Genomic DNA, 144179 nt, shown 5'->3' with positions numbered 1-144179 from the left:
GAACCAGCAAAGCACCATGAAATAATAATTTGAATAATTATGATGATAATATACATGTATACATGATTATATTTTGGCAATCACCCTCGTGAGTATACAATAACAGTCCTGATAGCAAAATAGTGACTAATAAATAAAGCAGTTTTTTTTTATCTGAACATAGACAGTACTAACGACTGTCAATTGAACGAAATTTCATTTCTACTGTCTTTGCAGTCATGAGTGTAAACTTTTGGATTCTCCAACGTATTGCATCAAGCTCAGGACGAGATGTGTTGTAATACTTTCCGTTCAAATTTGAATGATAACAACTGTTGTACCACCACGCACCATGCCGTCCAAGTGCACAATTGTCGGAATTTTTATCATTGTCTCTGTCAAAAGTTGAGAACATCATTCCATTATGAAAATCTAAGGAATCCCATGCAGTTCCACTATATCCACTCACCTCCAGTTTGTAGTTGTCTTCTTCTGGATATATCTTAAACTTGCTATACTTTGCATATGTACTGTTTCCATCAAAATCTTCCAACTCTATTCTAAGTTCATGTGTTCCATTTGCTGTCAATAAACTTAAATGTTCATTACCGAGCCAGAACTCGCCGTTTAAATCCCCAAAGCCATTTTTATACTCAGCCCAGTTACGATAGAAATCTACCTCACCATTCAGTCTTCTCTGAAATACTATCCAACCCCCACCGTCTGTAGTTTGGTCACAGTAAACCATGAGTCCGTTTCGTAGTTGATGTGTACTACTGTGTGTGATCCCGTTATTGAGTAGTTCAATACAAGACACATGTTTTAATAAGGTTTTAATGTTAGTTGATACTTCTGTTACCAGCGAGTAAACACGTTCTATATTTACATTATTTGCTTCCACATTTGCTGCTATAGCATCAAATCTTTTATTGTTTTCGATGATACTGTAATCGGTATTCTTTTTTACTTGCTCAAGCTTTATAGCGATGTCTTTCAACTGTTTACTGTTGTGTGCAGAAGTTTCATTTATTTCGTTGAGCAATGTTACATGTTTCTTACTGACTTCAGATTCTATCAACTCGCTTGTTTCTTCTATTCTCGATACTTGTGTCAATAAGGGCTTAATGTTGTTTGTAAATAAATCTTCTACCAGCAAGTATATACGTTCTAGTATTTCTTGATTCCTTCCCACCATTGCTGCCGTAACATAATTTCTTTTGCTATCTATAACTGTAATGGCTTCAATTTCACCGGTATTAGTTTTTAGCTGTTCGAGTTTGGAAGTGATGTCTTGCAAATATTGGCTGTCGTGTAAAGAATTTTCATTCATTTCATTGAGCAATGTTACATGTTTCTTACTGACTTCAGATACTATCAACTCGCTTGTTTCTTCTATTCTCGATACTTGTGTCGATAAGGGCTTTATGTTGTTTGTAAATAAATCTGTTACCAGCAAGTATATACGTTCTATTATTTCTTTATTCCTTTCCACAGTTGCTGCCGTAACATAATTTCGCTTGCTATCTATAACTGATATGGCTTCAATTTCATCGGTATTATTTTTTAGCTGTTCGAGTTTGGAAGTGATGTCTTGCAAATATTGACTGTCGTGTAAAGAATTTTCATTCATTTGATTGAGCAATGTTACATGTTTCTTACTGACTTCAGATACTATCAACTCGCTGGTTTCTTCTATTCTCGATATTGCCATGTCGGTCTTATTTAAACTTATTTCACAATAGGGTTCCGAAATTTCTCTCCGAATCCTTGTCGCTTCCTCATTTCTGAATTCTGATTCTGAATTAACTCTATTCTCTAAGTTTTGTATTCTTTCTTGCACAAGTATCAAGTCATTAGCAGAAGCATAAAATATTCCAACTATCAGCAGAGGGATAAACACGATTTTCATTTTTGGCAGGCAGGTGCTTATTTAAAGTTTTATGTATGTAAATCCTACTGCCTCAATTTTGACATCTAACTGTTGGTTCCTTTGAAAACAATTATGCTGATTTGTTAGCTATATTAGCATATAATACACAAAAACTATTACGTTGTTATTTAGGTACTTGAGACACTTGAAGGCAAGAGCAAGGAAAAACCAAAGCTTATTACTTGCACGTGCATTATTAAGTTGAATTCAGCATGAGTAAAAGTTTTTTTGCAGGAAATTCTTTTAATTTTTTTCTTAATTAGTTAATTATGTATTTTATTTAAATAATTCTGCCTTTTAATGTCAATCATTGTATTAAAAGATATATATTTACTAAGATGGATAATGGTGATAAATTTCTGTTAATATAAACAATCCGCCTTGATCAATGAACATACATGTATATATATTGATTATCATAGTATAAAAATATCATCAAAAAACGTTCGTTGTCGCATGTCACTCAATATATATACATTTATAATATTGTATTTAGGTCTTTTTAAACACTCGATGATTATAGGATGACGCTTGTCCGCACGCACCCAGGTGACATTATAAGATGAATGTCCGCGTTCATTGTGTACAGACTGTATTTATGGGGGGAATGTTGCTAATGGGGTGAAAAACGATTGCTTAAGGGGTTTGCAGATCAAAAAATAGAAGATTAATTGCCCCATTCAACTCGCCCATCTGTCTGTTTGGCACCCAAATAGCTTGATAACTATTCTGTATATGCTGTATCCATGCTTGGTATGCAGATTGATCATATCTGGTAGATGACTATGATGCCAATCAAATCGATAAATCGGGAAGCCGATAGCCAATCAGTGATAAGAATTAAAGCACACCTACAAACGGTGTTATCTGAGACATCTCCCTTAGACATTGATGTTAAATAACTGACGGTACCAAATCGTTTCTTACTTATGAAAAACGGATTATAAAGTTTGTCGTAACGATATACATGGTTTATGTATCACTTAAAGCTACCAACACAACTCTTGCCATACTAGACTCAATGTTAGGAGTTTAGACTTTCAGTTTCAAATTTAAGACTGTTGGTTTGATTCTTAATAAAACATTATTTTTCATGCTTTTGTTATGATATTTTGCGAACCTTGACTACTAAGTTTTTGTACATGCCTTTTCTATCATTAAAAATCAATAAGTAAATCGTAATAAATTACGGAAACTAAAGAAAAGGCTTCCGAATATTACTGAATCTCGTGTCAATATTGCCAAACAAAAACTATTATTTTTCTGTGAGCGCATATTTTGTAATTTAAATTATTTGTGTTGGATTGAAAATAATTGTATAATATGTTTCCCGATGTAATTCATTTAAATCTTTACAAATGTGTCTAAAAATCTGTAAAACAAGTTTGCAAATTCAGAAAAAAAGTTTAGAAATTAAGATCTGGTAATTTTAAGTATAATAATCAACAAAATTAATAAATCAATCAATAAAAGATTAATTAAGATCATTGCGCAACCTAGGATGTCTTTCCAGGCGCAACGAAAATCAAAGTGTTAATTATTTTATGAATTTGTGATTAAAAATATGCCAGTTATAAGTTATAAATTATTTAATCTTTTTTACATACAAAAGACATCTGTTCGAACACTTTCCTAATACCAAGTAATTTCTTTGGTACAACCTGATATGCTTTTTCGCGGCAAGAAAATGACATAAAGAAATTCATGACAAAATGTTGAATACCTCGAAAAATGTCCATTCATGCTCTTTATAAACGATTCTTTGTGTACCAGTTTTATATCATTGTGCAGAATAACAGACAAATTTAAGGATCTTTGTACGGGATTATGCTTTCAAGAAAGGCCATACATAGATAGTATAATATTATGGAACGAAAAGTCATTGTATTTCGTTGTTTTCGTGTTTGTTTAATATTTTGATAGTTTATCCTTTTTACAAGTGTAATAAAACTGAATTAAAAGAATTGTTATCTAGCAACTAACGGCTTTCTTCAACATAGAACATTACGAAAAAAAAAGATCATTATAACAGCGATTAAGCATTTTTATATGACAGCAATCAACGCAGTTTATTTTTTCGATAAATATTTATTTAGCCTCAGCAAATACATTACATCCACACAACCAAGGGTAAAAGAACTTAAAGGTAACAGCATTAGGGAATACAGTTAAGCTCACATAACCCCCGGTGATAGGCTTTATAGAGATTTATTACAGCAATTAAAACCACAGTGGTACCCTCAGGGAATACAGAAAAAGATCACACAACCTATTTAGGCCTATGAGAGGTTTCTTATCTCAAAAATAAAACAAGATAATACGGTGATAGCCTCAGGGATCACACAACCCACGATGACAGGACTTTTAGATGGTTCTTATTGCAATAATCCCAAGGTGATAGCCTCTGAAAAAACATTTTTTTAAGTTCACACAGCCAAGGGTAATAGGAGTTATAGAGGATGATAGCCTCGAGAAATACAGAAAAAGCTCACTCAACCAACGGTGATATGCTTTTAGAGAGTTCTTCTCGGGACCAATGAAACCCATGGTGATGGCCTCAGGAAATACAGTAAGGCTCACACAACCCACAGTGATATGCCTCTTAGAGAGTTATTATCGCTATAAAACTAACAGTAATACCCTCAGAGAATACCGAAAAGCTCACACAACCCACCGTAAAAGGCTTTTTAAATTTTTATTGCAATTAACCATGATGATAACCTGAGTGAGTACAGTGAAAGTCACACAACCAACGGAGAGGGTTCTTATCGAAATGCAAAACACAGTGATGGCCTCAGGGAATACAGTAAAGCTCACAAATACCACGGTAATATGATTTTTAGACTTTTCTTCTGGCAATAAAACCAAAGTTGATAGCCTCAGAGAATACAAATAAGCTTACACAACCAACGGTAACAGGCCGTTTAGGGCGTTCTTTTCAAAATGCAACACAATGTGATGGCCTCAGGAAATACAGTGGAACTCACAAATCCCACGTTTAAAGGACTTTTAGAGGTTCTAATAGCAATAACACCCAATGTATGAAATACAGTATATCTCACCCAATCCACGGTGAAAGGCTTTTAGATGGTTGGTATTGCTATGAAACGCACGGTGATAGCCTCAATGAATACGGTTGAGATCACACAATCTACGGTGATAGATTCAGAGGAATCTTACCGCAATGAAACTCACTTTGATATCCGAAGGGAATACAATACTATTCGACCAACCCACGGTGATAGGCCTTTAGATGGTTTTTATCGCAAAAAAGCCACGGTGATAGCCAAATTGGATACAGTTAAGCTCGCACAACCCTCGTTTATATGCTGTTAAAAGGGGTTTGATCGCAATAATACCAACGGTGATATCTTCAGAGAATATTGAAAAGCTCACACAAGCAAAGGTGATAGGCCTTGATAAGATTCTCATTGCAATTATGCCCACGGTGATAGCATCAGAAAATACAGTAAAGCTCGCACAAACCACGGTGATATGCCTTTTAGAGGGTTCGTTATCGCAAAAAAACCAAAGGTGATAGCCTCGGGGAATACAGTAAAGTTCACACATCCCAAGGTGATAGGCCTTCAGAAGGTTTTTACTAAGTTTTACTATCGTTATTCAGATTTATAACGTTGGTATGATTTTAGATGTTTCTTCTGGCAATAAACCCAAGTTGATAGACTCAGGGAATATAGTTAAACTTACAAAACCAACGATTATATGCCGTTTAGGGGGTTCTTTTCAAAATGCAACAGACGGTGATGAACTCAGGGAATACAATAAAGCTCACACGTCCCACATTGAAAGATTTTTAGAGGCTTTTTATAGCAATACATTATATTTCACTAAACCAACGGTGATAGGCCTTTTAGACAGTTCGTATTGCAATGAAACTCATGGTAATAGCCTTAAACATGTCAAAGAATGCGGAAGAGATCACACAATCCACGGTGATAGATTCAGAGATATCTTACCGCAATGAAACCCAATATAATAGCCGAAGGGAATACAATAAAGCTCAAACAACCCACTATGATAGGCCTTAAAATGGTTCTTATCGCAAAATATTCCACGTTGATAGCCAAATGGAAAGCAGCAAAGCTCGCACTACCCACGTTGATAAGCTGATGGTATTTATCGCAATTACACCCGCGGTGAGATCTTCACAGAATATTGAAAAGCTAAGAAGAAAGGCATTAGGAGGGTTCTCATTGCAATTATGCCGAAGCATCAGGAAGCAAAGTATATCTCAACTTACGGTGATAAGCTTTTTAGAGAGTTCATTATCACAATGAAACCAACGTTGTGACCTCTGGGAATATTGTAAAGTTCACACAACCAAGGTAAACGCCATTTAGTGGGTCCTTATCGCAATAAAACCCACGATGATAGCCTCAAGAATACACTAAAGCTCACACAAACAACAGTGATAGGCCTTTTGGAGAGTGCGTTATTGCAATAAAACCCTTGTTTATAGCCTCAGGGAATTCAGTAAAGCTCACATAACCCACACAGGAAGTCCTTTTAAAGGGTTCTCATGGCAACAAACCCCTAGGTGAAAGCCTCAGGTAATACAGTAAGGCTCAAACAACCAACATTGATAAGCTTTTCAGAGTGATTTTATTGCAATAAAACCTAGGATGATAGCCTCAGGGAAAAATAACGCTGGTACAACCCATCGTGGTATGCCTTCAAAAGGTTCTTAACACAGTAAACAAAACACACAAACCATTTGTGATAGGCTTATTAGAGGGCTCTCATCGCAATTAATCTAATTGTGATAGCTTCAGGGAATACAGTAAAGCTCACACAGCCCACAGTGATATGCCTTTAAGACGGGTTCTTATCGCAAATGAGCCACGGCGATAGCCTCAGGGAATACAGTAAATCTATTACAACCCACAGTGGTATGCCTTTTAGAGCGTTTTATCGCAATTAAACCCACAGTGAGAGCCTCTTTGAGTACAGTAAAGCTCACATAGGTCTTTCAGAGGGCGTTTACTGCAATATAACCCACAGTGATGGTTTCAGGGAAAGCAATAACACGGTGAAAGGCCAGTCTGCACAAAAAGCCACTGAGTGTCTATCATATACATACTGGTGGTATCGCGTGCAAGCATACTGTATTGCTAAATATTCTCTTTCAATATTTGCATTCTAGTAATTAGATTCGGTTTCTGTCAAAGCTCGAGATGTAAAAGCAAAAGGGTTGCAGCTGCCCTAGTATATCAATTTCCCCTGTTGTTGTTCATCTGTTGTTGTTGTAGTTGTTTTGTTGTTGTTGTTTTTGTTTTTCTTTTATCTTTTTGTTTTTACAAATCGTGAAAGCTATTTCACTCTCAATAGGAATTCATTTTAAATGAAAATTTTGACATAGTTTACATGTATCTCCAATAATAATGTAAAATATGGAAAAAAAGTAAAATATCAGAATATTTCTACTGCGTGACTCAAGCATAAGGGGCTATTTCTGCATTTTTTTGAGTTCTTCTTGGTAATTTACTTGATATGTAAAGTGTCGTATGCATGTGTAAATTACTTCCTTTGTTCACTTCACAATATTTTACTTTTAAATACATTTTCCAAATTGTTATGAAAATAAGCATGGATATTGTGGCAGGCTGCTTTCACGCTTTAACTGCTTCAAAGAAATTATGACATTACATTTTATAATTTCTTTCTCTCAATATTATATGTTACGGGGTCATTCAACACGTAGCTGTAATTTTACTTTTTACTGAAATAGCAAATATAGTCGGAATCACTCAAATTTTAAACAGTATTAGCTGCTTATCAATTTCCGGATTCTTAAGATGTCATATACTCAGAGCATCCTGTAACCAAAACTGGCATTTTAAATAAACGAATATAACAGCAATTAAAAATTAAAGAACAAGTCAAAAATATTTCGAGTTTTATTGTTTTGGGGGATTTTTATTATCAAAGAGCTACATTTGTGTCCCTGATTTTATCTGAGGCAGGGCGGGATTTTAACAACTTCAACAACTTAAGCGTCTTACGCACACATCCACTTCACAGAACAATACACACCCTTTATTAATAAAGTATGAGTCCTTAATTATATACTTTTATTTGGAGTGTCTGTAATATTAAACACTTATATGCACGTGATGTGATTTCTTTCATAAAGTGTTTGTTCCACTTTTTATATATCAGCCGCGACATGTTACAAGAGATAAAGAGAAATACTTAGAAAACATCTTGACACTGGAAATTAAAATAACACAACAGAATAAATGTGACTATTGTTTAACTGTTTTATGTAAGTTAACGCTGAAAGTATTTCCTGCTGCAAAAACAACATATCAAGTGTCATTTGAATAGATAAAATAAGACTTGTTAACTCAAAATTTTCCTTCAAATCACCTTTCTTATGGTAGTTAAGAAACGATTGAGCGAGTGTTTTATCATTGGTTAAATTTAGCCGAACAATTCTTATTTATCACTGCAGTTTTTACTTAAAACCTACCCATATTTTTAAACTGCATAATAGCGTCATCATTGCGATGAAAAGTTTATTATAATATTAAGTATATTTTTACGAAAGCCTAATAGTGTCAAATGAAATAAAAAATAAAAATACAAAGGCGTTATAACGCGAATAAAGGCGTTATTACGCGAATCAAAAGGTGTAATAACGCGAATAAAGGCGTTAAAATGCAAATCAAAAGGCGTAATTACGCAAATCAAAAGGCGTAATAACGCGAAACAAAAGGCGTAGCAACGCAAATGAAGGCGTAGCAACGCGAATAAAGGCGTTATAACGCGAATCAAAAGGCGTAATAACGCGAATCAAAAGGCGTAATAACGCGAATCAAAAGGCGTAATAACGCGAATAAAAGGCGTAATAACGCGAATCAAAAGGCGTAATAACGCGAATAAAGGCGTTATAACGCGAAATGAAAGGCGTTATAACGCAAATCAAAAGGCGTAGTAACGCGAATAAAGGCGTTGTAACGCGAACCAAAAGGCGTACTAACGCCAATTAAAACGAATTATAATGCCAATTTAATACCATATTTATACTAATCAAATGGCCTGGTAACGTAAGAAAGCAAGACCAATATCGATCTGAATTTATTCCTCAAGATATAAACTCGTATAGAATAATATAATATATATTTACAATAACTAGCATTCCATTTGCGCAATAATAATGCAAACTATTTGTCATAAACTAATGAAGACTCTTTAATATTTGCCAATTTAAGGTGTCTGGGTGCCTTATAGGTCTATTGGACTGGACGTAAATACAGTTAATCTGAATTCACATGTATCATATATTGCTTTTACACATGTCACTATAGTAAATGAATTTCTTTTCTTATCTTATCTTATCTTATCTTATCTTATCTTATATGTGCGTCATATGTTCAATTATCTTCGGATATATCCTAATTGATTACCTTATAACATCTAGTATCTTCTAATTATGTGAATGCCATTCCTAATTAAGCAATAGGTAATATGCTATAGGTAACAAGATTTGGGAAAACGTAAGGTATAAGTTAGTCACATTAGGGTGATTATTGATAAGTATGTTTAAATGGGGGATAGTGTTTCAGTTATGTCACAATTATAGGAGACATTCCCTTCTTTGTCTATGTAGAAAAGTATCTATAGTTGGGTGAAAGTTAACCTTTAATCTGACGAAAGCATTTCCTAATAAAAGATTTAAAAAATCAGACTGTGGCCTTAGGACGTATCCGTACAGAATTGAAAATAAAACGTACGTCTTGATCGATTTATTTAGATCAAATTGTTCTTCCTATCTTACATTACTAGGCCACGGTTTGGAATTTATATGGTATTAAATTAGCGTTATAACGCCTTTTGTTTTGCGTTATTATGCCTTTTGGTTCGCGTTATTACGCCTTTTGATTCGCGTTATAACGCCTTTATTCACGTTATTACGCCTTTTGATTCGCGTTATAACGCCTTTATTCGCGTTAGTACGCCTTTTGATTCGCGTTATAACGCCTTTATTCGCGTAATTACGCCTTTTGATTCGCGTTATAACGCTTTTATTCGCGTTAGTACGCCTTTTGTTTCGCGTTATAACGCGAATAAAGGCGTTACTACGCCTTTTGTTTCGTGTTATAACGCCTTAATTCGCGTTATTACGCCTTTTGATTCGCGTTATAACACGAATAAATGCGTTATTACGCCTTTTGTTTCGCGTTATAACGCGAATAAAGGCGTTGCTACGCCTTTTGATTCGCGTTGCTACGCCTTTTTTCGCGTTATTTCGCCTTTTGATTCGCGTTATAACGCCTTTATTCGCCTTATTACGCCTTTTGATTCGCGTTATAACGCGAATAAAGGCGTTACTACGCCTTTTGTTCCGCGTTATAACGCCTTTATTCGCGTTATTACGCCTTTGGATTCGCGTTATAACGCGAAACAATAGGCGTAATTATGCGAATCAAAAGGCGTACTAACGCGAATAAATGCGTTATAACGCGAATCAAAAGGCGTAATAACGCGAACCAAAAGGCGTAATAACGCAAAACAAAAGGCGTTATAACGCTAATTTAATACCATATAAATTCCAAACAGTGGCCTATTAATGTATGGAAGGAAGAACAATGTTGATTTAAATGAATTTATCTAGATGTACATTTTATTATATGCCCGAAAGATTTTCGGGCATATTATGTTATACCCCCTGGCGTCCGTACGTCCGAGCAAACATTTTGGGTTTAGGGGCTATATAACAGTAAAGAGAACAAAAGAGAACAATAGGTTCAATCCGTGATCAAAGGGTTTATGGGCTAGTAGCCCTTAAGAGAACAAAGAAAATAACAAAGAAAATAGCCCCTAAACCCAAAATGTTGGAACGTGCGTCCGTCCGTCTGTATGTCTGTCTGTCCGTCCGTCCGTAAGCAATTTGGTTTCGGGAGCATAACTTAAGTTCCATTTGGCCCACAATATTCAAACTTCATAGGAGGATTGTTATTTGAAGGAGGTAATACTTTATAACCTATAAGTCACCAAGTCATCTTATATTGGCAAATATTAAAGAGTCTTGACAAATAGTTTGCATAATTACTGTGCAAATGGAATGAAAGTTATTGTAAATGTATATTGTATTATTGTATACGAGTTTATATCTTGAGCAATAAATTCAGATCAATATTGGTCTTCCTTTCTCGCGAATTTGATTAGTATAAATATGGTATTAAATTGGCATTATAATGTGTTTTAATTTGCGTTATTACGCCTTTTGGTTCGCGTTACTACGCCTTTATTCGCGTTACTACGCCATTTGATTTGCGTTATTACGCCTTTATTCGCGTTATTACGCCTTTTGATTCGCGTTATTACGCCTTTATTCGCGTTATTACGCCTTTTTATTCGCGTTATAACGCCTTTATTCGCATTACTACGCCTTTTGATTCGCGTTATAACGCGAATAAAGGCGTTACTACGCCTTTTGATTCGCGTTATAACGCCTTTATTTGCGTTATTACGCCTTTTGATTCGCGTTATAACGCCTTTATTCGCGTTGCTACACCTTTATTCGCGTTATTACGCCTTTTGATTCGCGTTGCTACGCCTTTATTCGCGTTCTTACGCCTTTTGATTCGCGTAATAATGCCTTTATTCGCGTTATAACGCCTTTGCATTTTTATTTTTTATTTCATTTGACACAATTAGGCTTTCGTAATATTTTACTTATAGATGAATATGGAAAAATATTGATGAAATAAAATGCGTATTTTCAATTTCCGTATTTTCGCTGCAGTGAAGAATATTTTCCGTATTTTAACTGCTGTAACTTTCCGTATATTCACTGGTGTCTTTACGGACTACTTTCTGCTTAATTCAGCCAATAAACAAAATTTATGGGAAAATCTTTGAAACTGTGGTGTAAAAAAAAGGAGAAAAGGTATATAATAAACAAAAAATTCAAAGTCCTTCTATAAGTACAAGATCTATTTTCATCTTGTGCTATGAAAATAATCATATTTCAATCTTGGCTATTGCCACTCATGAATTATTAATTTTCATGCCACGCGATTAAAAGAAAACTTATATTTATAGAAAAAAAATCCTGAATATCCTCTTTTTATTATTTTGCTTCGAATCGAGAAATATGCTTTAAAGAACAAAATACACAATACAGTTTTATGGAAATTTATTAAATCATACATCCATACAAAGGTCACAAACAAATCGGCAAAGCTCTAACAAAATAAAATATACGCTTCATAGATAAAATATGGTATATTATCTTAACGTTAAACATGAGTAATGTTTGAAACGGCTGGATTAGAGCGGTAGCACATTCGATTATTCAGTTTATACACAATTATAAACAATTTCTCTCATTTTGTTTATCATTTTACAATATCATAAAAAAAGATTTTTCTCACAAAATATGTTGTTCCCACAGAATAAAAAAAGATTTTCCTCACAAAATATGTTGTTCCCACAGAATAAAAAAAGATTTTTCTCACAAAATATGTTGTTCCCACAGAATAAAAAAAGATTTTCCTCACAAAATATGTTGTTCCCACAGAATAAAAAAAGATTTTTCTCACAAAACATGTTGTTCCCACAGATTAATAAAAAATACTTCGACAAATAAGTTGTTCCCACAGATTATTAAAATAAATCGACTATGTCCTCTCCATGCTTCCGTAGTCGTGTCTACAAATGAGGAACATGTTCATGCATTTAATATTGCAAAGTTATTTATTTGCAACATATATAGGTTTGTGAAAAATATTCTCCAAATTTATATATGTATCAAACGTATAAAATTTCAACATATGTAGAGTCTCATTTTCATTTTAAGCAATTTGCTTACGAAAAGGCCAACCACAATACTAATGATAATATACATGATTATAACTTTCCAACCGCACAATTACATTTCTGACAGAAAAACAGTAATAATTGATTAAAAAGCAGATTTTTATTTGAGCCAAGAAAGTTTTAACGATTGTTAATTTTACGAAATTTCATTTCTACTTTCTTTGCTGTCAAGAATGTATACGTCGTGTCTTTTCTCCACCTTATCGCATCACCCGCAATACGAGATGTGTTGTAATTTCCATTCAAATTTGAATAGTAACAAGCATTATACCACCACGCACCATGATAATCAGCAGCACAATTGACAGCAGTTTTATCATTGTCTCTGTCAAAAGTTGAGAACATCATTCCATTATGATAATCCAGGGCATCCCATAATGTTCCACTATATCCACTCACCTCCAGTTTATAGTTGTCTTCTTCTGGATATATCTTAAACTTGCTATACTTGGCATATCTTCTGATTCCATCAAAATCTTCCAACTCTATTCTAAGTTCATGTTCTCCATCTGCTGTCAGTAAACTCAAATGATCATTACCGAGCCAGAACTCGCCGTTTAGATCGCCAAAGCCACTTTTATACTCAGTCCAGTTACGATAGAAATCTACCTCACCATTTAGTCTTCTCTGAAATACTATCCAACCCCCACCATCTGTAGTTTGGTCACAGTAAACCATGAGTCCGTTCCGTAGTTGATATGTACCACTTTGTGAGATCCCGTTATTGAGGAGTTCAATACAAGACATTTGTCTTAATGAGGGCTTAATGTTAGTTGATAATTCTGTCACCAGCGAGTAAACACGTTCCATATTTTCTGCTAAAGCATCAACTCTTTTACTGATTTCATTGTCATCGTTTTTCTTTTTTACCTGCTCAAGTTTTATAGCGATGTCTCGCAACTGTTTACTGTGTGAGGAAGTTTCAATCATTTCATTGAGCAAGGTAATATGTTTCTTAGTGATTTCAGATACTATCAGCTCGTTTGTTTCTTCTATTCTCGATATTGCCTTGTCTGTCTTGTTTAAACTTATTTTACAATAGTTATTCACTTCCTCTTGAACTGCTTTAAGATTATTTCCTAAGATAGGAATTTCTCTACGAACTCTTGCCATTTTGGCCTTCTCCTCGCCAAATGCTTTCCTGATTCGTGTAAAGTCTTCTTTTAGATGTTCAAAAGCTTTAGAGCTTGTTTCGCCTGTTTCTTTTGGCATTTTCCCGTAGCTGCTTTCTCTGCTATCAAGTGATGTATTCAATACTTTGTCTATCTCGTCCAATCTGTAGATAATTTCGGAGTAATCCTCATTTCTGAATTTTGATTCTGAATTAACCCTGTTCTCTAAGTATCGTATTCGTTCCTTCACAATTCTCAAATCATTAGCAGAACAGTAAAATATTCCGACTAGCAGAGTGATAAACACGACTTTCATTTTGGGCACGCAGGTGCTTGTACATAAATCCTACTGTCTCAATTCTAACAACTGTTAGTTCTTTTCGGAAAAATTATTCTGATGTGTTAGCTATAAAAAACATTTACTATTAACTTGTAATTTAGGTACTTGAGGCACTTGAAAGCAGGAACAAATAATATATTATTGGTTTGTGGTTACTTATAAACTATTGATGGAGTGTATGTTTTTGAAAGGAAATCCGTCTTATAATTAAAGAACTCTGGCTTTTAATAATGCTCTTTCTATTAAAAAAATAAAAAAAGTATATTTCCTAAGATTAATTATGATGATAAATGTGTGTAATTATAAAATATTCCGCCTTGATAAATGAAACTTTATACAATGTCTATTCATAATGTAAAAATGTTCTGGAAACATTCCTTATCGCATTTTAGCGAAACGAAACACTTCCTATAAAGTTTTGTATCTTTTTTGTATACGCCCGAGGATTGTGGCATGGCACTTGTCCGTCTGCAAGAACCTAGATGACATTATGGGATTAATGTCCGTGTACATTCCGTATAGACAGTACGTGTGGAAAGAATTGTTTCTGGATGAAAAGAGGCTGCTTATGGGGTTTACAGAATGAACTGTTATTTTTTCTGATCGTATGAAATAAGTATGTACATGGATGTAGATAATCATATATATGTACATGTGTGAACATCTATATCCCTGATTTGTACATGTATGTAAATTTTGAATAACAAATATTAAATAGATACATTAAAATTAAGATAAACGTTTATCAAACTTGTAATTGAAATATTGATAAATATTGATGAAATAAAATGCGTATTTTCATTTTCCGTATTTTCTCTGTAAAGAAAATAATTTTCACTGCATTGAAACATATTTACATTGCTATCTCAATCAATACACAAAGTCAAAGTGAAGTTCACAGAAAAATTCTATTTTACTTCTATAAATACAGGATTATAGGAATTATTTTCATCCTGTGGTATGAAAATTATCGTAGTTCATGCCACTCAATGTCACCTGAATAGACAGATCAAATTTTTGCTATTATATTACAATAATCATAGATGAAACATTCTTATAAAGTGTCCTTTCATGGAGTCTTTGTAATGGATATACAGTACGATTTTTCTTCTGAAGTGTCTTCTTACAGACGTTAGATGAGAGTTTGCTGGAATGACTGTCAGAGGTGAAATATTGTTGATTGTCCTAGCAAACTTGTCTTCTCCGCGTCTATTCGAAGACACGTTTGAAGAAAATAAGCATAATTTTATTTGACTTATCCGATATGTAGTGTAGAGGTCACGGTTAATAAAACATAAATGTAATTGAAAGTAATCCAAATTTTTTTTGGTTAAAAATATAAAACTATAGAAAATATTTACTTGGCCTTTAGGTTGTGTAGGCATTTTGTACTCGTGTGGAATTTCCGCTCACTTATTTCTGTCGGACAAATTTCACTTTCAACCATAACGAACGATATCAAAATGGCTGCTATTAATAGAAAGTCATATTTATGTTAAGACAAACATAAATTATTTATAATTAAACAATACAATAACCTTGTTTTGAAATAATTATAAAAAAATAAACACGTACATGTTTATAAGTGTTTAATACAGATATTTATTCGTTAATAATTACAAAGCACATGCGGATTTCGATGGTTTCTACATAGAAATGACCAAACATTTGGTATTTTGAGTCCATCTCTTATATATAACACATAAGATGAGAGAGAAAAAAATCGCTTTTTCAATGTACAAAAAACCACATCTACATTTCAAATATTTGAATCCTTGACAAATTTCATTCTGCTTTCAATCTTACAGAAAATACAAATCATTCAATCTGGAATAGTTAAATTAACATGATAATATTTGTAACAAACTTAAAATATCTAATTATTGAATTTGTACCATTGTTTACATTATTTCAAGTATAAAGCTTTAACCAGATTTCAAAATATATTTTTGTTCTAATTAAAACAATATTCTTTAAAAAAAACTCAAGAAAAATGGAGGGTTGCTGGAAAACATTACTTGCAAGTTTAGGTTATATTGCCTGTGCTTGGGTTAGGGTTTGGGCCTGATATATCTGTGCAGCAGAACATACTCACTATTTCATTTGAATGCAACATAAGTTCAATTCCTGGAATAAGGCAAAGTTGTCTCGTTAATTTTGTGGGTTTTTTACGTAAATTTCTATACTATATATACAGAAAGAACAAATCGACGGTCCGAAAAACGACTATGCTATACGCGGAAATCTCCTGGACATTTTACTTGGTTTATTGCTTTGGGATTGATAGTACTGTAATGAAAACCCGTCAAATTGTACAAAATGGAATCCGCATTGGAATCAGACAAATGTTTTTTTTCGAGGTTGTCTCGAGAATATTGTGGGTTTTTTTTTACAAAATTTCTACAGTTTTTATACAGAAGAAACAAAGCACCGGTCGCAAAGACGACCATGCCACACGGAAATATCCCGAACATTTTACTTGTGTTAAGGCTTTTGACCTGATTTTATTATAAAGGAGACCCACCAAGCTTTAACAAATTCGAATCCATATTGAAATCAGGGTAATGGTTTTCCCACGGTTGTCTCGATAATATTGTGGGTTTTTTTTTCGAAATTTTCTACATTTTACATACAGAAATAACAAATCTCCTGTCCAAAAAATAAAACCCAAGGTGATAGCCTCAAGGAATACAGTACAGCTCACACCACCCACGGTGATAGGCCTTTTAGAAGGTACTAATAGCAATTAAACTCACGGGATAGCCTCAGGGAATACAGTTCAGCTCACACAACCAAGGGTCATAGGCGTTTCAGAGGGTTCTTATCGCAATATAACCCATGGTGGTATCCTAAGGGAATACAGTAAAGCTCACACAACCCTCGGTCATAGGCCGTACAAGTAAAAAAATTGCTGGGAAATGCAGCAATATGATTGTCACGGCGAAAAAAAAAAAAAACCCATACAAAAAAAAACAAAAAAAAAAACAGTTAAATATATTGATAAGGTATCTCCAAATAGCATTGTTTTGAATTGACATGTTAACTTGTTCAGAAGGTTTTAAAATATCATTATCATGTAACTTGTTACAGGAGCCATGTTTATATGTAGTAGAGCAGAATAATTATCATTCTTGTGTACTGCATACCTCTCGAGTGAGATTTATCCACCTATGCAGGTTCATTTTGATATCTCAAAGGCCTTTGTAGTTATGCTCTGGACAAAATTAAGTATGAAAAATAACAAAGGGCAATAACTGAAAAATAATGCACGGTAGGTTAAATGTCTTGTGTGCTGACTCCTCCTCAATGAGATATATCCACCTAATAAGTTTCAAGTTGATACCTCTAATACCTTTTTGAGATTATTATTATTATTATTATTATTATATACCACATTTCTATAGCACTCTTTTCATAAATAATAAATGTTCAAGAGTGCTTTACATAAATCCGATAAAACATAATCATATAAATAAGACATAATGAACAACATTAATTAAGTAAACCTATTAAACAATAATGATAATCTAAAACCATTAAAGGATGGTAAGAAATACAGACACATTTAGTTTAAATTCAAGGCTCAATTAATAATAATTGAGATAAGCTCCGGACAAAAAGTATGAAAAATAACGAATGGCAATAACTAACAAAATATAAAGGGTATTATTCTTGCGCACAACATTCCTCCCCAATAAGATCTATCCACCTATAAAGTTTCATGTTGACATTTCAAAGACTTTTTCAGAGATATGCTCCACTCAGGTGAAAAATTTAGTATGGAAAATAACAAAGGGCAATAACTCAAAAATTATGAAGGGTAGAGTTATCACTCTTTTGTACTGCATACCTCCTGAGTAAGATCTATCCACCTATGAAGTTTCATGTTGAAATCTCAAATGCTTTTGTAGTTATACCCTGGACAAAAATAAAGTATGAAAAATAACAAAGTGCAATAACTGAAAAAACAATGCACGGTATGTTATCATTCTAGTGTGCTGCAATGCTCCCCAATAAGATCTATCCACCTATGAAGTTTCAAGTTGTTACCTCTAACATTTTTTTTAGATAAGCTCCGGACAAAAAGTTTGAAAAATAACAAATGGCAATTACTCAAACATTATAAAGGTTAGAGTTATCATTCTTTCGCACAACATTCATCCTCAAAAAGATCTATCTACCTATGAAGATTACATTGACATCTCAAAGTTTGTTTTTTTAGTTAATTTATGCTCCACTCAGGTGAAAAATTAAGTATGAAAAATAACAAAGAGCAATAACTCAAAATTTAGAAATGGTACAGTTATCACTCTTGCATTGCACACCTCCTGAGTGAGATCTATCCACATGAAGTTTCATGTTGATATCTCAAAGGCTTTTTGAGTTATGCTGTGGACAAAAATTGAGTTTGAAGAATAACAAAGGGCAACAATGAAAAAAATATGCAGCGTAGAGTTATCATTCTTGTGCACTGCACTTTTCCTAAATATGATTTATCCACAAATGAAGTTTCAAGTTGATACCTCCACCTATGAAGTTTCAAATTGATACTTTTTGAGATATGCTCCGGACAAAAATGTAGAGTGACGGACGGAAGGACAGACGGACGGACGGATGGAGACTAATTCTATATCCGTCTTTTCGGCGGGGGGTAATAAACATTTTCTTGCTCATATCTAAAGGAAACTCAGAATTTTGCTCACAATAACGTGACATGAATTCTGAATGAAGTTTGATGTTGTGGTAAAAACTGATTTAAGGACCAAATTAAGTTATTTTACAACCTGGTATGGTGAATGTTAATTCTGAAACGCATATAGAAAAACCAAGTCTCATTTTAGAGAATTGCGCAAGAAAAATGAAATTATTAAACAAGAGGGCCATGATGGCCCTGAGTCGCTCACCAGAAACAACTGCTTTTCAGTGTTGGAAATTATTTTTCAAAAGAACTTGCTGAAAGGCAAGTCCAGCTCTTTCGGCAAGTTCAGCTCAACTTTAACTTGCCCCTCTAGTAATATACTTTCACAACACTGATTGTTTTAGCTTTTTTTCTTCATAATAAACAATAGGGCCACTAAGATGGCCCTAGATGACTCATCTAACCCATCATTTCATTATTCACTATATAAATTGTAATATTTTGCCCTAATATTTTGGAAAGGATTTGTTAAAAATATGTATGTTGCAAGTGTGTTCCTATGAGACTATGTAGAATAAATGCAGAATAACTGACCACTAGAGCAGGATTAATTTTGATTGGACATTTTTTTTATAACTTTTTTTGAATGAAAACACAAAATGTCACATGCAAAACATGTAAGGTGTGATTTCTAAAGTTCACAGTTTGGGACAACAAATTTTTTTATACATTCTGTATGGTAACATAACTGTACCTCAAAAAAAGACAATAGGTCCAACATTGTAAAAAATATGAAAAGTAGGCCAGTTGATATCAAAATTCAATTCAGCATCAGAAATTACACCCCTAGTCCAAATTTCAAGTCTGTATGTCAAGAACACAAGAATGAAAGTCAAATTATATCAAAAATATCAAAAGTAGGTCAGTTGATATCAAAATTCATTTCGGCATCAGAATTTACAAACCTGGTCAACATTTAAAATCTGAATGTTAAAATACAAGACAGTAGTTCAAATGATGTCAGTAATACCTAAAGTAGGTCAGCTGGTATCAAAATTGAATTCAACATAAAAAATTACACAAATTACACCCATGGTCCAAATTTCAAGTCTGTACAATAAAGACAAAAAAAGTAGGTAAAGCGATATTAAATATATCAAAAGTAAGCCAGTTCATATCAAAATTCAATTCAGGAACAGAAATTAAACCCCTTGTCCCTTGTTAATTCAACAAAAAAAATGAAAAAATTACAATTTTTTACAAAATTCAATAAGAGAATTGAGCAGTTAAACTCATCTTTGATAGTAAAGTACAGGAGAAACAAATTTTATGTTTCTTTAGGCCTATTTTTTTTACTGGTTAATGACCTACAACTGACCTTACAATGATGCAATAGTCCGAATTCCAGAGCTAAAATATATTTACACATCATAAACAGGTCATGACCCAAGCCAATGAAATTTATGAAATTCTTGCTGAAAATGTCTTATTTGGATATAAGAATGAATATACTATGTACAAGAAACTGCATATGCTATTACAGGCAATGTAAAGATGGTCTTTTCTATAAAAAAAAAATAAAAAAAAGTTTTTGTAATGACACTATCATTATATTTATACTGTGACCACGAATAGTGTTAAGAGTTTAAAACATAACTTATCTACTTTGTGTGAAGTCAAAACACGTATATTTCATATTTATATTTATAAGGAGACTGTGTATCCATTGTCAATATTTTTTTATATTAAAATTAGAGCTTAGAATATCTTTAAACTTTAATTTAAAGAAATGCTAGTGCATTTAAGCTTTAGCTTTAACAGGACCAATCAAATTAATATTAGCAAACTTGATTAAAGACTACCTAAGAATGCTACTGACAAAGTTTAATGATCATCTATCAATTAGCTCTGCAGATGAAGATTTTTAAAGGTTTTTCTATTTTTAGCCCTAGAGACCCCTAAAAGGGGCCAATCAAATTAAGATGAGCAAACTTGATAAAAGACTACCAAAGAAGGCTACAGACAAAGTATGGTGATCATTCATCTATTAGTTCTGTAGAAGCAGATGTTTAAAGGTATTTCTATTTTTAGCTTTAGCGGCCCCTACAAGGGGCCAACCAAATTAATATGAGCAAACTTGATAAAAGACTACCCAAGAATGCTACTGACAAAGTTTGTTAATCATCCATCCATTAGTTCTGTAGAAAAAGATGTCTAAGGTTTTTCTATTTTTAGCCCTAGAGACCCCTAAAAGGGGCCAATCAAATAAATACGAGCAAACTTAATAAAAGTCTACCCAAGAATGGTACTGACAAAGTTTTGTGATCATCCATCTATTAGTTCTGTAGAAGAAGACATTTAAAGGTATTTCTATTTTAAGCTATAGCGGCCCTTAAAAGGGGCCAATCAAATTAATATGAGCAAACTTGATAAAAGACTACCCAAGAATGCTACAGACAAAGTTTGGTGATCATCCATCAATTGGTTCTGTAGAAGAAAATGTCTAAAGGTTTTCTATTTTAAGCCCTAGTGACCCCTAAAAGGGGCCAATCAAATTAATATGAGCAAACTTGATAAAAGACTACCTAAGGATGCTACAGACAAAGTTTGGTGATCATCCATCAATTAGTTCTGTAGAAGAAGACGTAAAAAGGTATTTCTATTTTTAGTTATAGCAGCCCCTACAAGGGGCCAATCAAATTAATATGAGCAAACTTGATAAAAGACTACCCAAGAATGCTACAGACAAAGTTTGGTGATCATCCACCAATTGGTTCTGTAGAAGAAGATGTCTAAAGGTTTTTCTATTTTTAGCCCTAGTGACCCCTAAAAGGGGCCAATCAAATTAATATGAGCAAACTTGATAAAAGACAACCTAAGGATGCTACAGACAAAGTTTGGTAATCATCCATCCATTAGTTCTGTAGTAGAAGATGTTTAAAGGTTTATCTATTTTTAGCTCTGCTGAACCCTAAAAGGGGCCAATTGAAATGACATGAGCAAATTTAAGTGTGACTATCACAAGGATGCTACAGACCAAATTTTAGTTAAATCTGCCGAGCAGTTTCAGAGAAGAAGATGATTGTTGACGCATGACGACGGACGACGGACGCTGGAGTATCCCCCTTTGTTACTAATAGCTCACCCTGAGCCTTCGGCTCTGGTGAGCTAAAAAAAGAAGACAATTTAAGTCCTTAATTGCAAATATAGAAACTTAGGAATGTAATGTTCAAAGACATTTTACACGTGAAAAGATTCACTCCGAGAGAGACATAGATCCGACATGAGAACACATTAGTCAAAATATGTCGTCCCTTCGTGTTTTCGCATTTTGAGGCGAAGACGCGAAAATATTTGGATGGCGTTAATCAGCCACCATACATAATCCATTCAAGGCGAATTTCTCAAGCATGTCGAAAGGATGTCCGGAAATGTGTTAATATAAAACGCTGATATTTCGTGTGTTGATAAAAATACTGTTTAGATTCTATATGGTTTTGAAAAAAAAACTGTTTCTATGTAACTTTTCACGGAAATGGGCTGTACAATGATTGCGTAAAAACAATAAAATGTCGGCTGTAGAAATCGAAAGGCATTTTGTCACGTGACTTTTGCCCATGCTACCGAAAACTACCCATCACAATATCACGGCGTTGAGACGCCGTGAAATAAAGAGTTCTTATTAAATAAAACCAACTTCGATAGCCTCAGCATTACGGTAAATTTCACGCAACCTACAGTGATGGCCCTTTCAGATGGTTCTTATCGCAATAAAAACACACTTCGATAGCTTCAGTGTTCACAGTAAAGCTCACACAACCAACGGTAATATGCCTTTTAGAGGGTTCTTATTGTAATAAAACCCTCGGTGATAGCCTCAGGCTATACAGTAAAGCTCACAAAACCCACGGTAATAGGCCTTTTAGAGGGTTCTTATTGTAATAAAACCCACGGTGATAGCTTCAGGAATTACAGTAAAGCTCACACTACCCACGGTAATAGGCCTTTCAGAGGGTTCTTATCTAAAAAAAATCGCTCACGGTGGAAGCCTCATGGAATACGGTAAATCTCACACAATCTACGGTGATCTGCCTTTTAAAGGGTTCTAATGGCAATAAAACCTACGTTTAAACCTCAGGGAATATAGTAAAGCTTCCACAACCAACAGCGATAGGCCTTTAAAACCCACGGTGTAAGCCTCAGGGAATACAGTAAAGCTCACACAACCCACGGAAAAGGCCTTCTAGAGGGTTGTTATTGCATTAAAACTCACGGTGATAGCCTCATTTAATACAGTTAAGCTTACACAACCCACGGAGATAGGCCTTGAAGGGGGTTCTTAACGAAAAAATTACCACGTTGATAGCCTCACGGAATACAGTAAAGCTCACACAACCCATGGTGATAGGCGTTCCACAAGGTTCTTATCACAAAATCCCCACGGTGATAGTCTCAGGGAATACAGTAAAGCTCACACAACGCACGGTGATAGGACTTTCAAAATATACTTTTCACAATAAACCCACGGTGTTAGTCCCAGAGAAAAGTAGAAAGCTCACACAACCCACGGTGATAGACCTTTCTGAGAGTTTTTTTTCGCTGTAAAACCCAACGGTGATAGCCTTAGGGAATATAGTGAAGATCACACAACCCACGACAATATGCCTTATTTAGCGCTCTTAAAGCATAAAACTCACGGTGATAGCCTAAGGGATTACAGTTTAGGTCACACTTTCTACGCTGTTAGACCTATTAGAGGGTTTTTATCGCAATGAAACCCATGGGGATACCCTGATTTGAAACTGTAAAGCTCACACAACCCATAGTGATAAGCTCTTTTTGGAGGGTTCTTAATGTAATAATGACCACCTTGATAGCCTCAGGGAATACAGTAAAGCTCACACAATCCATGGTGATAGGCCTTTTAGAGGGCTCTTAATGTAATTATGTCCACGTTGATAGCCTAAGGGAATACAGTAGCTCACACAATCCACGGTGATAGGCCTTTTAGAGGATTCTTAACGCAATGCCCACGTTGATAGTCTCAGGGAATACAGTAAAGCTCAAACAATCCACGGTGATAGGCCTTTTAGAGGGTTCGTAACGCAATGCCTACGTTGATAGCCTCAGGGAATACAGTAAAGCTCACACAACCCACGGTGATAGGCCTTTCAAAGGTTCTCATCACAATATCCCCACGGTGATAGCCTCAGGGAATAGTGGAAAGCACACACAACCCACGGTGATTGGCCTTTCAAAATGTTCTTATCACAATAAACCCACGGTGTATAGCCTCAGGGAATACAGTAAAGCTCACACAACCCACGGTGATAGGCCTTTTTAAATATACTTTTCACAATATTCCACGGTGTTAGTCTCAGGGAAAAGTAGAAAGCTCACACAGCCCACGGTGATAGACCTTTCTGTGAGTTCTTTTCGCTGTAAAACCCAACGGTGATAGCCTTAGGGAATATAGTGAAGATCACAAAACCCACGATTATATGCCTTTTTAGCGTTCTTATAGCATAAAACTCACGGTGATAGCAACAGGGATTACAGTTTAGGTCACACTATCCACGCCGGTAGACCTATTAGAGGGTTTCTATGGGGATACCCTGATTTGATACTGTAAAGCTCACACAACCCATGGTGATAAGCTTTTTGGAGGGTTAATTCTTAATGTAATAATGACCACGTTGATAGCCTCAGGGAATACAGTAAAGCTCACACAACCAATGGTGATAGGCCTTTTAGAGGGTTCTTAATGCAATAATGCTCGCGTTGATAGCCTCAGGGAATACAGTAAAGCTCATACAATCCACAGTGATAGCTAGGCCTTTAAGAGGGTTCGTTTTCGCAACAAAAAAAAAACACGGTAAAAGCCTATGGGAATATGTACAGTAAAACTCACACAACCAACGGTGGTACGCTTTTTAGAGAGTTCTTATTGTAATAAAACCCACGGTGATAGCCTAAGGGAATACATGTAGTAAAGCTCACAAAACCAACGGTAGGGTTCTTATTGCAACAAAATTAACGGTGATAGCCTCCGGGAATACAGTATTTAAAGCTCACACAATCCACGATGATATAGGCCTTTCAGAGGGTTCTTATTGCAATAAAATTCACGGTGGTAGTCTCGGCCGAAGCTTTTGACAGTAATAAAAATAATGGGAGTGAATTTCTAGAAATAATATATAAATTGAAATCTTAATAATTTAATAATTTTAAATCTGAAATCTAAAAAACAGCTGAGGCCATGATTAGACAACATTGATATGCCAACTGATATTGGTCTGCGTAGAATCAGTTGCGGCTAGCAGGCTCAGGGTTAAAAAAATGTATCGATTGGTTTTGAAAAAAATGGCCTCAAGACTCGCTTGTATATGCAAATGGAAACAAAAAGTCTGAATCAATAAACATGTTTATCTTTATGCAACACTGATTTAAATTATTATTCAAGTCTGTGAATACGTATGTAGTCTAAGCAAAGTTCCATGTATTTATGACTTCACTAAAAGATGTCTAAGTTAAAACAAGAGTGCAAAAATGTCACAAATAATGTCATAAAAACTAAAAAAAATACTTTGATTGTATTGTTGTAGCCTGGAACGCCGTATTATCGGCGTACTATGACCGCATTATTTTTTTGACTGAGACCTACATATTATACTGGTTACTGTAGAAATAAACTGAACGGAAAATATATAACAAGATGTTTTTATGTGTCACGCATACTTTTATCAAACAATTTTACGAATGAGTACTCATTTTAAAGTATTTTTGAGGGCAATTTGTATTAAAAGTAAGTTTTTGTTTTGTTTTTGAAAATCAGTAGCATAGTCTGACCTTAATCGCTCAAGTACTTTGATTAGTGTAGACTGGCTCGCTTGCTCTTTTACAAATGAGACTTATAATAATATTTGAGAACCAGTCTGTTTCAACAAAAAACAATGGAGGAGAAAGAATCGATTTTACAATTTGACTAAAATTTAGAATTTTGAAGCTTGCTGTGGCCATTTAAAGGTATTATTATTGTTTTATTTTGTAAAATATAAGCTATGTTAAAAACAAATTTCCATTTTTCCATTAATTAGTTGTGAAGAGCCGGTTGAATGAATTAAACGATTGTTTGTTTGTGTGTGAAAATCTACGATCCGAACTTCCGGTCTCTGCTAACGTATACAAACTTACGCGAAATACGTTTATTGTGTTTTGTTTAGGTCTAATTAACATTACATGTGTTTACAAATTATTATAATTATGTAGACTGTTAGATCCATGCAGTAAATTTTATCAAGAATAAGATATCTTTTTTTTCTATTTCTATTTCTACATCATACTGCTTTAAAATCGTTTTCGGTCACTCTAAGCAGGCATACATTGTATACATTTAAGAAACAGCTTTAAGATACAAGGGAATCCGGGAACCAGTCCCTAGCTCTTATTGAATAGACCCCTTGGTTCTTTTACATGCCCAGTGTATAGCACTGATACATGCGAGGATTACCTGGATTTCTTACCAGTACACCTCTAGGTAGGTGGGAAACACTGAAAGTGTCTCTGAAAAATCCCAAGGGTGTAACCCAGGATCGAACCCGGGACCTCAGGAGTGATAGTCAGTGGTTTATGAGAAAAACAAATATCTGAACAAATCATTATCCAGTTACATTTAACAAATTATTTACCAAGCTAGATTTTAGAAATAAGTTTAGTTTAGAATCTTCAAAATTATGATTTTCAACAAAATCACTCCGATTACTGCTAGAGTTAGGGGTTTGTGTTATCGGTTTATTCAGGGTCAGACAGTGCCGGCAAAATCTGATTTTGACTTACTTGTCAGATTTTAAGTGAAGCATTTTTTAACTTGTCCGTATGATATTTACATAGTTAATTCTTGAAAATTTTCACTTGTCCGTACAGGCTGTAGGACAACTTTGGCAATACGGACAATTGATTTTGCCGGCACTGGCTCACATCAACGTAATGAAACATTGAAAATGAAAAATATCAGAATAATGCAGGATTATTCATTAACATGAAATAGATTAGGTCTTATACATGTAATAAGAACTAGCTGTCAAGCAGTTAAGCAGTACTAGTGCCTTCACTTTTGCAACAAAGGGAAGAAGGTTCAAGATCTCTGTGTTCAAAGCAATTAATATAGTGGACAATTACTTGATTACAACTCAAAATGGAATTCATGATTCATGCATTGTTAATTAACTTAAGTAGTTACAACTTAATTTATTGAAAATATGACTATGAGCCGCGTCACGACAAAACCAACATGGTGCGTTTGCGACCAGCATGGATCAAGACCAGCAGGATCCATACTGTTGGCTATCAGTAACTTAGTTTCTCCACTTGTAATAGAGTTGGTAAGCGAACAGCATGGATCGATCAGACTGCGAGGATGTGCAGGCTGATCTGGATCCATACTGGTCGCAAACCCATTATGTTGGTTTTATCGTGACGCGGCTCAATTATATTCTTTTCCTAGAATGGATCGTGAGCTGATGACAGTGAGTGATGAGGGGGAGACTAGCTGGCAGGCTGACATCAGTGACGTCAAAGCGGAAGGTGTTACACCAGACGTACCAAAAGATGACATAATAACTGCAGAGGGTGCGACTGGGTACAGTTCCCTGATGGCGGACAGTTCGACTCCAGGCCAGACAGCCACAAGTCCTCAACTGTTAGAGGCATGTGCTGAGGTGGTTGTGCAACAGTCTCTAGGTGGTAAGTTTTTCTCTCAATCTGATTAAAATCAGTTCCTAAATAATGCTACAGTTGCCAATAGGTTGTCACCATCTTGTGTTTTTTCAAACAGCCAATTATTTCCAATGAATCCCCACAGAAAAACTGCTTACCATTATTAATAGTGTTAGATTGAGCTTTGAGATAGTAAAATGATACAATTGATAGTGTTTAAAAGTTTGACATCGAAAGAGTTCAGCATAAGTTTATAAGTTTGTAAGTTTAATAATTTCTTCATTACACATGAAATAAGGCTTTGTGGTTTATACACAGTGATTTATTTTCCCCATTTTTAAAAACAACCTGTGGCTTGCTGAAAGGGAAAATATAGTGCATGGGGAGAATCTGAAATCAAATTCTTGGAATTTACCCACACATTTGATAAATTTTCAATTCAATTTAATATGCATGATACATAGCAAAGGCTATATATAGGGACAGCTTTCGGATATAAATCAGATATTGATAAGTCATGGTTCTGGTGAAAAAGTGCACAGAGCATTTAAGGGGAAAATATAAGCATTTTTAGGGGAAAATATACTTATTTTGGACTAGGAGAAACAGCCTTTATTTGGCTGTAAAATGTAGGGGAAAAATCACTGATACACAAATTGAAGAAAATTATGAATAAACCAAAACAAAAAAAACCCAGATACATTGAATAATTCAGTGAGTTCAGATATATAATGAATGTGTTTATTTCTGTTATTGATAGGTATGGACACAATTACTGCACCTATTTGGGTACCTCCAGAATCACAGAATGTTGTTGCCATGGACACCAGCAACCAGTTAGATTCAGCAACAGGTCAGTAAACTTTCATAATTTAGATTAAATACTGATTCTAACACTGCTGAATTTGTGTAATAAACTGTAGAGAGCTCTGCTAACTGTAAAGAGTTTTGCCAATAGTTTGGGCTATGCCAACTGTATAGAGCTCTGCAAAATGTATAGAGCTCTGCCAACTGTTAAGAGCTGTACAAACAGTATAGAGCTTTGACAACTGTATAGAGCTCTGCCAATAATATAGAGAGAGCTCTGCCAAATGTATAGAGCTCTGACAATAAAATAAAGCTCTACCAACAGTATAGAGGTCTGCCAACTGTTTTAGAGTTGTACAAACTGTGTAGAGCTTATCAGTCATTTAGAGCTTAGCCTCTAGTATAGAGCTCAGCAAGCATTTTAAAGCTTATAAGTAATATAGAGCTTAGCCTCTAGTATAGAGCTCAGCAACCATTTTAAAGCTTATAAGTAATATAGAGCTTGGCTGACAGTTTAAAGCTTGGCCAGCATTAAAGAGCTCCATAAGTATTATAGAGCCTAGTCAACAGTATTGGGCTTTGCAGGACAGTAGAAAAGGTCAGAAAGTAATGTAGAGCTTTATCAGAAATATTGAGCTTAAGCAACAGTAAAGAACACTTCCACCAGTTGTATAGAATTTTGTCAGGCTTGGGATGTGCACACTTTCTATACTGTTTTTATTTCATAAAATCTGCAAACAAACAAATGGAGTTAAATCTGCCGTGTTCAATTAATCAAACAGACTCTAAACATGTCTGTGTATCGTAAAGCTGTTATTAGATGTTTTGACAAGTAATGTGTAAATGTGCAAAAAAAAACTTTGGAAAACCATTTCTAACTGTCTATGTTCAAGGAACAAAAGCTTGTAAGATATATTAAATTTCATAGAAGTTTAGATATTGAATAAGGAGACATTATCCACAAACAGGTTGATAGTCAATTGCAACAAGGTTTTATAAAAGTTTCAACAAAGTTTTGTTTAACTTTGGAAAGATACAAAGAAACTTTTCTTTTGGAAAGTTTTTATCTTAATTGTCAGTTATGCTAAAATTTCTGTCTGTTTATTTCCCAACTGCACGCCACAAATGTTATTTTGCAGTATGATATACTTGCAGGGTATGTTCCTCGTGTAGTTAACACTAGTCAGATTTCTCCCATCCCATCAACAGATGTTCCCAACAGCGTTGTTAACTACTGTGATAATCCCGTTCCTTCAGAGATGGCCGCCAACTTTAGGAACTATATGACTCACCTATCGCAGTTGTCACCTGATCATGATAACAGACACAGTACATTGTTTGATACGCGGGCAGGTGTGACTCGTTTACAACCGGGGAACGAGAATTGGCAAGATGGTATGGTAGAAATGTGCTCGTCAGAGAGCGATTCCGAAGATTGCAGTTTAAATTGTGATTTGCCGATAATACGAAAAGCTCATAGAAGTTCTGCGCATTCGGATAGGGGTAGATCAGATTTGAGAGTAGACAGTACACGGGTTTGTGATATTCACGATCGCGGACATTTACGTAGGAATCCTCATTTTCCATACGAGTCGCTTGGGACTCCCCGACTTGCTTGGGGTGAAACGCCTCGCGAGGCTTGGAGTGACAGGTCTGATGATCCAATGTTCGACTCGTTGAATCCGTATGCTTTATTTAATCTACCGAAATCAAACCAACGCGGGAAACGCAAACAAAAAGCACACACTTGCTCCTGCAGGAATCATTCAAATGGTGCCAGTAGAGAAATGGTGAGCCCAGATAGAGGTCGAGTCTCGCGTATTGTAGAAAATAGGAACAGAAGTCACATTCCTTCCCCTCAGAATGAACCATTCTTGCAGCAAAGACAGTCCAGTCCCCATGCACATGATAAGTTGAGTCGAGAACATCATTTTGAAATGGACAGGTATTCCAGGGGTACGAGGGATCAAAACCGGAGTCCGGATACTGTTCTAGATCCCAGACGTGAGATGCCGCCTAGAGATGCTTGTTTAGATTCGCATGGGTATATCAGGCACCATGCCGGCAGTCCTCTACCGTCAACTAGTTCGGGTATAGTCGCACACAACCAATACGGTAATAGAATTTTAGGTCATTCTAAGTCACTTCCAATCTTTTCTTCACAAGAGAGCATGGACACTAACAGCGAAACTGGTGAATCATCAGATACAGATATTGACGTGATGTCGGTAAATAATGCTAGCGGGGCTCTTGTTTCTAATCCGGCATCCCGTTCATTGGTTCTTCCAGAATATAGTCCACACGAGGAAGTTATTTGTAATCATAATGATCAGTCTCAAAGAACTCATTCACACGATAACCTTGGTATTGTACGTCCGAAAGCAATAAAATTAGAATCTGGTCAGAAATACCACACTTGTGACAATTCCCGTTGTGAACACTTTCCAGAACAAGGAGCTATAGACTCCAGTATGAAAGGTAAAACTTTGCAGAACCGGGCTTCCGGTCGTAAAGGTGACAATTTCGGCCAGTCCTTTCCACAGCCAACTAATACTTTCCCACCGAGTGCAGAAACACGTGTTTTACAAATGACACCTTCTCAGCAGATAATGAACAACAGTTCTGGCGATAATCGTCAGTCGAGTGTAATACGAGATAATACAACGAGAAATAGTGCTCAAATACACCCAGAACGGAGGAAATCGTTAAAGGATATTCATAATTCGGTTATTCGGGAACGACTATGGTCGGATCAGCAACAAGAGCCATCGGAGATGGTAGCTAGTAATGACAGAAGTATTGATTTGACAGTAATAGATCCTGAAGAATCTTCGGAGAGTTCTCGTCACTGTTCTTCTTCACCTGTTTTACCGGAAGTCCATTTGCCGTCTGCTTCCGATGATAGCGATATAGAGGTCGTTAAGATCGAAACCAACAGGTATGTATGACCACATTTTACGGTTGTAGATATTTTGAACAGTTCTAAATTCACATTAAGTCTTGTTTATAAATTCCCATTGTATGATTTTTTGGTGACCATTTTTGGTCATCACTGCTATGAAATAATTATGTCATTTATATAAAAACAGTTATGGACATGGACACCTGGGCTGCCTTTCATAGAAAGTCCTTAGTCTGAAATCAGTCTTAAGCCCAAAACTGAGAAAAAAATTTTGCGTTTAAAAAAAAAAGTTAAATTTTATGATTCTTTTAATTTCTGAATAGCCCAGATGCTCCTGGATATGGACGAACTTTCGTAATTTCTAGATATTTAAAAAACGGTCGAAATCTAAACTTTGAAAAGTGTATTTATTATTGATTGACTAAAGAATATTGACGATACTTTGAAATGATTTCTATCAATGAAAGCTCTACATGAATAACAATTGATATGGGTGTATATGGTCCCTGTTTTGATACATACATTGATGGGTTTGAAAGGTACATGTATATTTTGCCCATGGTATTTTTTGAAATTATGACATTTAACAATCTCAAGTAAAATCATCAATCTATCCTGTAGTCATTTTCAGTTAACAAATTTTGTATGTGACTTTTAGAAGTATGGGAGCAAAGAAAATTTTTGGATTTTTGATGGTACTGAAATAAAAAATTGCAAGATATATTATTTGATTTGACAAATTTAACATTTTTCTGGGATAAATTTCAATGTGTAGTTACACTGCTCATCTGTATCTCCATGAACTGTTAAAAGTGCACCACACAAATATTTTATGATATGATATTCATTTTAGGCAGCCCCGACGACGTCAAGACCTGTCTAGTCGAGCGACTGTAGTTGTTGATCTTACCGAATCTGATGACTGTGATGATCACCTTAATCGTAGAGTTCCGGTTGCACCAGTTACAGGAGTAACCGAGGCTCCGGTACAGTCTTCATTCGAACGTGAAATTGAAAGCAACACATTTGCTGCAGCAGAACCTGCCAAAGCTAAACAAGAAATTTCCCACCCGAAAGAAAAGTCAAAGTCTTGCCAGAACGAAAGGCCAGTACCACGTATGCCAAACACTCCTCCACCGGAAATCAGGTCCTGGGTTCCACCGACTTTATCAACAATGGCATCGAGTGTTGACCAACCACCGGCAACGGAGCCGGCAGTTCGGTCGTCTTGTCGGTCACATCTTCCAGTTCGACCGGAAGAGACTTGTCAAAGGGTAAATTTATACCACAGTAGATTGTACAGTGACTAAAACTGAGTTGACTATCTTTTTCTTTCAGTTAAGCTTTATTTCAATTTCAGTTTTTAAATAGAGGATATTTGTTTAGTTCAGTGTAAGATAGGAATATATTTCACCGAGTGAGCACCGAAAGGTATATTTCACATGTGGCACAGCCAGGAGTGAAATATGAAGTTTTGGTGTTCACAAGGTGAAATATTTTTCGGCCTTACACTGAACTTAACAAATTTTCTTTTTATTATATGCAAAGAAACGTTTAAAACAACATTTTAACCTAATACTAAATGAAAAGCGCGCCAAACGATATTACAATGTGACATCATTTACGACTTTACATTATTAAGTTGGTTTCTAGTACTGTGCATGCTGGTATTCCACTGAAACAACGTAAGGGGCTTAAATTCAAAACAGTGAAATTTATCAAATTGATAATTTCACTGTTCAAAACAGTGGTCTTTAGAAGCATCTTAGTCCCAGACACACATGTCTATGGTAGTTGTCAATAACTTAAAGTTACATATAGAAAGTTAGATATAGCTTTTACTTGACCCTAAGATAAGTAGCCGATGGTTGGTTCTCCTTACATTATCCTGTACTAGGAGCAAGTGGAACACGCTACTCTGTTAACAGCTCTTGCTATTGTGTACTATATAAATGAGCCGCATCACAACAAAAGCAACATAGTGCGTTTGCGACCAGCATGGATCTAGACCAGCCTGCGCATCCGCTTACCAACTCTATTACAAGTAGAGAAACTGATAGTAAACAGCATGGATTCTGATCAGACTGCACAGATGCGCAGGCTGGTCTGGATCCATGCTGATCGCAAACCCATTATGTTGGTTTTGTCGTGACACGGCTCAAATGTACTGTTACGATTACAGCATTCAGCAGCTGGTTTCCAACCAGTTTCCTGTGCAGAGAGAACAGAACGCTCGTCATGTAACCATAGCGCCCAAAACCTGCCCACATCTCATCCACACGGTCATATACCTGCAATGTCATCATCTCACGGACATCACTTACCAACAGGTAAATGGTATAAATAGGTATTTAAGGAGAGCGGTGGCCTAGTGGTTATGGTGTCTGCCTCTGATCCCAGGGATCATGGGTTCGAGCCCTAATCCGGTTATGACCATGTTTCTTCAGATGACACCAGTACTGGTTGGTTCCAGGAAACAGACTCGAAAGTGATAAATATAAGTTGCATGAACTTGGCAATGTAGCTTAAATACATGTGTTTAAACCAACAGGTTAACTTGTATTTTATAGTGAATATTAAAGCAACCTTCAGCTTTTATTTTCTGTTCAAAAAAACAATTCTCTGTTGTTTCAAACTAAGTATTTCATTAATTCTGTCTTGGAAAAGTGCATCATATCAATGTTAAGCCTTCTCCAGAGAGCTATATCAAGCCTTTGATGAATGAAATGTGTTCATAGAATAAGGATTGAATGAATTCGTAAATTCATACACTATTTTAAGAAAAAAGTGAAAAAGTGAAAAAAGTGCTAATGAAAATATTAGTTTTTGTAATTTCTTTCCGAAATATGAATAATATGTAATATACAAGAAAAAGAATCAATTTCAGGCTTTTGTAACAGATGGAATATCTAGCTCTCTGGTAACTGTTAAGCAGAAACTTGGTAGAGCCTTGTTGTCGCAATAAACAGTTACTAGAGAGCTTGATATTCCGATCTGTTTCGGCAGCCAGTGTAAGATCCTTATAAGATTTTAAAGTTCTTTTATGAACAATACCGTAGACAGAACTTGCCTTAATAATTCTTCATATGAACTTCTGTCTGAAATGACAGCATTTATTCCAGGACACCAAGGTCATTTAGTGCACGGAGTTCACAGAGGTCACAGTGCACATGGAGGTCATCATAGCAGTGGACATGGTCACCATGGCAACCATTCACATGGTCATGGACATAGCTCACAATCAGCATCTTGTAAGTTTGATTCTGTATCTATGTCTCCAGTTGTTGGATTGAAATCATTTAGTGGTAGTTTGGTTTGGCCGTTTGGTTTTTATGCCAATATTTAAAGATCCTGTAACACAATTTTTTCATGGTTTTATTTCATAAATATGATGCTCAAATTAAGATTTGTCAATATTGTAAGTTCCAATAAGCATTATTTATAAAGATATTACCCAATTTAACATTTCATGTAAGTAAAGGGAGGTAATTAGAAAAATATTTGCAGTACACATTTTACATATTCTTCGATGTTTGAAAATTGTTTTATTTGCATAATTATATACATATATAATTTTTTGCAACTGGGTAACACAGTAACAATATCAATCACAAAACATACAGGATCTTTAACATGTTTTTGGCGTATCTTTGCTTATCTGGATAACAAATCAGTAATTATCAACTTCTTCTCATGTGACCGACTGCTTATAGCACATTTATTGCTGGATCTATGGCAAGAAACAAGTGACCATAAGCCTCGATGTACAAGATCATTTGTCACAGGAGAAATTTCGCCTTGCCCAAGGATCAAACCAACAACCTGTAGATTACAAAACATATATTCTCCTGATTGAGCGAACCATCAAAATTAGTGAATTAATTCATGAAGTTTTAATAACATGTTTATGACTTTATGGTTATTGTTGCTTTTACACAGGGGTGGAACCCCATATGGATCTCAAAATTAAATTTAAAAGAAAGCTTTTGAGTTTTACTTAAATGTTTATAAAGTTAAAAACTTACCCTGTGATTGACCTATTTTCTCTTTCACATAATAACGGTGTTATAGTGCACATCTGGATCAGTGGAAATCCACATAGGTACTTTTTACTGATGCTCAATTTTGAGATCCATATTGGGTTCCACCCTGTGATTTAGAGAAATAAGGATGGATGGAATTATTGCTTATTGTATGGTATAATCTACTATTGAATTTTGATATTAAATACTGACACCCTATCATTAATTGTTGTTGCCCCTTGTAACTGAGGGGTTGCCTTTAATGGTTGAGGCAATGGAATTGTGAATTGCAACTTTGAACTGCAATCACAGTTTATCCCCTCATGACCTTAGGGATCTTAGGAGGTGACTAAGTGAGTTCGAATAACTGAGTCTATTTATCTCTTAGCTCCAGGAGGTGTGAGTTTGATTTGACTCCCTGGTGTGCTTTGAATTTATTTAACGCCGGGATAAGCCAAAATCATCTTTCTTGTTTTTGAGCAAAATGACCTAAATTGTGTTTGTGGGCTGTAAAACCAAACTTTAAAATTATAATTGTTTTTATTATGACAGGTTCTTGCAGTCGAGGATCACACCCACACAGCCATGTGCACCAGGGTCCGTCCTCACACCACCCGGCTCGAGCACATATTCACCATCACCACTACCATCCGGCGCCATTCCATATACCCCCGTCTCCATTCCCACCACTGAACACGCCACACCTTGTACGACCGACGATCCATCACCCCCAGATGCAGCCGCAGGACTCACAGAGGCTGTTTGATCTAATGAGGGCTCAGATGCAACACGCACAGCTTGTTCAAGGTCCCAATCTTCTACAGGTACGTGTCACATCTACGTCTATGTCTTTACTAAATCCTGAACCTCTTGAATAGACCAAAATATTGAGCTTGATAGTAACTTTTTTATGGCAGTAAGGAGGCTCTGCCAAGTTTTCGCTTAACAGTCACTCATAAGGGAGGACCTTATTTATAAAAATTTTGGAATAATGTCAATTTAGGGCATAAAACTTACCTTACATTAATTATCTTATATAAAAAGAGTGGGGGGGACAGATGTGAGAGAAATGTAAGCTGATCATTTTCCTGCACCTGTACAAACAGTAGAAAATTCAGTATGTTAGCACAAGAAATCATATATGTGTTCCCTAAAGAATTTTTTTTTCAGAGAGATTGGAAATTACACTTTTAAAGGAACTCAACATAGGTCAGAAAGCCTAATTTTTTGATATTCTTACATAGATAAAATGGAAAAAATCTGAAAAGGATTATTAACAAATATACTTGGAATTACATGAAATGTGCAATTCTTAGCCTGCCTGATTTGAGTGAAAAGCATTGTAAAGCTTTACATTTTTGAGTCATTTAGGACAATAAAAATGATTATTCTAGAAAATCAGGGTGAGGGAATGATCTGAAAATTTTCACACAAGTTATTGGTCCAAATGGTACACAAATATTGGGGAAAAACACAATTTTCAGTTCTGTCAAAAACCTAAATGGATTTCATTTAAAGCAGCAAACCTCCAGATCCATGTTGATTTTCATGAAAATTTTGGAAATGTATTTAATAGTAAAATATTGTGAGGTGAACAAATAAAGTAATTAACATATTGCAATCTGCACTTACAATCCATGAAAACTACCAAAAAAGTGTCAACTTATGCAAAAACAGCCCTTACTGTGTTAGTAAAGCAGTAGAAATATGCTAATAAAATACTGCAAAATCAATTGTAAACCGCATATAACATGTAAAATATAACTTGGATCTTTAATATTTGTACCTTTCTTAAAATATTAGTACATTTTTCTCTATATTGATTTTCTTGAAATATTTTGGCTCAATCTAGAGGCGTGCAGCTTTAATGAGACATGAACATATAATTGAGCCGCGTCATGACAAAACCACCATAGTGTGTTTGCGACCAGCATGGATCCAGACCAGCCTACGCATCCATGCAGTCTGATCAGGATCCATGCTGTTCGCTTACCAACTCTATTACAAGTAGAGAAACTGATAATGAACAGCATGGATCCTGATTAGACTGTGTGGATGCACAGGCTGGTCTGGATCCATGCTGGTCGCAAACACATAACATAGGTTTTGTCATAACGCGGCTCATATATTTCATCTATTTCAGATACCCCCACATAGTCTTGTCGAAGCCCAACCTACACTTCAACACCCACAGAATTCTTGTGCAATGGATGGTGGTCGGGTGCAAGGAAACCCTCCTACAGCTGCCAACACACACCCTGCTCAAAGGTAGATAGCATTATACAGTATAACTTTGTTCACTGGAATTTGAAGGGCCTGTGTAAATATTTTCAAGAGATTGGTTGTTGGAGCCAACCAAAGTTGAACTATTATCATGTATTTTATCATATTTTACAAAGGCCTGAAACTTTTCCAGCTTTTATGAGTCGTATATGATAAATACCTCAACATAATTGTTTGTTAGTACATCAGTTTGTTGAATATGTGTGATTTTCACTATAGTTCTGTGGAAAGGGACCAGAGATCAGGTTGAAATGTTTGAGCGATCGATATTTGAGTGATCGGAGGTAGAACAATATATATTACATATAGGAATTTTGCCAGGACTTTGTGATCAGTTCGAGCGAATGGAGGTATTCCAGTTATTTGAGTTCTAGCAAAAAAAGTTTAACTGTACATGTTTTTATATACAGTACAACCTTAACATAACAGCACCATGTGGGTGACAAAAAGTTTGGTTGTCGCAGAGAGGTGTTGCTCTGAAAAGGATAAATTTATTGTGAATTCTAACTTAAGCAAAATGAAGTTGATGTTTCACTTTTTATAACAGGAACAGGGTATAGCCTTATAACTTATATAGTTGTGTACGGGATATACAGGAACATATAGTCTTGCAACTTGTATAACTTATAGTATAATATGCTTCCAAATACAAGAAAAATCTTTCTTTTCTCCTCTAAAAACTTGAAATTGTCCTGCTTTCTGCATTTCACTGTCCTTTGTTTTCAGTTTGATGATTTTGATTTGTTAACAATTACCCACAATTTAACATTGTTGTTATATTTTTTAGTACCCCATAGATGCCTCCCAGGATTTATCATTGTTGTTATATATTTCAGTACTCCACAGGTGCCTCCAACAATTTATGATTGTTGTTATATATTTCAGTACTCCACAGGCCCCTCCCCAAATTTATTATTGTTGATATATTTTTACCCCACAGATGCCTCCCATGATTAGTTACAGCTGTTATATATTTCAGGACCCCACAGGCGCCTCCCACAATTATAATTTATGATTGTTGTTTAATATTTCAGTACCCCACAGCCACCTCTCCAAATTTGTTGTTGTTATACATTTCAGTACCCCACAGGCACCTCCCACGATTAATTGTTGATGTATATTTTATGACCCCACAGGTGCCCCAAACATTTTATCATTGCTTTATATTTCAGTACTCCACAGGCGCCTCTCACAATTTATTATTGTTGTTGTATATTTTAGTACTCCACAGGCACCTCCCTAAATTTAATATTGTATATATATATTTCAGTACCCCACAGGCGCCTCCCCAACACCAACATTTACACCACCACCTTCATCACTATCATCATGCAAGTGTTCCACGTCTCCACCACTTTGCAGTGCCTGGTATGCATTATGGTGTTCCAGTCATGGTGAGTGTTTTACAATATTTTCTTATTGAAATAATAGATTATAAGATTAGAAGACCAGTGCTCCATTTAAAAGTTTTTTGTGGACTTTTTTGTTTGGAAATTCATGTTTGGTTTTGCTGGGTTAAAGCAGCATGTATCCAGTTTCATGCTAATTTTCATTAAAAAGAATTAAAAAAATTAGAATATGTATTTAAATGTGAAATATTGTGAAGTTTACATGGAAAATAATTGACACAATGCAAACCAATGAACTGTAATTACCAAATAAAGGTCAAAATATGCAAAAAAGTAGAGCTCTACTGTGTTAGGCATGAAGTAGAAATATGGTGATAAATTCTGCATTTTCACATATAACATGTAAATTATTACTTGAATCGTTTTACTTGTCTTAAAATCTTTGTACATTTTTCATCTTGAGTCATGTAGCTTCAATTAAAAGTAGATTTATAAGCAAAGTATCAATGCACTTCATTTTTACTTATGTCAACATGTAATATCATGCGTTTGATCTTGTCATGTTTGCAGCGACCATTCCCAGACTTCCCTGCTCTGCCAGATTTCCCAGCATTCCCTCCCGCAGTTCCACCGTCATTTGGCAATGTGCCAAGAAATGTTCAGATGCGATTACAGCTTGGAAGAATGATGTTCAATCCACATAGACCTCCTACGTATGAGGTAAATGCTTCTTTTTAAATTATTACATACACCAGTGATTTGAGCCGTGTCATGACAAAACCAACATAATGGGTTTGCGACCAGCATGGATCCAGACCAGCCTGCGCATACGCGCAGTTTGATCAGGATCCATGCTGTTCGCTTACCAACCCTATTTTAAGTAGAGAAACTGATAGCGAAACAGCATGGATCCTGATCAGACTGCGCAGATGCACAGGCTGGTCTGGATCCATGCTGGTCGCAAACACATGTTGGTTTTGTCGTTGCGCGGCTCATTTTTTTTTCCAATTTTCAAAACAACCTGTCGCTTTTACGAAAGGGCAAATAAAGCATGATAAATGAGAAAAGGCGGAAACCTGAAATCAGATTCCAACAACTTAGAATGAAATTTTCTCACACAATTTATAAAATTTTCAATTTCAATTCAATTCAACATGCCTGGTGCACAGCAGAGGCTATCCACAAGGACAGCTTTCTGTCATTCAGTCAATTAAATTGATCATCTAGCTGATGTAAGTCAGCTGATGTTAAATCATGATTCTGCTGAAAAATGTGTGTCGCAGGCCATGCCAAAGGCATACAGCATTTCAGGGGAAAATCTAGCATATTGAGGCGAAATATACCTTTTTTGGGTTAGGGGAAGCAGCCTTTATCCGGCTGTAAAATATAAGAAAAAATATCAATGTACACTGATCCAAAAAGAGTCAAGATATGATTTATTTATTTATTTAAGGACATTTTCAGTAGTTTTCATATAGACATATAAGCAGAATTAAAACTGTTTAATAGAATTTTATTTAAATAAGTTGTTAGAAAAAATATTTTGAGTTATTGTGGCACCAGGGCCGAAAGGTTAATATGTCGGACTAGTATTCTAGGGATTGCTGACGGCCTGGCCCCGTGTTGACAAAGATTTAAGGATCAGGATTAAGATGAGGATCAAATTAAAAAACTCACATATTCTTTATTATTTATCCTCATAGATTAAATATCTAATTTTAATTTGATAAAACTGGACTTGCAATAGCAAGCCGTTGTTTCCATGAGCAAGAAATTTTACACTCATTGCATAGTACTGGTTGGTTCCAGGAACGAATTTTGAGAATGTTTCAATAAGCTTAAAGTTTCCAACACAATCAAATTAAAATAAATTTGTATAAACTTAATTTGATTACTAGTTTGATATGTTAACCACTAGGCCATGCAGCGTGTAATTGTGACTTGATTTATTGTAGGAGTTGTTACACCTAGAGGAGCGTCTAGGTAACGTGAATCGTGGTGCTAGTCAGGAAACTATAGAACAGTATACGTTACCACATAAATACAAAAAGGTACGTACAGACTATGTCGTATATACGTAAAATAACAAACAACACTACGTCCGGTTTTTTTAACTCGACCTTTTTTCAAACTATTTTTTTGTGACAAGACAGACCTTTTAAATTAATAAAAAAAAGTAAAACTTAATTCTTTTTTCTTTAATTTTCTTGTGAAAGATTTGTTTTAATTGTTTATTTGTTTGCATCTAGAAAAACGTTAAAAAAGTTGAGCGTTACCCACGTCAAGCCGTGGCTCTTGTTTTTTTATGTTGGTAATATAATGATGCCTCGATATTTTTGATAGGTTAAGAGAATAAACGACGAGGAAGATGACGATGAAGACAACCATCTAGAGAAATGTACGATATGTCTGAGTGAATTTGAGGACGGAGAAGACGTCAGGTACGTTACAACCTCGTTACTGACTTATTTATGGTTTGTTATTTGACTCCTGTATTTCGGCGATGTCTCATTTGAAGTGATCAGATCCCCCCACCACCACCGGAAATTTCTATAGATTTCCCTTAAAGCAGCACATCTCATGCTAATTTTCATGAAAATTTTGAAAATGAATTTGAATGTATAATATTGTGAAGCAACCATAAGGAAGCAATTTACACATTTTCAATGGTGCTTACAAACCATGTAAATTACCAAAAAGAGGTCAAAATGTGCATAAATAGCCCTTACAGTTAGTATGAAATGTAATTGAAAATACTGAAAAATCAGTTATTAATCGCACAAAACATGTAAAATATTACTTAAATCTTGAAACTTTTTACTTTTCCTAACATCTTAGTACATTTTTCTCAAATTTTGATTTTATTGAAATATTTTGACTCGTCTGGAGGCGTGTAGTTTTAAATAAGAAAAAAGTAAAAAGTAGTCAACTGCAAATTCTTAAAATTCCCTTTAATATACCAATGTTTCGGCTGAATGTAGATTTCCTTTGAAATGTAGTGGAAATGTTGGATGGATAAAAAAGTGGGGTAGTCCTTTTTGTGTCACCTCTATAGGGATCACTTCTTGGTCGCATGTCTGCCTGTCAGTCACAAAACAGAATGTCCAGAATACACCTCAAAAGCTACTGGTGTAATTTCATCCAAACTTTATAGGATTGATCAGTACCAAGTCTAGTTGTGCATATCGTCAGCATTTTCTGGTTCAATGATTTTTGAACAGCCCTTTCATGAATTTGATTTTTAAAGTTTTCAGGACTACTCCTCTTATACCACTAATGCAATTTAAATGAAACATTACAGGATTGACAGGTACTTGAAGTACTTGCGCATATTTAACAGGTTTTCAGTTGAATGAGTTTTGACTGAGTTATGGCCCTTGAATAAATAATGCGTTTTGCCATGGTAATGATTTTTGTGTCTCCTGCTTCACAGAAGCTGCAACATGCAATCCACTATCATGAGGCAACACATGTGATCACTGATCGCTCTTGGTGTCAGTGACCATTATAATATATTTGAATATATAGCTAATTCAGCTCATCTTGACAGCGAAAAAGTGAGTGCGCTGCTGCTTTGAGTATTTTCTGGGTTTATAAAGTAAGTATATGGTGTGTACATGTATATATTTTCAGGAGATTACCATGTATGCATCTATTCCACATTGTCTGCGTCGATCAATGGCTCGGAATGAATAAAAAATGTCCAATATGTCGTGTTGACATAGAGGCGGGGTCTAAAGATCAAGGGGTAGCGGCTTCCGGTGATTGCTGATTGGCCAGTATAGAAAATTGGGATGATGAGAGGCGGAGTATAAAGATCGAGGGGTGGCGACGACTGGTAAATTGCTAATTGGCCAGTATCAAAAGCTGACATGATGTTGCATGTAAAATATCACCATAGAATATAAAATCAACAGAAGGATGAGAAAGTTAGGAATGAAGGAAACAAAAAACATAGTTTGTTGAGATGTCAAAATAATTATGGTGTTATAATAATGAAGTGCAATCTTTAATATTAATTTTAAACATAATATATATATCTCGAGCAATTATATCTATATACTTAAATTTTTGAGAAATGTATTTATTTAAATTTGATTAAAAAAAAGATCCCTGACTTAATAACATTTCGCAATATTTAAATCGGAAAAGATAAACACCAAAAAAGAATGGATTTAATTCTTTGTTTGTGTAAAGTATTTAAACCTATTGTTTAGCTTGTTACCACGGTAACAGATATAATTTTCTGTAGTTATTATACTATGAACCCCCATATATATAAATATATCAAAAATAGCTTTTTTCAGGTAATTTTCTTCTAAAGGTTGTATTAGAAATACATATTTTTTCAAGGGATGTTGTCAATTCTTTACTCTTCAGTTTATGCTTTATATATATATATGTATATGGAACATTAAATGTTGTTTTGAATGTGCTTTTACGTAAATATCAAACGATGAAACAAACAGTTAAATATCATTCTGTATGCATTTAACCTGTCAATAAACAAACGCACCTTAAATTATATGTTTACAGGCATGAAAAGTATGACCAGAGTAGTGTACCAATTTTCATTCCAAAATTTTATCTTTTTCGCTCTTATCAATATAATGATATATATTTTTTTTGTGATTTTGTTACTGAAAATAATCTAAACAAAGTCCGGAGGTCTGTAGTTTTAAACCCTAAGCCGGCTTGTGGCAAGTGAAAATACCCATGTGATAAGCGTAGATTAACATCGGCCAGCGTATTGGTCTCGTCTGATCATCGTCTGCGCTGCTCCCTTATTCAGTCAGTACATATTTTGAAATTTTCCCCCTAAAAATGATGAGTGATTTAGTCCAGATTTGAATGATGGACAAGTCCATTTTATATATTTAGTGTGGTTAGGATAAATAATGTGAACCGTACACCTTGCAGTTTATTTATATAATACAGGGTAATTTACATATTGTATACATTTGTATTGACCTATTTTCTTTTTATTATTACACACTGTCAACATATTAACAATAATATCATTAATAACAGTCAATAAGGATAAACATTGATAGGGAAAAAGTCTATTTTTTAAGAGCTCTCAAAATTTTTAACTTTTTTCCGAATTAGGGTTACGAAATATTTTACATCTGGTAGTCTACAGCGTTCACTATAAACATTGGTTCACCTAATCTAACAGAAGTTTTAATGGTTTCACACATTATTTCAGGTCAAGTGAGGTCATAGTGAGTTAGATTGCTTGAAAAATAAATATGCTTTTTCAATTTTTAAAAAATTATTCAACAAGATTTTTTCATGTTGTTATTTTTTTTTTCATGTATAAGTTTTAAATAAGTATAGAAAGAATTGTAAATATGTTTATACATAATTGTTGTTGTTGCTGGTATTATTATTATTGTTGTTGTTGATGAACTTCACATTGTCTTTTACACAAAATCTAACCAATTGTATTTTCAATATTCTACATATATAAAGCTTACGATTAAAGTCGTTGCCAAAATTTCAAGATAGTATGAAACTTTGATTCAACAGCATTCTGTGGAAATATTAACTGCTAAGTTATTCACCAATTTTTCATTAACCTAAACTGACAAGACTTTTAAATCAAAGATAGTCAGATATTTTGGTGTGTGTAATGTTTTTTTTCTACATCACCTGATTAAAATTTAGATGAAACTTCCATTTTTTGAATCCCTCAACAAATTGGAAACAGAAGTTAAAACAATATTTGTTGTTGTTTATTTTCCAGGTCTAGGAATAATATTTCTTAGAATTATGTAATATTTCAATTATTCTCTGAAAAATGTACAAATTGCTTGTTAAAGTGTACCGCTGATAAGTGGGTTCGAGCCCTATAGGAGGCCTGATTTAGGACCGTGTTTCCTGATTTTACACCAGTATCTGTTCGTTCTATAAACCAGACTCTGTAGTGATTTCTTGTTCCAATGAGCTTCAGGTTTTTTTTTCATCGTAGTTTAGCAAAAATAAACATGTTGAAACTTATCAAGATTTTATTTGTATACGTTTATTAACCTACCTATTGCTTGAAATAAAATAAATAAGTTTTTATTTTACATACACATAAGATATAATGCATATTGATGTTTTGTTTTCTTCAATTTTAAGCTCGACTATTTGAACGCCCTGCGATCACCTCACATTTTAGTTATGTTTTTCGCATGCAATTCAGTATCTCCAAAATTACTGAAGGGAATGGGTTGAAACTTCACACACTTAATTGAGAGCATAATAGGAGGTCACTTTTTAAGGCACATAACTCTTAACTTAAATTTTGACTGACTTATGGCCCTTTTTGGAACTTAGAAAATTCTACATTGCTCTTGTTTTACTATCAAGCACTGAGAATAGTTGAGCACACTATCCTGCCCACAGCTTTTGTTGTTAAAGTATAACTATAGATATGAAATAATTGATGTAAATATAAGCATATATATTATATATCAGGTATCTGATCTCATGCAATGTTGTGTCTGATATATATCAGAAGTACTTGTTTAGGTATAATATTTATTTGTATGATAATATTTTCATTCCTGACCTTTCCTAACACAAATAATTATCTCATTTTTTCTCTTTATTTCTTTTCTTTTTCTTATTGATTTTTTGTTGGTTTTCTTCTAAAAATGTTTTACAACAGTTCAGTAGTAGTTTAAGTTAATATATCAGTTCAGAAGCATTGTATGCTATAGTCAATGGATTAGCTAAACAAAGAAGAAGAATACTTTATTTCTAATTTAGTAGGCTATAGGCCGATGTGAAAGTTTAGTTTCTACTTTCAATCTAAAATACAATCGTATACTTGTCTAGTAGGTGCATAGCACGTGAACTACATCACTTGCTGGTAGATAGATCTACTTGCTGGTAGATAGATCCACTTGCTGGTAGATAGATCTACTTGATGGTATAGATAGATCTACTTGCTGGTAGATAGATCTACTTGCTGGTAGATAGATTTACTTGCTTGTAGATAGACCTAAGTCCATCACACCAATCATTATAGAAAGAGAGTTATGTAAAAAAATTATATATATATTTTCCTTTTTTTGTTTCTTTTTTTTTTTGCTATGCGTTAAACTAATATTTTCCTCTTACATATTACTATTTAACAATATTTCTTTATATTGAATAATCATTGTTAGGTGTTAGGGATTTTACTGAACTTTTTGCAGTATGTTAAGCTTTGGGTTTCACTCATACGTTTGTTTAATTAATAAAGATTATTTAGATTTATTGTTTGACTAATATGTAGGTTTGATCTTTTACAGTAGATTTTTTTACGTGTTTAGTTTTATTTGATAAGTTTAATTAACAGTGTAAATAAACTGTCAGGAGTTACTCTATTAATTGGTCAATTTTTCACAAGTTGATTATGTCATGGGTTTGGTGCAAAACAGGTGTAACTCATATTACATAATGAAGGAGTTATGTCCGTTTCGCACTGATCCATCAATATATTGATACATATTTGATAGTAATAAATCTTCTCTAGGTGTTTTTAAATACAGGTAGTTTTCTTTGACTGTTGTGAATAACTCAAAGAATTGTAAAAATTTGTGTATTTTCTGTAATCAGTATTTATACAGTAGAGAAAATAATTCAGAAAAAGACTGTTTAGAATATTAACATTTTAGTTTTTTACAAATTTGTTTTAGTTCAATTGTGTTGGAAGCTGTAAGCTTATTGAAACACTCTCATATCCGTTCCTGGAACCAACCAGTACTAATGTAAAGTTTCTTTCTGAAGGAGACAACAGTTTGCCCCTGACAGGGTTTGAACCCTTGCGGTCAGCAATCCTTTGATTACTAGTCCGGCGCATTAACCACTCAGCCACGCTGCCACTCATTTATATACACTAATTTACATTTTGGAAAGAAGAAAAAACATTTTTATTAATGTTAACATTTAAGAAATGGACAATTAATTCTTGTTGAAACTTTTCTGTTTTCTGTGCCACATGTTTAAAATAAGCAATAAACTAGTTTTGAGGCTAAAAAAGAATGAATTTTGCTGCAGAATGTCAATGAACTATTCACTACTAGTGTATGTTATATTAATGCAGAATGTCAATGAACTATTCACTACTAGTGTATGTTATATTTCTATTAATGCAGAATTTCAATGAACTGTTCACTACTAGAGTTTGTTATATATCTATTAATGCAGAATGTCAATGAACTATTCACTACTAGTGTATGTTAAAATATTTCTATTAATGCAGAATGTCAATGAACTATTCACTACTAGTGCATGTTATATTAATGCAGAATGTCAATGAACTATTCACTACTAGTGTATGTTAAAATATTTCTATTAATGCAGAATGTCAATGAACTATTCACTACTATTACATGTTGTATTTCTATTGGATTTAGCTCAATACAGGATTTGAGCAGTACCTCTAGACGCTTGCAGAAATCATGATCACAAAATAGACAAATATCGTTTTTTTCGCCGAATTTTACATTTTTCCTTGATTATCGTACTTGATTCGGTGTGAAAAGATGAATTAGACCTGTTAAAGTTCATTCCGTTGGGTAAAAAGACAAGATTTTAGCATTTTATCATTCAAGCGCCTTGTCCGGTATATACCGGAATACGATATTTAGTGTGGTGCTCCAATCCTTTTTTTAGTCACAGCCATTTCTATTAATGCATAATGTCAATGAACTATTCACTACTAGTGTATGTTATATTTCTATTAATTCAAAATGTCAATGAACTATTCACTACTAGTGTATGTTAAAATATTTCTATTAATGCAGAATGTCAATAAACTATTCACTACTAGTGTATGTTATATTAATTCAGAATGTCAATGAACTGTTCACTACTAGTGTATGCTATATTTCTATTAATGCAGAATGTCAATGAATTATTCACTACTATTACATGTTGTATTTCTATTGTACCTATTTAGATTTGGTGTTTTGAAGCTTCTTTGTTGCAATAACGTGTAATTGTATATATATTTACACAATTTATGTAGATTAGTTATATATTTATGTGTTTTAACATATAAGTTTTTTTTTAATCATGATAATAATTATTAGTACCCAATTGTAGATTTATAATTTAAAAGGGTTTTATTTTCGTACATAATAATCGTGTAAAATAATTATTTTTTTGTCATTCTAACAATATCCTAAATGTTGTTTATCGTGAATTTTGTCCTAGTGAGAATTAATTGTATGCATTTATAGCTCGTCTGTTTCAAAGAAAATGTCGAGCTATTATTGATCCCTGCGTCATAGTTGTCGTCGTATAAAACCATATAATGTAGCCTTTTATTCAAACATTTTACAAAATACCAACATGAAACTTGGAATACTTGCTTATCCATACAAGGTGAAGGTTTTAGACAAGGGGCATAATTCTGAAAGCTATATTTTTAGAGTAATGCCCTTATTTTAAGTTAGATTTTTTGTCATTGGTTGTCAACAGAGGAGTGTTATCACTGTATGCGCTGCTCTAGTTTTTCAACTAAATTGCCTGAAAGGTTGAATGTATTGAAAATATACGTAGAATCACCAAATGTTTACAATGAAAATTAAGATAACCATGATTTAGGTGACGTTGTAATAAATCAGATTCAATGCCTTTTTCATCTGAATAAAGGTTATCTACTCTACAACTTTCGCTTGGAGTTTCACTATGTAATTCCACTTTATTAGAATATTAGTATTAACAAGATGAACAGTGACTACGGCATGAAATACCCTTCAAGTAGTTTTCCTATTAATTCAATATTTTAATATTAACTTTTTAAACAATTAATTCACATTTACTATTGAAGTAGAAGATGTTGTTGTTGTTTTTCTTCTCTTTTTTTCTGATATATTTATTTTTATCTTTTGTTTTCTATAATGTAATATGAAGCCTTCTGATTGGATGATAATTGTTTAGTATCATTTGAAAAAATGTAACACATCTCCTGATTGGATGATAGTTGTTAAGTGTCATTTGATAAAATGTAACACATCTTTTGATTAGTTAAGTTACTTTATTTCAAAAGCTATACATATTTAATTTTGTTCTTTAATGGATTTTTTTTTTATTACAAAAGAAATAGTATGAGTTTTATTTGCTATTATTTGTTTATACTTATATTGATTCATCAATTTGGTGTTGAATTGAATTAGCTTATTGCATGTACACCAGGGTATTTTCATGTACAGCTCAGCTAGTTTCATGTACAGTACAGCTAATTTTACAAACAGTACCGCTAGTTTCATGTACAGTACAGCTAATTTTAGAAACAGTACAGCTAATTTCATGTACAGTATGACTAATTTCATGTACAGTATGACTACAGTACAGTACTACAGTATAATTTCATGTACAGTATGACTAATTTCATGTACAGTATAACAGTACAGCTAATTTCATGTACAGTACAGATTATTTCATGTACAGAACAACAGTACAGCTAATTTCATGTACAGTATGACTAATTTCATGTACAGTACAACAGTACAGCTAATTTCATGTACAGTACAGATTATTTCATGTACAGTACAGCTAATTTCATGTACAGTTGTCAGTACGGCTAATTTCATGTACAGTACCACTAATTTCATGCACAGTACAACAGTTAAGATAATTTCATGTACAGTACGGCTAATTTCATGTACAGTACAGATAATTTCATGTACAGTGCGGCTAATTTCATGTACAGTTGTCAGTATTGCTAATTTCATGTACAGTATGGCTAATTTCATGTACAGTATGGCTAATTTCATGTACAGTACTAATTTCATTTTTTGTAGTACAATAATATATTCAAAATATAAATGCGTTATTTTATCTTTAATGAAGTGTACAGATTAACAGCGTTTGTTTTTAGTTGGACTTTCCTTGATTTTCTTGTTGTATGTTGAATATAGCTTTTGTTGACTTTTTTTGGCAGGTGTTCAAGTTTTGGTTATGGAAACTTTAACAGTCTAGATTTTTTTTAGCCATGAGTTTTATTAATCCATTTTTCATGAAATAAAAAATTGTGCTTAATTTTATAGCTGCTGTATTCAGAGTCGTATTGTCAAGTAGTTGAAAGTAGAAATGTATAAAAATAAAGTTGTATGGATCTTGATACATGTATAATAAAATATGTCCCCTTAACTATGGTGGACCGTATCCCATTTGTTGTTAAAAACAGCTGGTAACTTTATGATGAGTTATTATCAGTTTTCTATGAAGGGTCACTTAACAGAGATTATTCTGTAATAATCAATTAATCTTGGTATTCAGGCATCTTTGATTAAACATCAACAGGCCTTATTAAGTCTCCTTATGCAGAGGGTTACCTTACACAGGGGGTCTCCTTACGCAGGGGGATCGCTTTACAGAGGTTACACTGTACCAGTCTTGATAAGACGAAAGGCCGTTCTCGATATAAATTACACATTTATAGGTTATATTACATTAATCATATCTTTTCTCAACAAACAAATCATTCGATAATGCTTCCATAAATTTGATAAAAAGAAGTGCTGTTTATTGGATGTTTCTAAATAAACGTTCAAGAAATATTAGATTTGTGTAGATATATTTGTATAGTCAGAGAGATACCGTATTTTACATAACAAAAGAGCTTTATTAGTGAAATGTTTTACTTACTTTAATTAGTTCAATGTTTTGATAAATCTGTATGTTGAAGCAATTAAACTTTTTAACCCACTGAATTTATGTAATGGATTTGCCCTGCTTTGAATTTGGAACAGTCCATTTGAAGTTTAAGGGTGTTCCTTTAAGAGTTGATTTGAGTCATTGGAAGAACAAATTCTATATGTTCATATATATTTACCATTTTATCTTCGATACTTCTAGTTTAAATTCTTCTACATGCATATTAATGAAATAGTCATATCTTTAGGTGTGTGTGAAAATTTTCTAACAGGTTTTTATATAGCATGGACTTCTAACCTCTTTTTAAATGAAGTGTTTTGTTGCAGTTTTACTTATGGATTTCTCCTTGACCTTTTTGTCAGTTTCTGAAGGAATTTTTTACTTACTGAATAGTGAATTATATTTAATGTTATATTTTTATGCCTGGACTATAAGGCTGTACCCTATAAACCAATATCTGTAGAATACATTTGACATGTATTTTCCAAACTTTTGTTATGGGAAAAGGTCAAGGTCAAACTTTTTTCTTTGAAGAAAAAAAAAGATAGAAGGTCAAATTGAATGTTTTGGGGAAATAAACAGTTGACAAGTCAAATTTAAAAAAAAATCCAAAAGGTTGATGGTCAAAATTTGTGTTTTGGAAAGACAAAACTTGATACTTTGTATCTTAGTTTTAAGGTCAAAGGTCAAACATGAAATAAAAAGGTGAAAGTTCATTATCACAGTCACTCTGCTTGACCAGGATAACATGTTCACTTGGAGAATACTTTGTAAAACTATAGCTTATTACAAACCTGTTTTCTTTTGATATAACATTTCTGTCAAGAGGTCAAAGGTCAAGAGTTCATATCATTAAGAAGTTAAAAAAATGCAGTCTAAATTTAAACTTTTGCTAAGTAGAAACATGTCCACGCAATTATGGACTAGAGAACCATTGTTGGCGAATGAAAAATAACCTATATTTTCATTGTGTATATTTTACCTGATCATCATCACTATATATGTGAACATGTGGTAGCTTTTGTTTGAAATACCATTTATCTTGATGCTAAAATCATGTATGCCTTATAATTCAGCTTATATGTTATTATGAGTTCCATTATAATTAATTCTCTACACAAATGCCAAAATAGATTATATTATGCATTTATTTTTTTTATGTGTGAAGTTATTGCAATATACATAATCATGTGTAATGAAAATTTAATATTCAGGACAAGAAAATATAATAGGTTGTCTGTTTTTAAGGAGGGTAACATTATTGATACTTTACATTTTCTTAAGACTTTAAAATATTAAAATTTTTAATTTTTGTATTGTTGTGTTATTAAAAAGAAAGTTATGATGACCCTCAGTAAGTTTAAATATCAAGATTATTTTTGATCATTGTTACAAGAAGCTTTATGTTTTAGTCTTTTTCATAAAGAAGCTTGATTAATTATGATCATTGTGAGGTAAGAGCTTGCTTTAAAGATCAATGTATACGGGATGCTTGACAATGTCAATGTGTTTATTTGTAATTTGTAGAAATCTTTGTCAGTCTTCATCGCTCTATTTTAGATGTTTTGTAATTTAAATACCAAGATGTTTACTGAAGGTCAATTTGCCAGTCATATATTATACTATAAAATGGTATTTGTATAATTATATCTCCAACCCATAACATGCTTTGTATGTAATATTCAGGCAGTTATGATGACTTTTATTGTTCTTCAATGCTTCCAAGATGCCTACAATTGGTAAATATAAATATTCAGCCTCCCAGATGCATAAAATTGATAGAAATAAGCCTCCAGCTTCCGGTGGCAGTTTTCCCATTGTCTACCATTGGTGGATGTAAGTCTTTAGCTTCCCAGGTGCCCACAATTGTCAGAAATAAGCCTTCAGGTGCTGATCACCATTGGTAAAAATAAATCTTCAGGTGCACACCATTGGTAACTTCCCAGGTGCCAACCATTGGTAAAAATAAGTCTTCAGTTTTCACATTGCCAGAAGTTTTCACTTTTCTAGTGCCCACCATTGGTTGAAATATTTAGTTTCCCAGGTGCCCACCATTGGTAGTTTCCCAGGAGCCCATCATGGGTAGTTTCCCAGGCGCCCATCATGGGTAGAAATAATAATTCAGGTTCCCACCATGAGTAGTTTCCCAGGTGCCCACCATATGTTGAGATTATTTAACATTCAGATCATTTCATGTCTTCCTTTTTAAGAACATTCACCTTCAACAGTTGAAAATTCAAGAGCTTCATTTTCAATTGTTCCAACCCTTTGAGAGTTAATAGTTCCTGCCAATGTAGGCTTTGCCATCGTTGTCAATTATCATGTATTGAGTTCTATTGCAGGTCTTCCTTAATAAATAACACCTTACTGTAACGAACAACTTCTGAACTTGCTCTGTTTCCAAAGTGAGCAGCTTAAAAATCAATTTTTTCAATTTTTAATGCTTGTTGTATTTGCCTTTTTTTCCAAACTTGTTTAGAAATATCAGCAATCCTTTTGTGAAAGTATTAAAAAATATGTTAGTTAGACAAGATGATTTGAATAGGGTGTAGTATTTTATTAACAGTAGGAGCTTAATTTGATTATTTAAACAGATATCTGATGTTTGATCTATGTCATATAGAAGATTGTATGATCTATGTCATATAGAAGATTTGTTTGATCTATGTCATATAGAAGATTTGTATGATCTATGTCATAGAAAATTTGTTTGATCTTTGTCATGTAGAAGACTTGTATGATCTATGTCATATAAAAAAATTTGTTTGATCTATGTCATATTGAAGATTTGTTATCATCAGGGTTATTAGAAGATTGATTATATTATATGATTGCTTATTTTAAGCATGCACAGATAATTTTATGTGTATAATATATGAGTTTCTAGAGCTATGTTTATGACGGAATTTTTAATTATAGGTGACCTTATTTACATATATATATATATAATTATAATATATATATTACACATAAAAAGAAGAATGTGCAGAATAATAGATTTGCTATTTTGTTGTTTAATTTCTTGTCTTGCATACAATCTGCCAAGCTTGTTATTTAATCAGGGGAGTTAAGTTGTTTGTTTTTTTCAAATTGTGCTTTGAAAGCCTTGAAGAATTTCTTCGTTTACCAGTTGAGTTTGTTGGCGAAATATTTTAGCGATATTTATGACATACCGTATTCTGTATACAAATTAGGACTCTATTCTTATAAACGATCCGTCTTATAGGCGAGTAAAATGGATAAGTGATGTTTATGACATACCATATACTGTATACAAATTAGGACTCTATTCTTATAAATGATCCGTCTTATAGGCGAGTAAAAATGGATAAGTGATGTTTATGACATACCATATACTGTATACAAATTAGGACTCTATTCTTATAAATAATCCGTCTTATAGGCGAGTAAAATGGATAAGTGATGTTTATGACATACCATATACTGTATACAAATTAGGACTTTATTCTTATAAATGATCCGTCTTATAGGCGAGTAAAATGGATAAACCATGTTTATGACATACCATATACTGTATACAAATTAGGACTCTATTCTTATAAACGATCCGTCTTATAGGCGAGTAAAATGGATAAGTGATGTTTATGACATACCATATACTGTATACAAATTAGGACTCTATTCTTATAAACGATCTGTCTTATAGGCGAGTAAAATGGATAAGTGATGTTTATGACAAACCATATACTGTATACAAATTAGGACTCTATTCTTATAAACGATCTGTCTTATAGGCGAGTAAAATGGATAAGTGATGTTTATGACAAACCATATACTGTATACAAATTAGGACTCTATTCTTATATACGATCCGTCTTATAGGCGAGTAAAATGGATAAGAGATGTTTATGACAAACCATATACTGTATACAAATTAGGACTCTATTCTTATAAACGATCTGTCTTATAGGCGAGTAAAATGGATAAGTGATGTTTATGACATACCATATACTGTATACAAATTAGGACTCTATTCTTATAAACGATCCGTCTTATAGGCGAGTAAAATGGATAAGTGATGTTTATGACATACCATATACTGTATACAAATTAGGACTCTATTCTTATAAACGATCCGTCTTATAGGCGAGTAAAATGGATAAGTGATGTTTATGACATACCATATACTGTATACAAATTAGGACTCTATTCTTATAAACGATCTGTCTTATAGGCGAGTAAAATGGATAAGTGATGTTTATGACATACCATATACTGTATACAAATTAGGACTCTATTCTTATAAATGATCTGTCTTATAGGCGAGTAAAATAGATAAGTGATGTTTATGACATACCATATACTGTATACAAATTAGGACCCTATTCTTATAAACGATCCGTCTTATAGGCGAGTAAAATGGATAAGTGATGTTTATGACATACCATATTCTGTATACAAATTAGGACTCTATTCTTATAAACGATCTGTCTTATAGGCGAGTAAAATGGATAAGTGATGTTTATGACATACCATATACTGTATACAAATTAGGACCCTATTCTTATAAACGATCCGTCTTATAGGCGAGTAAAATGGATAAGTGATGTTTATGACATACCATATTCTGTATACATGTCTTAGAACACTTAAATCTGAACCTGCTGAAACTGAAAGTGCTAAGCCTTTGCCACCTGCATAGAGCCAGGTCAGCGTTTACATCCATGCAGTCTGACCAGGTTCAATACTTTTGGCTGACTTACTTTAATTTTTCATCTTGATATTCTTAAAATTAAAAACAAACAGTTCCAAAAATAGACACTGGACAAATTCATTATATACATTGAGCAGGTAAAAGGCAAAATAAAATGTTAGGTAAAGAAATATTTCATAAGTACTCTTGTGTTGGCAAGGGTGTGACACATGGATCAAAGATTAAAGTTTTGGTTATAATAGTTCTGGTTGACCACCAGTTAGATTATAATACAATATTTTCAATTATTAAACTAGCTCAGAGAGTCTGAAAGTGGGGAAATAAAAATCTTTATGACCCCGGTTGATAAGAGAGTGAGGTGATCCTGACATTGTTTTTAGAATGGCATGCCCACAGATAAATAGATTAAATCTTCAAACTTTGTAGCTTCAAAATTTAACATTAAGAATATGTTATCTGTAGTGTAAGTGTATAAAACTCCACTGAGGTCCGAAAAAAAAAAAACCACCATAAAATTTGATTTTTTTACATAAATAAGCTGGTGCACTAAAGCAGACATATATGCAAAAAGATAACTCGGAAATATACTCAGAAATAAATTGAAAATCGTAATTTTATGCTTTGACAAAATTGAGTGAAAAGCGTTGCAAGGCTTCTCAATTTTGGTTCGTATTTCACAATTAAAATCATTTTTCTGGAAAAACAGATTTGAAAGTTTGCTTTGAAATATGTTAAAATTTTGATGTGTCCAGTGAAAACCACATCATAGGTAACTACTGAAGTCATTGAATAAGACATTGGTAAACGAAGAAATTTTTCATGGTAATTTTGGACCATTTTTGTATCTCGATGTCAATACCTCATAGTTTTAGGGTTTTTTTATGGTGTGTTTGAGAAATTTACTATTTTGTATACGTAGAGATAGTCATACGATTATATTTGCTTTTTTTTTCTCTCGCTTAATTGATATTTTATGGTATTACGGTATTAAAGTATAATACAGTATTTATAGTTAATCAATAAACACGTTTGCCTAAAATTCTCCAATAGTTTTTGTTATATTTATATGATTCGTGTATTTTGGTAAAGGTGAGTTTTTGAATAATTAAAGTCATGTAAAGAGAGCAGGAGCAGTTGGCTTGTAAATAGGTGTGAACGGTCTAGTAAAGGTGAGTGATGACCTAGTAAAGAGAGAAATGACATTGGCCTTATTAAAATGAATCATTGACCTAATAAAGTGGAGCATTGGCACATTGAAGGGGAGCATTGGCCTTATTAAAAGGAATCATTGACCTAATAAAGTGGAGCATTGGCACAATGAAGCCTTATTAAAAGGAATCATTGACCTGATAAAGTGGAGCATTGGCACAATGAAGGGGAGCATTGGCCTTATTAAAAGGAATCATTGACCTAATAAAGTGGAGCATTGGCACAATGAAGGGGAGCATTGGCCTTATTAAAAGGAATCATTGACCTAATAAAGTGGAGCATTGGCACAATGAAGGGAGCATTGGCCTTATTAAAAGGAATCATTGACCTAATAAAGTGGAGCATTGGCACAATGAAGGGGAGCATTGGCCTTATTAAAAGGAATCATTGACCTAATAAAGTGGAGCATTGGCACAATGAAGGGGAGCATTGGCCTTATTAAAAGGAATCATTGACCTAATAAAGGGGAGAATTGGCATAATGAAGGAGGGAGCATTAACCTAATAAAGGGGAGCATTGATCTAATGAAGGGTAGGGTGACGTAATAAAATGTCTAGAGCTCAGAGGCATAGTGAAGAAGAGTGGTGACCTAGTCAGGGGAATAATGACGGCAAGGGGAGCATTGGCCTTATGAAGGGGAAGGGTGATCTAGTAAAGGGAGTAATTTGACTAATTTCATGCGTGTGAGATGTTAATGATCAATTAATAGCACAGTTGTTTTGGAATTTGTACAAGTAGAACTATACACATGATTCCTGGGCTCAGAGGTAGACACCTAAACCACTATTACAGTGATGGTTGTTTACCAAGCAGCAGATATGAGAGTGCAAAATCTTCACAATCATGCTTAAATATTTAAACTAAGGATCATGATTTGCGCTAAAATAAAAAAATAACAATGTAAATAATTTGCATATTTTATTAAATAATTTGCATATTTTATTCAGTATTTGCCATCAATCAGTATTGTATCATTAACAATAATCTCATTAATAATTAAGCATTAAAACCCTCTTTTAACAAAAGATAGGCATATAAAAACCATACATTTTTTTTTATTAATTCTGAAACAAGAAAAGAGATATTTTTTTTTAGCATAAACATGTCAATGTCTTAAAAATAGAACTATTATTGGTTAGGCCCTTTACATTTGTTGTATTTCAGTCAATATTTTACCCATCATAAATAAGACGTTAGCAGACGAAATGTTTCTTACGAGCAATATAAAATGACAACTGATTTGAATATATAATTATATTGATGATATGTTAAGGAATGTGAAAGCCCTGCTTATATATGTGATAAAACAATGAAAATTACATACTTTAAAATAATGTCGACATAAACAAATACCACTAAGGAATGCTTTTTTTGGTCCATAGTTCTAGCTGGGACAAACTTATTATAGAGGGACAAGCCACTTGCTAATTAAATAAGATCTCTTACGTTGTTGTTGAACAATTGACGGCCAATTAATCATTAAAACTTCCTTCAGTTTTTCAAAAGGTTAAATATGTTAATGATTAAATATGTTAGTTTTAGATAAATCGTTTCAAGTAATTATCAAATAAAAAACAAGAGGGCCATGATGGCCCTGAGGTCGCTCACCTGTATATAGGCCCCCCCGGGCGGGGCCATTTTTGACCCCAGGGCTTTTATTTTAACATACTTGGTAGACACCCATTAGAACATGTTTCATGCTAAATATCTTAGCTCTAGCTCTTTGAGTTCTTTAAAAGAAGATTTTTTAAGTTTTTACTATATGCATATAGGGAAAATCAATGACCCCCTGGGGCGGGGCCAATTTTGACCCCAGGGCTTTTATTTGAACAAACTTGGTAGACATTCACTAGAAGATGTTTCATGCTTAATATCTAAGCTCTAGCTCTTACGGTTCTTTAAAAGAAGATTTTTTAAGTTTTTACAATATGCATATTGGGAAAATCAATGACCCCCTGGGGCGGGGCCAATTTTGACCCCATGGCTTTTATTTGAACAAACTTGGTAGACACTTATTGGAAGATATTTCATGCTAAATATCTTAGCTCTAGCTCTTTGGGTTCTTTAAAAGAAGATTTTTTTTGTTTTTACTATATGCATATAGGGAAAAACAATGACCCCCTGGGGCGGGGCCAATTTTGACCCCAGGGCTTTTATTTGAACAAACTTGGTAGACATTCACTAGAAGATGTTTCATGCTTAATATCTAAGCTCTAGCTCTTACAGTTCTTTTAAAAGAAGATTTTTTTAAGTTTTTACTTTATGCATATAGGGAAAATCAATGACCCCCTGGGGGCGGGGCCTTATTTGACCCCAGGGCTTTTATTTGAAACAAACTTGGTAGACACTCACTAGAAGATGTTTCATGCCAAATATCTTAGCTCTAGCTCTTTGGGTTCTTTAAAAGAAGATTTTTTAAGTTTTTACTATATGCATATAGGGAAAATCAATGACCCCCTGGGGCGGGGCAAATTTTGACCCCAGGGCTTTTATTTGAACAAACTTGATAGACACTCACTAGAAGATGTTTCATGCCAAATATCTAAGCTCTAGCTCTTAGGGTTGATTAAAAGAAGATATTTAAAGATTTTTCTTTCGGTTGCCAAGGCAACCAGATTTCTCCATGGAATTAAATTCTTGAACAATTTTTAAAGGTGACCACCAAAGGAACATTCCTGTGAAGTTTGGATGACATTGGCTCAGTGGTTTATGAGGAGATGTCATTTTAATCAAAAGTTTACGGACGGACGGACGCCGGACGAAAAACGATCACAAAAGCTCACCCTGTCACTTTGTGACAGGTGAGCTAACAATTAAGGTGGAAAATGAATTTTACTGACAATAAAATGCTTGAACAATAATTTTAAGGAAACCACTTGATACCTCAAATCTACTAGTTAAGGTCCACTCTCTGTAAAGCAGACAATTTGTTTCTCGTTCTTCTATTTTTAGAAAGGAACACGCTATAGATAGCTCTCAGGATAAAGAAGACTTACAAGACAAAATTGTGGCGTGTGCGACAAATTGGACGAAAAAGATAATGCAGTCCTAATCTCTGGTTACTTTTACCATTGTATTATGTCCCAGTTTCAAGTAAATTATAAACTTACATCAGTGAGTTCTACTATCAGAATGGTCCTTTTAGGACTTGGCCAAATTCTTGACAACTTGGCCAAATTCTTTTAGGACTTGACCAGATTTTTTAGGACTTGGCCAGATTTTCTCAGCACTGGGCCAAAAAAAATTAAGAATTGGCCAAATTTATTAGGACTTGGCCAGATTTTTTTAGGACTTGGCTAGATTGAAAGATATTAAGCATGGTAAACAGTTACACATATGAGTGCATGTCTTGGAAAAATTTCATGAAGAATAAAAACCTGCATAATGTCATATCATATTCAACTAAATGTTTCATCATAAACTTTCATTACATGTATTTACAAAATATTATAACAAGAAAACAATAATTTTGTATCTATAGTTCTGCATAGTTTTTATTGCATACCATTAGTTTTTATTAAAGCAGCATGCCTCCAGATTCATGCTAATTTTCATGAAAATTTTGAAAATTTATTTAAAATTAAAATATTGTTAAGTCAACAAACCAAGTAATTAACACATTGCAAATGGCACATACAATACATGTAAATTACCAAAAAGAGGTCAAAATATGCACACAAAAAAGCCCTTACTTGTTAATCATGCAATAATATACTGCAAAATAAGTCATTTATGGCGATTAACATTTGAATTATTGCCTGAATTTTGAATCTTTTTACTTTTCTTAAAATCTTAGAATATTTTTCTTGACTTTGATTTTCTTGAAATATTTTTGCTCATCTGGAGGCATGCAGCTTTAAATATTTTGCTCCATCAACTAAGTTCAGCATGATAATATACAATGTGAAATAATTTGGTTGAAATTAACCATGATTATTATATACAAAGAGGATAGTTAGTTTTTTTCTATAAATTTCATCAATTGGTATGAAAATAAATATTTCATGAATGGCGATAGCCATATGATAATATTCATACCACAAGATGAAAATAAATCATGTATTGACAGAAAAGAACTTGAATTTTTTATCTATTATGTACATTTTTCTCTTTTTTGACATAACAATTTGAAAGACATCCGTTTAAATTTTGTGTATTGGCTGAATTAAAAAGAAAGTAGTCTGGCAAGACACCAGTGAAAATACGGAAAATATGTTTCACTGCAGTGATAAATTAATTTTTACAGTGAAAATACACAAAATGAAAATACGCATTTTATTTCATTAATATATTTCTCGATATTCATTTATAAGTTTATATAATAAATGTACATATGATGAACATGGAAGACAAATTTATTTACATAGCAAATACATGGAATATTTCCATGGAAATAAAATAATCATACAGTTAGTTTATGCAATAAATCTATAACCAGCATAAATTTTTTTTGACACATAATATAAATCCATGAAGTGGACAATGAATAATATCATTGGTCACTACATCTGAAAAATTTGTCTTTTGTTACCAATGGCCAACAACAAATTTAAGAAATTCAATGTACAAAGAAGATATTAACGCTTTAAACCAAAAATTATCTAAATTCACATAGGGCCATAATTCAGTCAAAATCCATTGTAGAGTTAAGGGCCTTGGAGAGTGACCTCCAAAAATAATTCTGAAAACTTGGTTAAAGCATTACAAAATTGGTCATTTAAGGAATGAAAAAGAGTGTTTCAAAACCTGTCTTGGAAACAATCTCAAAATGAGGTATAAACCTAAAGAACTGTAAAATTAGAAATTTTTGCAAGGGATTAAATTTCACTAATTGATGGTTGGGAAAATAGATGTTCACCTAATATTTACCATCATAAATTAAATAGAAAATGAATATAGACATTGGCAAAAATTTAACTTTGCAAAAATTGAGTCAAAAAAATTGTTAAATTTGCTAAATTTTGACCTCACAAAATATCTGAATTTACAGCAGTATAGCACTAAGCAAAAACTGTCACATTAGTTATATATATAATCATATATATTTCATAAATATATATAGGGTTAGGGATATAATTATATAAAGGACAAAAATTGTCAAAATATTCTACAAAAGAATATCATGTTATGTAAGTTATATGATATTTACAATGGAATGAACAAATTCATTTACACAATTATCACAGAACATTTCTATTACTCAACGCCTCCAGGGCCCAAGAATATAAATTAATATACATGTACATAATTATATGCACAAATAAAGGCTTTTGTTGTACAAATATAATGATAAAAATGACATTTAATATTTTTCAAAGATTACTGGGGGTGGGAGCAGAATGTGGGTAAACAAATGTAAGACATATATTACAACGGTGGATTAACAAGCATTTAACAACTAACCTAAACTTATTTGTATAATTATAAAATTCTTCATTTATAAAATAGTATAAATTTTCAAATTATTTATTCATTTAGTTATTTATTTGTAAAAAAATATAAATTTGAAACTTCTATATATAAAAATATAACCTTTAATTTACTAAGTCTACTTACAGCATAATAGGGAATCATAGCTGAGGTCCAACACCATCAACTGAACTTTTATACTTAGCATTCATAAAGACAGGGGCCATAACTCTTGATTTTATGAATAAAAATAACACTGTAATTAAACCTCATAGGTTTTTTTGAGACAGTAAGTGTATTATGCCAACAAAAATCATTTTGTCACCTTGGTGCAATAACTGGTTAACTCCTATTAAATTTTGAAGGACTTAATCTGTTATTGCACTAATGTCAAGATTTACCGATAAACGATAAATATTTTAGGGCCTGGTTTCATAACAGGGTCTTTGATAATTTGTGTATATCAAATTGAGCCTTTAGTTTTATAATTTCTCAAATAGTTTACCCTATTTCTATTTTTGGTAACTTAGCTTGGTTATGATGATATTATATTACTATCAAACCTGATCTCTGACAGAAGACATTTTAATTAATTAAATGAAAAGCAAAAATCTTGAAAAAAAGGTGATCCCTCGGAAGCATTAATCGCAACAAAATAACATTATAATTGCACACTCGGTTTCATTGAGTCTATACTGGGACCAAAAAATTTTTTGGTCCCAAGTCTGTACATAAATTTACAAAAAAACTTACAGGGACAATCAACGGAAGGGAGCACTGTCATTAAGTAAATACTTTACACAGACCAAATTTTTTTTATCTACAAACAACAATCAAAAACTTAACAATATATCACTAAAATTTCAAAATGTAAAATACATGAAACACTTCAACTTGATTTTAACACAACCTGCTAAAACTGAAAGGGATTGCTCATTGTCAAGTCAGTTCTAAGAACAAGACATGCCTGCAGTTCTGCACAGTCTGAACAGGTACTCTCAAAATCGTGTTGCATTTTGACATCAAAATCGTGTTGCATTGTGACATCAAAATCTTGTTGCATTTTGACATCAAAATCTAAGTGTTGCATTTTGATATCAAATTGTGTTGCATTTTCACATCAAAATCATGTTGCATTTTTACATCAAAATCTGTTGTTGCTTATTGTTGGGTGTTTTTTTAACATCAAAATATTGTTGAATTATTACATCAAAATCTTGTTTCATTTTCACATCAAAATCTTGTTGGTGTTTTTTTTATATCAAAATTGTGTTGCATTTTGTCATCAAAATCGTGTTGCATTTTGACATCAAAATCTTATTGCATTTTCACATCAAAATAGTGATGCATTTTTACATCGAAATCCCCTAAACTTTGAATGGACTGTTCCAAATTCAAAGCAGGGCAAATCCATTATACAAATTCAGCAGGTTAAGACAAATTTTCAACAAAATATATTTGTCACCTTAGTGCAGTAACAGGTTAACTCCTATTACATTATATAAGTAGTTAACACATTACTGCACTTAGGTGAGGATGTAGCTCTAATCAAGCACTTATTTATAATGTATCTCTAATTATAGCACTAACAAGATAGTACATGATTAATGTATAAAACAGACCATAATTCCCTATGATACAAAGCACATTTGCAAACATATTTAAAGGTGCATGCCACCAGATGAGCCAAAATATTTCAATAAAGTCAACCTTGTGAAAAATGTACTAAAATTTTAAGAAAAGTAAAAATATTCATAAATTCAAGGAATATTTTACATGTTATATGCAATTAATGACTGATTTTGCAGTATTTCTCAACAAATTTTTACTGTGTGACTTAAATGCATATTCTGAGCTGTTTTTGGAAATTTTGGTAGGTTTGAGTGTTGTTTTGTAAATGTTAAATTTACTTTTTTATGTTCACTTGATAATTTTGTACCCTTCAATACATTTTCAAATTTTTCATGAAAATTATCAAGAATCTGGAGGCATGCTGCTTTAAACATGAAAATATTTTGAGATTCTTGTAAACATTAATATAGGCCCTATTTTTATGGGAAAAATCTTTCCATTATTTTACATCCTAGGTTATAAAGATACTACATTTGTAATTTATATCAATTTCTTTTACAAAAATCTGAACTTTTATTTTGCAGATAGAAATAAAAATTATAAAAACTGTTAAATACAAAAAAGGCTTTTACCGGTACTCTACGGTACATAATGTAATTCATTTTGATTTCTTTTACAAAAATCTGAACTTTTTTTGAGACAAAAATAGAAATTATAAAATCAGTAAAATTCAAAAAGACTTGGAGACCACCAAAGCCCAATGACCATCATTGTGATTATTCCTACACATTTGAACTCGGACCTTGAATTATTTTGCAACAATGCGCTCGAAATTGATATCTATTTCCTAACTAGAGGATGCTTTTGTAAAAAAGCGCATGTCTCCCCCACTGCTGAGAATAACTGTGAATGGAAACAGGAATGGAACTGGAGAAATCCGGAAATGAGAAAATGACCAATGGTCACTGTGACCTTAACCTTTGACCTACTGACCCCATAAACAAGAGGGATCATCTGCTCAATAAGACCAATCATCCTATGAAGTTTGAGGGTTGTAGGTCTAAAGGAACTCTAGTTATCATCCGGAAAGGAGAAATTAACCAACGGTCGCTGTGACCTTGACCTTTGACCTACTGACCATTAAAACAATAGGGATCATTTGATTAATAAGACCAATCATCCTATGAAGTTTGAGGGTTGTAGGTCAAAAGGAACTCTAGTTATCATCCGGAAATGAGAAATTGACCGACGGTCACTGTGACCTTGACCTTTGACCTACTGACCCCAAAAACAATAGGGATCATCTGCTCTATAAGACCAATCATCGTATGAAGTTAGAAGACTTAGGGTAAAAAGGAACTCTAGTTATCATCCGGAAACGAGAAATTGACCAACGGTCACTGTGACCTTGACCTTTGAACTACTGACCCAAAAACAATAGGGATCATCTGCTCAATAAGACCAATCATCCTATGAAGTTTGAGGTCTGTAGGTCTAAAGGAACTCTAGTTATCATCCGGAAACGAGAAATTGACCAACGGTCACTGTGACCTTGACCTTTGACCTACTGACCCCAAAAACAATAGGGATCATCAGCTCTATAAGACCAATCATCCTATGAAGTTTGAGGGCTGTAGGTCAAAAGGAACTCTAGTTATCGTCCGGAAACGAAGAATGGACGGACTGACGGACTGACGGACGGACGGACGGACTGACGGACTGACGGACGGACAGGGCAAAAACAATATGTCTCCCCCCGAGGTGGGGGAGACATAATTACAATGTGAGATTTTTAGGTAGAGACGTAAATTGTCACAGAATATGAAATTATTAGCCATTTCTGGTTACTTAAATAAGCAGGCATAAATATCAAACAAAACTTAATCATAACAATATGAAAAACGCATGTCACATTAACAAAGTCATTATGAACACTGATATTTTAATAAAAAGAAAAACGATTTTAATTTCAAGCCTGGGTTGAATTAACATCGTTTTTCGGTGTAAGGTAACCGTTATGCTGTAGAGATGTACCATTTGAGTTAGTATTATCATTACTCGATGATAATGATTTACTTGGTGTGTCGTACGGATTTTCTCGTTGTTTATTTGTGTCTGTGTGTCCGTCTGCAAGATGTGTGTCCGTCTGTCCATTTGCAAGATGAAGATTGGCATTATTATAAGGCTGGAACACCATGGCATCAATTTCAGAAGTCTCATTCATCAGAAGCCTTGTCGATTTAGGAAAATCATAGTCTTTGGAAGCTTGAGAAATCAAAGCTCTTCCTGGAGCATGATCAATGTCACCAGAAGTTGTGAATGAAAAAGCATCTGGTTGATCCTGACTGTTTTCATTAGCAGACGGTTCCTTATTATCATAAAGAGGCTGAGAAGTAGCACCAGCTGAAGGATTTGGAGAAGTCAGATTGGATGATCCATTCATATCAACTGAAAAAAAAACACAGAATATTCATGAGTATAAAATATTTAAACACATACTTCTCGCTACAACTTTCAAGACTATCAACTTTTCTTGTGCCTCTTGAATGGCTTCCATTGATAAATAAATTTCAAGCAGAACTGTTCTTTATTTGTATTATATCATAATACATGTAATCTCAAAGCCTTTCTTGACTAAAATCTTTCTATCTAATTTTAGGACATTTTTGTCAGGTGAGAGGGCTTTTTCCAATATTATGTTATGTTATGATAAAATTATACCAATAAAAAGTTTCACATATAATGCTCATAAGAGTCCATAACCCATTAGCATCATAACAGATAAAAATTTCAAGCACTATATCAAATACCGTATTCAAATACCGTATTGTTTCCAATTAACGCCCCTTGGGGCTTGAATTTTTTTCAAAATGGGGAGCCCTAATTAGAACTATTATATTTGTTTGAAATATGCTTACTAAAGGTACAAATCAGTTATAAAAACCATTATTCATTATCATGATCTAATATATATAAAGGATTATTTTTTAATGATTTTACATTACTGGAGTGTCTGATTGTTATTTCTTACATAAAAATATTTTGAGTTTTTTGGACTGCTCATTTGTTATGGATTATAAATCTATCAGATAAGATTTTTTTTCTTCTACAAATTATAGTGGGGGAGTGGGGGCACTAATAAGAGGGGGGAGGGGTGCGTAAAATGGAAACAATATGGTACACTAAAATTTGATTAATGTATAATGTAACAGAAACTATTGATATGTAAATTTTCTTTGTAATCATTCTTTAAAATAAAGTAAACTTGAATATTTCTTTAAGAATGAAACAATGTTTAATGATATAATTATATAATATACAATTAAACTATCTGTAATTTCACACATAAGGAAAATATATATTTACTTATTGGCTGTAAAATAAAACATTTGAATTCCAGTATTAATATGCAAATTCAATCAGCACAAAATATTTAACAAATGTCTAAATTAATACATGACTAATACTACTTAAACTAAAACCATGTGCATACTGTAAACTTTTTAACCTTGACTATAATTGTTCATGTAAATGTTTATATATTCATTTTCAGTTTAAACAAGAGACCACCCTCATATTCAGACCACCAACATTTTATGACCATTTAAATAATGGACCTTTCCAGTGTTTACAGTTTTATGCAATTTGGCTGAATTTGGCCTGAATTTACCTTTCCAGTATTAAAAGTTTTGTGCAATTTGGCTGACTGGCTGAATTTGGCTATAATTATCCAATTGAAACACTTGGATAATTTGTAGTCACTAGTAGTCTGGAGTTCCTTGCCCTTACATTACATTATAGTAGTAAATGTAGGAAGGGAACCAGTCTCATGATGTCACTGGTTGACCTTGACAATTGATGTCACTGGTTGACCTTGACAATTTATGTCACTGGTTGACCTTGACTATTGATGTCACTGGTTGACCTTGACTATAAATATTTTTCAAACTACAACAACGCTTGCTTTCCATGTGATTAACAAATGTTTATTACATGTATAATAGAAGTTATCCGCAACTAATTCGTAGGTAAAAACAAACTTTTACAATAATAGTTTCACGGTGCACTACCCATCACAATAGATTACTCAATCTGTTGCGCTTATTTTCGAAGCTGTAACTGTAAAAGTTTGTTTGTAACTACAGGTAAGCTTGGAAAACCCTAAATATTCTTAATTCCAAAGTAAGTCTATTATGATTAATAAACCAATTCTAAATAAGGCTGATGTATGTTTATAGTGTTCTCATCTTTAAGACTTTATATAAACCTGCCAACAGCCAAAAAACAACCTGAAATACAATCAATGAAAAATACCCATTTTAAGTCATTGTTTTTACATCATGCATAGATTTGCATGAATATTCTGGATAAAAGTTTTTAAAAAAAAACTTGACTGTTAATGGCATCATCATTATGAATAAAGAAGGTGGGGCTAAATTTGTTTACAGCTAAAAACTGGAAAGGTCCATTATTATACATGTAATGACCATCCCTATAAATTATTCAGCCTGTGATGAAAGCAACACTCGAGTCTCAAACATAAGAACAGTGTTTTCAAGCTTCTATCCTTCCTGACATATCACTTATTTTACTTTTATTTACATTTTCAAATGTTATTTCAGTATATAATTATAAAATTGTATATGGTAAACACTTAAGAAAGAGCTGTCAGAAGGGAAAATTACAAACATGTTATTATTTTAATAACATCATACATTTAATTAATGCTTCCACCACATATTGCAAAAAGAATATTGCCATTCTCTAACAACTCCCATATTAAGACCACTCCAATATGAAAACCACACCCAAAACTATGTACACTAAATAAGTACAGTGAGCATATTCTTAAAATTCAATGAGCAGAAGCAAAAATGCTACCACATTCTTGATAGATATTATAGTATGAGTTTAGAAATGAGTGTGAATTATGAGAGCTCTAACTTAATCATGGGATTTATGAGGAGATGTAATCACCCGACTTATGAGTGTGATAGACTTATGGGTGAGAATTTAGGGTGTTACCTAAAAGCTAAATTTAACCTGTTTCGGACATGACAGCTTATTTATCTTACATTCTTACATCAGTATAAGTATTTAACAATTATATTTTAAATCTTTCAGTTTTAAATGCTACAAAGACTGCTTTTTTCACATAGTAATCATGCTTAATAAGCTGATAGCTTTAAAGTTTGAAACCTTTCTTATGATTGGTCAATATCTAATGATAGAGAAAATATGGACCAATCAAAAAATGTTTCAGGAATTTTGAGAAAAAAAGTTGACCAATCAAATTGTCTCAGTATCTATTGGGTATTTCCTTTCTCTGCTTCACAAAATGGACCAAAGGCTTTGTCTAGACGCAGTTTAAGCAATATCTATACTATACAGTATATAAATATGGGTCATTTATACGTGTATTTTCTACCATTATATCTTGCCACCATTGCAAAGCTTTAATATTTGTGTTTCTCTTTTTATAATATATTTTCTTACTGACACATACTTTTATCTACTGGGTGTTTGCTGCAAGAAATCAACATATTTTTATTAACCTTTACAATCAAAATGCTGATGAAGTGTAGCGATGATGATATTAAACCAGACCTTGTGTCAGGATGATGATATTAACCTGACAGGTCGGCAGACGGTATGCTCTACTTTCCTCAGTGCTGGATAGTACCATTAAAACAAAATCGATAAAAAAGGGACATAACTTTAGCAAAAACTAATTTTACAGTTATCCACCCTTTAGAAATGGAATCAAATTTTGACAATGGAACTAAAAATATATACAAAGTGAAGTGAAAAGTTTTGATTATTTCTGAGAAAGGTCAAAAAGGCTCAAAACAACCTTGACGCAAAAATGCTAATGAGAGAGTCATATGCTTATGAGAGGGTCATGACATTATTAACCCAACTTTGTCCCTTTAAAAAGATGTTCATGTACTAAAAATGAATTGAATTGACCTGACACAGCCTTAAATAAACTAGCTTTTACCAAGCAGTGACTGAATTTAAGATTTTGAATTAACTAGCACGAATTCCAGTTTTGAATTAATTCTACTATATATTTAACTAAATTTTCATAAAAATTACACTAGCCACCAGGCCTGTGTGATTTTCCATGACTGAATAAGCAAAATAATGCTATTTTGGGTTGTAAAATGATTAAATTAGAGAAAAATACATGGGGAGGGGGGCACTACAAAATAATCAAGTGCTCTGATTTGAATAAGCAAAGATAGTGACAGTGCCTGAAAAATAGAGGATTATACAATCAAAGGGAGACAACTAGCATATCATGGGTTCACCGCAAAACTGTAGTAACTTGTATGGAAAAAGAAGGACATACAACAGTTTTGCGATCAACTCTTTTATAATACATGTATATTCATGACAGGTTGTAATAATAATTAGTGTTACATAATTAACATGCATCCAAGACATTTTAGTAGCTTCTTTCATCACCTTAGCACCTTAGTGCAGTAACAGGTTAACTCCCATTAATTTTAGAAGGACTTAACCCATTACTGCACTAAGTTGATGATATGTCCCTGATAGTTAAATTGAATAATAATATTTTAACCCGATCTTCATTACTTTATCAACTATTGATAATCGGTCTTACTAATTTATGGCAAGTTTTCTTACAGGTTTGTGGAGTCTATGGTATTAGTCCTGCAAATAAACTATGCAATGAATCATCACCTTCAACATAAATATACATGAAACTGACCCCTTTTGTAAATGTATTTTTAAGAAGTTAATTTTGTTTGTTTGGTATGTACATGCAAATGATAATTAAGGAAAAATAATCAGAAATTAATTAACTAGAAATGTATCCATAGGACACCGGTGCCCCCACCCCACCCCCCACTCCACCGATTTGTCAATCTTATGTCTCTAGGTCAATTTCTTTTTTGGCTACATGTGCCGAAGTTGAAAACTAAAAATCTTTTATTAAGTAAAGGGAAAATACTACAAATACTGAATAAATCCACAAAAAAACCAAGGTGCATAAGTACACATGCTGGCCAACATTCTTGTAAACTTTCAGGCCTACAGGTCAAATACTTTTTGAGTTACGTGCAACACAAGTTGAAAATTGGAAATTTTTACTAATTCAAGGGCAATAACTCTAAAAATACTAAATATATCCACATAAAAATACCCAGGTGCACAACTTCACATGCTGATCAACATTCCTGTAAGGTTTCATGACTCTAGGTCAATTACTTTTTGAGCTACGTGCGACACAAAAAGAGAACGGACGGACGGACAAGGGTAAATCTAAATGACCCCCCCCCTCCCTCCTATAGTGGGGGCACAAAAAGTTGTTAAGTATCAGCTATATTGATTAAACAGAACTGTAAATGGAAATTGTGACAAGTTACTGACTATTCATCTCAAGGAAATACTCTCTTTTGTCATTAAATACCGGTAGTTTTCAATTTCTATCAATTATTCATAATGGCTATTCTACTAATGTAATGAATTAACTGTAGCACTTTTATTTGTAGAGTGGTTCTGTTTCTTTTTACCCAAATACTTTTAAATTTACAAAAATGGACTTGTCCATTTTAGAATTTAATTCTTAAACATATATTGATATTCAAAATTGTGTTGGTTTTTGATCCAGTAAATTTAATAAATTATAACAAATAATTATAAATTATATCAGATACTATAATTTATATTTGACTTCCCCTATGCCTTAATTAAATATTGTCCACCAAGCGTAACCCTTACCCTGTTAAATTTACAATGGTTGAGCCCTGCTTTCAATTTGGAACAGCCCATTAGCTGTGATAGGGATTTAAGTTTCATCAAATATTTCTAATTCAGTAGCCAAAATATTAAAAAGATATAGCAGGTTTTATCAATGAGGATGTTGAAATTCAAATGCTGTTCTTTGCTTTTAGCATTGCAAATTAATTTCCTATTTTTAATGAAGATTTTAGAGCGAACCAAGTTATTTTTAACAAACCAATTCTTCACCATCGTCATCCCTTTGGAAGAATAATTAATCAAGAAATGTTACTAAAGTTAGTTTGTAATTGTTTTATTTTCATTTAAACATACCTTATAATTCCAGAGCAGAATTATATTTAAGTTGCAAATAATGAATGGAAGGGCCCCTGAGATCTACCTTCACCTGAGTTAATCTGGAAAGTCGCCATGACATTTACAGTGATGGTGCAACAAAAGAAAACAAATATATATTATGAAACATTTTTCAAGCTATACAAATGGAAAAAACGCTGCTGCTCACCCCTGTGAGCATCATTTCTTAAATACAACAAGCCGATTTTGAAAGACTTAGTAAAGTGTTTATTCATTAATAAATAAATATTTTAAATCTTGACAATATAGAAATAAAGTGGAATGTAAAATAAAAGATACTAAAAATAAAATATAAACATATGGACGGCATGAATTACTTGTTACTCCAATATGATATGTAATTTTCATGTAATTTTTACATCATCTTGGATTTCGCTTGTTTTGATTTTGAATTTACCTTATCTATCATTGCTTATTTTCAAATAGTCAATCAATAAATCTTATCAATTAATATAAAAGAATAACCATATTCTTACACAAAGGGATATTATGCCCATCTTGAACAGTGATAAATTAATGTTATCATCAGTAAATAAATTGAATTTCAAAAAGATTTCTCGCTGTACTCAGTGATGAACTAATGACAGTTGTATATCACACTCAATTTTATTTTAAAAAACTAGAAAGATTTGTTGTTGACATTTATGCTGTATGATAAAAGGCCAGATTTTTACATATAAAACTTCAGATCATGTGTAAGCACATAAGAATATTTGAGCTGTGTCATGACAAAACCAACATAATGGGTTTGCGACCAGCATGGATTCAGACCAGCCTGCACATCCGCGCAGTCTGAACAGGATCCATACTGTTCGCTTACCAACTCTAATACAAGTGGAGAAACTGACAGCGAACAGCATGGATCCTGATCAGACTGCGCAGATGCGCAGGCTGGTCAGGATCCATGCTGGTCGCAAATGCACTATGTTGGTTTTGTCGTGACGTGGCTCATTTATGTAAATGATTTTATTCTTTCTCTCCTTTTGTTTTGTTTTAATTTACAAAATTCCTTATAATTGTGGAGCAGAATTTTATTTAAAGTTAGGATATCTTCATTAAAGAACACGAAATTTGTTTTTTCAAACAGTCCTGCATTTAAGAGCACAATGATGTGACACAGTGAGGTCACAGATTACTTGATATTTCATCACAGCTATCACAGCTGTATTACTCGGTGTTGCCCTCTTCAGGGTTCAGGTATTTATGGTTGTATTACTCGGTGTCGCCCTCTTCAGGGTTCAGGTATTTATGGCTGTATTACTCGGTGTTGCCCTCTTCAGGGTTCAGGTATTTATCAGTGTATTACTCGGTGTTGCCCTCTTCAGGGTTCAGGTATTTATCAGTGTATTACTCGGTGTTGCCCTCTTCAGGGTTCAGGTATTTAAGGGTGTATTACTCGGTGTTGCCCTCTTCAGGGTTCAGGTATTTAAGGGTGTATTACTCGGTGTTGCCCTCTTCAGGGTTCAGGTATTTATCAGTGTATTACTCGGTGTTGCCCTCTTCAGGGTTCAGGTATTTAAGGGTGTATTACTCGGTGTTGCCCTCTTCAGGGTTCAGGTATTTATCGGTGTATTACTCAGTGTTGCCCTCTTCAGGGTTCAGGTATTTGTGGGTGTCGGAAACTTTCTGGAGATTCTGTTTGATCACTTTCTCTAAGCACATCGGGCAATTCTCCTCTGTTTCCATCAACCTGAATCAATAATACTTCAAATTTTGGGTTTTTGTCCTTTTTTCCTCCCAATTTTAAAGTTTTATTTTTCTACAAACATACTGTATATTGCAATTTTTTGTAATATTTCATTTTCCATTATGACATACATACTTTCTAAATAAGTTTGACAAGGAAAAATGTTAATTTACATCTTACAAAATGTACTTAACTTATGTTATGAGAAATTGGTATTTGTTTGAACTCGAAATCTATAAATCCAGTCTTTAACACAATGTCTGTGTTTGACCATTTGCTTTATTAAAAAAAATAAGAAAAAAACAGGGATCGAAGCAGAAGTTACATTTAAACACAAGAATATAATGATTAACATTTGTTACTTTTTACTATGATCACTACCTTACCTAATAATTTCTGAGAATATAGCTGGGAAGTCGCAGCTTGGGCAGGCTGACATGTCCTCATTGACGAGATGTCGACCTGTGATGATGCAGTACGGTATATTGCCCTTACATTCCGGACACAGAAGCTCGGTCTCGGCTAACTGTAAGCCACAGTACGGGCATGGGGTACATGGCTCCTCTTCTTCTGTTTTGTCCGGCCTTTTCACGATCGATTCAATCTTTTCCTTGAGTTTTAGATCTATCTGATTTCTGCAATAATAATATAACAGATGCTATTAAATAACTTTTCTTGTTTGGGATTTCAGTCATACAGGCATTGGTGATGTACAACTGTTGTGTACCTATATTACTATAGATAGATTTGTATTCAACTGTGAATTTATACGACACACAACCTGGGGCATCAGATGTTACAAGTAGGAACCCTCAACAGTGAAGATAATTAACTTTAAGTCCGAACTTTATGTAATGCAATCCAAACATGACCAATATTTCCCCAAGTATATACGAAATACTGATTTTGTATCATCCATATCAAATGGAATCCACACAATTTATATTATCACATAAAACGCGGCGCAGGAATGTAATAAAGCCATTTAATAAAAACGATATTACACTAGTGTAATAACACTTTGACGTGACATCATTTGTGCCATATATAAACATAGCGTTAAAGTGCGCTAATGTTAGCGTTACACTATAGGCGCGTCATTGAAAAATTACTCATTTTAACTGTTTACCGTTCTTATTTTATATATGTGATAAATAGAATATTATATTCATGTAGATTCAATACTAAATTTATTGAACTCGTTGAATAAAACAATATTATGCTCGCCAGAGGCTTGCATAATATGATTTTATTCAACTTGTTCAATAAATTTAGTATTAAACTACACTCATTCAATATCCTCTATGTCTCAAATCTATAAAATGTGTAAAGAAAAGACACAGAATGAATTGCAACACTGCCAAAAATAATTGGAAACATACTGCTGTGAAACAAAACATTTAGATCAAGAATTTCCTAAATACACTAGTCCTTGAATTTGGAACTGTCAATGGATATCAAGAAATCCCGTGCAGTCTGATCAGGATCCATGCTGTTTGCTATCAGTTTCTCTACTTTTTTAGGGTCTGTAAGCGAACAGCATGGATCCTGATCAGACTGCGCGGATGCGCAGACTAGTCTGGATCCATGCTGGTCGCAAACCCACTATGTTGGTTTTGTCGTGACACGGCTCATATGAGGGCTGACCTGATTCAATACTTCTAGCAGTGCCCTCTCAATGTATATAGTGAATATTACTTCGTCCTCACTTTGTCTAAAGTACTGGTGTTCACAGCATGTGTTAATCATATGTAGAATTCTGTAACATACAGTGACAACATGTTTGAGTTTAAACTCTTTCATTGGAAGAATAACAATGTTGTTAATGGCCAATCATGGGTATACCTGTACTCTGGTCTCATTAACATAGCAGCGTAATTGAATGAGGAATTCTTCAAACCTGCTCTATGGCACTCTATCACAGCGGATGTTAGAATAGGCACAATATCTGGAAACAATAGATAGATTTATTGTAAACATTAAGTACACCATTTACGCCCTGATTGCATGCAGCAGATACAAAATGTCTCCGAATGAAATTGTAGCCTTGCTATTTATGCGTCTACTTAGCAACTAAAGGTTCAAACCTAACTGGATTCAGGTCCTTGATCACTCAGATGACATAAGTACTGATAAGTTTCAAGGAGAAGACTGTTACTGTAGTCTGATAATTCACCTGTTTCACGATCAATAATGAATGAATTCACTGAAATATCTACCTAGATAAAAGGTTTTTATGCCAATTTTAACATATTTTTTTATCAAATCTTGATGGTCGGTTCACCAAACTAGTTTTCCTGGATAACCTGTCAGTAATTATCAATTTTTCTGCAAATGACACATTACTAATCTCAAATGATTTCTGAAGCAGTGGTGAGAGGCAAATGACCTATAGTCTTATGTCAAAGATCAACTTTCGAGGAGAAATTTTCCTTCACTCGAGGTTTGAACCAGCAACCCTTGAATTATAAGTCTGATAAACAATAGGCTTAAATGAGCCGTGTCACAACAAAGCCAACATAATGGGTTTGCGACCAACATAGATCCAGACCAGCCTGCGCATCCGCCCAGTCTGATCAGGATCCATGCTGTTCGCTATCAGTTTCTCTACTTGTTATAGGGTTTGTCAGCGAACAGCATGGATCCTGTTCAGACTGCGCAGATGCGCAGGCTGGTCTGGATCCATGCTGGTCGCAAACCCATTATGTTGGTTTTGTCATGGCGCGGCTCAAATGATATTTCAACAACTATAGGATCATCATTGTGACCTTGGGAAGAATACTAAAATGGTACAGCAGAACTTATGTAAAGAAAAATTGACTGAGGTTATAAACTGTAACTTACGACATGATGGAAATTTACTGATGTTATTTGCCACTCTGATTAACATCCTAGCTCCCTTTAAATGGTCATCTCTTTTAACATGAATCTGAAATGATAAATTACATGTTGAAAAACAGGCAAAACTAGCACATATTACCAACCAATAAAAATGTAAATACAATAAAGGGAGGAAACCCAGAATGTTATTCTAAAAGTCAGTTGATGGTTACAGGCAGAAATTGTAACCCAGATTATAAAACTTTTTCTGAATTCAGTCTAAAATCTCAAAATTTTCATTGGTCAGTGTACATTCTATGCCAGTGTCTGGCCAATAAAATGCCTGACACTGGAGTTTGAGCCTTGAAAATATCTTTATAATTTTGGACAAGGCCTGTTTTAACATGATTTCATAATGATAACTAACGCTTGTCTGCTAAAGTGTGTTTCTGCATTGTGCATGAGTACTTAAATGTTTCACAAGCAAATGTCATCTACACATCTAATAAGTATTTCAAAATGATGAAAGAAAGCAAATTATATAACATTTTGAACAATGATTTTAGTTTAAAAAAAATTTGAGTGTTCGAAACCTAAAATATTATATACATATAGATCTACACTCAAAATAGTACATGTATTTTAGAAACTTTGCAATCTACATATACATATTCAGACTCTAAAAATTTGAAGGTCTTCAGGTGTACAAAAAATATTAAGTTTACATTAAATGCTTTTAAAGCATCAAAAAGCACTTGATTCTGTCGATTTTTTCCATATTTCACATTAAAGAAGTCTGCCAATAAATGAAGATAGAACTGCTTAAAATGTTAACTTAATCATGCGATTTTCAAAAACAAGAGGGCCATGATGGTCCTGGATCGCTCCCCTGACCCATCAACGGCATCCAAGCAATGTCTTAGACAAGCATCCTGGCCAAGTTTGATGAAAATTGAGTCAAAAATGTGACCTCTAGTGTGTTAAAAAGGTTTTCCATATTTGGGCAATGTGACCTAATTTTTGACTGGAGACGACCCTGATCAAAACTGAGGCCACTGCAGTGTTATAAAGATTTTTCTATTTTTAGCTTCTGTGACCTAGTTTTTGACCGGAGATGACCCATCTTCGAACTTGATCTGTATTTCATTGAGACAAACATTCTGACAAAGTTTGACAATGATCCAATCAAAACCTTCCTGACAAATTTCCAGAATATTTGGATCAAAACTGCAGCCATTAGAGTGTTAACAAGCTTTTTCTATTTTTAGCTCCTGTGACCTAGTTTTTAACTGGAGATGACCCATCATCGAACTTGACCTAAAAATCATCAAAACAACCTTCCTGTCAAATTTCCAGAATATTTGTATCAAAACTGCAGCCACTAGAGTGTTAACAAGCTTTATCTAGTTTTTGACCGGAGATGACCCATCTTCGAACTTGATCTGTATTTCATTGAGACAAACATTCTGACAAAATTTGACAATGATCCAATCAAAACTGTGACTGCTAGACTGTTAACAACCCAATTGTTGACGACAAACGACGGACGACGGACATAGCCCCATCACTATACCTCACCTCGTGGTCAGGTGAGGTAAAAAAAAAACAACAAAAAACAAAACATGTATAAGTGTAATACCATTATATGGGTAAGCCATCCTGAAAATGAACTAACGTTAACAGTTTGAAAGGTAAGAAATATTACCTTAACAAGTATGTAGCTATGAAGGATCATGAGATTATTTGCCATCTCTGTGGGTATCTGAATCTTCTGCTGCTTCAACTCCTGGGACATACTGAACAACACATCATGGGCATTCCTGTAGTTACCTGAGATAATAAACACAACCTCTTTATTAACCTATACCCTGCTTTAATTTGTTTAACACCATATGTAAACCTTCAGCATTAGCATGCCCTCATTTGAATTTGTCAGTTTATTAAATACATTTATTACATGCTTTTCGATGGTTTATAGAAATATATCAGTGAATTAAAACTAATAATGTCACTGTTCCAAACAGTGAAATTATCAATTTGATAATTTCACTGTTTTGAATTTAAGCCCCTTAAGTTGTTTCAGTGAAATACCAGCGTACACAGAACTGGAAACCAACTTAGTAACGTGACGTCGCAAATGACGTCACGTTGTATAATTATTTGGCGCGCTTTTCATTTAGTATTAGGTAAAAATGTCTTTTTTATAATTTGTTTGCATATAATAAAAAGAAAATTTGTTAAGTTTAGTGTAAGATCGAAATATATTTCACCTCATGAACACCAAAAGTTCACATTTCACTCGTGGCTGCGCCACTTGTGTAATATACCTTTTGGTGCTCACTCGGTGAAATATATTCCGATCTTACACTGAACTAAACAAATATCCTCTATGTATTGAAATTCCAAAACCATTCACTATTTAGCTCTTTTTTAGCATTTATGTTGATACTCTTAATCAAGAAAACACCGTAACATAGTTTAAACTTGCTTTTCTTTGGTCAAGATATTATTCTATTGCATTGTTCCTTACTATATCCTTTAAACCATAATGTTTATTTCACAGATTTTACGTACCAGCGCTTTGTTCCTCTTGGGCAATGATAATGGCTGTTCTACCAGCCTCCCTCCACTGTTTCAAGGCCATGTATAATCTAAACAGGTACTTGGCATCCTGCCAATATTAAATATCAATTTTTAGAATTGAGGATAACATAAAACAACAGATAAAATGTCTTATGAGACTTTCAAGTTACATGTAAAGCAGAGATCTTTTCAAGGGGCTAGCAATATTAACAAACAAAACACTTTCTTCATGCCATTTTGAAAAGTCCTTAAATATTTAAATAAGAAGGGAACTTGTCTGTTCGAAAGCATATAATCAACTTGAAATGTGTCCATTGGACTTGGATGCCTTTATGTTTAACTGTTGTCAATCCATGGCCTGAACAGAGAAACAGCAGGATAGATCAACATGGGAAAATGTGTATCAGCCCACATATAAAAATATGTTTTCCTATACAAATTTTTATTAAAATGTAGAAGATATTCATGGTTGCTCCTATTCTGGAAGGTCAATAAATCTATCTTATTTCAGTGTTATACTTATATCTTACTACAAAATAAGTTAAAACACTAAACAGGAAATAATAATAATAATAAAAATAAACAACTGCGAATCACCCCTAAATCCTAAGTTACTATGTTAATTAGAATTTAGGGGCGATTCAAAAAGTTCCTTTTTTTAGTTCTATCAATAAAGCCATGGTTGGTATTGGAGTCTGTGAACTAAATGTTTCTTGGGCAGATTTTCTGACATTTAAATTCCATGACATTTCCAAGATCAATTTGGAAAATTTGACTATATTTCCATGATAAACTAATCTTCCATTATAATTCCATGATAAAGTGATTTTTCTACAACATTTCCAGACCTATACGAAACCTGTTAAGGACTGACTGACCTTTGGAACACCATCCGTATCTCCCGTCAGGAAGTTGACGAGCTTGTGGGTCAGCTGATCATCATTAGCACGTGCCACTGTCTCTATAGCAAGCTCGATAGCCTCACTGTTCTCACCATCACAACGTAAGAAATGTTTCATTGCCTGAAAAAATATACATGAGCCGCGTCATGACAAAACCAACATAATGGGTTTGCGACCAGCATGGATCCAGACCAGCCTGCGCATCTGTGCAGTCTGATCAGGATCCATGCTGTTCGCTATCAGTTTCTCTACTTGCAATAGGGTTTGCAAGCGACAGCATGGATCCTGATCAGACTGCGCGGATGCGCAGGCTGGTCTGGATCCATGCTGGTCGCAAACCCATTATGTTGGTTTTGTCGTGACACGGCTCACATTATACTTAAATCATAGGATATATGATGTTCGTAGGGTTGCATGATACGTAAACTATTCAAATTTCAAAAATTGTATAATCACATCGTTTCCATATTCTTATGGACAGATCTGCAGAGTTACGGAAAATGTCTCTCTCTAACACATGAATTTTATATGAAAGCAGCAACATTATATTCATTTGATGTTTCTATAATTAGCAAAATTAAAGAATAACTTTTGAAAATAATCCCTTTAGAACAATCAACCTTTCCAAAATTATCTCCCTATAAAAACTCCCTTGATAAAATAACCCCCATCGTTCCCCTTTAATCAGATTCACTTATAAATAATCTCCCTTAAACAAAATTAGCCTTTTCAAAATTATCTCCCTTTACACAAGATTGACCTTTTCAAAAATACAGAAGATAAACCTACTCAAAGTAATCATCCCTTTGAAGAAAGTTGGAAATATTTTTACCATGTTAAACTGTCCACTCAAGAGGAAGAATTTCCCCGACAAGAAATGATTTGTTTCATTCTCAAAGAATAAGGCGATACTCTGGTTGTCTTCTGGTGTGGCATCTGGACCTACAAATATCATGAATAAAAAACATAGTATAAGTAAACCTTGGCTCAATATTTCATGTATGATTAAATTTTTAACTTTCAAAATATGCAAAATGCACTTGTAAAAGAATTGGTTAAAAAAACAACAACTGAATTCGACAGTCCCAAGACCAAATAAATGAGCCGTGTCACGACAAAACCAATATAGTGCATACGCGCAGTCTGATCAGGATCCATGCTGTTCGCTTACCAACTCTATTACATGTAGAGAAACTGATAGCGAACAGCATGGATATTGATCAGACTGCGCGGATGCGCAGGCTGGTCTGGATCCATGTTGGTCGCAAACCCATTATGTTGGTTTTGTCATGGCACGGCTCAGATATTATACTGAACTATATTGCCATACTTATAGAGTAAACTTAACAATTTATGTTTTCAATGTAGATTTTCTTTTATTTTATTTTCTTTGACATTAGAACCATACTTTGTTGAGCCTTGTAAATCAAAGTATGTATTATCAAAAGGGAAATAACCACTATAGACTGTAAAAGAGCATTTTCTATATTTACCTCCCTTTGATAAATTCTAAATATAGTTTATTGTTTTAAATGAGACCAAATAAGATTTTGTTTTAAGCGATAGAAAATAACAAAACATTCTTGACATAGATGTTTAACCAGGAAATGTGTCCATAGGACACGGGTGCCCCCACCGCGCCACTGTTCTGTCAATCTTATGACTCTAGGTCAAATATTTTTTGAAAACTAAAAAACGAATCTTTTACTAAATAAAGGGCAAGAACTTTACAAATACTAAATAAATCCACAAGCAAACCCCAAGGTCCATAAGTACACATGCTGACCAACATTCTTCTAAACTTTCAGGCCTACAAATGAACTTTTTGATCTATGCATGAACAAGTTGAAAATTGCAAATTTATACTACTGTAAGTCAAGGGCAATAAACTCTAACAAAACTGAAAAAAATCCACATGCAAAGTCCCAGGTGCATAGCTTCACAGTGATGTGAATCATTATTCCTGTAATTTAGTGATGGTGATCATTATTCCTGTAAAGTTGGTTGATTCTAACTCAAGCACTCATGGACAAATAACATCATAATGAAACGGTTTTTACTAAGTCAAGGGAAATAACTCTTCAAATACTGGATGATTTATCCACACATGCGACACAAGCGAAACCCCAAATGCAAAACTAAATATGCTGAGCAACCTTCCCGTAAGGTTTAATGACTATATGTCAAATACTTTTTGAGTTACATGCGACACAAGTTGAAAATTGCAAAAAATTTCTAAGTCAAGTGCAATAACTCTAAAAATACTAAATAAATCCAGACGAAATAACCCAGGTGCACAACTACACATGCTGATCAACATTCCTGTAAAGTTTCATGACTCTGAGTTACATGCGACACAAGTTGAAAATTGCAAAATAAGTCAAGGGCAATAACTCTAACAAGAGCTGTCGGTAGGACAGCAACGCTCGACTATTCTTAGTGCTTGATAGTAAAAAAAATGCTTGATACAGTTACCTCCTCCTGTTTACAGGTTGGGGTCATGATGGTGAACAAGTGTGCAAAGTTTCAAAGCCATTATGTCAATGGACTTTGAAAATATTTGAACTATTACAAAAACTTTAACGTAAATTCTAAGTCGAAAAAGGGGCATAATTCTGTCAAAATGCTTGATAGAGTTACCTCCTCCTGTCTACAGGTTGGGGTCATGATGGTGAACAAGTGTGCAAAGTTTCAAAGCCATATGTCAATGGACTTTGAAAATATTTGAACTATTACAAAAACTTTAACGTAAATTCTAAGTCGAAAAAGGGGCATAATTCTGTCAAAATGCTTGATAGAGTTACCTCCTCCTGTCTACAGGTTGGGGTCATGATGGTGAACAAGTGTGCAAAGTTTCAAAGCCATATGTCAATGGACTTTGAAAATATTTGAACTATTACAAAAACTTTAACATAAGTGGTTACGCCGACGCCGACGCCAACGCTCGGGTGACTGCAATAGCTCTACTTATTCTTATCGAATAGTCGAGCTAAAAATACTAAAATTATCCAAAGGAAAAATACCCAGGTGCACAACTACACATGCTGATCAACATTCCTGTAATGTTTCATGACTCTATGTAAAATACTTTTTGAGTTACATGCGACACAAGTTGAAAATTGCAAAATTCAAGGGCAATAACTCTGAAAATACTAAAAATATCCAAACGAAAATACCCAGGTGCACAACTACACTTGCTGATCAATATTCCTGTAAAGTTTCATGACTCCAGGTCAAATACTTTTTGAGTTATGTGCGACACAAAAGAGCATTACTGGTGCAGGGAAACCTATGTTGACCCTTCAAGTATTATATCGGGAACAAGCGGCCACCCGAGTCTAACCATCAACCTTCCGTAAACTATCTTGATAACAGCCAGACATGACAGAATCAAAAGCCCCTGATGGGATTCGAACCTGCAGCCCAGAACGGCTAATAAGAAAAGTAGCTCTAGATATAAGTTTTGTTTCAAATATTAATAAACAACTAGTCAAATTAACAATTAATGGGGACACACGAAAACGCTAAGTCAAAATCTACAAAATACTAGTGGTGACATTTCAACTACATGAATCGTGAATTTTTTAACATGAATTCACAAAGATAAAATCAGGATATCATAAAGTTGATATGTCCCTACAGGTCTTTCGTAGAAAACACTCTTCAATGCTACTTCTCTCTTCTTCAAGTGGAATGGTCTACAATGCCAGGGGTAAAAGTTGCAGTTTTAGAAAATCCTTAAATCCAAGCTGGGGGCCAGGGGGTCGCTACGGCCCCCGGTGGGTCCAGGGCAAAGCCCCTGCCAGGGGGTCCAGGGGATCAAGCTGTTGGATTTTAGCTGTTTAGCATATCAAAAATCTCATTTCCTTGTAAATTTATGGAACCATTTTTAATCAGATTTTTACAATTTTTTTTTAACAAAATCAGCTCAGGAAATATTAAAATTACATAAGTCTATCAGAAAATAGTAAAGGACATATACATTTACAAGTATCAACACAAATAACACAAGAGTAAAATACTACTATTTCCAAGTATATTGTGGTTGACAATTGCGCTTATCAGAAATGGAACATGCTAAAGTTTGAAAAGGGTAAACAACTTAAAACTTGCAAAATACACAATTTTTACATCCTGTAAGTCCTATAAAATCAACATAATCATCATGGATACTTCCACCAACATGACCTTACACCAGCACAAACCACACTTTTCACTACCAGTATTCTTATGTTTACTTTCATTTACAAAACAGTCTTGATGCGTTTGAATTTTTCTGCAACTGTCACTGTTAGAAGAATGTTTTCTTTTCAGCTGGGCTTTCTTCTGGAGTTTGAGAAGATGTTTAGCCTTCAAGTTTTTTAATTTTTGGATAGACTGGTCAAGCTGTTCCTGCCTCTTTCTATTTTTAGCTCCTGTGACCTAATTTTTGACCGGACATGACCCATCTTCAAACTTGACCTAGAAATCATCAAAACAACCTTCCTGACAAATTTCCAGAATATTTGATTGAAAACTGCAGCCAGTTGTGTTAACAAGCTTTTTCTATTTTTAGCTCCAGTGACCTAGTTTTTGACCGGAGATGACCCATCTTTGAACTTGACCTAGAAATCATCAAAACAACCTTCCTGTCAAATTTCTAGAAAATTTGTATCAAAACTGCAGCCACTAGAGTATTAACAAGCTTTTTCTATGTTTAGCTCCTGTGACCTAGTTTTTGACCGGATTTGACCCATCTTCAAGCTTTTAATGTAAGGTGTTCTTGGTATGTGGCATGTGCATAAATTACACACTTCTTCATGTCTGGAGTGACTACCATTTTGTTGGCTGTAACACTCTTCCTCTTGAGTACCATCTTCACAATGGCAACAGCCTCATAATTTTCTATTGCCATTGTGGCTCTATCATCCTCAATTATGTCCCCCATAATGTTAAAAGTCCCCTCAACCAATGGGCCACTAAATGCTGTCAACAAAGAACAAGCTAACCTAGATAGGACATGATATCTCTGTTTTTCAAATGTCTTTAATTTTATCACATGACCCCAAAAATTCTCATCAACCCTGTCATTATCTTTGTAATTTGAAGCCAGTAAAGCAACCTGCCTGTCCACTGCATAGCTGTTCAGCTCGGAGTTGAGACAACCCATGTCCTCCTCAGTAACAACATTTGGTAACTCACTCACGCAGCCTTGCCAGGTTTCTGAATGCCTTTGAGCACTGGCTATGGCTGTGAAAAGCTAGATCAAGTACAGACATGTATCTAAATGTCGATTAAGTGTAAAAATTTGAACAGACCAGTCCGTACCAGCAACAATCTGACAATGTCATGGCCAACATAAGAGGGATAAGATAGAGACACAGCAGGGGCTTCATCAATGCTAGGTCTGCCAATTTTAGTGTGTTTTTTTTCTTTAATGAATTTTAATTTAATACAGAAATTGAAATTCGATTGCGTAAGCTTTTCCCAAAATTTTGGTTTCCAGAATCTTTGGCATAATTATATGACATTGATGTTATTTCATATCTTCAATACAGAATTAAAAGAGAAAAACTACAAAAGTTAAATACCTCCATTTGTTCTTCGCTCTCTTATCAATTTCGCTCACGTTGTAGCCAGCTGGTAAAAATTTCATCGTAAATTTTATAAATTCAAATCGTTAAACAAAAGCGGCCACCTTTGCATGTAAACTTCAGAATGAATCGGCGATAATAAGTCATCCAATCAAAATGCGCGATAAAAATCGGGAAGAGTAAAAGCCGTTTCCCCGGTCCAAAACAGTACTCTTACGAAGCGGCGAAGCTTTCGCCAAAAAGAAATTTCAGATCGACCTTTCAACCCGGATTTACATGAATTGGAAAAACAGCCCAGACAAAGGCCGAAAATCTGGAAATTCGGCACAATCCCGAAAACTTTTACCCCTGCAATGCGCACATTTTCTTTAATCATTTCCAAGATTCATATATGCAATGGAAATGCATCACTTTGATAGATACTAGTATAAACTATTGCTTGGGAAAAAAAACACCTGACCACACTAAATATCTTAAATGGACATGTCTATATTTCAGCTGGATGAAACCATTCATCATTTCGAGGGGAAAATTTCAAAATATATACTTACTGAATAGCAAACAGTGCAGACCATGATCGGTGAGAAAAAATGTGCTTAACTGATCTTGATCTGATCTGCACTGGTTGCATGAGAAGAATCAGTTAATTACCCAATAGCAGATCAACATAGTACTGCTACTGAGTATAAAAGTAAAGTTACAAGCTTTTAGGTATGCAGGGAAAGAAATAAAAACACAGAAAACTGATTGGTGTAAAAGGTTTCAACAAGACATATACCGAGAAAACAGATCATAGAATCATACCAGATCATTCTGAAATATTTTCACTCACCATTTAGATAAACCTAATTTTCGAGTAAAAAAATGCAGTAAGATACATTATAATACATGTATTATTTTTTGGATTAAAAGTTACACACACGCTGTAAAGGGTCATCATGACACAACTTTCCTATAAAGGTAAATTATAAAGGTAAATTATAAAGGTGAAGTGCCAATATGTGAATTGCATCTGTCTTTAGAGGACACCTAAGTAGAACCACCAATTTTGTTTATTAAATAGAATTGTATTTTAAAGAAATTTAATTATAATAATTGTATTTTAAAGAAAATTAATTAATTGTATTTCAAAGAAATTTAATTAAGTTATTAACTGATTGATAAACAAGAGCTGTCAGTAGAACAGTATGCTCGACTTTTCTCAGTGCGCATGCTTGATAATAAAACAAGAGCCATTTTCTAAGTTCAAAAGGGCCATAATTCTGTCAAAATCCATGTAAGAGTTATGGGTCTTGGATAGTCAACTCCTATTTAATTATGCTCTCAAATAAGCGTGTGAAGTTTCAAACCATTCCCTAAAAGTATGTTTTGAGATACCAATTTACAAGCAATGACTAACAAAAGTGTGACAACCATGTCATTGCCTAGGTAAGTACAATAGCTTTCCCTTTTCCTCAAATAGTTGAGCTTAAATTAAAAGTTCAGTAATTAAGGTCTAAAATGGCACAGTTAGAGGGGCTGGACATAATGCTCAGCCTAATCAAAGGTATAATTTACACAATTTTGATTTGTTTATATCCAGGAAATTACTTATACAAAATAATATTATGTATATATGACAATGATTTATAAGTTGATCATAAACACAATTTACTTCACATCTATCACCATTCATTTATGAAAATCATTTCAAAACTCAGAAAGTAAAATACAAGCAAAATATATGTTAATAATTTAAAATAATACTGCAAAATCAATATTATTTGTGGGACACTAATTTTTGTGGTTTTCATGGACAGATCAATCCACAATTTTAAGATCCAATGAAATTTCATTTCATCTGCTGTAAGATTATTTTGCATCACATTATTTACATTGTGCTTTTTGGAAAAATAGACAGTCCACAAATTTAAGAACCCATGAAAATGTTCTTTTTGACAAAACCACAAAATTTCATGCCCACGAAATTAAGAGAATTCACAGTAAATAGAAGAATGTTAGTCATCATGGGATACCCACAGTTGATTAACAGATGTAACATAACATGATAAAACCGTTCGGCCTTGGGTATCCAAGGATGGATGTTAGTAGGTATTGTTTAAATTATTAAAATAGAGAAAATATGTCCTCATTCAGTTAAACTGTTAATCTAAGAAAAGTAAGTGTCAAAATGTGACGTAAATATGGTCTCCTACTACAGTGGCAATATCTGTAGATCAAAACCCTCGCCTTAAAGCAGTAACAGGTTAACTACTATAAATTTTAATTGGAGTTAACCCGTTACTGCACCAATCACCTTGATGCAGTAACAGAATAACTCATACAAAATTTCAATAGAAGTTAACCCATTACTGCACTCAGGTGATGAAGCTACAAAAAAACTGTACATATCGTCATCTTAGTGCAATAACAAATTAACTCCTATAAAATTTCAATAGTAGTTAACATATTACTGCACTTAAAGGTGATGAAAGTACAAAACACTACCTATGAGATATTTTCTTCCACACCCATCCCACAAAAGAAACCTCTATTTTTTTACTGCAAAATTTCAATCAATTTTTTCTGCAGAAAAAATTTCAATCATGATAAAAGCTACATGCCTCCAGGTTCGTGCTAATTTTCGTAAGATTTTAAAAAATTTATTAAAAAAGTAAAATGTTCTCAAGTGAACAAAGAAAGTAACTTACGCATTGAAAATGGCACTTTCCTTCCATGTAAATTACCAAATAACGGTCAAAATATGCAAAAATAGCAACCAATCGTAAATAATCAATTATTTCTTTTCCGTACTGGTATTTTGATCTACATACATTGGGCCATGTTAAAGGAGACTGTATCGAAACATGACATTATTTTCTTACCATAACCCTTGTTCGTAAATCCGGTACTATTTTCAGAAGATGTTGACAGATGATCGACATCATCGTCAAATTTTTTGTCTGTGTTAAATTGTAACGTTCCGTCACCTCCTCCTAAAGCTGGAGTAATAGAAGTAACAGAGCATTTGTGTGTGAGTGAATAAGATTTTAGTGTCTCTCTCAGCAAACTATATAATATAGATCAGTTATATAGGTGACAAAAGGAGTTTATTAGAAGCACAATTAATATTATAACATATGTTACACTCGTGTTAAAATGTGGAAAGCAACATGTATATCTACTGCCTATAATTAACAAAATTATGATCCAAATTAAAATTTGAGCCGCATCACGACAAATGCAACATAGTGCGTTTGCGACCAGCATGGATCCAGAAGAGTCTGCGCATCTGTGCTGTCTGATCAGGATCCATGCTGTTCGCTTACCAACTCTATTACAAGTATAGAAACTGATAGCGAACAGCATGGATCCTGATGCACGGATGCGCAGGCTGGTCTGGATCCATGCTGATCGCAAACGCACTATGTTGGTTTTGTCATCACGCGGCACAATTTTATGCTGCTTCATTTGTATGAAAAAATGTAAATGGTAAAGTACTTATTAATAAAGAAATTAGTTTCAGTTTCAAGAAAAGCTTTGGATTAGATACAGCCAGGAAAAATTCAGCGCATCAAATTAGAATGATCAGCTATTACGTTATATGCTATGTTATATGCTATGTATATGCTATGAGTATGATAAATACTCATGAACTAGGATTTAAAGAATTGGAACTGTGCCAAAAGAATACTAAGAAAATAGTAACAGAAGAACTAGGTAAAGAAAGGACTAGGTAACCGAAGGACTAAGTAATGAATAAACAGTGGACGTAAAAGATATCTTACTGTTGGAAGCACCAGATACAGATTTTAACGTTGTGTAGCGGTCCTCAACGTCATCGATATCAGCGTATTGAGAAGAAACCGGTCGACTTCTTCGATCATCTAGCGTGACTTGTAATTTTTCCACATCAATCTCATCGCAGGGGTCACATGATTGCTGACGATGTGGGAGAGGAGGCCGGGCTACAGAGGCATGTTGACTGAGATGTGGGTACCGGCGCTCGTTTCTGTCATTATCAGCAGTATATAATGGATTATCTACACCAATAGCGGTACCAGCATGACCATCTGTGAATATATTTATATAAAAGTTATTTTTATCACACTGAAAAGTGAGAAAGTTGCATTACTTGCACAAGCATGTAGCATATGAAGTGAAAATATGGATAATTTCTCAATTTGATATAGCATATTCACAAAAAACAAACAAATTTTCTTTCTATTTAATATACAGTTAAACTTCATCCACTAGAACTCAAAGGGCCTGTGCAAATTTGTTCGAGAGATCGGTAGTTTGAGCTTAACGATGCTTAAGTATTTTCATGTATTATATGCTCATATTGTATGGAGGATATAATCAAACGTGACGGTTTTCCCACTAAATGAATCAGTCTTATGAAAAATATGTCTGCACAATTGTTTTTAGTGAGTCATTGCGTCAAATATGTCATTTTGCCTAAATATTAAAAATTATTGTCCTGTGTTTTCAAAATGCGTTTTGATAGTACACTTTATTATGAAGTAGAATAGAGTTTTACTGTATACTAATAAAAAAATATCAAACTTAATTAAATATAATTTTTTTGTCAAAATATGGACAAAGCAGAGACTATATGGATCACAATTGTGGAGCATTATACATTATTAAAAACTTACTTGGAATAGTTGTTTCTCCAGGTATGATACCGTCGGCCTCGTACCTCACACGCATATTTTCCTCCTTCAATCCTCGTACCTTTCTCATATAGTACGCCACAATTAGGGCAATGATCACAAGTAGTATGACACACGGAATTACGACAGCAATAATTAAAGCTGTCGCACCTGACGAAGCCGTTTCTACGTCGCTACCTTTCTGTTGCGCAATAATGGTAATACCCTTGTCATCTGTAACATATTTCAAATATAATTCAGTAATTCTGCATCTTTTTGTAATTATGTGTTTTGTATTGCTCTTATTATGTAAATTCCTAGTTCTGTATTTTTTTTTTGTAATTCTGATTTTTTTTTGTAATTCTGTACATTTTGTAATGCTGCAATTATGTAATTTCCCGATTGTGTATATTTTTTGTAATTCTGTATACCGTATATATTTTTTGTAATTCTGTACATTATTCGTAATGCTGTATTTTTTGTAATGCTGTACTTTTTTTGTAATTCTGTAAAAAAAAATATTATGCTATAAATATGTAATTTTCTAATTCTGTATATTATTGTATTTTTTTATTACATTGTATTATTATTCATTACCTTGTGAAATGTAGTCCATTCCTTGTGAAACGTATCCCATTATTCATTTCCTTATGAAATGTATCCCATTATTCATTACCTTATTAAATGAATCCCATTATTCATTTCCTTGTGAAATGTATCCCATTATTCATTTCCTTGTGAAATGTATCCCATTATTCATTTCCTTGTGAAATATATTCCATTATTCATTTCCTTGTGAAATGTATTCCATTATTCATTGCCATTTGAAAAAGTATTCATTTCCTTGAGAGATGTACTCCATTATTCATTTTCTTGTGAAATATATTCCATTATTCATTTTCTTGAGAAATATATATTCCATTTTTCATTTCCTTATGAAATGTTTTCAATTATTCACTGAAAACTGAACAAATATCCCCTATATATTTGGAAATTTTAAATTATTAACTTAAGATATCAAGAATAAATTTTACCTGTGTCACAAGCTGTGCCCTGGAAGCCATCAAAACAGAGACAGTCACCTGTTTCACCATCACACCTCCCGTTCCCATTACAATTACATGTTTTAACACAGTTTGGTCCCCAATTATTATCTGCACATATTATGTCACATTTCTTTCCTACACAACAAATAGACATTTATTAAGCAACGTTTTCATGCATATACATGTATACAGGCAACAAGAATTTTATATAACTTATAATTATATGGTTATAGAACAATAGATTTATTCTGTTTTTATAGAATGACTGACAATGCATGGCCCTCTAATCAATGAAGGATAATTCAAAATTTAAAAAGAAATACCCCCTTTTCAAAAGAATAATTGGCCATTAAGAGCCCTGTAATCAACGAAGGGAAATCAAGAAATTACACCCAAAAATGGCCCCTATGTCCATTTAATGCAAACTTTACAGCCAACAGTGTTTGAATGCATGTTACATAATATTGCATGTACAATTCAAGATATTCTAGGAGTATTGTAGAATTTTTGACATGTGACCAGAACATGCCATCCAATCTGTACATGTACCTTTATCAAAGATATATACATGTATATCACTGATGGGTTTTGGTAAGAAGTGGAACTCTTTCAGGCGATAATAGATTTAAAACAATCTATTGAACATTGAAACATAAAAAATTATGTACAGTCCCGATGGTGATGTTAATTGAGGGTTTTTACTGTACTTATGTACATATATAATCGTATATATAATTTTAGCACTCGTACCTGACCACCCTCCTTTACAATGGCAGTATCCATGTACATGGTTACAATAGTCTGTCCCACCTGATGTACAGTCACATGTTTGTCTACAGAAATATCCGTACTTCCCTGCTTCACATGACTGGTCACAAGATTTACCAGTATAACCTGAAAATATAAATATATATGTAAATATATACATAGTTACATTATAAGTGTATAATTAGACTAAAACTGTTAAGTCTTTATACAGTATTTAATAACATATATCATAAAACATGATTTTTTTATATAAATATAAAGATGTTTAGTATTCGAATGTATTCGTGTAGTTTAAATGTGAAATCTGATCTACAGTCTGGGTTACAATGACATTAATATCCTTTGGTGACTATAAAACATTATACATGAACGACAAACATTTTGGTGGCATAAGCATTTAATGAACTTCAAACCTTTGTTGACATAAACATTGTTTATGAACTACTACAAACCTTGGGTGGCATAAACATTGTTAATGACTACAAACTTTGGTGACATAAACATTGTTAATGAACTACAAACTTTTAGCGACATAATCATTATTCATGAACTACAAACCCCTGGTGATATAAACATTTTTCACGAATTACAAACCTGGTTGATTTATACATTGTTCGTTAACTTCAAACTTGGGTCATATAAACATGGTTCATGAACTACAAACCTGGGTCATATAAACATTGCTCATGAACTACAAACCTAGTTGATATATACATTGTTCATGAACTACAAACCTGGGTCATATAAACATTGTTAATTAAGTACATCACTGTAACTATAAACTTGAGTTTTATAAACATTGTTTATGAACTACTAACCTGGGTGACATAAACATTGACCATTGCGTGGACTACAAGTTGACCTCTCTGGACAGGAACAAACTTGACTACAGTTGAAACCAAATGTACCAATGGGACATGACTTCTCACAAGTTTTACCTGAAATATTATAAAATTCTCTACAAACTTCAGATATCATATTGTCTAGAAATATTAGAAATTATATTCTCCAGAAATTATATTTCCTTAAGTTATCTAAACACATTACAAGTCATTATTTATTCTCTTAAAGTTTCTAGAAATACTGGAAAATTATATGTTTTGCTGAAATCTTTATTTTCCACCTGTGTAAATGCATGAGCCAGTACCTATAACAGGACCTTATGTCATAATAAAACCAATTTATCGTTATTCTATAGTTCAAATTAGTATACGTCAAAGTTTGTTAGTAGAATGTAAAATATACGTACCAAAATATCCGGGGAGACATTCGCAGTAACCGTATCTCGGATGACAGATGGCGTCATTTTCACATGCGCACCTTTTCAAACAGTCTTTTCCCCAATAACCATCTGGACATCTTTTATCACATTTTTCCCCTGTTAATTTGATATAACATGACATATAACTTACACATGATTTAATGTAAAATGATGATTTAGCTGACATAAAACATATAACTGACACATGATTTAATGTAAAATGATGATTTAGCTGACATATGACGACATATAACTTACACATGATTTAATGTAAAATGATGATTTAGCTGTCATATGACATATAACTTACACATGATTTAATGTAAAATGATGATTTAGCTGACATATAACATATAACTTACACATGATTTAATGTAAAATGATGATTTAGCTGACATATGACATATAACTTACACATGATTTAATGTAAAATGATGATTTAGCTGTCAAATGACATATAACTGACACATGATTTAATGTAAAATAATGTTTTAGCTGACATATGACATATAACTGACACATGATTTAATGTGAAATGATGATTTAGCTGTCAAATGACATATAACTGACACATGATTTAATGTAAAATAATGATTTAGCTGACATATGACATATAACTGACACATGATTTAATGTAAAATGATGATTTTGCTGACATATGACATATAACTGACACATGATTTAATGTGAAATGATGTTTTAGCTGACATATGACATATAACTGACACATGATTTAATGTAAAATGATGATTTAGCTGTCATATGACATATAACTGACACATGATTCCATGCTGTTACATGACATATAACTTGACACATGATTTTATATATTTATGATCAAGATGTTAATATAATTTTATTCAACTTGTTTAATAAATTCTGGATTGAACTTACATTCATTCAATATCCTCTATATATGACATATAAATGACATATGATTTTAAGTAATAGTATGTTATAGGTCACAAATCAAGTGATTGTTTTCCACATTTGAATTAGTATGTTGCCAACAATGCAATTATGTTTGCCAACCCCTGGTAGCCCCTGCTGAATAGGCACATATTTCTTTTTTGTTAGACTTCAGGTCACAGTGATTAACACTATACAGGTAAAATGGCTGCTAACTTAACTTTCCAGCTTTACCAGTAGGGGAAGATCTCAGATGCCTCTCTATGCAATATTTCAGACAGGAGCCAGTGTCTGAGTAGAACTACAGACCCTATGTAACCTTAATGTAATGTAAGCTAGCTTGATAGCTCACCCACAAAAAAAACTCAATAGTTCCTACAGGGATTTGTACCTAAAGAGCATGTTGGCTTATGAGGCCCTTTAGATGCATGCAATAAGAAAATATACAGTTACTAAGGAAGTATTATTTTACCTATATATCCAGGATAACATGATGTACACTCTCCGGTCACATGATCACAATCACCGTTAGCGCATGAACAAACTTTCGAACAATTCTCACCATAAAATGGCATAGTACATGTCTCTGTACACTGGTTCCCGGTGTAACCAGGTTTGCAAGAACAGGAACCAGACTTTGGATGACAACTGAAGATCAAGTTAAGAGAAAAAATTACATTTATATATTCTCTGATTTAAAATAAATAAATCATGAATATCAACCTATTTATAAGTTGTTTGAACACATTTTTTTAAGCTCAAATAATGAACCTTATTTAAACCTCTCTCAAGTCTGCTGCCAGGTACTTACCAGTACTGGTGTCATATGAGGAGACATGGTCTTGACCTTAGTAGGGCTTGAACCCAAGATCCCTGGGGTTGAGAGGCAGAGAGCCTCCAACTATGCCACCACACTTCTACTGACGCATTTATTAACTCAAAGTGTATAAACATATGAGTAGTTCTATAAAAACAAGTCTTGAAAACATTACAGTACAATGAAATAAAATATAACCTGTCTGTATTATTCCAGTTACAACTACAGTCTTGGCAAGCTGCTGATGTGCCGGGAACCAAATATTTACCTTCCTCACAGTCTGAAATTGATATAAATGACATCATAATTAGAATGACACTACATTAATGGAACACACCTACAGATATATGTATACATTAAAGTAATGTATGAACAATTCAAAAACTAAAGACTGTAAATTTCTCAAAAGATTTTCTTTTTTGGTGAACTGTAACAGTTTTTAAGATAATACTTTTAAGCATTCAAATGTTAATGAGGTAGGGCAATTAGAAGTTACAGTGATTAAGAATTTTTCATTATTTTGTAATGAAAACAAAATACTAGTTTGTTTACGTTAAACTACTTTTAAACAAATATTTTCTAATTCAATTCTGCTTTTTTTCACGTAATAAGCATCTAACAAGCTATAACTCCATTATCAAAGATCATCATCATTATCATTCAAAATCACAGGTTTGCCTTTTCCCCAGTGGAAAATCATTATGAATTTCATAGGCTATGTGCCTGTAATGTGAACAAGCTCCAAGATATAGCAAATGCAATCACAATAGCTTGGTTTCCAAACACTTCACAATGTGACTCACCTCTTACAGCACATGTATCACCATGGTAACCAGTTCCCTCACAATTACACATGGTGAGTTGAGAATTTGTGTCACGATAACATTTCCCGCCATTTCTACAACCACACTGCGTCAGGCAGCCGACACCATAAAATCCTTCTGGACACTTGATGTTACAGCTAAAAACATAAAACATCGGAATATGTTCATCTATTTATAGAAACAAAAAGGTTTTAAGTCACAATGACACTGTAAAGGTCATATGATGACTTTCCAGCTTTAACTGGTGGAAGAATACATCAGTTGCCTCCATGTGTGCATGAACTCTGTCCTAGGTAGAACAACAGTAAGCTAGCTTGATGTTTTCTAACTTGGAAGAACTCAAAAGTCCTTGCCAGATTTGAACCACACAACAGTGACCGGCAAGTGATATGAAGTCAGTGACTTTACCCACTCAGCCACAGAGACCTCACCATACCTAAATAAAACATATCTGTACATCTGTGAAGTCAGGCTCTAAACTGGTGGTAGCTCAATTTTTCTACATGTATTTTGATAATGAAATCCTTTAAACTTTAAATGGACTTCTCCAATGTTAAAGCAGGGAAAATCCATTACACAAATTTAGGAAGTCAAGTTTAAGGCAATAAAAATGGTGTTATTACCTGTCACCAGCGTATCCTAGGTAACATGCACATGTTCCATCTTTCCGGTTGCACACACCAGAGTTACACTGACATGTATTGGTACAGTTGATGCCCCAGTGGAAACGATCGCAAAACTCTGTACAGAATTCACCCTGTAAATGTACAATATGTTAAAATGTATAATATCTTATCATAATGAACATTACTTTAATTTAATTCAATTGTGACAGTAATTTAAGTGTATTTGGGTGGAAAAGTCCCCCAAATGCGCAATTCTATGTAAGTGTTGGAAAAATAATTAGAACAATATAGGACTTAACAAAATGCATATTGTTGCAATTATTTTTTCTAACTTAACTTTGCAACATGATGTCTATGTTTTATAATAATAATGCAAGCAAGTAATGTTGTTTTCCATTGGATAATCGTGATGATTCTATAAAATATATACACCACAGCTGTCAATTTGTAAAGTAATTTCATTTTTTTTCTCAAATAAAGAAAGTTTGCCATAACATGTATTATAAATTCATTATATTAAATATTTTTTAAAGGTTATTAAAAACGTTTTTGCAATAAATTCCTTGCCCAGTGGCTGACTGGTATATCATAACATACACAAAATATCATTTACATAGCGCCATGTTAACAAAGAATCTAATCGAGCTCCTCTGCATTACTTCTTCACATGATTCACTAAAATCAGCACTGCAGACTATTTAACAAGGGTTTTAGTTTAACATATTCTATTTTAGCTCAATTATAATGAAAGCTTGGCATTTATTAAATCTGTTATCTGAAAGTAATAAATACTAGTGTTGCTACATGTAAATGAAGAATCATGATCATTACCGCAGTGCAGGGCTCTAATCCATAATCCCCAAGTTGAAAGGCAGACACCTTAACCTTCCTATCTCACTACAGGATTCACATCATTATGTCCCCTAAATTTATTTTGATTAAGTGGTGTTTAAAACTGATTGATGCATTACCTTCACGCCAGGTGGGCAAATACAAGCACCTGAAATCGAATCACATACACCGTTATTCTGACATGGGCAAGTCTGTTCGCAACCCTCTTCTCCGCTGGTTGATGGGTCACATTGTTTATGACAACTGAAATATTACATGTATTTAATTTTTAAAAAATAACCCAAACCTTTGTGATTTAATTGGTAGATATTTAGGAAATAGATATCAATTTTGAGTGCATTGTTGTAGAATAATGCACAGTTTAAGTTCAAAAGTTTATATCAAACAGGTAAACCGTTCATTATCATATTACAATGCAAGTAAAATTAATATCTATTTCCATTCTAACAGGCTAATAAAATAGAAAATTGATATAAGATATCTTGAACTACATTGAAATAACTTTCCTCACATCATTATGTTAATTGATGTAATATATGACGTCCTTTTACATGTAAGCCTTCGTTTTTAAAGCTGTGCATAATTTTATTATATGTTGTGTAATAACGCACTAAAGTCTTGATTGCCTTATCAGTGTTGACAGGGGAAATAGTGTGAAGCAATTGTAAGAATAAAATGCTTGTCAGCATATAGCTATTTAAGCTTGATTTCAAAGAAAACTTACAGCTCATTTGAACTACTACTAGTATCGAGTCCGCAGCCTCGAACTAACCAGTACTGTGTTATATATCAGGAAATGTGGCCGTGACACATACTGTGCTCAAACTCAAGATTCCTGGGTAGAGAGGCAGACACCTTAACCACTAAGTATTTTGGCTTGATTTAATTGATAACTACCGGCAATTAAAGAACCTATTTGTTAAGATGTCCTAGTTTTTGTTTGGTTTTTATTAACATTTAATAAATAGAAACATTCAAAAAGGTGGTATCTAAAAACACAATATCAAATAATTTCACTCACTATGCTCCAAAATAGCCAGGTGCGCAAGTACATTTACCATTGACGTGGTCACATGTCGCCCCGTTCTCACATACACATGAATGCACACAGTTCAGACCGAAGCTGTTGTAACACTTGGTAGAACAATCGTTTCCGGTGTAACCTACAAACATATAAATAAACTGTTTCTCTTTCTATTCCATATCATTTTACTGTCCAGTAATAAAATATGAAACTCAAACAATTGTGCCAAAAAATGTCCCGGAATCAGGTGTTCTGGCATAAATGTTGGGATGATATCACTCAATCTAAATCTGATCTCAATGACTGTATAGTATCGACAGATGTTTCAAAATGGACGCAACATGAACAAAACTGACATCAACGTACGTCACATCACGCAGGAACGCTATATATTGTAACTATAATTTGTGCCGTGGCATGACAAAACCAACATAATGGGTTTGCGACCAGCAAGGATTCAGACCAGCCTGCGCATCCGCACAGTCTGATCAGAATACATGCTGTTCGCTATCAGTTTCTCTACTTGTCATAGGGTTTGTTAACGAACAGCATGGATCCTGATCCGACTGCGCGATTGCGCAGGCTGGTCTGGATCCATGCTTGTCGCAAACCCATTATGTTGGTTTTGTCATGACGCGGCTCATTTATGATGTCTTGAGCGTCTAACAATAATGCAATATAATACCTAACATGTGTCTTAATCCTGCCATCATGAATTGCTCAAATCATAAAGAACCAAATTATGTGCACCAACGCAATTTATTAGGGTTCGTATTCCTTTGACACAAAATTAATTAACCCATAGCCTGCCAGCTACGATTGGCTACCCATTGTGACCAAAGCACACCGATAATCAACTGACGCATCTTTGCCATCTGATCATTGTCTGCACTGTTCGCTATTTAGTCTGAACTTATTTCAAAATTTCCCCCGAAAATTGATAAATGGTTTAGTCCAAATTAAAAGATAGACAAGTCCATTTAAGATATTTAGCATGGTAATCAAGGTTTAAACAAAATAACTGAAATCTAATTGATGTTTTGTAGGCAGAAGTAATATAGATCAATGATGAAATAGTTCACTGGAACTAATTAAAAACATTTATTATTTATTCTATATGTCAATGATCATACAATTCCTATGTGAAATTAATTTTTAAAAATATTAAATTTTCATATTGTTCGATTCCCTTCGTTTCAGATGAAGTAGTGATGATCAAGGCGAAACAAAAGGTTCCAGACGGTCACACAGCATGTAATTTGACTGTGTTATATTTGAAACTTGGCCTCACTAACATCACCTTTTCCAGTCTATGTTTTGATTATCCAATGACCTTTGACATTTACTTTCTATAAAATTATGTAAGTGATAAACATTGCATTCATACATTCAGATAAGTAAAATTATTGAAATCCAGTTGGGAGGATACACTTTTAAATAATTTTTTTAAATTCCAAACTCGAAGCCAATGATCTATAAATTTTGACTTCATATTTTCTGAATTTTGCTTACCAATATGACACACACAGTTGCCGTTGGTAGGGTCACATGACCCGTGAGTACCACATTGACATGTGTTTGAACAATCTGGTCCCCATTGGTTACTGGCACATCCTGTATAGAAATATTCTGTATTATCATCATTTATTCTTCATTCTTCTATTTTTATCAATATTATTATTGCAATATGAATTACATGATAATGATGATTTTGATGAAAATTGTTGTTGCTGATTATGATGATGCTGATAATAATGATGGTGTTGATGATGATTTTGATGATTGATGATTTTGGTGATGATTTTGATGATGATGATGATTTTGGTGATGATTGTGATGATGATTTTGATGTTGATGATGATGATGAAAGTTATTTATTTTAACATTATTGTTATCATTATCATCATGATTATCATTAAATTATTATTATTATTATCATTATTATTATTATTATAATAACTTAAAATATCTGTATTCAAAAAATCATGACCTTACACTGAGATTTTATTTATAGCATCTTAATAGCCGAGCCTAATATTTAAAATTTTCTGAATGTGAAAAAAAAGTTATGATGCAAGGACTTAAAGAACTTAATTACCTGACTGGCAATTTGCACCTTTAAACCCTGGCTCACATTTACATTTGTCAGGTAAAACACAATATCCCTGTGTCTTATTAGCATAACAATTGTCTGTACATTTAGCTGAAATAAACATAAAATTCTATAAATAAACAACAATATTTGGTTAAAGTGAAATGAGTCACAAGTCTCCAGATGAGCCAAAATATTTCAAGAAAATCAAACTGGACGAAAATGTACTGTAAATGTTAGATTTTGAAGAAATGAAAAAAGTATTCAAGATTTAAGTAAAATTTAACATGTTATATAATTATGCCATTAATGATCAATCTTGTTTCAATGTTCATGAAAATAACAGCATAAATCTGGAGGCATGCTGCTTTAAACAACATAGTACATGTACACAATTGGGTAACTTTTAGATATACCATAAATATATTTATTCTTTGATTATGTCTATAAAATGCAACTAATTTACCACTTTGTTTACCAATACGGGGAGGGGTGTCCGGGCGGGGTTATATGAGTTGTGGGGAAAAAGATTAATTTGTAAAGAAAAGCTAAATCAAACTGACATTTTTTAAACCTTGATGGGTTTTTTTTCTATAAAATTCTTAATTGTGCAGTCGACTAAAATTAAAGGACAGATAAAACCATGGTAATATAAACCAAACTTATCACAAAAGTTTCAGTACACAGAAAATAGGTTACGAAAATAATTTGCTATGCTTAGTTAACTTTTCTGTGCGTCACACATTGAAATTTGAACAATTTAATTATACACATAGGTATATACCATATCCTGATTTTAATATTTAAACTGAATGATTCAACGGAAACGAGAATAATCCATATCATCACAAATGCATGACACGTAAATCTAAATTTAGAACAGTAGGAAAACATGTTAAAACATTTAAGGGTGGGAAAATTTCAGATGATGGTAAAATTGGCTGCAAAATGTACAAAAAGTTTATAATGTACAAGAACAAAAAGAGTGAAGAAAGTGGTCACAGGAATTTGAGGGAGTGGCATTACATGTTACCATGGTAACAGGAAGTCAATGTTTATTTCCCATACTAATATATTATGAAACAATAACATTTATTTGTATCACCAACATATGAACTATGCAAATCTTCTATTGTAACAAATGAACATGACAACTGGTATGATAGCAAAAATATGATATTTGCCAGATACAAAAAGTGAAGAAAAAACAAAAACCACTGATAACTACCACTTATGAAAAATGATAACTACCACTTACATAAATGAGAATTATCTTAGAATACTTATATTATGTCTGGAAGCATTGTGTTCTGATAATTAAATACATATAGCTAATAATACTATAATGTTACATTTATCAACCATAGTTTTCCTGTAGAATTAATTATTTTGTGAACAGTGTATAATGACCTATAATCTAACCTGCAATACCAGACAATATATTATACATAATTTATGTACATTTAAATAACCTATAAACTATCATAGAAGGTCAATTAACTACAAAATAAATTTGTATACTGAATAATCATTCAACTGAAATTTACTTAACATTTCATACTAAACATAATGCACTAGTCAATTAAAACCCTTTTCACAACTCAAAACCCGCCAAAAAGTAGGGAAAAAAAGGTCCCTCACTCAGCACATCTGTGTCAATATGTTTGGTTGTTTTAGTGCCAAAATGGCAAGTGATTTCCAAATCACATCGCTAGTGCTGCTTTAAATAAGGAGTTTATCATATGAAATGACCTCGTCTTTTTACAGGAGATTGAATGTTCAAACTACATTGTATTAACTTAAGATAGGGGGAGGAGTGGGGAATGATTTTTTTGTAGTTTAAGCACTTAATATTTTAACCAAAGTTTGTTTAGGTGGGTCAGAATTGCAATAAATCTAAGATAATTATCTCATACCAGTATATTACAAAAATAGTACTTACGTATGCAATAATTGTTGCCGAGTAACGATTTGTAACCTTCACAACAAAAGTAGCGTATTTGGCTATTGTAGCGTGTTTCTACTTTGTAGGCTGTTCTGGCAGCGATTCTGAAAAACAATTTAATCATGTCAATCAGTAATTGCTACAGGTGTGGGCTCTATACCTAGATATCGCATGTTCAAGCCCTATTTGACTCCAGTACTGGTAAACACGTTGTTATGTAAGGTTACTGATTGTGTTTCTTAGAATAATGACTTTAATCTGACAGCTCGTATTACGATCGTTAATATTCTAGAAATGTTAAAAGTCAAGATATTCATGAATAAAGCATTTTGATTGTAAAAAAAACTCTGAAAATTCCACCATTTTGATCCTAAAAAAAACTCTGAAAATTCCATAAAAATGTAATTCAAGCATACTTTGCACTTTATTGTTATCAAGCTGATAGGGCAAAACAACTTCATTATTGCACGATATATGCACAGCATAAAAAACGAATGCTAACATGCCTTATGACATCAGATATGACATCAATTAACAAAATGACATCAGGAAAATTACTTCTGCCCTCAATGTAGTTCAACATAATTACATGTATTTTAATCAATTCTCTTTTTTATCTAAGCATGAAAAACTGGAAATAGATATTAATTTTTTGTGCATTATAGGGTTATATATTGTTCAAATGCTTTGTATTTAATCATATTAAATAATTATATGCCTAGGCATTTGAATTCAAATCGTGCATTATTCTACAACATTTATATAATGCACTCAAAAATTGATATCTATTTCCTAAAGCCTCTATCACATCAGCCCTAAGGAAGCTGTATGAACAAATTTTGACAAAAATCGCTTTGTTTCGTGTGGGAGCCGCAAGACAACATTCGTTCGGATTCTTTAAGGTCGCAAGTTTGCCGCAACATTGCAGACTGATTTCTCATCATGCTCATTATTTCTGCAATTTTTGACAGATTTTGGATGTCTTAAGACTGTCGTAAGACAATCGTATGAAAGACTCAAGATTTCTAGAGGTTCCCATGTAAAAATGTTTTGCGTTTGTCTTGTGAGGACCGCAGATTTGCGGCACGAGCATCTTGCAGCTACCGCGGCCGTAATGAAATGATATTAAGTGACATATCTACAAAACTGTCTAGATAGACTGCGAAATTGCCTGCCACCTTTCTACGGTACAGATTTCTCTACAAATTGTACGAATCAAATTTTGTGCGGCTAATGTGATAAAGAGGCCTTAGTTACTCAAAGATATGAACCGTGTCACAACAAAACCAACATAATGGGTTTGCGACCAGCATGGATCCAGACCAGCCTGCGCATCCGCGCAGTCTGATCAGGATCCATGCTGTTTACTTATCAACTCTATTATAAGTGGAGAAACTGACAGCGAACAGCATATATCCTGATCAGACTGCGCGAATGGATCCATGCTGGTCGCAAACGCACTATGTTGGTTTTGTCGTGACGAGGCTCATATATACTACCTGTATTCTGTACATCTTGGTGGAATACTCAGACACCATGTATTTGTTTTCTGTGTATAATACTGTGTAAACGAAACTCTTACTGTGTATGGTATTCTGAAATATGCACATAAATCTATTATTCATATTGAACTTTTAAAATGGCTTTCAACTTGTGACCTGACATGATGTTGTATAGTCATCAATCTGTGGCCTGACATAATGTTGTATAGTCATCAATCTATGACCTGATATAATGTTGCATAGTTATCTATCTGTCACCTGACATAATGTTGTATAATCACCTATCTGTGACCTGACATAATGTTGTGTAGTCACCTATCTGTGACCTGACATAATGTTATATATAGTCACCTATCTGTGACCTGACATAACTCTTTTACTAACAATTTGCAGACTAACTGACATAAATGCTGTACTCACTTATCTGTAACCTGACATACATGTGCAGCGTCAGGATCTAACTTGTCTGGGTTATTTGGTTGAAGTTCTGTTTCTGCTGTTACCACATACCATGACATTACCATGGTGATTATAGTGATTATCACAGGTGTGGATTTCATGTTGACCTACTTCTGCTGTTGCTATAAATAGACAAGAATGACCTAGTTTTAGAACATGTGTGCACTTGTGAAAATTATTAACTCAATATATGTGCATAAAAAAGGTAAAATATTCACAATAAATGCAATTAACTCTTTATAGTAAAACATGAGCCATACTGGAAATTTTCTATGTTTACAAAGGGAAATAATCAAGTCAAACCTGAAACTAGAGTTATGGGTCTTGGAGGGTTAAATACAATTACAATTAAGAACATGTGTGTATTACATGGTTGTCAAGATTAAGTTCACATATTTTTTTGTAAGTTTACGAATACTTATGCTTTTAACTTGATGTACGAGTTATGGGACTTACACAATAACAATAACAAGAGCTGTCGGTAGGACAGCAACGCTCGACTATTCTTAGTGCTTGATAGTAAAAAGAAAATGCTTGATACAATAACCTCCTCCTGTTTACAGGTTGGGGTAATGATGGTGAACAAGTGTGCAAAGTTTCAAAGCCATATGTCAATGGACTTTGAAAATATTTGAACTATTACAAAAACTTTAACGTAAATTCCAAGTCGAAAATGGGACATAATTCTGTCAAAATGATTGATACAGTTACCTCCTCCTGTTTACAGGTTGGGGTCATGATGGTGAACAAGTGTGCAAAGTTTCAAAGCCATATGTCAATGAACTTTGAAAATATTTGAACTATTACAAAAACTTTAACGTAAATTCTAAGTCGAAAAAGGGGCATAATTCTGTCAAAATGCTTGATACAGTTACCTCCTCCTGTCTACAGGTTGGGGTCATGATGGTGAACAAGTGTGCAAAGTTTCAAAGCCATATGTCAATGGACTTTGAAAATATTTGAACTATTACAAAAACTTTAACGTAAATTCTAAGTCGAAAAAGGGGCATAATTCTGTCAAAATGCTTGATACAGTTACCTCCTCCTGTCTACAGGTTGGGGTCATGATGGTGAACAAGTGTGCCAAGTTTCAAAGCCATATGTCAATGGACTTTGAAAATATTTGAACTATTACAAAAACTTTAACATAAGTGGTTACGCCGACGCGGACACCAACGCCGACGCCGACGCTCGGGTGACTACAATAGCTCTACTTATTCTTATCGAATAGTCGAGCTAAAAATTATATGACAGTCAGACTATCAATTTATTATAATGATCCCAAAGACAAATAATTAGATGAAAGTATATTGTCTCTTTTTTGTACAATGAGAATAGTTGAAAGTTTTTTTAAATGAGATTTAAGATGAGACTGCACATAAAAATTAAAGCAGAATGTTTTCAGAATCATGATTATTTTCATGAAAGTTTTGAAAATGTATTAAAAAAGTAAAAGTATTTTCACCTGATCGATAAATTTTTTACACATTGCATAAACATAAATTACCAAATAAAGATCAAAATATGCAAAATATCCCTGCTTTAGTCACGCAGTAAAAATTTTATGATCTATACTGTAAAATTGGACATTTATTACATAAAACATGTAAATCATTACTTGCACTGTAAATATTTTTAATTTTCACTTCATAGTATATTTTTCTAAAGGTTGATTATCTTGAAAAATGTTGGCTTATATTTTGAGGCATGCAGCTTTAAACCAATGAAAAATATTTCCAACACTAATGATGGTATGAGAAATTGGATCGATAGCCCAACTATTGTTCCAATAGCCGAGCTTAAAAATGATATCTCAAATGTGGGTCAACTGGCAAAAGTTCATATCATACAGGCCACAGTAAATAAAGTACAATACGTCATATTATTTCACAATACTGTATCCTATAAACAGAACTTTACCTATATTTTTCATAAACCCCAGTATGAAAAGTGCTAATTTCAAAAAATGATACCCTGTACAGAATTAAAGCAATATAGCTTCCACAAAATAAATATAATTAAATGGTCGGAAAAAGAATATTTCCACAATGCAGTCATGACTATAAAAGAAATATGTTTGTATTTACGAATAGCGAATGCATATTTTCATTGCCACAATGTTAACAGTTTTAATTGTATTCTTTCTTTTCTCATGATCCCATCATAAGATTAGATCTATTTTACAAATTTGTAAAGTAACTGCATAATGTAAGTGCAATAGATATATATATCTAAAAGCTTATTATTATTCAGTTTTTTTTCTTCCTTGCATTAGAATATTTTCAAAAAGAATTTATTTATCAAATTGGTTTGATCATATTATGCAAATTTCACGACTGCCGATCAAAGAGGGAAGTCGTTTCACTTGTGAACAAAGATATATTAAAATCAACACAAAAACTCAAGCCAATAAAACCTCAAATATTAGACATTAGCCAATCATTTAAGAGTCAGCCAAATTAGACTATATATTGTATTTTAGAACCAAAACAAAACAAAAACCATCCACAAAAAAAAAATATAGTACAAGATTGTCCCCATGCTCAAATTAAAAGTAAAAATTCTATTTTTTTTCTTTTTCTTAGTTTTACATCGCACAAACACAGTATAAGTCATATGGCATCTTTCCAGCTTTACTGGTGGAGGAAGACCTCAGGTGCCCCTCTGTGCCTTTTTGAAACCAAAGGGGCCCCCCCCCGATCCCCCAAAATTTCCCTAAAAAAACGGGATAGTTTTTTCTAAAAGAAAATTGGAAAGGCTGTCAATTTAAACATAAAAGGCTTTTGAAAACCAAGGGGGTTTTAATTTCAATTCCCTTTACCCACTCGGTCAATGACCCCCCCCCTTGCTATCAAAAACCCTTCCTGGTTTATTTAAAAGAAAAAAAAAACATTTTTACCCCCAAAACCAAAATTTAAAACCAAAATTTTTAACCACTAATCCCCCTGGATTTTAAAAAAATTTAAAATTAAAACAAAAATTTTTCCCCTGTGAAATCAGTCCCTTTTTAAATTTTACAAAAATTTTGTACCCTTTTAATTTAGGGGTTCACAGAAATTTGTTAAAACGGTTTCTAAAAGTTTTTAAAGCATTTTTTTTCCAGTTTAAAATAAAATATTTATTAAACCCCTAATGCAAAAAAGGACACCGGGAATTTTTCCTCCCCATAAGGGGGGAACCCTAAAATTTTCAAATCCCAAAAAAACCATTAAAAATCTTTTTTTTTTCATTTTTGGGACATTGAACAGAAAAAGAGGCCCATTATGAAATTTTCTTTTTTAAATTTATTGCCCTCCTTCAACGAAACAGCAAAACATTTTTGAAAATTTTAAAATGAAATAAATTGCTTTTTTGCACAAAATTTTTTAAAGTCCCAAATCAGTTTTCCCACATCAAAAAAACACCCCCTTTTATCCTCAAAAATTTTTTGGCAGGGTTTTCCAAAAATTTCAAAAAATTTACAAAATTTTTAAATTAAAGTCTAAAAAATTTTTAAATTTGAAAAATAAAAACATAAAAACCCACAATTTTCCCCTTGGAAAAAAATTTTCAAGGGGGCAATAATTTAAAATTTTTTTTGGAATTTTAAAGTAGGGGGAGAAAACCCTAATAGAAAAAAAATTGTTAACAAATAAAAGTTTTTGAAAACCTTTAAAATTGCAAAACCCCCTTTAAAATTAACCCTTGCATTTAAATTTTGAAAAGTTTCCTAAAAAATATGTTTTAAAAATTTAAGTCCCCAAATTCAAAAGTTTTTTTTGGGAAAAAAGGTCCTTTTAAAAGCAAAAAGAATCCTTTTTAAAATTTTTGAAAAATTTTTTGGGGTTAAAATTCTTTAAAAACAAAAAAAAATTTCACCAATTAAAAAAAAAGGCCTGAAAAAAAAACCAAAAAAAATTTAAATTTTTTTTTTCCTTTTTTTTCCCAAACAACCAAATTAATTCTTTAAACCTTTGCATTCAACCAACTTTTTAAAATTTTGATCTAGATAAAACATTAACCCAATTTAGTGAATAAAATGAGGTTGTCTTTATCTAAAAAGCTCATTAATTTTAAATAGGCTACTTAGCTCTTTTTAAAAATTCATAAACGGCATAAAAAAAACCAAAATGGGGGGTTTTTACAAAATTGCTTTTAAATGTCAAATCAAGACATAATCATAGTCTGTCAAAGTTTGACATCTCTATGTCTAATGTATCAATAAATATATATATATACAATACAAATGGAGCGTTTTTTTTTGCCTGGGAGCATAACTGTACTTAAAACATTTTAAGATCAGTAATAAATCATGAAATTATTTAAACCTCCAAGCCACAAAGGTAAACATATTTTGTGGTGTAAATGTTTTGTTTTTTTTTAAATTTGATAAAACTTGTTAAAAAAATCTATTTTGGCATGTTTAACTCAGGCAAAATTTACAATACATGTAGATTTGAAAGTTGAAAGCCTAGACTATAATATATATATATTATATGGATACATATGAGAACCTTCATTCAAATGTACTAAGAATATTTTAGTAGAACAAACAAGTCAAAGTCAAAACACTGGACTACTCTGGCGTAAGACACTTTATTTATCTCCCAGTTTCAGTGACTTTTTCAGGATGATACTTTTTCAGTATCAAAATTCAGACCTATACATATCAAATGACTTAGTCAGAATGTTACTACATGTATGTAACCTTATATGACATAGGTACAGGAAAATGTTACTATTTTGTGAGCCTTTGGCAAGCTGAGTGTATGTTGATCTTAATAAACATTTTTTCCCTGGAAGAAATTTATATAAAAAAAAAATTTCAAATGACAGGTCCTTTTTATCCCAAAAACTAAATTCAACCAAAAAACTTCCAAATTAATTTCATAAACCCCGATAGCCTTAAAATAAAACCCTATTTAAAACATTGGGGAATTTTAAACAGTTTACCGGGAGACCCTAACCAGAAAGGGACATTTGGGCGCCTGATCACCCTGGGCATAATCAGTTGATACCGGGCCAAAAAAACCCGAGGGGCATTGGCAATTAAAAAAAAAAATGGGCATTAAACCCGTTGAAACCGGGGAGACCCAAAAACCAAATCAAATTTTGGCTCAAATGAAACACATTGGGGACAATTTAGTTTTAAAAGGGCCCGACCATAAACCCGTACACAATTGGGCCCGCCTGATCACAAAGGGGAAAAACAGTGGAAAAGGGAGACCAAAAACCAAAGGCACTTTTGGGCACATGAAAACATGGGGGATAATCAGTTTAAACCGCAGACCATAACCTTTACCCCATTGGTCAGCCTGACACATGGGGATAAACAAATTTGGCACTGGGAAAACCATAAACCCGTTTTGGGAAAAATTGGTCAACCCCTGATTTACATTGGGGGGAAAACAGGGTTTCACCGGGAGACCATTTAACCCGTTTCCCAATTGGGGGCCCGCACGATTCCATGGGCAAAAACAAATTTTAAACCGGGAGACCCAAAACCGTTTCACATTGGGGCAGCCTGATCAAATTTGGCAAATCGAATACAACCCAAACCAAGAACAGGGACATTGTTTTAGGAACTGAACACATGGGCCCTAACCCAAAAGGGAACCCCCCCAAAAACCATAACCAGAGGCACATTTGGGCACCTGACACATGGGCAAAAATCAGGTTTTACATGGCCAAATCTTAGGGGTACCCCAAATGTGGGAATTTTATTGTTTGCTCTTTTTTTTTTTTCTTTTTTTATAAATAAAATTTTTTTTATTCTGTTTTTTTTTCCCAAAAAAAAAGTTTTTTCCATTTTTTTAAAACCTTTTTTCATTAAGTTTGTCAACACTTAAATTGCCCCCATGTTTTTTTTGTTTTTTTTTTTATTTAACTTCCTTTTTCTGTCCCTTTCAAAAGAAAACCCAAACTAAAATCTTTAAAAAAGCTTTATTGGGTAAAATTTTTATTCTTCAACTTTTGGGAAATTTTTTAAAAAATTTCAGTCAAAATTCCTTTTTTTGGGAAAGTACAAAATTTTAATTTAATTGGGAAACACCCAAGAAATGTATTGGCCCTGGGGAAAAATTTTCCCCCTTTAAGAAAAGGGGATTCTGACCCAAACAAAAAATCTCAGAATCAGTTTAAAAAGGGCCAAAGTTTAAAAAATTTTTTACTAAAGTTTTGGGCAAATTTCACTGATTTTAAAAACAAACCCGGGTTTTTAACCAATTTTAATTGGGGTGGCCTTACCTTCTGGTATGAAAAAAAGGGGTTTCCCCGGCCTTTTATTCTGGTATAAATACGCTGAAACCCCCGGTCTAATTTCTGGTATACTTTCAGGCTGGCCTGGTTCTTTTTGGTTCCGGTTGGAAATTTCAAAAGGCTGAAAACCCCGGCCTTCTTTTTGGTAACTGGTTTCCAAACTTTTAAAACGTCCTGGGTCATACGGTAAACTACAGGGTACCTGGGGCTAATACTGGTTTTGACTACAGGCTGACCCCGGGTTTTTTTTAAACATTCCCCGGTTTTTACGGGTTATACTAAGGCTTTACCTTGGGTTTTATACTTTGGGATAATTTTAAAACTGCTGGGTTCCCATACTTGTTTTAAAATACAGCTACCGGTTTTATTCCCGGATGAAAATACAGGGGTGACCTGGGTTCCCCAAAACTGGGTTTTAATGACCAAACAGGCTGGCCCCCGGTTTTTATACTGGTATAACTACAGACTGACCTGGCTCTATACTGGTATGACTACAGGCTGACCTGGTTCTTTACCTGTATAACTAACACGGCTGACCTGGCTTCTATACTGGTATGAACTACAGGCTGGCCTGGTTCTATACTGGTATGACTACAGGCTGACCTGGCTCTATACTGGTATAATACTACAGGCTGACCTGGCTCTATACTGGTATGACTACAGGCTGACCTGGTTCTTTACTGGTGTGACTACAGGCTGGCCTGGCTCTACTTGTAAAAATGACTACAGGCTGACCTGGCTCTTATATTGGTATAACTACAAGCTAGCCTGTTCTAATACTGATATGACTACAGGCTGGCCTAGTTCTATACTGGTGTGACTACAGGCTGACCTGGTTCTATTACTGGTATAACTACAAGCTGGCATGGTTTCTATACTGATATGACTACAGGCTGGCATGGTTCTATACTGGTGTGACTACAGGCTGGCAAGTGGTTCTATACTGATATGACTACAGACTGACCTGACTCTATGCTGGTATTATTGCAGGCTGGCCTGGTTCTATACTGGTAATGACTACAGACTGGCCTGGTTCTATACTGGTATGACTACAGACTGAACTGGTTCTATACTGGTATGACACAGACTGACCTGACTCTATGCTGGTATTATTACAGGCTGACCTGGTTTTTACTGTTTAGTGACTACATGCTGGCCTGGTTCTTGCTGGTTAGACTACAGGCTAGTATGGCAAGGACCATATTTACCCCAAAACTTTAAGCATTTCAAAATCAATTTAATTAAGTACTCACAATTCCTAGAATATCTCTTTAGCTTCCAAATTATTTAAAGTTACAGATTTAATTCACAACTTATTTCACTAGTTAAAATTTCCTGTTTGACCTCACTAAAATATCACCCCCAAAATACTATAAATAAATAGAGAAGATATTAAATAACTCACAGTCTTACACTTTTTCCATATATATCTATTTACACACCCTTACAAAAAAACTATAAGAAAACACATAATTTTTGTAAGTAAATAATGTTGTATATAAATAGATATTGTACCTACTTTTTATACAGGATAATGTGAAAGTTTGTTCCATATAACACAATTCATTTTGGGAAGATGTGAAAGTCTGTACCATAAAATACATTGCATTATGGGATAATGTAAAAGTCTTTATTATATACCTATAAATTTTCTCCCTAAAATACACGTAAATCTTAAAGCGCAAATAAGCTTCAACGGACAGAAATTTCCGTATTATGTCAGTGACAAATATGGTACCATATATGGAAGTGTCGGACTATTTTTGACGATGGTTCCCATCTTAGCTTTATATAATGTTGCATTTGGAAACGGGAACTAAAATTATTAAAGGCGTGGCTGGTTTTGCGAGAATTACGTATTCATCCGTCAGTTATGAATTAATTTCTAGACAACTACATTTCATTTTCTGAATAAAATGAAAAGGTATATAATAAAAGGAAAATTGTGTTGTAGTAAGCTCTCTGAGGCTATGTATTTTTCTACTTGCAACGTTGGAAAATTGATATCTCGCTGGACCTTCGGTCTCAGGAGATATAAATTTTCCACTGCTGCTCGTAGAAAGAAAGCTACTACAACATTATGATTCCGTATGTACCATTTAATATGATGGTTATATGTGCCTGCAACATAATAAATTACTATTATAATTCATGTAATAACATGAAATCTTAAAGTATAATTATATCATGCAGTATAAATTATTGTCTTTTAAAAATCTCCATTAAACATGAGCATAACCCAAACAATAATGAGATTATAAAGCTGAAGTTATATGTTAATGTAATTTGATAAGTCAGTTATTGTGGTTGTTTATTTTCTGTTTTGCATCACAACATGTCAAACAGTCATCTTTCACACAAATGCTTTGTTCAAGTACTTAAAATTGTTTTTTTTTTTTGTGAAAACAACACACAAGGAAATTAATAAATAAACAAAACTTGTCAAATATGCCATTGCATTTGTTATACCTAAATGTTCAAGTAGTATCATTATGTCCAAGCATTTTTAATGCCTAATTTTTCAAGTATTATTTTATGTATGCTCATTCTTTAATTCAACATCAATACAGTACATTGTTTAAGTCAATTTTTAAGTCATCTGAGTGACAGTCAATAATTATCGTTTAATTTTGTTTGTTTGATTTTACGCCTTTTCCAAACAGTATTTCAGTCATATATTAGTTTCCTAACCATTGTTCCTGGAGAGTTGCACCAGTACTAGACTACCTTTCCTCCGCGCTAAACTACCAAAGCATCTCCCGGAGATCGAACCCACACCAGAGAGGTAACTGGACTAATTTTTAAGGCAAGTAATTCGGTAAATTTGATTCTGACACATTATCTTGAGCTATCAGTAGTTAATATTTGATACAAGTATATAAGTGACAATGTTTGTGTCACACTAATTACCTGTAGGCTAATTAATGATGATATGTAAATAAGGAAGTGTGGTAAACCAATTCTACCAACCATGTGGTAATGTAAGTCATTAATCTTGGTAGAAAAATAACAGAAATCTAGTCCGCAGTGAACTTTTATACCTTACTTCTTAGAATATTTCAACTACGTTCATCATAATAAATATCCAATCTTAAATATTTTTGTTATGTTCTAATTAATAAAGGTAAACTTTAAACTTTAAAATTAAAAATTATTAAAGGGCCATAACTCTGCCAAAAATCATTGAACCGGAAAATGCTGACAATATGCACAACTAGACTTGGTACTGATCATTCCTGTAAAGATGAAATTGCACCAGTAGTTTATGAGGTGTAGTCCGGACAAGTTTTGTGACGGACAGACGGACAGACGGACAGAAAGACGACGGAGAAGTGATCCCTATATGTCGCCATTACTCCGTAGAGGCGACACAAAAAGCATGCAACACATAATGCCACAGCACTTTTTCTTGTCATTAACCAATTTGTCAAAAAAAAGTTTACTAAAAAGGATTACTTAGGTAGGGGAGATAACTATAGAAATATTGTTAACGACAGTTATGGAACTTTATAGTGTCATGTCCTTTTGTTCTTGTGCTATTGTGAAAATTTCCCTGAATATGATGCAAAGATATGACAAATCTGGTTAAAATTGACTCTTAACAACGCTCCGCTTTTAGATCTAACCTTGACCAAATACGAAATCATTTCTGCTGACCTTTCACACAGCCAATCTGTCATGATCGGGGAGCTTTCATAATTTTGAAAGCGATGTGGTTCTGGGAAAACCAATACTGAGTGGGTAATTTTCACGATTTGAAGAACAAACATGGCGTTGTCCATATAGCTGACAGGTAAACTGGCAAAACAATCTTGCCCATTGAAAATTGACTCTTATCAGTTCAAACTAATTTGTTAAAAATCACTTCAAACATTTGTTTTTCTAACAAAAATCAACAATCTGTTTAACTTCTAAGGATAATGGTATTTTAGCCTATGTAAAAACCGGTTTGATTGCATGGCTAAAAATAGCTTTCTCTGGAAATTTGAATTATAAAGAAGGTGAAACGTATATAGTCGTCATCAGATCTACATAAAAGAAAAAGGTAGACCAATTGAGATATGTCCAAATTATAAGATGGGCACCTAGTCCATTGAAGATTATTATGTGTAGTGAGTGGTCAAATTTAACATTATAAAAAAAAATCACAGTTAGTCAGAACATCAAACTTTTTAAAAAAAAATTCTGCTCATTAATTAATTCATAACCTTTGCATTCAACCAACTGTTCTAATTTTGATCTAGATCAAACATATAATCAATTAGTGAATACAATGAGGTGTCGTCTTATGCTAATGAGCTCATTAATATTCATAGTGCTACTTAGCTCATTAATATTCATGACGGCATAGAAAAGAACAAAAGTGGAGGGTGTACAAAATGCTTTTAAATGTCAAATCAAGACGCAATCATAGTCTGTCAAAGTTTGACATCTCTATGTCTAACGTATCAATAAATAAATATATATACAATACAAATGAAGCGTTTTATTTTTGCCTGCGAGCATAACTGTACTTAAAACATAAAATCAGTAATAAATCATGAAATTATTTAAACAAGCCACAAAGGTAAACATATTTTGTGGTGTAAATGTTTTTGTTTTTTTTAAATAACTTATTTGATAAATTGTTAAAAAATCTACATTATTTCGGCATGTTTAACTCAAGGCAAAATTACAATACATGTAGATTTGAAAGTTGAAAGCCAAGACTTTGTGAATATATATATATATGGATACATATGAGACCTCATTCAATGTATTACTAAGAATATTGAAGTAGAGCAACACCGGCTTAGGTGTAAGACACTTTATTTATAAACTGGTTTTGGTCAAACGATGACTTTTTCAGGATGATACTATTTCAGTATCAAAATTCAGTCCTATTTAATAAGTTACACAAAAAGTGTTATTTACTACATATCACGTGACTTAGTCAAAATGTTACTACATGTAAGTAACCTTACAGGAAAATGTTACTATTTTGTGAGCCTTTGGCAAGCCAAGTGTATGATGAGCTTAATAAACATCTTTTCCCAGGAAGAAATGAGCTAAAAAAAAATAATAAACATTTTTTCCAAGGAAGAAATTTATAAAAGTTTTTTATTTTCAAATGACAGGTCCTTTTTATCCCATAACTAAATTTAGCCAAAAGAATACTTTCACAACTTTATTGTTATTTATAAACAGCCAGTCTTAACACTGACATAGAATAAAAGCGGCTGTCATGATATAAAGAAATACATAATGGTTATATTACACAATCAAAGTGATGTCATATGATAAAAAATATTTAGTTTAAAAATATAAAAAAATATTGTTTTTGGTAAACATTGAGATAAAAAATTAATGGTTTGGAAGTATGATTAATTTAAATAGCAATATTTAAAACGTTGCAAAACTTATAAATATGAAGGAAAACAGTACAAACCTTCTTTTATGATACATTTTAAATGCCCATAATGATAACAACCCTTATCACAAAAAATATCTCAGATGGACTTGTCCATCTTTCAATCTGGGCAAAACCATTTATCATTCTGAGGGAAAATTTCAAAATAGGCACTAATCAAGTAGAGAACAATGCAGACCACTACCAGACGGTACTGATTGGTCTGCTTTGATCACATGACCAAACAACACAGATTGGTCCATGCTGATCACATGACCAGGTGGCACAGATTGGTCCGCACTGATCACATATGCATAATAAGTTGACACCAGTAGGCCATAACCAGACGGCACATAGGTCTGCACTGATCACATGGGTATAATCAGTTGATACCAGCAGACCATAACCAGATGGCACATTGGTCAGCTCTGATCACATGGGCATAATCGGTTGATACCGGTAGACCATGACCAGGCGGCACATTGGTCAGCACTGATCACATGGGCATAATCAGTTGATACCGGCAGACCATGACCAGACGGCACATTGGTCAGTGCTGATCACATGGACATAATCAGATGATACCAGCAGACCATGACCAGATGGCACATTGGTCAGCACTGATCACATGGGCATAATCAGTTGATACCGGCAGACCATGACCAGACGGCACATTGGTCAGTGCTGATCACATGGACATAATCAGATGATACAGCAGACCATAACCAGATGGCACATTGGTCAGCTCTGATCACATGGGCATAATCGGTTGATACCGGTAGACCATGACCAGGCGGCACATTGGTCAGTGCTGATCACATGGACATAATCAGATGATACCAGCAGACCATGACCAGGTGGCACTTTTGGTCATCACTGATCACAAGGGCATAATCAGTTGATACCAGCAGACCATAACCACAATGGCACATTGGTCAGCGCTGATCACATGGGCACAATCAGTTGATACCAGTTGACCATAACCAGATGGCACATTGGTCAGTCGCTGATCACATGGACATATATCAGTTGATACCAAGCAGACCATAACCAGATGGCACATTGGTCAGCGCTGATCCACATGGGCATAATTAGTTGATACCAGCAGACCATAACGCCAGATGGCACATTGGTCAGCTCTGATCACATGGGCATAATCAGTTGACACCGGGCAGACCATGACCAGGCAGCACATTGGTCAGTGGCCTGATCACATGGGCATAATCAGTTGATACCAGTTGACCATAACAGTATGGCACATTGGTCAGCGCTGATCACATGGACATAATCAAGTTGAATACCAGCAGACCATAACCACATGGCACATTGGTCAGCGCTGATCACATGGGCAATAATTAGTTGATACCAGCAGACCATAACCAGATGGCACATTGGTCAGCTCTGATCACATGGGCATAATCAGTTGACACGACGGCAGACCATGACCAGGCAGCACATTGGTCAGTGCTGATCACATGGGCATAATCAGTTGATACCAGCAGACCATGACCAGACAGCATATTGGTCAGTGCTGATCACATGGGCATAATCAGTTTGATAACCAGCAGACCATGACCAGGCGGCACATTGTGTCAGCTCTGATCACATGGGCATAATCAGTTGATATCCAGCAATGACCATGACCAGAACAGCAATATTGGTCAGTGCTGATCACATGGGCATAATCAGTTGATACCAGCAGACCATAACCAGACAGCAATATTGGTCAGCTCTGATCACATGGGCATAATCAGTTGATACCAAGCAGACCATGACCAGACAGCATATTGGTCAGTGCTGATCACATGGGCATAATCAGTTGATACCAGCAGACCATGACCAGGCGGCACATTGGTCAGCTCTGATCACATGGGCATAATCAGTTGATACCAGCAGACCATAACCAGACAGCATATTGGTCAGTGCTGATCACATGGGCATAATCAGTTGATACCAGCAGACATGACCAGGCGGCACATTGGTCAGCTCTGATCACATGGGCATAATCAGTTGATACCAGCAGACCATGACCAGACAGCATATTGGTCAGTGCTGATCACATGGGCATAATCAGTTGATACCAGCAGACCATGACCAGGCGGCACATTGGTCAGCTCTGATCACATGGGCATAATCAGTTGATACCAGCAGACCATGACCAGGTGGCACATTGGTCAGCTCTGATCACATGGGCATAATCAGTTGATACCAGCAGACCATGACCAGGCGGCACATTGGTCAGCTCTGATCACATGGGCATAATCAGTTGATACCAGCAGACCATGACCAGACAGCATATTGGTCAGTGCTGATCACATGGGCATAATCAGTTGATACCAGCAGACCATGACCAGGCGGCACATTGGTCAGCTCTGATCACATGGGCCATAATCAGTTGATACCAGCAGACCATAACCAGGCAGCACATTGGTCAGTGCTGATCACATGGGCATAATCAGTTGATACCAGCAGACCATAACCAGATGACACATTGGTCAGCTCTGATGACATGGGCATAATCAGTTGATACCAGCAGACCATAACCAGATGGCACATTGGTCAGTGCTGATCACATGGGCATAATCAGTTGCCACCGGCAGAACAAGACCAGATAGCACATTGGTCAGCACTGATCACATGGGCATAATCAGTTGAAACCGGCAGACCATAACCAGATGGCACATTGGTCAGCACTGATCACATGGGCATAATCAGTTGAAACCGGCAGACCATAACCAGATGACACATTGGTCAGCACTGATCACATGGGCATAATCAGTTGAAACCGGCAGACCATGACCAGATGGCACATTGGTCAGTGCTGATCACATGGGCATAATCAGTTGCACCGGCAGAACAAGACCAGATAGCACATTGGTCAGCAACTGATCACATGGGCATAATCAGTTGAAACCGGCAGACCATAACCAGATAGCACATTGGTCAGTGCTGATCACATGGGCATAATCAGTTGATACCAGCAGACCATAACCAGATGGCACATTGGTCAGTGCTGATCACATGGGGCATAATCAGTTGCCACCGGCAGAACAAGACCAGATAGCACATTGGTCAGCACTGATCACATGGGCATAATCAGTTAGATACCAAAGCAGACCATAACAGATGGCACATTGGTCAGTGCTGATCACAATGGGCAATAATCAGTTGCCACCGGCAGAACAAGACCAGATAGCACATTTGGTCAGCCACTGATCACATGGGCATAATCAGTTGAAAACCGGGCAGACCATGACTAGATGGCACATTGGTTCAGCACTGATCACATGGGCATAATCAGTTTGAAACCGGCAGACCATGACTAGATGGCACATTGGTCAGCACTGATCACATGGGCATAATCAGTTGATACAGCAGATGATGACCAGATGGCACATTGGTCAGTGCTGATCACATGGGCATAATCAGTTGATACCAGCAGATGATGACCAGATGGCACAGATTGGTCAGTGCTGATCACATGGGCATAATCAGTTGAAACCGGCAGACCATAACCTGATGGCACATTGGTCAGCTCTGAACACATGGGCATAATCAGTTGATACCCGGCAGACCATAACCAGACGGCACATTGGTCAGTGCTGATCACATGGGCATAATCAGTTGACATGGGCAGTCTTAGGGATACCCAAGTGTGCAATCTATTGTTGCTCTTTTTTTCTTCCTTTCTTTGTTATAAAATAAAATTATTTCTAGTCTGTTTTTTCTCAACACAATGGCATGTGATTTTGCATTAAGTTTGATCAACAGCATTAAATTGCACCAGCATTTTTCCTTATGTTTTTGTTTTGTTTATTTAACTTCCTTGCTGTCATTTACAATAGACACCTCAACTAACTTTCATCAAAGCTTTATTGGGTGATATTTTTAATATTACCTTCAACTTGATGAATTTTCTAAAACTACACATCAAACTTCCTTTTTTGGAACTGTTCAATTTCAATTTAATGGATATCACAATGTAAATGTATTGCATGGGCAAAATTTCCCCTCTTCAAGAAGTGAGATTCTGACCCAGGACAAAAATATCTCAGAATCTAGTTTACACTGGCACGTTGAAGAATTTTGACTAAAGTTTGGTCAGATTGCTCTGATTTAAAAGCTAGCCTGGTTCTTAACCAATATGACAACATGCTGGCCTGACTCTATACTGGTATGACTAGAGGCTTGCCTGGCTCTATTCTGGTATGACAACAGACTGACCTGGTTCTATACTGGTATGACTACAGGCTGACCTGGTTCTTTACTGTAGTGACTACATGCTGGCCTTGCTCTATACTGGGTATGATTACAGGCTGACCTGGTTCTATACTGGTATGACTACAAGCTGGTCTGGCTCTATACTGGTATGACTACTGGCTGACCTGGTTCTATAACTGGTATGACTACAGGCTGGTCTGGTTCTATACTGGTATAACTACTGGCTGACCTGGTTCTATACTGGTATGACTACAGGCTGGCCTGGTTCTATAATGGTATGACTACAGACTGACCTGGTTCTTTACTGGTATGATTACAGGCTGGCCTGGCTCTATAATGGTATGACTACAGGCTGGCCTGACTCTATACTGGTATGACTACAGGCTGGCCTGACTCTATACTGGTATAACTACAGACTGACCTGGCTCTATACTGGTATGACTACAGGCTGACCTTACTCTATAATGTATGACTTCAGGCTGGCCTGACTCTATAATGGTATGACTACAGACTGGCCTGGCTCTATACTGGTATGACTACCAGGCTGGCCTTACTCTATACTGGTATGACTACAGGCTGGCCTTACTCTTTAATGGTATGACTACAGGCTGACCTGGTTCTATACTGGTATGACTACAGGCTGGCCTGGTTCTATACTGGTATGACTACAGGCTGACCTGGTTCTATACTGGTATGACTACAGGCTGGCCTGGCTCTATACTGGTATGACTACAGGCTGGCCTGGCTCTATACTGGTATGACTACAGGCTGACCTGGTTCTATACTGGTATGACTACAGGCTGACCTGGTTCTATACTGGTATGACTACAGGCTGGCCTGGTTCTATACTGGTATGACTACAGGCTGACCTGGTTCTATACTGGTATGACTACAGGCTGACCTGGTTCTATACTGGTATGACTACAGGCTGACCTGGTTCTATGCTGGTATTACTACAGGCTGACCTGGTTCTTTACTGTAGTGACTACAGGCTGGCCTGGTTCTATGCTGGTATGACTACAGGCTAGTATGGCAAGGACCATATTTACCAAAACTTTAAGCATTTCAAAATCAATTATAATTAGTACTCACAATTCCTAGAATATCTCTTTAGCTTCCAAATTATTTAAAGTTACAGGACTGGTTTAATTTACAACTCATTTCACTAGTTAAGAATTTCCTGTTTGACCTCACTAAAATATCACCAAAATACTATAAATAAATAGAGAAGATATTAAATAACTCACAGTCTTACACTTTTTCCATATATATCTATTTACACACCCTTACAAAAAAACTATAAGAAAACACATAATTTTTGTAAGTAAATAATGTTGTATATAAAGAGATATTGTACCTACTTTTTATACAGGATAATGTGAAAGTTTGTACCATATAACACAATGCATTATGGGATAATGTAAGAGTCTTTATTATTTACCTATAAATTTTCTACCTAAAATACACGCAAATCTTGAAGCCCGAATATGCTTCAACGGACAGAAATTTCCGTATTATGTTAGTGACAAATACAGTAACTGTACCATATATGGAAAAGTCAGACTATTTTTGACGATGGTTCCGATCTTAGCTTCATATAACATTGCATTTGGAATCAGGAACCAAAATTATAAAAGGCATGGCGAGAATTACGTGTTCATCCGTCAGTCATGAATTAATTTCTAGACAACTACATTTCATTTTCTGAATAAAATGAAAAGGTATATAATAACAGGAAAATTATGTTGTAGTAGCTTTCTGAGGCTGATGTTTTTTCGACTCGCAACGTTGGCAAATTGATATCTCGCTTGACCTTCAGTCTCACGAGATATAAATTTTCCACTGCTGCTCATAGCAAAATATTGTACCATATAATACAATGGGTATATGTGCCTGTAACATAATAAATTACTATTATAATTTATGTAATAACATGAAATCTTAAAGTAATTATATCATGCAGTATAAATTATTGTCTTTTAAAAATCTCCATTAAACATGAGCATAACCCAAACAATAATGAGATTATAAAGCTGAAGTAATATGTTAATGTAATTTGATAAGTCAGTTATTGTGGTTGTTTATTTTCTGTTTTGCATCACAACATGTCAAACAGTCATCTTTCACACAAATGCTTTGTTCATGCACTTAGAATTGTTTTTTTTGTGAAAACAACACACAAGGAAATTAATAAATAAACAAATCTTGTCAAATCTGCCATTGCATTTGTTATATCTAAATGTTTAAGTACTATTATGTCCAAGCATTTTTAATGCCTAATTTTTCAAGTATTATTTTATGTATGCTCATTCTAATGAATTCAACATCATTATTTAGAACTTAATCTTCCAGAAATCATACAAATATGAAGTTAATTTGTAAAGTACATTGTTAAAGTCAATTTTTAAGTCATCTGTGTGACAGTCAATAATTATTGTTTGAGTAAATTTAAGGCAAGTAATTTGATAAATTTGCTTCTGACACATTATCCTGAGCTATCAGTAGTTAATATTTGATACCAGTATATAAGTGACAATGTTTGTGTCACACTAATTACCTGTAGGCTAATTAATGATGATATATAAATAAGGAAGCAGTGGTAAACCAACATACTACCAAGCATGTGGTCATGTAAGTCATTAATCTTGGTTGAAAAATAACAGAAATCTAGTCCGCAGTGAACTTTTATACCTTACTTCTTAGAATATTTTAACTATATTCATTATAATAAATATCCAATCAGAAATATTTTTGTTTATGTCCTAATCAATTCAGGTACTTAACATTAAAAACAAAGAGGTCAGATTTATTTTGCTGCAGTAAATACATCATACATAAAGAAAAAGTGATAAATTTTTTTTGGAAATATAATATTGTTAAATATTCACAACTGAAATTTTACGGTTTTGAAGCATCTGTGTCATAATTATGTATGTCATCCATATACTAGTTTTGAGCTCTTGTTAACTTGTGTCATATTATGATGGCCAAACAGTAGTTCAAACATCTTTGCATGATTAGTTATGCAAAAAGCTGTTGCAATTTATTTTATGACAGATTTGAGCGACAGAATTTAATCCTTTGTTACCTTCGTAAACATGTCTTAATATGTTTTGTACTGACTAACTAAGGTGCATTGTTAGAAAATTGTATAAAGCTTAGGTCAAAGTTCAAATAGAAATGAAGATTATTATGTAACTAAATTAAAACCATGCAGTTGCCAGTACAGACAAATAGACAGACAGGTTCATCTCTTTAAGACCCAGGTTCGATTCCCGGACAGCACAGGTCACTTTTGTTACTGTGATTAATCATGAAATCCTTTTTATCATGCAACTGCTATGGTAACTGCCCGATAACACTTGCCTGATAATTATTTTTGATATCAGGTCAGTAACCTGATATCAAAAATAAGCCCCGCCCATTTCTAACGGACTTTTTTCAATTGCTTATATTCTCATTTTCATCAGCATGTGAATCTACAATGTCATTGCATACCCTTACAAGTCTTAAATCAAGATGCGATATTTATTTATTTATTATTTCGATTTCAATTACGAATAAATTAGATAACGAATAGGTTTAACACCAACTAAATGAAGTGACGTCATAATTTATATTGCAAATGACATCATCAATGTTCACGTCATACTATACATGTAAACATAACAAACAGGCTTGACGATTTTCTTTGAGAACTTGTGATTGTTTACTTTATTTTGCCGGATTATTAAATAAGTGAACAAATTGTTTCGTTTAAAAAAACAAGACGCATCTTTGTGAAGCTTGTGTTTGATTGCAAATTGGACTTTTGTTTGATTGAAATTATCGTGAACTTTTGAATTTTACAATTTAAGACAAAAAGTGCAGTAATTTGAGCTTGAGTAAAGTTTATGTGATTCTAAGGGATTTTTTGGATCACTGTTTTAATTAAAGGTAATAATTTTATCATGTTAGACCTACATTCTGTTTTATCTTTTATCGGAGTCGAAAGAAAAAATGGCCGCCATTTTATTTACAAATTCTAAGTTTCAGGGGCGGAGGAATTTGTTTTCAAGAATTATTTCTTTGAACAAAAATCCCCTTTTTTACGAAATTCGCTATTTAAAAGTAGATTATTTTGTTATTTTGACAGTTTTTTTGTGTTACATGATAAATAGAAAAACATGCTACTGTCTTTTGATATCAATTTTATCAGGCTCGGCTGATATGGGCAGAAAGGGCTCGGCAAGCCTCGCCCTTTCTAGCCCATATCAGCCTCGCCTGATAAAATTGATATCAAAAGACAGTGGCATGTTTTTCTCTATCTACTGTCATTCGCACTGTACCTCTGCTCTTGTATGTACAGAAGTTATCAGTTCCTTGTGAAAGTGAAAGCAATTAGTACTGGTAAACTGCTTGACAGCCTGCCCTGAGGAACGATGCGGTGGCTGAATGGTGCTCTGGTTACTGCCAAAACCACCACCATCTCTATATGCCCAGGGCATAAAGAAGCATCTAACAAGGCTAAAATAAGAATTAACTGTACAAACTTTCAAAAAAAGGACTGGTTTAAAAGTTTCAAGCTGGATTTTTCTTTCACTGGTATCGTTGGAAAAACACATCATGAAGGGCAGTCCAGATGCAGCAGTCAAAAGTTATAAAATCAACTTGTGTTACTCTATGATCTCTTATTGATGTATTGTATTATATCAAATGTTTTGAACATTGTTGAGGCTCACAGGGAAGTCTGGCCTTGCCCAATTGTGTTGCTTCATTAAATTAAGTTGTTGCTTGCTAGCTTGCAGGCCCTCTGGCTCACTCACTCCCACCTCCCTCACACACTCACCATCTCTCTCCCTTCCTCACTCGCTCACTCACCAACTCTCTCACTCACTCACTCACTCTCTCACTCACTTGAATTGTGGATTTTTACAAGATAATTAAAGACCAGCAAATCTATTTTTTTCATATTGCTTGTTTTATTTTGGTTTTCTCACATTCCCAATGAATTTATATCATTTATTATAATGATGTATTTTGAAAATTTCTTCTCAAGCCAAAAATTACCAAGTATACAATTGCTTCTTTACGTTCATAGCTTTGTTAAGTTCCATTCTGTCTATTCCCATGTCTTCAATTTATATAAAAAACTTTATCAAATTAAATTGAAATGTTAATTTTTTCTAATAATTAAAACTAATATTTTCTTTAGTTAAAGAGTAACTAGTAGTTACAGGTAAAAACCTCACAGTAATATCTTAGCTATCGTCACAGCTGGAGGCTAATTTACATAAAATTATAAATTAAATTTTACTGCTTCAGCTTAGTGATTATAGTTCACATGAAACGTATTTACAATTATGAGTAATTCAATAATTAATTAAATGCCCAACCTTCTTCCTACTTAATTAGTCTCTTCCTTCTTGATTCTCATTCCTTTCCTTTACATTCCAATCCTTTCTTTCTTTCTTTCTTTTTCTTTCTTTCTTTCTTTCTTTCTTTCTTTCTTTCTTTCTTTCTTTCTTTCTTTCTTTCTTTCTTTCTTTCTTTCTTTCTTTCTTTCTTTCTTTCTTCCTTTCTTTCTTTCTTTCTTTCTTCCTTGCTTCATTTATTTCTTTTGTGCTGCTTTTATTTTATTTTTTCCTTTCCTTGTTCTTCCTTTTTTACATTAATTCTTTAATTCTTTCTTTCTTTCTTAAAAACTAAATTCTTTCTTCTTGTTCTCTCACTTTTCTGTCTTTTTCCTTTTCTTTCTTTTAATATTTCTTTTTGGAATTCATTAAGGCAAGTGTGGTAGCCAGCCCCTACCAGTACTTGTCAAAAGACAAAATAAAAGTTGTCTCCAAGTAAAATATGTCTTTATTTGTCTCTTTGAGGTCCCAAATAATTTATGTGGAGATCTTAAAGTGGAGCAGTTTTTAACACAGATCTATATGGCAACTGGGATGTTCAAAAACTTCAATAACTGCCGCTGTAACCTTGAGACCCCTGCTTTCTCCTAATAACCTGCTGAATTTTTCAAATGGAATTGACCAGCTTTGAATAAGAATTATTAGTTCATTCAAGTTTAAAGGGATTTCAATATCAAAATACTGAAATTGAACTACCAACAGTACAGACCCTCATCAGACTACACGGATGCGCAGGCTACTCTTGATCTTTAGTGGTGGCAAAGGTTTTGGTTTTAGAATGTAAAAGTTTAAAATACATATTTCACTGAATTGAACTGTTCACTAATTAGGGGAGAAAGTGTTTAAACAGCCGGATAGCTCAGTTGGTTGAGCAGCACTACAGTATTCCAAGAGTCTCTGGTTCGAGTTCCGGTCAGGCTGCAAATTTTTCTCACCCTGTGACATATATTAACCTTCAAGGATGTTAACTGATGTGTATAATGTAATGTGGGTTTTATATATATGTAATATATATGTAATACATTATTGACAGATTACGTAGACCGCTCGCTATTTAAGTTGACTCCACCCTCTAAAAAACATCTATCTGCTGACTTATACATGTATATTCTTCATTCGTTTACACCAAGAGGTTGTATAATGAAATAATGAAAATGCAACATAAATAATAAAAAATGGTACACTTATTTATTGCCTTTGAAAAGAACTGAATTGCTGACATCATGTAGTCAAACTTCATAAAGAAATTTACATAATAAATAAACAGATAAATATATAATATAAAATGTATAGAGCAGTATTGAATATTTCTTTGTTACATAAAAAATATCTACCGTATATACCGAGAGACCTGAATCTTGTGAACCTGTGGTTTTACATGTGTCTTGACCTACACTGGATTTAGTTTGTATACATGTACATAAAGAAACACACAAATATTTATATAAAATGAATGTTACATAATTATACATTGTTGGTATAATTAATTACCTATAAAATTCAAAGTAACTTAATGAAATGTTATCAGAATTGAAAAATAAAATATAAATATTCATTTTTTACCCAAATTACAATGGAACAAATAACCTCATTTTATAACAAAAACAGTGGTTTTTAAAAAAAAACTTTAAAGAAAACAAAATACCTGTTTAAACTATAAACTAATCCAATTTTAATCCTGCAGGTGTGAAAGAATAAACTTTTAAATCTCTAACAGTATAACTACTGCATAATATTTATTTTCACCACTTTCTTTATTCCTTTATTCACACGGTGCGAATCTTTAATTCATTTAACACAAAACAGACTGTAAAGGTATCCCATATATAGGAAACATCCGAAATTGATCTTTTCTTATTGTACAGTAAACATTTGCCCAGGTCTACCAATAACACTGTGTTTAAACTGTTAAAGTGACAATGACCTCTTTACTTCACGCTTACCTATAATAATGTGGCCGCAGAATCACTCAACTGTAACTGTTTAAATCCAATTAGTTGTCAAATATGACTCAATTGAAAATCGTCATTAAAAATCATTAGTTCAAACTACCATACATAATTTATAAATGTTTAATTTTATTTTATGCGTTAATAAAAATCGACAAAAATCAATATTACAAAAAAAAAATTTAACGATTAAAAAAAAACCCTGTTAATTTACTGTTTATTAATAGTACAAATGTAATTGAATTCTTGTCAGCAATTAAGTTACTCTGTTGATTCTTATATAATTAACTTAAAAATAACAACAATTACTGATTAAAAAGTAATTTGAATTTGAATAAAGTAAAATTTTTGAACTATAAGGGAATTTATATATATAAGTATATAAGTAACTGCATGACCAAAATCAGGAAGTTCTTCACATGTAAATACTCGTATGGGGAAATGACAAAGTCACCATTAGATGAGACGGAGACTTCCCGTGTGTCTGACATCACCATGTTGTCATCCTAAGGATGCTGATGTCACAAAGAATTAAATTTGAGCAGAAAAAAACACGAACATCAAATTATCTCATTTCAGGTGGGTATTTTTCTGGCCCAATTTTATTGACTGATATTGGGTCAATTGTTCCCTGAATGACAAAAAGTATATTTTTTCACAATTTCAAGGAACAAAGAATAAATTAATTAGTTCAGCTCCATCTTGAAGAATATTTTAAAATTATATAAACCACTCTTGAGTGCTGGCGCTAAACCAGTACTGGTATCATAATACGGAGAAACATGGTTGTGACCCAAGTGGAACTCGAACCCACTATTCCTGGGTTGAATGATTAAAAATTATTTGAATCAATCTAAAGTCCTGGAGCTAAACAAGAACTGGTATTAGTATACAAAGAAACATGGTTGTGACCCGAGTAGGACTCGAACCCATGAATGATCCCTGGAGGGTTGACAAGCAGATACCTTAACCACTAGGCCAACACTCCCCTTGTTTGTTGTTTATTGTTTGTGTTAACTGTGTTGGTCAGTTAACTCAAATTAATATAACTGTAAAATTCTAATGAACTCAAATATCACCAGGGGTGGCCTTACGTAAGCCCCTTCATTAAAAGACTTTCGAATTTTCTTTTTTTTACAATTTTACGTTTATCAGAAAATGCGATAAATCAAATTTGACCCATGTAAATGATAGCTTTAAATCTGCAGTTTATGTCTTAATATTTGGACTACCCTTACGTATGAAAATCATAATTTATAACTTATATTAAATTTCTTTATGGTTAAATAAAACCAAAATGTACCTGAAAAGACGAGAGAAGAGGAAGAAAGTTATTTATGGAATATAATATGATACCCCATGATATATAACCATTCAAAACATACAATAAATATTCATATATTATTATTATTATTATTATCATTATACCCTTAAAAAGCCTTAGAATGAATAGAGGATATATAAGTTTTTTTCTATAAATACAGAATTTATTTTTATCGAGTGGTATGAAAATAAATATTTCATGAGTGGTGATAGCCACTTAGTGAAATTTGATGATTTTCATACCACAAGATGTATAAGATAATTTCATTTGAATTATTTTATGTTTGCAATGCGAAATTCTCCAGTTTGCAATTCATTGTACATATCGCGACATTTCATTTTTGATAATCAAACACCATCATACCAATTGGAATGATCCACTATTATGACAGACGAAAAGGCCCGAGAAGTTCCACTGCCCTTTTTCATTCCATAAAGGGTGTCGCGCTTCGGCGCAGACGCCAATAACATACATTTTTCTCCTTTTTGACATAAATTCTGAAAGGGTTTTGTCTTTCATTTAGTATATTTGCTGAATGTAGAAGAAAGTAGTCGGGCAAGACACCAGTGAAAATACGGAAAATATGTTTCACTACAGTGAAAAATAATTTTCATACAATGAAAATACGGAAAATGAAAATACGCATTTTATTTTATCAATATTTCTTTTATAAGTACAGTCAGGACTCAATACATCGGAATCCATTATACCGACGTGGGAACCAAATTTTTTCAATGTTATTATAATCCTTTATAACGGAAAATTCGTATTCCGACTCCAACACAATAAAATTGGAAACCAAACGTAATATGTGTATAATAAAATGAACACATAAACACAAAAATCTTTTTCATTATAGATGTTTATTATAGATCTAAATACATAATGTTCAGATACCAGTAAATAAGCATATCATTACTTGATGAATGATGAAATTCAATATACTGACAAATTCGATATACTGACAACCAACAGTACTGTATATAATAAATGAATATATCTCTTTAAACTGCCTATTGTGGAATTAAAATAAAACACCTGTACAATAACACTTAAATCTCTTCAATTTCATTCAACCAAATCTTTGTAAACTTTTTCTTCAACATTTATATGTACTCTTGTTGTATATATGGGCTCTTTTTCTTCTAAATTACCATAATCAGGTTACAATCTTCATCGTAGGTAAACAAACTTTTATGTTCTCATAATTTACCCAAGTTCTCAACCATGTCGGCTGCAGGTAATTGTTTTCTAAAGTAAATAAGAAAACTATTTTTGTGATAAGCTCTGATAGGTCCATTGTACTTCATATTTTGATGTAAATATTTTGAGATGTATTTGTACAAGTATCACATTGTATGACATAAGGATATGTTTACCTTTAAGTAATAGAACCATGTATTGTAAAATGATTCTTAAATACTTAAATATCAAGGAATCTCCTTTGTTGTTGTTGGTGGAGTTTTTTTGTTGTTTTTTTAAGGCCAGATTTATTGTGTTGCAATCTGTACATCCCTTTAAAAATAAATGTATATTTCATAAAGTCAAAAATTAGACTTCACTAAAATATAATGTTAAAGGCCCATTATGCCTCAGAAATGCATCATTTTTGTTTCTCAAAAACTTATTATTTTTTGATATCTTCTTACAGTTTCCAAAAAAAACAGTTACTTACCATATAAATATATATTATATCTTTTGCTCATTTTGCTCTGTTGATAATTGGTATAATTATAGAGAATTAGTATTTGGTATGGAAGTCAAAATTATAACTACAATTATCAACTTTGTTTAAAGTTTGCTACGGGCAACACATCACTGCCAGTTCATCGCTACTTTTTTAATTAAATGTAAACCCTCTAACATACATGTAACTTCTAACATGCTCTAAATCCATTTTAAAAAACACATTACTAGTCACATGTTTGATATTTCTCAAGTATTAAAATAATATGTATTTTCAAGGCATTATGTGCTTTTAAAGTAAACTTCAACTTTTTTTATTCAATATATCTCCCACTAACTAAAATACAATATAAACACCCTTACGGAATTCACTTATAAGTCACTTATAGGCTATTTTATATGTAGATTATACTTCACTTAGTCAATTCACCTATAAGTCAAGTATATGTATTTTAAATGCAAATTAGATGTAAGTGCAGTATATGTCTGGCATTTTGACATATAAGTGAAGTATAAGTTATATATAAGTCACAAATATGTGACATGTAAGTCAAAGATATGCTCAACTTATAAGTAACATATAAGTGACTTATATGTTACATATAAGTGACTTATATGTTACATATAAGTGACTTAATATAAGTCACTTATAAGTCACATGTAAGCCGCATATATGTTGCTTGATGTCAAAAAAGCTTGAAATAAAATAAAAGTTTAGTAATTTAATTTCAATAATGTTTATTAATTTATATTCATAGTCATATAAATGAGCAAAATACAAAATTCAACATACATATCCTTCAGTTCAATCATCTTACATTCACTATAACAAAAACAATATTCATTTCTAGCAGCAAGTTTTTGTATTTTACTGGTTTTCTTGGAATCAAACACTTTATTTATACAAATATTTTGCTGGAAGTCTGTCGGTGAGGAACTGTTCAAATTATAAATTTGATCAAATGTTTCTGATTATTCAAACTACTATTTCTTTTATTGATGTCTGTTTCAGTGCTCTGCTTCTATTTCCTCGGAAAACTTCATGTGGCTGTGTTCACCTTTAAAGATAAAATTCATAATTAATTAAAAAAGATGTGGAATAAATTCCGACCATTGTATATGCAGTTATATTTCATATTTTTTATATCATCAAACTATATTAGCTATTTATGCTTATGCATATACTACTAGTTACACAGTATCTCATTTTAGTGCACAAGTCAACAGTGTTTTTTAAGAATTGCTAAAAGTCTTTATAAGAATTGATTAACTGCACTATTTGCAACAACATTTATATGCTCTTTTCTGTTAAAGATTTAGAGCAGTAAGTATAGAGATTAAAAAAATATACCTTTTCAGGCTCAATACTGCATATTCATTATTCACCTGGCATCTCAAAGTAAGAACTGGTCCCACTAGCCTGCAATGTATGTAAAATGTAATATCAGATTTTTCCATTGAAAACAACAATTATAAATGATAAATGATTATGATGACCTTGTCTTATTCAGCTGCATAAAACTACTGATTAAATCTAGATTTAGATCAATTACAAGTATTAGTAAATCTAATGTATGAAGCTTAAAAATAAAAACAGCCTTATTCTCTCAACTTACAAATTTTAGTTTGCTGCCATCTTACTTTGATTGTTTAATATATAACCTGTATCAAATCTGCATAAATGTAACTCAAAGGTATTTACCTGATTTTGTTGTATATCTTCTTGTCCAAGGTGATTCTTCTTGTCATTCTTATTTACCATAACTATACTTAAACATCTTAAACAAAACAATATCTCTAAAATTCCTAAAACATCAAGTAGATTCTCTGTGATTTCCACCAGCTTGCTAACCTTACAACTGTGTACCTGGGCAGGTCCAATGTTATGTAGAACAGGGTAAATCCAAAAATCAAAGCACTCATCAGTTCTATCTTACAATCATTGTATGTGAAAAAAAATATCAAATAACTAATAGATATGTAAAGTTTAAAAATCATTATACATTTTTGAAAAAGAAAATGCAATGTCCTTTTTTACAAATTCAGGATAGGAAATGTTATCTTTCCCAAAAATAATCACATGGAACAGTCTGATTTGTAGGAATGACCAGTCAAAAAATTAGTCATGCACATATGGTGGCAAAGGCAGGTGGCCAGTTTTATCAGACCTCTGATCTATGTGGTGTATCAGTGGATGTAGAAAATATAAGCAATCTCCAGGCATATTGGTTCCTTGATTTTATATAGATTAAAAGGGCAATATAAACTGTTTATTTCAAGCACTGTTTTTTTTTTATTGTTTAAATATCTAAAATACACTAGGCCTAAATGTCTTAAAAATAACACTTGTATATTAAAAAAAATACACCTCTTCTTTTTCTTGTTAGAATATCTTACTTCCCCGAAATTAGGTCTGTAAGAAGTACAGTTGGTAAAAACATATAGATTTCAATGTCTGTTTCAAGTTAGAAAAAAAACAAGAGTAGAATTATGCCTTGGGTGACTTTTATGTGAAATATTTTCCTTGTGAGAGAAGAAATGACATGGAATTTCATTTCTGTCCATGGTAGCCTAGAAATCACTGATTGAATGCCATTTCTGTCCCAATATGTACCAAAATTTTTTACAGGTAATATACTTAATTGATAATCATTTTTCCTATTATCTTATTTAAAAACCCCCAGCTGTGTTCAAAAATTAATAAGCAACATTTAAAAAAAAATCTTAATTGTTTGTGATTAAGGTCTAAGATTATAGTATTTTAAATTCTGAGTATTTTGATACCCATTGTGTTAAAGCAAAGAATTACAAATCAACTTCAATAAATTTTATCAATTTTTCTCATGTTTTTGTACTTAGTAATTTTTTCAGCTTTGCTCAGTAATAAAAAGTCTCGCAAAAGTTCTAAGTTTTCACTTATATCTAACATAGAAACTGGTTACTTCAAACTTCACCAGTATAAGGCACTTATAGGTGACTTGTATGTGACTTATATGTTGGGGAAAAAATGGCCAAAAGTGACTTATATGTAGCATATACCTATAACTGACTTAGACAGGTTTTTAGGTGATTTATAAGTGACTTATATGTAACTTATAGTTCTCTTATAGGTAAAGTATAAGTTGCATATAAGAAACATATAAGTCACTTAAAGTCATTTTGGTAAGGGCATACGCAGTCCTATAATAAAAGTATATTTATATATCCATAATGTTCACAAATACCAATTGTAAATATCTAATTCTCATTGATTTTCATGAAAGTAATAATTTGCTCAATAAAATTTATATTAAATACTGTATTCATTACAACATGTCGTCGTCAAAATAGATATACTGGTATCTTGTACATATGTCAACACAAAGAAACTTTGAAATGGCAAAGCTCAAGACAACTATATATTTAAAAAAAATAACACTGAACTTGTTAAAAATGATCAACAACTCAACTGATTAATGACATATTGTCAACAGCTGCACAATCAATTGACAACCGCTCAACAACCAATTGACAACTGCTCAACAACCAATTGTCAACTGATCCACAACCAATTGTCAACTGATACAAAACCAATTGTGAACAGATCAACAACCAATTGTCAACAGATCTACAAACAATTGTCAACTGATCCACAACCAATTGTGAACAGATTAACAACCAATTGTCAACAGTTCAAAACTAATTGTCAACTGATCTACAAACAATTGTCAACTGATCCACAACCAATTGTCAACTGATCCACAACCAATTGTCAACAGATCAACAACCAATTGTCAACTGATCCACAACCAATTGTCAACTGATACAAACCAATTGTGAACAGATCAACAAACAATTGTCAACTGATCCACAACCAATTGACAACTGCTCAACAACCAATTGTCAACTGATCCACAACCAATTGTCAACTGATACAAAACCAATTGTCAACTGATACAAAACCAATTGTCAACTGATACAAAACCAATTGTCAACTGATCCACAACCAATTGTCAACTGTTCCAAAACCAATTGTCAACTGATCCACAAACAATTGTCAACTGATCCACAACCAATTGTCAATTGATACAAAACCAATGTCAACTTATCCACAACCAATTGTCAACTGATCCACAACCAATTGTCAACTGTTCCAAAACCATTTGTCAACTGATCCACAACCAATTGTCAAATAATCCACAACCTATTGTCAAATGATCCACAACCAATTGTCAAATGATCCACAACCAATTGTCAATTGATACAAAACCAATGTCAACTTATCCACAACCAATTGTCAACTGATCCACAACCAATTGTCAACTGTTCCAAAACCAATTGTCAACTGATCCACAACCAATTGTCAACTGATCCACAACCAATTGTCAACTGATCCACAACCAATTGTCAATTGATACAAAACCAATGTCAACTTATCCACAACCAATTGTCAACTGATCCACAACCAATTGTCAACTGATCCACAACCAATTGTCAAATGATCCACAACCAATTGTCAAATGATCCACAACCAATTGTCAAATGATCACAACCAATTGTCAATTGATACAAAACCAATGTCAACTTATCCACAACCAATTGTCAACTGATCCACAAACCAATTGTCAACTGATCCACAACCAATTGTCAACTCAGATCCACAACCAATTGTCAACTGATACAAAACCAATTGTCAACTGATCAACAACCAATTGTCAACTGATCAACAAACAATTGTCAACTGATCTACAACCAATTGTCAACTGATCCACAACCAATTGTCAACTGATCAACAAACAATTGTCAACATATCAACAACCAATTGTCAACTGATACAAAACCAATTGTCAACTGATCAACAACCAATTGTCAAAAGTTACATAATCAAATTATAATATATCTATTGATTAAATAAACTTCATTCCCAAAAGTGAATTTTCAAGTCTTATTTTTAAAATTAATTTGTCACTGTTAAAATATCATGAAAATAAATATTTTTTAAAGATAAAATATATAACATACTGAGAATGTCACTTATTTTCCTATTAATATTGGCACATACATACAAAATGTAAATCTATTTTAAAATCTGACATCAGTCCGTGGAAATCTTGGCAGAAAATAGAAAAAAAAAAATATAAATGACTATACACGTAACACCTTACCTGATCAAGTGTTAACCAAATTGTATTGTCAAACAACAACAATAGTCAACATGACAGTGTTACATCAAACTATTATATCCTGCTGAAAAACAATATTACCTGATTCAGTAAATCGTGACATAGTTTGGTGTTTAAATTATTCAGGGTATATGATTACAACCATGCAACCAGTATATATAGGGCAAAAACAGTGAACCAAAACAAAAAATAGCAAAATAAAAAAAATAAAAAAATCATTGACTGTAGAAAAGGCCCGTAATTAACAAGAAGTATCTTTAAAAAGATACTCAGAGGAGGTTAAACTGCTTTTACTTGTCTTTCAGAATGCACATGTGGACGTTATTGGTAATCTCATCATTTTATAGAATGTCATTTATATAAATAACTCGCCAAATTCATATGTTGAATAAATTATTCACTAGAGAGTAAATGAAAAATTTCAAAGCAGTGTAAAATATTTATTGGGAGAAAGTTATCCAAGAAATGAAACTAGAAAGTTTGTTTCCGATACTCCATTAGATTATCTTATAATCTGGACGTGTATATGTTTCAGAAAAATCCTTTAGATTATTAAACTAATTTTAGAATGGCCAATGAGATTCCCAGATTTCAGTTTGTAATTTTAAAAAGACCAATAAAAATCCTTCTAGTATTCAGTTCTTCCCTGTAAAATTTACAGGCAGTCATACCCATCACAGAGGGACTTCGTCCGAAAAATTTCAAAAATTTTATACCTGAAAATGTAAGATACCTTTGCCAACAGAATAGGTAGTTAGGCCAGCATGCACACAATCTTGTTGCAATGCAGTTTGGCCAGGTAGACTATTTCCAGACAGATCCAAAAATAGAAGATGGACAAGTCCATTAAAAAATCAAAGCACAGAAGGCGCTGAATTTGTTTGGGTCTCAGAATGTAAGAAAGGTGCAGGTTGTGAGATTATATGTTTAGTGCCACCAATGCTTTCCAGCGTTTTAATTGTAGTAAATTGGCTATAAGACTAATTGCAACACTGATATTCAATCCAATGTTTATTTGACTTTAACAATTTAAAAAAATAAGTTACCTTTACTGGGATTTGAACTCCAGACCTCTCGCTTCCTAAGCGAGCCCGAAAACCCTTCAGCCACGGTTAAATTTATATGTGAACGGCCTGAAGAAAACCATATTATTCTAAATTAGACTTTTAACTGTTGTTTAACACATATGTAAATAATCCTGAAGCTTACTATAAGCATGTATATTTATAAAGAATCAAAGGGCTTCATGTTCTTTGGTATTTTCTGATCTTTGCAATCTAAATCGTACTGTATATCTGTATGCATTTTCCTGTATAAGTTTATTTTTATGTATTATAATTCATTTTGTAAGGCACATACGGAATTCTGCATAACTAGAGTTGCATCAAAAAATCATTTATGTACTTTTTTTTACGACAGCCACACTTTATCCTTGTAAATCATGGCTACTTCCTTAACAAAAACAATTAAAAAAAGAATTAAACAAAAAAAATATCCTCGACTGGGATTCGAACTCGAGACCTCTCACTCACTAAGCGAGCGCGTTACCACTGTACCACGGAGAAGTTATACACAGAACGTCTGAATAATATCAAGTCATTCTAAATTTAGAACTTCCATTGCATTCAGGTTTGTAATCCTTATTAATTTCGAGGTATTTTGTTCAGGGTAAACCTGTTGTTTAAAATTGAAGTAAATATTTTAGCGAAAATCCTCTCGCCCAAACAGTCCGACATGTAGAATCTATATATTCCACTACTCGGTTTGTGTAGTATTCGGTAATCTACATGGCTAAAAATAGTATTTTCATTGATAAAATCATATTCATCCGCGTAATTTGTGATTGTGCATTTATTGACAATTCTATAAGCAACGCTATTGTTTAACTTTAAATGCGTTGTAATTTGTTGGATACTTGTAACAAAATAAAATATTTCTTTCTTTTAAATCGCTAGTTTTAAGCTGTTTTGAGAACTACTGTTTGTTAGGTTTGTCATAAACTTCTGTGTCAGAGATTGAATGTCCGCTTTGTATTTAGTTATTTTCGATCAGAAAAATACCAGAAAACAATATTAGAAATCTTCGACCATTCGGGAATTACTTTGCTTGAAAATTGATGCGCCTGTCTTTGACCATCTTTACGCAGTGATCTCCCCTGAATTTTTCGGCTTTAGTGTACATACAAAAGGGAAGTAACCGCTTCAAAAAAGTGGACTACTTTCGGCATTTGCAATTAAGAACATTAGACTCTGAAATTTCGCTACCATTATTTGTTTGGTCTGACGACCCAAACAAATAAAAATCAGCAGATTAAAGAATTTAACCCTTTACCTACTGAATTTTTTAAATGGACTTGTCCAGCTTCTATTTTTTGGAACTGTACATTATCATTTTTGGGGATATCAAGATGAAAATTTAATGTTTTTTTAGTCAATATCACTGTGCCTGGAGTCAGGACAGGCTGTATGGATAGCAGTGTGGCCTGGCTCTATAATGATTAAAAAAAACAAAAAAACTTGCTTGAACAACTCTTAAAGCTGCACGCCGCCAGATGAGCCAAACTATTTCAAGTAAATTAAACTTGAGAAAAAACGTACAAAGATTTTTAAAACAGTAAAAAAGATTCAATATTCAAGTCATAATTTACATATTATGTACGATTAATGACTGGTTTTGCAGTATTTATAACCATATTTAAACTGTGTGACTAACGCAGTAAGGGCTAATTTTGCATATTTTGACCTCTTTCTGGGTAATTTACATGGATTGTACATGTGCATGTATATGTGCAGTTTTCAATGTGTAAATATTAATAAACTTCATTAATGTTCACTATACAATATTTTACTTTTAATAAATAGATTTTTCAAAATTTTCATGAAAATTAGTAAAATCTGGAAGGATGCTGCTTTAATATATAAACTTACTTCAAACTGTTCAAAATTACACAAATTTAGTTTAGATTTTTACCAAGAAACATAATATTCCTACCTGACACAAAAATTAGGACACCTAAAATTATAAAATCATAAAAATAGCCTCCAGAAATCAATTTCCCATTGAAATCATATTTTAATCTTATTAATCATATTTTGATATTATCTACTGTCTATTAATGGTATACATTTGTAAACAATAAGTCTTGTCCAAATCAAGTATCAGTAGTTAAAATCAACAAAGTTACCTTTGGAAATCTTCATAAAAAAAATACTGTCAAAGTGTGTACATTTCTTACAAAAGATTTATATATATAATATTGATTTATCTTTGTTGATTATCTGTTTCTATTTTTAGATATGTATGTGTTGTTGTACCTTGATTTACCTGATAATTATACTTCTCTATGTGTGGGAATAATGCATGAATTTCATTGATTTATTCGGGTACTTTATTCTCAAATGTACAATTCTTAAGAGTTAACAACATTTCCCTTGGGATATATAATTTCATGATAAATATTCACAGCTGTGAACATATATCTAATTATTTCAGGTGTATGTCCATATAATGGAAAAAGAAATAAATTAAAAAAAACACTTTCCTTACCTTATCTTTTATTTACCTTATCTTCTCTTTACCTTATATTATATTTATCTTATCTTATCTTTACCTTATCTTATCTTGACCTAACCTTATCTTATCTTATATTTACCTTACAATTATCTTATCTTTACCTTATCTTATCTTTACCTTATCTTACCTTTACCTTATTTTATATTTACCTAACCTTACCTTATCTTTACCTTATCTTATCTTTACCTTATCTTACCTTTACCTTATTTTATATTTACCTAACCTTACCTTATTTTTACCTTATCCTATATTTACCTTACCTTATCTTATATTTACCTAACCTTACCTTATCTTTACCTTATCTTATATTTACCTAACCTTGTCTTATCTTATCTTACCATACCATACTTTACTTTATCTTATATTTATCTTATCTTATATAATATTATCTTATCTTGAGTTAAAATATCAAATTTTTAATGTGCCAATTGTAAAAAGGTAACTATATAAAATCATCAATTTCAACATATTTAATGTTGAAGATTGAACCCAACTTGTGCTAGGGGGCATGAGTGATTTTGCACCCACCGTTCATCTTTTACATGTACATGTACGTTTGTTTTTTCTCTCCTCTTGTCCAACATTTTATTATTTAAAGTAGTACACTCCTAATGCATTATCGCCACTTTGAACAGCATTCAAATAGGCTAGAAATTCACTGTCAATTGCATTGAAAGTGAGGGGCGTGGGTTCAAACCCCAGAAGGGGCAACTTTTTTTTTTTTTCTTTTCTTTTTTTTTCTTTTTAACATTTTTTATGTATCTCTCAGATCCCTTATGGAAGAAAAAAGTGTTTGATTTTAATTATATAATTATTGTAGGTACTTATTTGCTAAAAAATGCCAAATTTAATGGCAAATATGATACCAGATATTTTCAAAGTTTAATAAAATAAAAACTACAAAGTTAAAGTATTTTATATTTTGCAAGACCAACCAATATACATTTAAGAAAATTTAGGCAAACTTTGAAAACAGCCCCTCATTTTTGGTAAATTTTAGGGATATTTTGAATAAGGCTTTTTATATTAGGAAATGGTCAAATAAGTGTTGCATTTTAGGGTTACATTTTTATACATATTTAAAACATTTCGTTTAAAAACAATCATTTTCCTAGTTTAATTTGTTACCTGAAAGTCATTTTTTGTTTCTTAACAATGAGCAATAGGGAAACATTTTTCATAATGATGATATTATAGATTATTTAGAGTTTCCTCATTTCTGAAAAAAACCTTCTAATGGCAAAGTTTTAGTTCAGAATATATCAATAACTCATAAACCACACGGAAAATTTTGTTTAAACTTTGCATACAGGTGACATTTAAGGCATATTACTGTCCTATGTTGCCAATTTTACAGTTCCTTATAGTGCCCATTAGGGTTGTTCTACCTTAGTATGGAACATATTTCAACCTTAACCTGAACCAGAATCGGTATATTTGAGATTTTATAAATTATAATTTCAATTAATTTAATTAATCTATTATTTATTCATATTTATTAATTTTTACCAAACCTGCATGAGGCAACATTTTATGGATTTTCAATTCAATTATTTATTTTAATTATCTACAAATTATTTCTAAAAAAAATGCCCATTATTTTAAGTTTATTAAGTAATTTTATACCAATACAATACAATGCAATACAACAACACAACACAATATAATACAATACTAACTACTATTATAATTGAAGCCTGATAAAATGACCGATAGGTCAAACACCACTAATATCTGTATATAATATCACATTAAATTTAAGATGACAATACAGATAGGGTCAATGACCATATAAATATAACATTCTGTATTCTAGAATACGGTATATAACTTTAATCAGGGTGTATCAATTACACCATCATTGTAAAATTTGGTGTAAAAGACTTAAGTTTTAAAAAAAGTTATCTATATGAGCCGTGCCATGACAAAACCAACATAATGGGTTTGCGACCAGCATGGATCCAGACCAGCCTGCACATCCGCGCAGTCTGATCAAGATCCATGCTGTTCGCTTACCAACCCTATTACAAGTAGAGAAACTGATAGCGAACAGCATGGATTCTGATCAGACTGCTCAGATGCGCAGGCTGGTCTGGATCCATGCTGAACGCAAATGCACTATGTTGGTTTTGTTGTGACGCGGCTCATTATTATTTTTTTTTTAAAGTTATCTTTTTGTTACCAATTAGCAAAATAAATTGTTGAAATTAATTCTAAATCTGGCAACCATTCTTCATATTATATGAAAAATGAAAATGTTGAACTAATAATATATATATTAAGAAAAGAGAAAAGTTGAACTGATAATTATATGAATGAGAAAAATGTTGAACTAATAAATAAGAAGAGAAAAAAATGTTGAATTAATATTATATAAGAGGAGATAAATGTTGATATAATATATAAGAAGAGAAAAAAAATTAATGTTGAACTTACATTATATAAGAAGAGAAAAAATGTTGAACTTGTTGAATATAGAGAAAAACTGAATCCCAAAAACGACAAATATTGACAATACTGGGTTCCATTTCAGCCCCTAGAAAGTGCAAGCTACTGTTTAAGACCCTAGCATCAATCTACCTTTTTTTCTAAAGAAAAAATTATGTATCAATATACCAGGTTCTTCAAAATGTTCAGGGTAAGGTTGTTGAGTTCAAACCACTTGCCCCTCATGCTGTGGGTTCGAATCCCGGCAGGGATTTTAAGATTCTTTCATGAGAGGAAGCTATCCAGCTAGCTTATTAGTATTAGTTAGTAGTTCTACTCAGGTGCCGTTCTGCCTGAAATAATACATAGAGGCGCTGGAAGTTGCCATATAACCTATGTGTTGGTGTGGCAACACAAACACAAAACTATTATACATACTTACTACATTGAGTGAAATTTTCATGTCATTTCGTTGATTTTTCCACAGGGATTACCTTCCCGACTTTCCAGTTCATCATAATTCATTGGTCCATCTTTTAGCTCTTCCTCAGGGAAGACCCTCCAAATAGTTATTGATGATGATGTATAGATGGTTTATACATCGATGATGATAACTAAAAAGTATCAATTTGTGTTTATATAAATTTACCTATATAACGTTTACAAAAGTTATATAAATTATCACTTATTCTTAAATATATCATTCAAATGAAACACTTATATAATAAAGGGGTTTTAAAGTAATAAAACAGTTATTAAATCTTTACATAACTCAGTTTTTAAGCTAAATAAGTAAAAATGAGTGCTAAAGGGAAGTAACAAACAAATCTTTTTTGTATAAATTTTGTCGAATAAAAAGGGAGGTAATAAAATGTATTATAAATCCAATTAATTGGTAAAAGATTTACTAAAACTTGTTTTACTTCTGACATTTTTTTCTTTTAATTAACGACGTACTTTGTTAAGAAATATTTGAAAATTTCATATGAAGAGTCTACTTTTTTCAAAGACGATAGAAGTTTGAATATATACTTTGTTTCTACACTAAAGCAGCGGTAGAACCACCGATCAAAAGAACGTCTTTTGACGGAATAGTCTTTTGACTCATCTATCATCGTTGGCAACGACTTTGAGTAGATGGGAAAAAAATTTTTTACCAATTTTTCCCTCTTTAATAAAGGTGGTAAGAAAATGATTAATATATTGTTTAAAGATTCTCATGATGTATGACATCTTCAATGTTTTTATAAAATCAAAATTTGGTCCAATGATTGTTTACATTTGTTGTTTTATGGCAAAAAAAAATTTTAAGATTTTGTTTAACTGGCAAAACAGAAACAAGATCCAAATTTCAATCATTAACTTTTTTTCATTATCAATTTTATAAAAAATCACAAAAAAAGGGAAAAAGTTTTAAATTAAAAAAATTAAAAAAATTTCAAATATTTAAAATTTTAGGCTATTGGACCCCAGTGGATTTTTTTTCAACATATTGTTGCTTTGTGATTTGCCTTCTTGGGATTTAAATCATCATTTCAGCTTTATTTTTTAACCATGTCAGTCAATAAAAATGATAAAAAACATGATTTTGACAGAGAAAAATCACTGTATTCACAGAAAATGACTATAGACACAGACCATGACTGTAGACACAGAACATGACTGTAGACACAGAACATTACTGTAGACAAAGACCATGACTGTAGACACAGAACATGACTGTAGACACAGAGCATGACTGTAGACACAGAGCATGACTGTAGACACAGAACATGACTGTAGACACAGAACATTACTGTAGACACAGAACATGACTGTAGACACAGAGCATGACTGTAGACACAGAGCATGACTGTAGACACAGAGCATGACTGTAGACACAGAACATTACTGTAGACAAAGACCATGACTGTAGACACAGACCATGACTGTACACACAGACCATGACTGTAGACATAAACCATGACAGTACACACAGTCCATGACTGTAGACACAGACCGTGACTGTACATACAGACCATGACTGTACACACAGACCATAACTGTACACAGACCATGACTGTAGACTGTAGATATAAACCATGACAGTTCACACAGACCATGACTGTAGACACTGACCATGACTGTAGACATAAACCAGGACTGTAGACACAGAACATGACTGTAAACACAGAACATGACTGTAGACATAGAACATTATTGTAGACACAGAACATTACTGTAGACACAGAACATGAATGTAGACACATAACATCACTGTAGACACAGAACATGACTGTAGAGCACAGACCATGACTGTAGACACAGACAATGACTGTAGACACTGAACCATGACTGTAAGACATAAATCATGACAAGTACACACAGACCATGACTGTAACATAAAAACCAGCGACTGTAGACACAGAACATGACTGTAAACACAGAACATGACTGTAGACACAGACCAATTTACTGTAGAACAGAACATGACTGTAAGACACAGAACATGACATAGCACACAACCATGACTGTAGACACAGACAATGACTGTAGACATTTGACCATGACTGTAGAACATATAATCATGACAGTACACACATACCATGACTGTAGACACATACCATGGCTGTTGACACAGACCATGGCTGTAAACACAAAACATGACTGTAGACACATAACATGACTGTAGACACAGACCATGACTGTAGACACAGACCATGACTGTAGACACAGACCATGACTGTACACATAAATCATGACAGTACACACAGACCATGACTGTAGACATAAACCAGGACTGTAGACACAGAACATGGCTGAAAACACAGAACATGACTGTAAACACAGACCGTGACTGTTGACACAGAACATTACTGTAGACACAGAACATGACTGTAGACAAATACCATGACTGTAGACACAGACCATGACTGTAGTCACAAAGATGT

The 144179-nt window shown here is 33.5% G+C and overlaps 5 protein-coding genes and 1 long non-coding RNA gene across 10 annotated transcripts in view; 2 read left to right on the top strand and 4 right to left on the bottom strand.

The window, feature by feature from the left end:
- Nucleotides 1–2000, bottom strand: part of LOC132747950 (angiopoietin-related protein 7-like) — a 3033-nt gene extending 1033 nt beyond the window's left edge. The window contains exon 1 of the mRNA XM_060737485.1: nt 1–2000. This exon is cut by the window's left edge and continues 1033 nt beyond it. Within this exon, the coding sequence (XP_060593468.1) occupies nt 170–1888 (1719 nt within the window). The 5' untranslated portion in view covers nt 1889–2000 and the 3' untranslated portion in view covers nt 1–169.
- A 10059-nt stretch (nt 2001–12059) lies between these two features.
- LOC132747949 (angiopoietin-related protein 7-like) lies at nt 12060–14304 on the bottom strand. The gene has a single exon (XM_060737484.1). The coding sequence runs from the start codon at nt 14183–14185 to the stop codon at nt 12878–12880; it is 1308 nt and encodes a 435-aa protein (XP_060593467.1). The 5' UTR covers nt 14186–14304; the 3' UTR covers nt 12060–12877.
- An 11449-nt stretch (nt 14305–25753) lies between these two features.
- On the top strand, nt 25754–32582 carry LOC132747953 (uncharacterized). The gene is made up of 5 exons (XM_060737487.1): nt 25754–25874; nt 27352–27590; nt 28324–28416; nt 29526–31308; nt 32126–32582. Exons 2-5 carry the CDS (start codon nt 27353–27355, stop codon nt 32580–32582), a joined length of 2571 nt encoding a protein of 856 aa, XP_060593470.1. The 5' UTR covers nt 25754–25874; nt 27352.
- An 877-nt stretch (nt 32583–33459) lies between these two features.
- LOC132747948 (E3 ubiquitin-protein ligase ARK2C-like) lies at nt 33460–43977 on the top strand. Of its 2 annotated transcripts, none has more exons than XM_060737483.1 (9): nt 33460–33602; nt 34395–34523; nt 35847–36118; nt 37438–37562; nt 38848–38971; nt 39497–39646; nt 40882–40977; nt 41270–41367; nt 42560–43977. In XM_060737483.1, exons 1-9 carry the CDS (start codon nt 33569–33571, stop codon nt 42696–42698), a joined length of 1167 nt encoding a protein of 388 aa, XP_060593466.1. In that variant the 5' UTR covers nt 33460–33568; the 3' UTR covers nt 42699–43977. The 2 variants fall into 2 exon arrangements, with proteins under 2 accessions (XP_060593466.1, XP_060593465.1); XM_060737482.1 differs by having other exon boundaries at nt 34383–34523.
- A 29640-nt stretch (nt 43978–73617) lies between these two features.
- Nucleotides 73618–135365, bottom strand: LOC132747947 (multiple epidermal growth factor-like domains protein 11). 4 transcript variants are annotated; one of them, XM_060737478.1, is made up of 26 exons: nt 135232–135365; nt 103850–104010; nt 103427–103522; nt 101925–102031; nt 99989–100093; nt 99403–99504; nt 97888–98029; nt 96986–97109; nt 96012–96145; nt 95368–95525; nt 94763–94844; nt 94220–94395; nt 92827–92955; nt 92396–92515; nt 91560–91703; nt 90798–90944; nt 89767–89997; nt 88894–89178; nt 87991–88107; nt 80386–80495; nt 79530–79673; nt 78643–78739; nt 77774–77898; nt 76093–76177; nt 75094–75196; nt 73618–73883 (listed from the first exon to the last, which is right to left on the bottom strand). In XM_060737478.1, exons 2-26 carry the CDS (start codon nt 103987–103989, stop codon nt 73631–73633), a joined length of 3456 nt encoding a protein of 1151 aa, XP_060593461.1. In that variant the 5' UTR covers nt 103990–104010; nt 135232–135365; the 3' UTR covers nt 73618–73630. The 4 variants fall into 4 exon arrangements, with proteins under 4 accessions (XP_060593461.1, XP_060593462.1, XP_060593460.1 ...); XM_060737479.1 differs by lacking the exon at nt 135232–135365 and adding an exon at nt 127072–127184; XM_060737477.1 differs by lacking the exon at nt 135232–135365 and adding an exon at nt 126774–127034.
- Nucleotides 130434–132639, bottom strand: LOC132747945 (uncharacterized). Its single transcript, XR_009628183.1, has 3 exons — nt 131790–132639; nt 131439–131507; nt 130434–131145 (listed from the first exon to the last, which is right to left on the bottom strand). It is a non-coding gene; the product is annotated as an uncharacterized LOC132747945 (long non-coding RNA).
- Nucleotides 135366–144179: the final 8814 nt, after the last annotated feature.

The sequence above is a fragment of the Ruditapes philippinarum genome, unplaced genomic scaffold (assembly GCF_026571515.1).
Source record: "Ruditapes philippinarum isolate M1 unplaced genomic scaffold, ASM2657151v2 ctg5903_1_1_1_1, whole genome shotgun sequence".
Taxonomy (NCBI): Eukaryota; Metazoa; Mollusca; class Bivalvia; order Venerida; family Veneridae; genus Ruditapes; species Ruditapes philippinarum.
Note: the sequence above shows the minus strand (reverse complement) of the source record. Positions and strands in the feature narration are given on the sequence as shown.

Excerpts from the sequence above, each read along its gene's own strand:
- LOC132747949 (XM_060737484.1), bottom strand. The coding sequence starts at position 14,185 with ATGAAAGTCGTGTTTATCACTCTGCTAGTCGGAATATTTTACTGTTCT.
- LOC132747953 (XM_060737487.1), top strand. The coding sequence starts at position 27,353 with ATGGATCGTGAGCTGATGACAGTGAGTGATGAGGGGGAGACTAGCTGG. Across the intron at positions 27,591-28,323 it reads TGTGCAACAGTCTCTAGGTG|GTATGGACACAATTACTGCA; the intron begins GTAAGTTTTTCT and ends TGTTATTGATAG. Across the intron at positions 28,417-29,525 it reads CCAGTTAGATTCAGCAACAG|GGTATGTTCCTCGTGTAGTT; the intron begins GTCAGTAAACTT and ends ATATACTTGCAG.
- LOC132747948 (XM_060737482.1), top strand. The coding sequence starts at position 33,569 with ATGTCATCATCTCACGGACATCACTTACCAACAG. Across the intron at positions 36,119-37,437 it reads AAGGTCCCAATCTTCTACAG|ATACCCCCACATAGTCTTGT; the intron begins GTACGTGTCACA and ends CATCTATTTCAG. Across the intron at positions 38,972-39,496 it reads ATTATGGTGTTCCAGTCATG|CGACCATTCCCAGACTTCCC; the intron begins GTGAGTGTTTTA and ends TCATGTTTGCAG.
- LOC132747947 (XM_060737478.1), bottom strand. The coding sequence starts at position 103,989 with ATGAAATCCACACCTGTGATAATCACTATAATCACCATGGTAATGTCA. Across the intron at positions 94,845-95,367 it reads TGATACATGTGCTGTAAGAG|ACTGTGAGGAAGGTAAATAT; the intron begins GTGAGTCACATT and ends TATCAATTTCAG. Across the intron at positions 77,899-78,642 it reads CCAAGAGGAACAAAGCGCTG|GTAACTACAGGAATGCCCAT; the intron begins GTACGTAAAATC and ends TTATTATCTCAG.